This window comes from Dreissena polymorpha, chromosome 13, assembly GCF_020536995.1.
Source record: "Dreissena polymorpha isolate Duluth1 chromosome 13, UMN_Dpol_1.0, whole genome shotgun sequence".
NCBI classification, from domain to species: Eukaryota; Metazoa; Mollusca; class Bivalvia; order Myida; family Dreissenidae; genus Dreissena; species Dreissena polymorpha.
Genome location: NC_068367.1, coordinates 3,441,573 through 3,569,474, shown reverse-complemented (window position 1 = coordinate 3,569,474; position 127,902 = coordinate 3,441,573). Strand labels below are relative to the sequence as shown.

Here is a 127,902-nt window from a genome sequence, read left to right as displayed (position 1 = left end):
CTCGGCAACAGTTGGTCTAACCTTTCGTCTTCTCCCCAACCATACCGATTGGCGATTGTCTCAAACTGCGCAATCCACGTTTGCCATTCCTCTTTACCGGTATATTGGGCCATGCGCACGGCTGGCAGTCTACGATAATCTCGATCCTGGACATGTGTTGGTCGCCTGTATTGTCCGTGCGTGTCACCATGGTCGCCGGGGGACAATACCCGACCACGTTGGTCTTGCTGGCCTTGATACGCGGGATTGCCAAATATATCAAACCGGTATGCTTGATGTGCATCGGGACCGTTATCTCCTTGTCCTTTCCGACTGGCTGGAGACACGTTTTGCCGAAAACCGTAACGCTCCCGTACGTTTTCGATAGCAGGCTCTCGCCTGTGTACCGACTGCGCGTCCTGAACGCCCTCATTGAGAAACGGTCGCACCATTGCGCCATTATTTGCGTCTGCTGGTCGAGATTCGCAACACTCGCCGTGATTTCCGGTATGACGACGCACGTCGTCATTCGCCTGGCAGTTTGCTTCCGTCGGCGTTTTGTGCGTCGTTCCTTTCAGGTCTCTTAAGTCACGAGCCATGGCCTTCAGCGCCTCGTTCATGCTCAGCAATTGGCGATCTAAATTACGATTGTCCGAACCGGATACTCGACCCTCCGGACCCGCGACATCATCCCTACTCCCACAAGATTCTCCGCTCGACCGTTCACAATCATCGTCATCAATGCCGCTTCCGTTACGCTCACCGAAATATATCTCTCCCTCACTGTCAACTGGTCTAGGTTCTGCCATTTTATGAGCGTATTATTTATTCACGCGAATATATAAAATAATTTCTATCAATAAACGCGAGCGTAGAGCTAATGTTAATTCTTCATGTGAAAATGTTAGTAATTGCGGTAACCAGCTATTATTGTTCCATATATTTAGATTAGCCGATGAACATGTGTAAAAGTATTTATTTAATTTAGAATTTCAACTCGCGGTAAATCGCTGTCATCATTTGCTTTAATATTTAATAATCTATGTCGCTCATTTTACTAAGGTGTGCATGCGTACTTGTTATTGTTAATGAGTGAACAGATTTTTTATTCCTATGTAATGTTTACGGCGTTATGAGTTCGCATCACAGGATTAGTTAAATAATAAAACTAATCCCACCGCTGCCACCAGAAATTGTTGGGGCCTAGCTCTAGGTATTGGTAGCGTATTAAAGTTAGGCAACAATGAGTTTATATCAAAATAAACAATGTCTCCAAGTAACTCATTTTATTCCACCACCGTTAAAATGCACATAGTTTAGAATAGCCTCAGCATTCGCGTCACAAGTGATGACGTATACAAAGCTTACACAGTTGTACGTATTCAAATGTACATGTAGTTAAAATACTTCGTCAGGAATAAATACTCTAAAGTTCCGTGATAAGTTGACAAATATTCTGTAAAAAGTCACAATAATGGAAATATGTTCACGTAAAAGTGTTTTCTTTACTAATTGTTCGGATTAATTCACAATATGGATTAGTTATTTACACTTATCGGGAGCAAGCTGATGTTAATGCTTCTCCCCCACAAGAAAAATCAAGACTGACTAGAAAATCCACAAAACGTTCGAAGTTTGGCCGAAATGTGGCCGAAATCTGGTCGAAATGTGGCCGAAAACTGGCCGAAAATTGGCCGCGGCCATAAATCGGCCACCGGCCAAGAAACGGCCCAAGACCGGCCCTAAATCGGCCAAAAAACGGCCATAGATACAAAATGGCGGAGAATCGAACGCTGACTTCATCACATAGTTACACAACATGGATTCCTTAGATAATTTACGTGATTAACGAATTTCCAACATTAAAACACGGAATGATGATAAAACATTATAAAGGTAATTATTACAAATTACTTACTAGAGACATGACTGAATTCATTTCTTCACAGTAAGGGATTCGTGTATAACAACAAATGCAAGTGCAATACGCGGGAACGGATAAAACTAAAGGGGTTATTGAGTGCATTTAGGACCGAGATCACCAGCTTCAATGCCTAGTTGCAAAGCTACAGTGCATTGTCTGCTAGTCCTCTCGGTTAACTTCAACAAAGGAAATATTAGAAGAAGATACAAGGTAAGATACACCCATTAATGTCACATTGACGATGCTTATTTAATAACAGATAAAATCAAGCCTGACACGGCAATTAAGTACTTCATTATCCCCTCGTCGATTGATGGCAACTCCGTTTGCCAGGTATTATGTCACACATTTGATCACTAAAATGTTAAACGGTTTTTTAACGTCAACTGGAACAGTCAAAATTCAAAACTGGAACGGAAATCGCTGGTCGTCACGCCTATCCATTAAGTGTCCACTCCATGGCCGGACACATAATGGACTCGTCTGTTAGGATCCTCCACCGTGACGAGCGGTTTACCCGTACGGGCTTGGTGAAGCGCGTAGCCGAGTACGGGCCTACACCCATAGGCGAAACGCGGGAGCCGCTTCGTCATTAACTTTAAACGTTCAACCGAAAACAAAACTGTTTTAAAAATGTTCGCTAGCGGCGTTCATCGGAGGGGCCAACTATACGACCGTCTCGATTTACCGATCAGTTTGTTAATCATCTTTGTCAATAGGTACGACTCTCTTTATAGCCGACAGTTCCTCGAGCAGCGTCTTCATCAGGCGCTGTGTGCCCATGAGGACCTTGGTATTTTCATCGACCGCCTGTCGCAGCTTTCTGAATCCGTTGTCTAAACTGCTGCATAACTCTTCTGTGAGTTCGGTCTGGATTGATGAGTCCGTCATTTTCGAAACTTTCGGCGAAGGCATCCCTGTACATTCGTCGGACGGCGTCGCCCGCTTCGTCCCTCGAAACGGCTCTTCAAGGAACCTCTCGAATTCGGCGGTTCGCCCACCAAACGGTGTCTCCTCGAGAAGGGGCGTACTTGCCGACGAGCGGTGACCTGATGAAGACGGAATCGTTTGCAGCGGCTGAAATACAGACTGTGCTGGCACGTTAGGCGGACTTGCCAGCACCGGACGCGGCAGCTGGTGACCTTGATGAGCCGGAAACGTTGGGTAGGTGGTTTCACCGCTGAACTGCCCAGGGTGTTGGTTTCCCACGAATGGCCAACTCAGGAGCCCTCTAGCTTCTTGCACCGTCGCCCCCTGGTCTTCAAAAGGGTCCTCTGTATCGGAGTCGTTGCCACAAGGTATAAGGCACACCTCCGTCACGAAAATTGGGTTCTCCGACTTCCGGAGGACCGCCGCATAGTTAACTGGGCCTAACTTCCTTTCCTCCGCCACGTGTCTCGCATACCTTGTCACATGCTGATCAAGGGTCGCCCTATCTTGGCACCGAAAACCGCACAAAGTGCAGTGATAAGGCACCCTGTCTAGTGGGATGTGATCTTTCATTACATGTCCGATAAGCCTTCCTTTCCTCCCCACCTTCGGGCAATGAGGGCATCTGTACGGCTTGGCCCCGTTCGAATACTTACTACCCTGAAAATATAACAATAATGTTTAGTCTGAGACGTCATGTCTCCTCGACACGGCTTTACCGATCATAAGTCGTTCGCACTTCGCGGAACAGCGTTGACTGCGCTCGAAGTTAAGCATGTCTATTAACCGTCACAACTCGCGCGTAATATTTAGCAGGGCGTTACCTAGCCAGTGTTTCGTTTGTTCGCAAATCGGGATTGCTCTCCACGTCCACTCACTCTCCCGCTATATCATACAGTTAAGTCATAACACAACACGATAAGTTAAAGTTTTTTTTTTCCCCAAAATCCCATGAAACCCGAAAGCAATGTGACAATTACATCTTATTCTTTACTGCCACGATCCATTTTGGCAGATTCGATCCCCTGTAAGGCTTCAGTTTATTGTGGTGAATGAGTTTGTCTGAACCCCTACTATCCATTTGAATAACGAAGTTAACTGCCGACACGTTTGCTTTAACGACGAACGGGCCATCATATGCCTTCTCAAGCTTGGCACTAACGCCGACCCTTCTGGTTTCATGTAGCAACCACACCGCATCGCCCACTTCATAGTGGTGGAATGACAACCGCGCATCGTAAACGTCCTTGCTTCGCCTCGCATTAGCCTCAAGGTGCTCTCGTGCTACTTCGTGCGCTTTGTGCATCCGTTCCCGAACACCATTCACATAATCGGATGGGTTAAAGTCGGATTCGTGCGTGTCCTTGACATGGCGAAACATGACATCGGCGGGTTGTCGAATTTCTCTACCCATTACCATCATGTTTGGAGATAGACTCGTCGATTTACACGGCGTGGCTCTGTACGCCCCTGCAAGACAACCTAGGTGTAGATCCCAGTCTTCTTCATCAACCAGGTAAGCTCTTACCATCCTTATCAGGGACCGGTTGAAACGCTCGACTTGACCGTTTCCACGCGGATTGCGTGGGCTACTACGCGTCTTCTTCATTCCCAGCAGGTTACACAGATTTTTAAAGAGCCGACTCTCGAAAGCTGTTCCTTGGTCACTGTGGATTGCCAATGGTGCGCCCCATCTACTGATGACGTCATTGACAATCACCGTCGCACAATCCTCGGCTGTTTGAGATGGTACAGCCGCGACCTCGACGTACTTCGAGAAATGGTCCGTCATGACTAAGATGTACCGGTTACCACGCCTCGTTATCGGGAGCGGTCCCATAAAATCGATAGCGAGAACGTCCCAGGGAGCGCCAGCCTTAAGATGCCCCATCGGAGCTCTCGGCGTTTTCGGTGGCTTTTTGTCTGCCTCACACACATCACATCCCCGGACATACAGTACGATATCGCTTTTCATCTCAAACCAATAAAAACCCTGTAAAATCCGGTGTTTCGTTCTCTTTACGCCCATATGTCCTGACGCTACGGAGTCGTGGGCTTGCTTTATTACCGACGTTCTCATATTTCGCGGGACGATAAATTGATCGAACTCTCCGGTACCATCGTGTTTTCGAAACCTCCGATGGAGAGCGCCTTCTACGATTTTCAAACTGGACCACAACACCCAATAATGTCTCGTCTCCCGACTCGACGTCTCCACTTCTGTGTGACTCGGCTTCGTTCCGGACCGTAAAGCCTTAAGGATGGGGCCTATATCCGCATCGTTTTCTTGTCCTTCTTGAAGAGCGGCTGCTGATAGGGATTCCGTCCACGCATGCGGCTTCCGAGTTTCCGAATCAGGATTATTTGAGGATGACGCATCCAGACTATCATCCGCAGAGATCACTTTTATGTGCTCGTCATCTTTGTTTGCGGTACTTATCACCGAAAGTGAGCTATCCTCGTTGATTGCGCATTTCCGGCTATCAACTTGGCAATCCCCTTCCTTTAACTCTGGACAGGGACCTATCATGTCAATACTGCTATCCGTAATTTTCGGCGCCATCAGCTCAGCCCTTCGACGGCATTTTCGACATGGCCCGCACCTCAGCGACTCCGTCATGTCGACGTCTGAACACTCGCATTCTTTCGGTGTCGCACATCTCGAAAGACCGTCACAACTGGTTTGTTTACTTCCCGGCCGGTACTCAATCTCGAAGTCGTATGGCGCTAGGATTTCTAGCCACCTCGCAATTTTTCCGCTGGGCTCTCTCATACCGAACAACCAGACGAGCGCTTGATGGTCGGAAGTCACGACAAAGTGACGACCAAGGAGGTATTGCCGATAATATTGCGCATAGTACACCACCGCCAACAACTCCTGTTCCGTAATGCAATAGTTCCGCTTCGCCCTGCTCAAACTGCGACTGCCGTACGAAATTACGCGTTCTCTGCCGGCTTGTTGCTGTGACAAAACTGCCCCTATGCCCTAGCCTGATGCATCTGTGTCTAGTGTGAACACGCCACCCTCGTTTAATGGATACCCCATGATCTCCGGGCCCGTCAGGATCTCTTTTACCTTCGAGAACGCCGTTTCGCAATCCTCGCTCCATTCGAAGTGCGCGTCCTTTCGAGTAAGGTCAACCATCGGTCTGACTAGCTTCGCGAATCCCTTTATGAATCTCCGATAGTAGTTGCCGGTGGCCACGAACTGCTTGACCTGTTTGGCGTTCACAGGCCTAGGCCACTCGACAATCTTAGCCACGTTGGAAGGGTCTAGTAGCACTCCCTCCTCAGACACGACATGACCCAGAAAGACCACACTTGTTTGCAGCATTTGACATTTGTCGGGCCGGAGCTTGAGGCCAGCATTCCAGATTCGCTCTAGGACCACGTCTACTCGATGGAGGTGCTGCGTTAGGTTACGTCCGAATACTACCACATCATCGACATAGATTAAACATATTTCCCACTGGAGGCCTTGGAGTATTAGCTCCATCGTCCGCTGAAAGGTACTTCCTGAGTTATTTAGCCCGAACGGCATGCGGGTCATTTCGTAATGACCAAACTTACAAACAAAAGCGCTTTTGGGTATATCGTCCTCCTTTAATGGTATCTGAAAGTACCCGCTCGTCAGATCAAAACTGCTAAACAACACTGACCCCGCAACCGCGTCTAAGCAGTCTTGCACTCTAGGCAAAGGGAAACCAACTGGCTTTACCAAGGCGTTAAGCCGCCTGTAGTCAACACAAGGTCGGATCGCCCCCGATTTTTTCTTCACAAGCATTATTGGCGAGGCCCACGGTGACGTACTTTTGCGTATCACCCCCATACGCAAAAGTTCTTCAATTGCCTTTTTTCTTCCTCGGCATAGGCAAGTGGTACCCTCCTAGGCCGCTGTTTAATTGGCTCTGCACTTCCGGTATTTATGGCGTGTTGCGCTATGTGCGTAACCCCTAGGTCCCACTCGTCCGTCGAGAAGGTGTCGCCATACTTCTTTAAGAGACCAGCTAATAGTTGCTTCTCTTCCGGCGTTTTACCTTCGGATGACTTCCGGAAAAGCTCAACTACGTGGCCCGGTACCTCCTCCTCTGTGGCCAAAGGGATCGCACGTGTATCCTCTACACCCTCGGTCACATTCTTTAGCTTGATCCTTCTCATCGCGGAGAGCTCGCCCGCGCTGTCGACCTGGCTTTCCGCTTCCGCCAAAACACTAACGACCCTTTCGACCCGTTCAGCTACCGCGATCTCGGCATCTTGTTTCAAACCAACGTCATGGCTAAATGGGTTCATAACTCTGATTTTGCACGTCGGAGACCTATTAATGTCAACCATAGTGGCCGCCATGATCAGCGAATAACGCTGCTGGAACGCTCCCGTTGGTTCCACGAGAAAGTCAGGACTGAGATGATCGTACCACTCCGTTCTTTCCACGAACACGTCGACAATCGCCTCAGAGTTCCCCGGAACCACCGTGTCGTCAGCGACCGTTACTTTCCTCAGCTTCTCACATTGCGCCTGACTAATGCACGGAATCTCGTGACCGTCCAGAAGGATTACCCCTCGGCTTAGTAATATATCGGCCGGCCCCGCAGCGCCCTTCGTATGCGAAATTGTTGGGGCCTAGCTCTAGGTATTGGTAGCGTATTAAAGTTAGGCAACAATGAGTTTATATCAAAATAAACAATGTCTCCAAGTAACTCATTTTATTCCACCACCGTTAAAATGCACATAGTTTAGAATAGCCTCAGCATTCGCGTCACAAGTGATGACGTATACAAAGCTTACACAGTTGTACGTATTCAAATGTACATGTAGTTAAAATACTTCGTCATGAATAAATACTCTAAAGTTCCGTGATAAGTTGACAAATATTCTGTAAAAAGTCACAATAATGGAAATATGTTCACGTAAAAGTGTTTTCTTTACTAATTGTTCGGATTAATTCACAATATGGATAAGTTATTTACACTTATCGGGAGCAAGCTGATGTTAATGCTTCTCCCCCACAAGAAAAATCAAGACTGACTAGAAAATCAACAAAACGTTCGAAGTTTGGCCGAAATGTGGCCGAAAACTGGCCGAAATGTGATCAAAAACTGGCCGAAAATTGGCCGCGGCCATAAATCGGCCACCGGCCAAGAAACGGCCTCAGACCGGCCTTAAATCGGCCAAAAAACGGCCATAGATACAAAATGGCGGAGAATCGAACGCTGACTTCGTCACATAGTTTCACAACATGGATATTACGCTGAATACTTAAATTACCTAAGTGTAACGAAAGGATAAAACACTTAATACACAAATAACATACACATATGTGCTAAATGATATTGCAAGTTCAATGCACGGATATTGACATCAGTCTACTGAGTTATTATACACGTAAACAGAAGGGAGACAATTCTCGCTAATGAAATAAATCGTTAAGAGTGGAAACGGATTAAAGTGTTGCTCTGCATATTTTACGAGAAACTTGGACCAAGATGACAAGCAACAATGCCTTGTGTGTGCTTGTAGGTTATTGTCTGATAGTTTTCTTGGTCCAATACGACTATGGAAAAACATCAAACCGTCACAGAGGTAAGGTACTTCATCACCCCCTCGACAAGTCATGGCAACTCCGTTTGCCATATAGCTACTCGCGCATATCCTAAGATTATATGAAGAAACGAAATAAAGTTCAAAACTGGAACAAAGGAACTCTGAAATGCTGTCCATAATCCATCATTCGATGCCTATCCATTAAGTGCCCACTTTATGGCCGGACACCAAACGGACTCGTCACGTTATGATCCTCCACCGTGACGAGCGGTTTACCCGTACGGTGCTAAGTGGAACGCGAAGCCGCGTACGGGCCTACTCCTGTAGGCGAATTTCAGCGATGTTTTCTACGAACATCTCGCAAACACTCATGGAATAACGATTATGAACAGTTACAATAAGCAAACGTTTGTCCACAAAGTAAGAAAAGGTACATGTCCAAAGCTTCTGCATAGCTACCACGAGCAACTCCGGTAAAGCGCTCACATAAACCATTATGGTTTAAATTTACAACGGTATCTTAGTCGTTCAGGTCCATTCCTGCACATCCGCATTACGAAATTCACCGTAGACACTTCAGGTGTCGTAATGAATGGGTCATTGAATGTTTTCTTTAGTTTGCCCCTTACAGCTAATCCACTTGATTCATCGATCAGCCATTGAGCAACATACGTCTGGCAATCGTAGCAGGATGCTAGTGGATCACGCAAATGAAAGCATCGCCGTACACTTTTTACTTCAGCGTGACCGAGATGTCCCTTAGCCTTTTCATGCGCTCTCTGCACGCCGTTCTTAACAATTTTCTCAATATTTGCTTCTGCCCATGATTGTTTCTGCCGACGATCGAATTCCGTCTTCCTTTGAAACGCTTGCTCATGATTGACAGCGATCCATTTAACATGCTCAGTGTCAGCACAGGATCTCTTCACCAATGGCGATGAAGTCGTCAAACCTTCCACGTTTTGCTGGCTACTAACATGATTGCCCTCGCAATAAGCTTCTTCAACAAACCTAATGCATACGGACATGTTGTTGTTTTCAGGCACTTCCGGTACTACATTACCTGTTTTCCGGCACAGTCCGTGTTTAACAAATTCGTTGAGACAACCGTCATTTACGTTTAGGCTCTTTGGTGAGGAGATCAATCGCACGTTACTGATGCTTTCGCTCAGACCCCCAACATCGACCCTTCTGACCGACGATACTTCAACAAAATCATCGTTGCCGCCAACTTCTTGACCATCCAGAACAATCACACCCTGATTATTCAAAATTTCAGCAGACCCCGCAGCGCCCTTCGTAAGGACACCATACCCGAGAGGAACCTCGTCATCAATCTCCGCAACGATCGCCTCGCGTCGAACCAACACATGGCCAAGCCTAAGCTCGAACAGGCCCTTGCCTATTTCCTTAAAAGGTACCCCACTGGCACCCCTCAAGCTTGTACTTCCGCTCAGCACCGGCTTACTACCTTCCGGTATCCTTTGGTACACTTTCGTTGAGACGATGGTTTTCGATGCCCCCGTATCTGTTGTGAATATGACCGGCACCTCGTTAATCGATCCCTTCACGAACAGACCGTCACCAAGGCTACGCAGCCTCTCCTCGGCGCCCTTTCTTCCCGGTACCCTTCTGGCGTCTTGTCTGGTTTCTCGTTGGCCTACCTCGCAACTCTCCTCTACTGGGACCTCCCTCTGGCCGCAAGGGCTGGTCCACTCCCGTTTAAATGGTCTTCTTTTGACTCTTTTCCGGTCGACGGATCTACATCCGGTTTGCCGTGCTTTTTCGGACATTCACGTGCAAAGTGCCCCTTCTCGTGGCAGTAGAAACACTCGATGTCCCTCTTTCCTTTAAAGCTACGAGATCGGGCCGCTTCCGCCTCTAGCTTCTCCACTCTAGCTAACAAGGACTTCACGGTGTCCACATCGTCCACGTTCTTTACTTCCGGTCTGGTGAAGCTTGTTTTCCGCTTCTGGCGAGTTTCATCTGGGCATCGTCTAAGGTAATCTCCCTCCTCTTCAGCGTCTGAATCATCATCGACGGCTCTCCGCACAACCCCACGGTTTTTCCGCGCATCCCTCTGCATATTTCGGATTTGAATGAGTGTCACCGCATGATACAACGCCTCATCTATAGTCCGTGGCTCCTTATTAAACTCGACTTCGAATCGGATCTCCTCATCGTACAGACCGTCCAAACCGTCGAACAAGATCTTCATTTCGCGTTCTTTCATCGCGCCCACTGTGCGCTCTATCGTAAAGTCTCTTTAATTCCTGGGCAAACTCTTCCAGTGTTTCGCCATGTCGCTGCGAACGGCGGCTAAATTTTGCCGCAAACGACCGTGGAGTTTCGATTATCTTGAACCTACTATCGATCTCGCGTAGCAGTTCGTAATAATTGTCGAGAACATGTGGTGGCAATTGGGAGAAAACAAATTGCGCTGCCGCCCCTTCCAGCCTCGGCAACAGTTGGTCTAACCTTTCGTCTTCTCCCCAACCATACCGATTGGCGATTGTCTCAAACTGCGCAATCCACGTTTGCCATTCCTCTTTACCGGTATATTGGGCCATGCGCACGGCTGGCAGTCTACGATAATCTCGATCCTGGACATGTGTTGGTCGCCTGTATTGTCCGTGCGCGTCACCATGGTCGCCGGGGGACAATACCCGACCACGTTGGTCTTGCTGGCCTTGATACGCGGGATTGCCAAATATATCAAACCGGTATGCTTGATGTGCATCGGGACCGTTATCTCCTTGTCCTTTCCGACTGGCTGGAGACACGTTTTGCCGAAAACCGTAACGCTCCCGTACGTTTTCGATAGCAGGCTCTCGCCTGTGTACCGACTGCGCGTCCTGAACGCCCTCATTGAGAAACGGTCGCACCATTGCGCCATTATTTGCGTCTGCTGGTCGAGATTCGCAACACTCGCCGTGGTTTCCGGTATGACGACGCACGTCGTCATTCGCCTGGCAGTTTGCTTCCGTCGGCGTTTTGTGCGTCGTTCCTTTCAGGTCTCTTAAGTCACGAGCCATGGCCTTCAGCGCCTCGTTCATGCTCAGCAATTGGCGATCTAAATTACGATTGTCCGAACCGGATACTCGACCCTCCGGACCCGCGACATCATCCCTACTCCCACAAGATTCTCCGCTCGACCGTTCACAATCATCGTCATCAATGCCGCTTCCGTTACGCTCACCGAAATATATCTCTCCCTCACTGTCAACTGGTCTAGGTTCTGCCATTTTATGAGCGTATTATTTATTCACGCGAATATATAAAATAATTTCTATCAATAAACGCGAGCGTAGAGCTAATGTTAATTCTTCATGTGAAAATGTTAGTAATTGCGGTAACCAGCTATTATTGTTCCGTATATTTAGATTAGCCGATGAACATGTGTAAAAGTATTTATTTAATTTAGAATTTCAACTCGCGGTAAATCGCTGTCATCATTTGCTTTAATATTTAATAATCTATGTCGCTCATTTTACTAAGGTGTGAATGCGTTCTTGTTATTGTTAATGAGTGAACAGATTTTTTATTCCTAAGTAATGTTTACGGCGTTATGAGTTCGCATCACAGGATTAGTTAAATAATAAAACTAATCCCACCGCTCGTCCACCAGAAATTGTTGGGGCCTAGCTCTAGGTATTGGTAGCGTATTAAAGTTAGGCAACAATGAGTTTATATCAAAATAAACAATGTCTCCAAGTAACTCATTTTATTCCACCACCGTTAAAATGCACATAGTTTAGAATAGCCTCAGCATTCGCGTCACAAGTGATGACGTATACAAAGCTTACACAGTTGTACGTATTCAAATGTACATGTAGTTAAAATACTTCGTCAGGAATAAATACTCTAAAGTTCCGTGATAAGTTGACAAATATTCTGTAAAAAGTCACAATAATGGAAATATGTTCACGTAAAAGTGTTTTCTTTACTAATTGTTCGGATTAATTCACAATATGGATTAGTTATTTACACTTATCGGGAGCAAGCTGATGTTAATGCTTCTCCCCCACAAGAAAAATCAAGACTGACTAGAAAATCCACAAAACGTTCGAAGTTTGGCCGAAATCTGGTCGAAATGTGGCCGAAAACTGGCCGAAAATTGGCCGCGGCCATAAATCGGCCACCGGCCAAGAAACGGCCCAAGACCGGCCCTAAATCGGCCATAGATACAAAATGGCGGAGAATCGAACGCTGACTTCATCATATAGTTACACAACATGGATTCCTTAGATAATTTACGTGATTAACGAATTTCTAACATTAAAACACGGAATGATGATAAAACATTATAAAGGTAATTATTACAAATTACTTACTAGAGACATGACTGAATTCATTTCTTCACAGTAAGGGATTCGTGTATAACAACAAATGCAAGTGCAATACGCGGGAAATGTTATACAGACATTTTTTCCTGTTATTCAAGACATGCCTTGTACTAACAAGCTCGAATACAATACGTTTTGTGTAATCTTACTGATAATGTTTGATTCTTATTGTGCAGTTTAGGGGACAGAAATTGTTTTTTTCTTCGATTGATGCATACCATACCAAGATTACTGTTGAGATCTCATTAAACTAATGCAAAAAATGCACAAACATAGGAATCAGTTCTGGAGCGTAATTTATGCTTATGGAGTAAAAGAGTGCCCAGTCAATTTCTTATACCATACCTATACCATACCAGAAAAAAGAATTTTTTAAGAAGACTTTCTAATGTGAACACCATCTCACCATAGGACACTGAATACCCTTATTATTGGATATACCGGTAATGGTTGACATAACACAATATACAAAGTTTAATTACAGTATTTCTTCTGCGAACCTCCAGCTAATTAAGACACAAAAGCAAGGAACTGACAGTATGGTTTATTGCAGCACGAGTAAAGCTTAACAAAATACCGGTTGGAATCCAAGTAACTACATGACTATGTTTCAGTTTTACAGAACTCAGTTTTGATTAAGTTCATCTTTCTGTGTGTTACTCCAGTGCATGCAAACGGGTCAATCAATATTGTACTGAATGAGGAAGATTAGGTCAGGCATGGTGTTAACATAATAGACATGTTCTTGCAAGATTTATTACCAATAAATTGATTTGTATTGCTTGCTAATGTCTTACATTGAGGCAATTTAAACCATTTGCAATGGTTGTAACTTGGGGGGGGGGGGGCATACATGTGTGACAAACGTCTCTTGTTGAATGCTTTTTGTTTATGCCTCTTTTCAAGTGTTTGATCACCTGTGTAATAGGGCATGGCAAGTACAAACTCATGGGGATGATTTGAACAGACTTAATAGTGGACCATAATCGGATGTCATAAACCGAAATGAATTCTATTTAAAACAATCCCCCACACCCCCAGAACCTATTTTAATCCCATGGGCATGATTGGAAAAAAATTCATACAGGATTGCGATATGATGTTTTCTTGTCAAATACTCAACCTCTTGCCATAAATGGTTCAGATATTTAATGTTTCAAAATATTAAGTCTATATAAATTATTTGATCCTAAAGCCTGGCCAGTTTGACACAAGGAGCATGATTAAAATGATCTTTTTAGAAACACAATATATTAGACCTTTCACTCTTGCTGTATCAGAGGTTTTAATTTATTTGCTATGTAAATCTATATGAATCATGAGCCCACAGGGGCGTGGTCAGTTTTGACCAAAGGGGCATGATTTGAATCATCTTTTTTATAGAGGACCACTTGACCGTGTTACACTCCAAACAATAAATTTTTGATCCTTGTGGTTTCGAAAATATGTTTTAAGCTATATACTAGATAAGTTTTTTATATACCATTGCCAGTTTTGATGCATGAGACCTGATTAGAACAAACTTAGTAAAGAGCCACTACATGCTTTAAAACACCAAATATTATACCAAACATATGTTGTTTTAAGAAAATTGTTGACTGTGTGCAACATACCACGCCGGAGACCCCCTACCAAAATTGCTCAAAATGGGCACTTCATTCTTGAGTGAGCTAAGATTGCTGCAGAGTATAATAATTTATTAGAAAATTAAGTACAAAACAACAATAATAACATACGTTTCAAAAGCCATTTCATATTGTTGTTAATATCACTTTAAGAAATTTTACATCAGTCTTTTGATAATCAATGAAAACTGATGATTTCTATTCCAATTAAAGCGCAACAAAACACTTTTTTTACAAAATAGATCTAAATGCATATCATTCAGTCATAAAGTCTTGAAAGATGTACAAGCTGACATCAAGGATACATCTGACATAACGACCGACAGAAAACATGCTGGTATCAGTCACATTGCTAATTTCAAACATGTCCATCTCAATTTGAAACAAGCAAATTCATTGCATTGATACCCCCCACCAAATAAAGTTTGTTTACGGATGGGTTCTGATCCCTTGATATATGGTATTTTCCTAAAAAAATATTTACGTGTAGAGAAATTGTTTTAATTGATAGCAATTCCTTTTATTGATATCTAAACACCAACTAAGTTTCATATTGAAATCTTGAAGCGCATTTGACAAATAGCCCTGAAAAGTTACAACAAAGGGCAGTAACTCTTTTTTAAGAAATTGTTGGGTTATGGTTCTTGTGCAAGGCAATTTTCCTTATTGATATATACACCCATGAAGTAATAAGTTGAAATCCTGCATTGTATCTGAGAATAAGCCCTGTAAATATAATTATACATCATACAAAAAAAACAAATGGCAATAATTCTTACTATTTAAGAAAGTGCAGGATTATGGTTCTTAAGCAAATGAAAATCCCCTCATGATATCAGTACATCCATGAATTTTCATGTTGAAATCTTGTATGGTTTCTGAGATAAAGCCCTCAAAAGTTTCATCATACAAAGAAACAAAGGGCAATAACTCTTATTTAAGAAAGTGTGTATGGTTATGGTTCCTGTGCATGGCACTTCTTGTCATTGATATACACAAATGAAGTTTCATGTTGATATCTTTTATATTTAATGAGCAATAGACCTGAAAGATTTTGTGACAGACAGATGGACGGACAGACGAACAACACCAATTCTATATTCCTCAGCTTTGGGGGGGGGGGGGGGGGGGGGGGGGGGGATAAAAAAACTGACCACATGCATAAACCTGTCACAACATTGTGGAATTCAAACAGCCTTAAAAGGCTTTTAGAGTCTGGCAACCTTGTCTTTCCGTAGAGCTGAGATGTACATTATATTGAATCAAGCATGTAGAAATATCTTAATATAATGGATAATTGAGTTTTCTTATACACAAGCTCTACTCATGACCAAAACCATTTTAACTAAAAGATAATATAGTATTATTCATTTTCATTTTAGGAAGCAATGACAATAACGCATGCACATTCCATTCACAACAAGAATATCAGTGAAACTAATGGATGCTCCCCGATGATGCGCTTTGTCAATCCATGTGTTGATAACCACCTAAAAAATTTACAATTAGCATCGGTGACCTTGACCCCAGTGACCTCAAACCTCATCAAAAGTAAGAGGTCCATGCAAGGTACCTACTTGCCAAATATGAAAGAGATCAGTAAAGTATTGAAGGTGCTATAAGAAACTGTTACAAAAGCGTGACTGAAAATATGTTAATAGCCTCGTTACCTTGAGCCCAGTGACCTCAAACCTCATCAAAAGGTAGAGGTCCATGCAAGGTACCTACATGGCAAATATGTAAGAGATCGGTAAAGTATTGAAGGCCCTATGAGAAACTGTAAGAAAACTGTGATGGAAAATCTTTTATTAGCCTCAGTGACCTTGAGCCCAGTGACCTCAAACCTCATCAAAAGGTAGAGGTCCATGCAAGGTACTTACATGCCAAATATGAAAGAGATCGGTAAAGTAACAAAAGCATGACGGAAAATTTATTATTAGCCTTGGTGACCTTGACCCCAGTGACCTCAAACCTCATCAAAAGGTAGAGGTTCATGCAAGGTACCTACATGCCAAATATGAAAGAGATCGGTAAAGTATTGAAGGTGCTATGAGAAACTGTAACAAAAGTGTGACGGACAAATCTATAATTAGCCTCGGTGACCTTGACCTTAACCCCAGTGACCTCAAATCTCATTAAAAGGTAGAGGTCCATGCAAGGTACGTACATGCCAAATATGAAAGAGATCGGTAAAGTATTGAAGGTGCTATGAGAAACCGTAACAAAAGTGTGTCGGAAATATCTATTATTAGCCTCGGTGACCTTGACCTTGACCCCAGTGACCTCAAAAGGTAGAGGTCCATGCAAGGTACCTACATGCCAAATATGAAAGAGATTGGTAAAGTATTGTAGGCGCTAGGAGAAACGGTAACAAAAGTTTGACGGAAGGAAGGAAGTATTGAAGTAAGAAAGGAAGAACTGGCAACTATATGCTCCGCCGAAATTTTATTTCGGGGAGCATAAAAATGAAATTGAAGACCTATTTTCTCAACAACAATACAAACATGACTTATAAAAATACATCTTGATACATGGAACAGTTTATATTTATAGCATTCAATAGAGCAGGTCTCTATGTGTTGGAATACAGCCCATTAGAGAATCTGTGAGTATTAATCACAGGGGGCTGGGGCATTTCATTGACTCCAGCCGAGCTGATGTAGTATAGTGGTATGTAGCCTATCCTCCCACTGGACCACACCTGAAAAACAGAGTGAGAACCATACATGTTTCAGCTCAAGTCAATTTGAAATATTTATTTCAAAAATGCCCAAAATATACTAGTTAATACATTTACCTGTTCCTGTATTTGTACTAATGCCATTTATCAAGTGCATGTTTCAACGCATGTCAATTAAATCTATAAACATATTTCTAAACATGTAAATCATATGTATACACATGTCAAGTGTAAATATATATGTATGTATGTATGTATGTATGTATGTATGTATGTATGTATGTATGTATGTATGTATGTATGTATGTATGTATGTATGTATGTATGTATGTATGTATGTATGTATGTAAGTATGTATGTATGTATGTATGTGTGCGTGTGTGCGCGTGTGGGCGGTTGGGCAGGTGGGCAGGTGGGCAGGTAGGCAGGTAGGCAGGTAGGTAGGTAGGTAGGTAGGTAGGTAGGTAGGTAGGTAGGAATGCATGCATGTATGTATGTATGTATGTATGTATGTATGTATGTATGTATGTATGTATGTATGTATGTATGTGTGTATGTTTGTATGTATATATAAATAAATAAATAAATGAATATATATATATACATATATATGTAGATATTTCTGCACCTGATATATATGCATATTTCTGCACATGATGTATATGCATACATTTATATATATATTCACAGATATTTTGGAACATGTCAATTATATCTATTAAGTTATATGCACGCATAGCAATCAGATCTTTACATATATTTCCTCAACTGTCAATCATATTTATAAAGATATTTCCACACATTTCAATCATATGTCTATACATGTTAATCCCTATGTGAAAACTTCAAGTCCTACCACAGTGAGTAGTGATCCTCCATCAAAGCTGGGTTTGAACTGTACCATCTCTGGTCTCTCACCATCCTGACCACGTACTAGACCACTGGAAATAGACCAGTTTTATCTTATACCGGTACATGTATATATTTATATACATAAAAGGACAGTCCCTGTCAGGATTTGCGTTTATTTGTTGTGCAGGTAGTTCTTTTTTAAGGTATACAGCTGGTTTACTGTAGGATACCAAGGAATCTGTATGTATTTGGTATACAGCTGGTTTACTGTAGGATACCAAGGAATCTGTATGTATTCGGTATACAGCTGGTTTACTGTAGGATACCAAGGAATCTGTATGTATTGGAAGTTATTTAAATTTTAAGAACTGATAATTTAGGATCTCTATGCCAATTAATTAATATTTTATCACTAAACAATTCATATTTTCTATTGCAAAACATGCAGAAAGATAAAATTAAATTAATTTAAATTATTTATTCTCTTTCTAGTAGTATAGGACTACAAATAATGAGAGTGATATGAAGAAGGTCGCATCAACCATGAAACGATATGGCAAAGTGAAAAATGTTGCTGTGGCACAGTTGATATGATGTTCACCTAGCGACCAGCTTCAATCCCTACTTTGGGAGCATACTTTATAGATGTTTTTAAAGGCATCGATTATTGCCTCAACCATAGAAACGAATCGCAAACATGTCAGTAAGCCTAGGGTGTTGATGCAATCAGGCTTAAACAAATATGTTAGATCCTACTTAAATGGCATTTCTGTTAATTTAATAAATACCTTGCCAGTTTAGTTATTCTCTATAACCATTATTAATTGAGACTCTATTGGCTACTAAATATGCAATTATTTTAAAAGGTAAATGTTGCTTGTAAAACCAGCACATTTGCTGAAAATTCACATAATAAACACACTGGTTTTACTATAAAAGCTACCTTTTTAAAATCATACCAAAATATTATGCCCCTTAAATAAACAGATATGCTTCTTTAACAAATTACTTTTCACCAACCATGGGGTTATTTCTAACATTGGAGACCGCTGAGTCCGGAACACTGCCACAAACTCACAGGATTCTGGAAACATATAACACAATCCATTTACTACAAGGATTCCCTAGCTGAATCTGGTTTCAACTTAAATACTGAACAAAATAACCTAAATTATTTCAAAGAGCCATGGACCGCCAGATGATTTTATTGCTATATGTGCCAAAAAAAGTTGGTAGACCTTTTGACATAATCAACCAAAATTGATGCGAGGTCGGTCATGGCCATAGTTACACTAAACTTAGATGAAACAAGGGCTGTTTGTAAAACATGCATGCCCCCCATATGGGCTGTCAGTTGTAGTGGCAGCAATTGTGTGAATATGTCTTTTGTCACTGCAGGCCGTCAACTGACTTAAGGTGAAAATATAGGAAAAAATATAGGAATTTTTGCGTCAAAATATAGGAGGTTTGAGCTTGTTTAGGGTTAAAATATAGGAATTTTATTGTAAAAAGTAATGTTCAAGAGATATGTAGAGAACTTCTTACTTACTTGTTTTCCGTCAATAATCATTAAATGTATGTTTTACTTAACAAAACAGTCCTTCATTTTCACCACCAAGGCAGATATGCTGATGCAGCAACACACTGTGGTCATCAATGCCGACACCTGAATTTTGTTTAATTAAAATAGTAAACAATCAACAAAACACACAACATTATTAAACATAGTTTTACAACCTAACATAAGAGTGCAACATACATGTTACATTGATAATGAAATATTGAAACCGAAAACATGAATCACATACATGTAGTATCATATTATGGTATATAATATAAATTCTGTATTTCACTTTAAAATTTCTATACACACTTCAATCAGACATTTTTAGGACATGAAAAGAACACTAAAGCATCCTATATGATTACATGTACAAACAGAATATAAGATTTTTCTGGCAGCTTCTGCATACAAATATATTTGAAATTGAACATTAAAATAACTAACGAACAAAATTGCACTGCGATATTAATACCAAATGTAAAACAATCTAATCTCATGGGTATCAGACACACAAAGGAATATGCATATCTTAAAAACAAGAATAAGATGCTACGGTATGCATGGTAAAATGACAATAAAACATCTCAATAATCAGCAGATATACCTTAAGTATACGGTACAAGAACATTCGCTCATCAGATATAAAAAATAAATCAGAATGATATCAATATATGAAGATAACTTAGAACTACTTAAAAGATAACTGTTAGAATTCTATAATAACTGTACACCTTTGTGAATTTACTTGATGCTGCTGCTACCTGCAGACTACTAAGTAACAAATATGAAACATATTTTAAAACAGTTTTGTCTAAGTGGATCAAATATTTACATAATGATGTCTGTGTAATATCTAAAACAGCACATTAAACTCCTTTGTTTGAGTATAAAATGTTAATTAGAAGATCCCTTGCTGCTAGAAACAGCTGCACTTCTTTTTTTGCTCAATTCATTCCTCTTCTGTAGGCAGTATTCCAGTCCCTTCCTCCCCATCTCCATTCTGCTATTTGCACTTTTAAGCATACCCTGTGCCACCTGAATATCAACATCATTTTTTTCTTTCAAAGCAATCCCTAATTTTGTTGTGGCTTCTGTTAATAAAATTTCAGCACTTTTCAGCACATTATCAAATGCCTCCTCTTCAATTTTCAGTTCCTTCTCCTGTTTATTATTGTTTTTATTCAGTCTTTTTACATCCTCAAGTTCTTTTTGCAGCATTTATTTTCCTTTTTTTTCTTGAAGTGCTCTTTCTTTTCTCTCTGATTCTTCTTTTTCCTTCCTTACCCTCTCCTCATACATTCCTTTCGCTTTCCTGGCCATACTCACTCGTTTGTTGGAAATCTGGATATGGTGGACTCCTTTCACACGAGAAACTTGATCTTTTGCCAATCTCAATCCATTTATTGTCTCCATGCCAAGGCTTGCTCTCTCTGGTGTTACAGTGTTTTTGTTGTCAGATAGTGACCTTTCAACATCAGCATTTCCATGAGATATTGTTAAGGCCGACTTGATCACCTGCATCATTACAGGATACTTCAAAAGTCCACTTTTTGACTTTAGCTCAGTGACTTTGTTCCAATAGTGATCAATCCTTACATTGTTGCCATTCTCATCCTTTGACCATTCTGCTGTAATTTCTGAAGTGCTGTAATCAAACCACTCATGTTTCAGGGTTGGAAGTTGTTCTTCGTTAATCACATGAGGCAGCTTTTTCGCAATGCTGCTGATAGCAGTAGAACCCATCTTATGATCTTTGAATAGTGGATGCAAGTACTGCATCTCTCTCAATAGTCCATTGCTCAGTGGTAGGTTTCCAGTCAGATACACAGCTACAGTGACATAGAAACTTCAAACGTTCTTCAAGATAGCATGATGCTGCAGGGGTTTTTCAGCACTGTCTGCGCCTCCGGAAAACGGAAGCGTTCCCAAAGCAAACGGACCCGATCCCAAACCGAAATTATAAAAAAAAATCCCGATTTCCAAAAAAAAATAATTTTTTATTTTTTTTTTTAAAGAAAGAAGTGTCTTTAACTTATGATTATTAGATGATTAATGTCCAGCTGATGTGTATCATACCAACAAGCACTGCTGTGGTTGAGCGAGGATTCAGCACCATGAACCTGCTGTGCTCCCCATTACGCAGCACATTCACACAAACCAAACTTACTCATCTGATGCTTACCTGCATTGAAGGTCTAGATCTGAATGACAAAACGTTGGAGGCGCTGTGTTATGCTTTCAAAAACAGAAAGCATAGAAAAATTATGCTGTGAATTGTGTGACTAACCAGTGTTTGTTTTGGTAAAAAATATCTACTGTAAGTTTTTAACTGTACAGTTCTTATCTCAGAGTGTAATTGTAACTGAAAAACAAAATTGCAGTACTTGAATAAACGTTGATCATGCCCAATATTGCATGTGTTTATATAAAGAACACAAAATAACAAATAAAAACAAATTTATTTGTTAAACCACTGACTTATTTAAGCATGATAAATTCACAATGTTTTCCCAAAATGAGCCGTTTCATCGAAGCAAAAATTCCCAAAATGGACAATTTTGTCGATAAAAAATTCCCATTTTGGTCAGACTCCTTTTCCCAAAATAGGCAGAAAAACCCCTGTGCTGTTTTTTAGGCAGTTTTGAAAGCTGTCGCTTGCCTGCCTCCCCTATCTCAATGTCTCTGTCTGGTAACTGATTCTGTTGATCATTCACACCCCTATCTCAATGTCTCTGTCTGGTAACTGATTCTGTTGATCATTCACACCCCTATCTCAATGTCTCTGTCTGGTAACTGATTCTGTTGATCATTCACACCCCTATCTCAATGTCTCTGTCTGGTAACTGATTCTGTTGATCATTCACACCCCTATCTCAATGTCTCTGTCTGGTAACTGATTCTGTTGATCATTCACACCCCTATCTCAATGTCTCTGTCTGGTAACTGATTCTGTTGATCATTCACACCCCTATCTCAATGTCTCTGTCTGGTAACTGATTCTGTTGATCATTCACACCCCTATCTCAATGTCTCTGTCTGGTAACTGATTCTGTTGATCATTCACACCCCTATCTCAATGTCTCTGTCTGGTAACTGATTCTGTTGATCATTCACACCCCTATCTCAATGTCTCTGTCTGGTAACTGATTCTGTTGATCATTCACACCCCTATCTCAATGTCTCTGTCTGGTAACTGATTCTGTTGATCATTCACACCCCTATCTCAATGTCTCTGTCTGGTAACTGATTCTGTTGATCATTCACACCCCTATCTCAATGTCTCTGTCTGGTAACTGATTCTGTTGATCATTCACACCCCTATCTCAATGTCTCTGTCTGGTAACTGATTCTGTTGATCATTCACACCCCTATCTCAATGTCTCTGTCTGGTAACTGATTCTGTTGATCATTCACACCCCTATCTCAATGTCTCTGTCTGGTAACTGATTCTGTTGATCATTCACACCCCTATCTCAATGTCTCTGTCTGGTAACTGATTCTGTTGATCATTCACACCCCTATCTCAATGTCTCTGTCTGGTAACTGATTCTGTTGATCATTCACACCCCTATCTCAATGTCTCTGTCTGGTAACTGATTCTGTTGATCATTCACACCCCTATCTCAATGTCTCTGTCTGGTAACTGATTCTGTTGATCATTCACACCCCTATCTCAATGTCTCTGTCTGGTAACTGATTCTGTTGATCATTCACACCCCTATCTCAATGTCTCTGTCTGGTAACTGATTCTGTTGATCATTCACACCCCTATCTCAATGTCTCTGTCTGGTAACTGATTCTGTTGATCATTCACACCCCTATCTCAATGTCTCTGTCTGGTAACTGATTCTGTTGATCATTCACATCAATGTCAAGAAGTTTCCTCCCAGTTTTTGCTCCAACAGCCTCTGCCTTCATGAAGCGAAACAGGAGTGTCCGCAGCAGTGTAGAGCACTCATCATACACTATATGAATGATAGGTCCCTTGGTCTGGAATGTGGTCAAAAACCTTTCAAACAAAGGAGTAACCGAGATGAGGAAGGCAAACTGAAACATGAGCTTCTTATCCTTCAGACCCTGACATATCTGTACATACCTTTCATTCTTTTCAAGATTCTTTCTTTCAGTGTTTGATTTAATGGATTTGGGCAACTTAACAGTGAAGTACTCTAAACTGACAACCCAGTTCTGTAGAACCCTGTTCATTGCTGGAAGCAAGGTCAGCCATCTACTTGGAACATGTCTAAATAACAAGCTTTCATCCATGTCAAACTCAAGCTGCAGGTCAGTGAAATCCTCCCTTCTAACTGGCTGCTGTTTGCAGAACTGATGCATATCAAAGGTCAATCCTTCTGCTTCACTCCCAAAACAGTTCAGCCCTTTTCGAAATGCATTGTGCAATGTATGCAAATTGTATGGTTGAAACTCCAACAAGCCATTGTGCCCATCTGCCTTTAAACTTTCATTCATTTTTCTGTGAATGGCCTTGTTTACATTTGGTCCATCAGAGGAGATACTTATCAAGTTCTGTAATGGAAGCTTTATTTCTGGCTCATCTGCAAGCCCAAGTAGTGCTTCACTAACTATGTCTGCAGTAGCATGTCCAAACCGAAAGGCTTTAAAGAATCTGACAGACACCTTATCATCAGTGTGATTCCAATACCTAATGAGTACGTCCATTTGACGACATTGTTGTGCTGTGGGTGTCTCATCAAACATGAGGACGAATCCAAAATTCCCGTCAATAACTTCCTTCACAATAGTCCTAACAGATAGGGTATTACTGCCTCTGAGACAATATATGAAGCTTTTGTTCTTGACAATGAGAAATGTTCAGCCACTTGACATTTGAACATCTTATGGAATAGCTTTCCAATATTATCACAGGATCTAAAAGAGAAGTCAGATGATGCAACTTTGTAACACCACAACAGTTCTGATTCTGATACCTGATTTTTCAAAGATGGTGCCAAGAAAACATTTTCATTGGTCTTTCTGGTAGATTTTGACACCTCTTTGGAAAACGCCACTGTACAAGAGGCACTAGACAGACTTGTACTGGCTGCAGTTGCCTCAAATGTATCTGAACCAACAGTATCACTACTTTTCACAAATAATAGCTTTTGTGAGCTTGCATCATTTTTGAACCGTGCATCGGATATCTGTTTTTTGCTTAGAAGTCTTGCAATGTTGTTGCACTTGCTTGAAACCACTGTTCTTGACAGAAAATTCCTTATAGCACAGAGTGCAACATGCAAAGTCATTCTTTCCTTTCACACTCTTGCACCATTTTCCAACTAAAACACCATTATCGTCAACTTTATCCAGCCACTTGTCATTCCATCTAGTCACTCCACCAGGCATGATTATGAATTATTTCACTGTTTATATAACACACATTATCATGAAGTTACACTTCATCAAAAAGCTTAGGGTTAGAATACCACATATTGTTAGTATGAATGACTTTTAAGTTGTTAGTAACTGTATCATCATTCACCTGAAAATAAAACATTTTTTTAAAAACAGCCTCCTAAATTATTCTACAAGACTTCCAATGCCCTAAAATATTTAAATAATTTCCAATATTCAAAATAATTGGAAGCCTGTAGATTATGCTCAATTCCATCTAAGATCAGGAAGAGCATCCCTGGGGAAAGACCTGTTACAACTAGCTGCTAGGATTTGTTATCACCTTTGAAATGGTTGTATTTTTCTTCATCAAAGGTGTCCATATAGATATCACAGTGGTGTACAACAGCACTCCTGCAAGATGGTGATGCTTTGGAAAGGGAGGGACAGCTTTTTACACTGTAAATTAAAATATCTAAAGGCAGAATTACTTCATATAAGTATTTTATAAGGGGAAATTTGCAGAACAAAATAAAGGAAAAAAGTCAAAAAATATAGGAAAATATAGGAGGTTTTGAAAAATATAGGAACATTCTCCAAAATATAGGAATAAAGGAATCGGTTGACAGCCTGTCACTGTGACCTTGACCTTTGACCTAGTGACATGAAAATTAATAGGGGTCATCTGCCAGTCATGATCAATGTACCTATGAACTTTCATGATCGTGTAAGCATTCTTGAGTTATCATCCTGAAAACATTTCACTATTTCGAGTCACTGTGACTTTGATCTAGTGACCTGAAAATCAATAGGGGTCATCTGCCAGTCATGATCAATGTGCCTATGAAGTTTCATGATCTTAGGCGTAAGCTTTCTTGAGTTATCATCCGGAAACCATTTTACTGTTCCGAGTCACTGTGACCTTGACCTTTGACCTAGTGACCTGAAAATCAATAGGGGTCATCTGCCAGTCATGATCAATGTACCTATGAAGTTTCATGATCCTAGACGTAAGCATTCTTGAGTTATCATCCGGAAACCATTTTACTGTTTCGAGTCACTGTGACCTTGACCTTTGACCTAGTGACCTGAAAATCAATATGGGTCATCTGCCACTCATGATCAATGTTCCTATGAAGTTTCATGATCCTAGGTGTAAGCATTCTTGCGTCATCATCCGGAAACCATTTTACTGTTTCGAGTCACTGTGACCTTGACCTTTGACCTAGTGACCTGAAAATCTATAGGGGTCATCTGCCAGTCATGAGCAATGTTCCTATGAAGTTTCCTGATCCTAGGCGTAAGCATTATTGAGTTATCATCCAGAAACCATTTTAATGATTCAAGTCACTGTGACCTTGACCTTTGACCTAGTGACCTGAAAATCAATAGGTGTCATCTGCCAGTCATGATCAATGTTCCTATGAAGTTTCATGATCCTAGACGTAAGCTTTCTTGAGTTATCATCCGGAAACCATTTTACTGTTCCGAGTCACTGTGACCTTGACCTTTGACCTAGTGACCTGAAAATCAATAGGGGTCATCTGCCAGTCATGATCAATGTACCTATGAAGTTTCATGATCCTAGACGTAAGCATTCTTGAGTTATCATCCGGAAACCATTTTACTGTTTCGAGTCACTGTGACCTTGACCTTTGACCTAGTGACCTGAAAATCAATATTGGTCATCTGCCACTCATGATCAATGTTCCTATGAAGTTTCATGATCCTAGGTGTAAGCATTCTTGAGTTATCATCCGGAAACCATTTTACTGTTTCGAGTCCCTGTGACCTTGACCTTTGACCTAGTGACCTGAAAATCTATAAGGGTCATCTGCCAGTCATGAGCAATGTTCCTATGAAGTTTCCTGATCCTAGGCGTAAGCATTATTGAGTTATCATCCAGAAACCATTTTAATGATTCAAGTCACTGTGACCTTGACCTTTGACCTAGTGACCTGAAAATCAATAGGTGTCATCTGCCAGTCATGATCAATGTTCCTATGAAGTTTCATGATCCTAGGCGCAAGCATTCTTGAGTTATCATCTGGAAACCATTTAACTGTTTCGAGTCACTGTGACCTTGACCTTTGACCTAGTGACCTGAAAATCAATAGGGGTCATCTGACAATCAAGATCAATGTACCTGTGAGGTTTCATGATCCTAGGCCTAAGCTTTCTTGAGTTATCATCTGGAAACCATCTGATGGACGGACCGACATGTGCAAAACTATATACCCCCTCTTCTTCGAAGGGGGGCATAATAATTAGATGAGTAAAAAATAAAAAACTTTCAGAGCAGGACACTTCGCACTACAGCTGCCAGCTGCAGAAAACTTAAGCGGGGTCTTTATAAATCATACTTTGTTTGTAAATTTTACCATTGAAAAATAGCACAAAAGTGTTTCACAAATGTTAAAGCTCCTGGTTGGTTACAACAGCCTACCTCCCAGTATGACTGCAAGTCTCCCTCCCTGCGGGTCCCACACCATCTGATGTATCTGACCTCCTACCCTGTATACAACACAAAGCAGCAGATTGAGTCAACTGACTGTTATTAGAAGACTAAGACAAAGAATTAGCTAGAGCTGTGTCACAAATGTAAGTAATAATCCAACACCACTTTGATAGCTATGTTCAATGAAAAATAACTAATAGTGGAACATTATGCATGAAGTGTCTAGCACACCTACACTTCATTGTGATGACATATTTGAAGTTTAAAATAATCGCATCAGCAAATGTTTTAGCAGTTTGCTCCACAACATTTTTTTAGCAGAGTTCAGTATAAAAACAAGAGCTGTCAGAAGACGGCGCGCTCGACTTTTCGAGTGCTTGACAGTATAACATTAGCCATCATGGGGAAAGTGTTCATATTCAATAAGGTCGAGGTAATATAGTCATATTCTATCTGGAAGAGGACCATAATTGAAACATCTTGATTGCTTATGTTTTAAAGAAGTGGTATATTATAGACGATTCTGAGTTCAGGTCTATTTTCCACAATCTATTGAACATTTGTAAAGCCATAAACAAACTAATAAGATAATATTTAAAGTTTGATAGCAATAGCTTGGGTGGGATGGTTGGACGGTCTTTCAAAAATAAAAAAATAAAAATAAATATTTGTGTTTTTTTTACCATGTTTTAAAAAATAAATAAAAATATTTTTGTGTGCGGGGATGGAGAGGGGGAATAATGTGGGGGTGTGGTCATTTATTAGATGATATTTCAAAAATAAGAAAACAGGGGAATTCTGGGGTGGGGCGTAGGGGATGGTTTGGGTGGAGTCCATTTTTGTATGTCAGATAAGTGTTGATGTCAGGTAAGTGTTGTTTTTCAAGTATGAATCAATACTGATCCTAAATAAAGAAGTTATGGCAATTTAAGCAAAATTTATTAATTTGACCTTGAGATTTAAGGTCATTCAAAGGTCAAGGTCAATTTCAACTTGCCAGGTACAGTTCCCACATGATAGTAAAACAGTATTTGAAGTTTGAAAGCAATAGCCTTGATGCTTTAGAAGTAAAGTGGATCTAAACACAAAATTCAACAAAATATTCAAAGTTACTAAGTCAAAAAAGGGCCATAATTCCATCAAAGTGCCAACCAGAGTTATGCAACTTGTCCTGTACAGTCCCCTTATGATAGTTAGTGAGTGTTTCAAGCCTGAAAGCAATAGCTATGATACTTTAGGAGTAAAATGGATTAAAACACAAAACTAAACCAAATTTTCAGTTTTCTAAGTATAAAAGGGGCCATAATTTTGTCAAAATGCCAGTCAGAGTTACATAACTTTGCCTGCACAGTCCCCTTATAATAGTTAGTAAGTGTTGCAAGTATGAACGCAATAGCTTTGATACTTGAGGAATAAAGTGGACCCAAACACAAAACTTAATCAAATTTTCAATTTTCTAAGTATAAAAAGAGGCATAACTCTAAAAATAATGCTGACAGAGTTATGCACCTTTACCTATACAATTGTCTTGTTGCCATAAAAAGCATTCCAAGTTTGAGTTAATTATCTTTGATAGTTTTAAAGTTATTTGACTTTATAAAAAACTTTAACCAACGCAGACGGCGACATCGGGGCGAGTAGTATAGCTCTCACTTTTCTTCGAAAAGTCGAGCTTATATATTTGTACTCAAACACCAATGTCATATTGACATGGATCTCACCTCAATGGCACATCTAATGTGGCATGTCAGTTTTTGCCCAAAATTATCTACCTATTGTACACCAGGTTGTTAAAAAAACCTATATACTTAAAATGTTTATAAAAAAGAGCACTGTATGTATCAATAATAAATGTTGCCTTTTGACACCCTAAAAAATTGGTGTCCTGCAGCAATCATATTTCATCTGGTCAGTTAAATGCTCTCCCAGAATGAAATATAATGTATTTTACGTTTAATTAGTCTATTTACAAGCAGAAAACTTGTAGCAATATAGAAACGTTATGAAACACGAGATTTCCGCTATCCAGTATACATTTACACACTTGATAGCTTTTCCATCCGACATTTCTATTGATGTTTCTGATAAGTCAGCACATGCTACTGCTGTCTGGGATCCACCAATCACAGGCGAGCTTTCATCAGAAACCGCAGCAAATGTCAGTGAGTAGATGATTGGTTGGTTCTCTGTTGCAAACAGAACCACATTACCTTCAGGAGACCAGCATGCTGCCTGAAAATGTCACATTGTAAAATGTTTTAAAATTGAACAATCATGTATCTCAAAATATTCAATGCCAGCTGGATAGAATAGCTGACTGAAAATTTCACATATAATATCATGTTTTAACTACATGAATAGTGAATACATTTTACATCTTTAACTTGACTTTGAATTAACTATGTTATTCAAAATATATATACCAGTTGGGCAAGAATATAATGTAAGAAATAGAGTCTTATCATTTACGTTATAAGGCAAAGAAATATGCCTTCACCAAAGCTAAGTATTTGGTTTAATTGTTAATGTGACAAATGTTAAGAATGGAAAACAGTTATTATAAAGAAAATGTGTAAGTCCAATGCCCATAACTTTGCAAAAAAAAGGACGGAACCTAAACTGAAACTTCATCTGTAGATCATGTAGGTAGGTAGACAGCTAAATATATGAAAGAATTTAGCATAAGACCTCTGGAAAACGGTTATTATAGAATTAATTTCAAAGTCAAAGGCCCATAACTCCGCCACACCTCAATGGACCAGAACAAAACTCACACTTCATCTGTTAGTCATGTAGGTAGACTCACATACTGAAAATCCACTAAATATTGTGTGTTATTGTATTAAACAATAAAACCCAGTTCATTTTAGCAGAAATGTGGACCTTTCAAGGGAGAGTATACCGAGTATCTTTGTGTGTGAATTCTTTGAGTTCTCTTTCCTGAGTATGAGTAATTGCCCATTCTATAAATGGAAGATTCCGAGAGTTGACTTCCTTTCTTGTATTAGATTCCAAGACTTTGGCTAACAGTAAAAAAAATTTAATTAAACAAGAGCTGTCTCCATAGGATGACATATGCCCCGAAAAATGCTTTGATAGAAGTTATGAGCATTTTTTTGAAACCTAAACGCAGATTTCGAAACCTTAACACGGACAAGTTCAAGGTCAAAGGGGTCAAAATTTGTGTGCGTATGGAAAGGCCTTGTCCATATACACATGCATACCAAATATGAAGGTTACATCTGAAGCGACATAGAAGTTATGAGCATTTTTCGAAACCTAAACGCAAAGTGTGACCGACAGACCGACAGACGGGCAGTGCGATCACTAAATGCCCTTCTTCGGGGGCATAAAAACTCACTCACCACACCCATTCATGATACTATTGAATATGATACTGTTTCCTGAAATAATTTATTTTGTTGATAACTTTGTATGGATCCCACTTTTTTCTCTGCGCTTGAGTTTTATGTTTAAGAAAACATGCCATGACTCCAGGCACAGGTAGCAGTTCAGATGGTCACAAACACAAAACCCTAGATGCTGCTGAGATGCAGGTGTTGCTCAAACCTCTGTGACAATCGGATCTGAACTTTGATTTCACTGTTGCAAAGACTTCATCACTACCGAAATTTCTTTGGAGAACTATCTGTGCTTAATGGAGAACCATGTGTTTGCTAATATTAAACACTGAAGATTAATATGGAAAATGTGTTTGCCCGCAGTATTATGTGCTTGTTAACATCGAAGTTTACTGTTTTATATTTTTTAACCTTTATTAGGTGCCGCATTTGAACATTTACGGCAAATTCTAGGCCACTGATGATAGGATGGTGTCACTGTCAACAATTATACATTATTTCACAAGTTAACAATATTTTATATAGGAATGGGCGGTTCTCCTCTCCTGAATATGGCTCCTTTTTTGGCACATTTTAAAATTTTCATTCTTAAGCTTGCATTTAGATGCTTTGGGTCTGCTCGGACAAAGGCGACCCGAAGCGGAATTATGGAGGTTAGTTTACGACGGAGTATGTGCAAGGAGATTGGGCAGTATGCTGGTATATGGATATATATATATATATATATATATATATATATATATATATATATATATATATATATATATATATATATATATATATATATATATTTATATACTGAGGAGTATTATACACAGTATATATGGAGATATATACCTATATACTCAGGAGTATAATAAATGGAGCTTAGACAGTGTATATGGGGATCAGGCTTTTCCCCTGGCGGTTTTAGCACAACCGGCCCACGGTGCCTGAATTTCAAAATCCATTTCGCCACGGATATTGAATTTCTGATCATGTCGCTGCGACGCTTGAAAAAAATTCAAGTCCTTGCAAGCTCTGATCCAAATGTTGTCTGAATTTGGCCAACGACCAATCCTAACACGCACGCGCTAATCAGCTGTGTATACATAAGGGGTTTTGATAAGACGCAAGCATGATTTACGGGTCGCTTATAGGGGTCAATTATATTGTCTGTCCACCAATAATGATCAATTATAAACTGGTACACGTGGCTTAGGAGGTATTAAAGATATGCTCAATTTGTCTGTTGTTTTATTTTAATTGCATGCAACTATTTCAGCGTTGTTTAAAAAATAAACAGTCACTATTGCTTGTTTTGGTATTGCGTAATTGAAGAACAGAACAGAACATGTGTTTTATTATGACTTCACAATCTAAATCTTCAGTCTAACAAAACAGTTAAGGCATGATTAAGAATATTCATGTCACGTTAATCATATAATTTCAGTAAAATAAGAGATTGCCAAGCAATATGGTCCCCTACCGATGAAGCTCCAAAATGTCAGTAATTTTTTTATTTTGTTTTACATTTGTTGCCATAGCGACCACAATTTTTTACGTAGGAACAAAATGAATTGACGTGCATAATCTCCATATTGCCATCTGTCCATGTTTCAATTTTCATGAAAAAATATGAAGAACTTTTTTAGTTATCGCAGGATCCATAAAAGTGTGACAGACTGACAGACAGACTGACACACGGAGCGCAAACCATAAGTCTCCTCCGGTTTCACCGGTAGGGGACAATAATGTATACATTTCAGCATTATTGAAGTTGTATTTTCGATCAGTTGGAGTAAAATCTCTCATTTGAATGTTCCCACCAACTTAAAATGTGTTCACACCATTTTCTTAAAGGCGACTAAAAATTAACAGCACCTTCATGAAATGCATTCACATCTAATAGTCAGAGCAAGCTATTTACCACCAACACAGTTTTCTTTAGCTTTTGGGCATGACAGAATGATACGATCTTAGAAACGACCAGGGCCTGTATTTGGGAAATCTGCAATTATCTATTTTTTCGTTAGTGCTACTGTAAATCGTTCAATTTTGGTTTGGGATTGGGTCGTTTTGCTTTGGGATTAGGTCCGTTTTAAGGTCATTTTTACATAGCAGAAAACCTCCTAAGTCGGTACTGCTAAGTTGGTTCTTGACTAGACTGTCAAGAATACATTAACAAACAAAAATGCCTAAAAATCTCTTTGTATTTAAATCAATGTGATTCTAAATTCTAATTTTAAAGTTATTTTACAAATAATGTGTATTGCATACTTCAAGAGGGCTTCAGCAAAATGAAAATATATACATGTATATACTAGATCATGCGTGGTACATATGTTGAATAAAATTAATAAATTACTATTACTTTAGAAAAGCATGACACCATCCTCTCATTGATGTCTAGATTTGTCTGATATTCCTGTGACAACTCTTGAAAACCAGTGGAATTCAAACTTATCTTTTACTGCTGTCAATAAACAGCAAAATGTTGTACTAAATTACCAATACATGTAATTGAACAGTATTCATACAAAAATGAATAAAAATGACTTATTTTAATTTTGAGCTGTGACTTCCTAATTTTTCATTTATGTCTTAAAATAACTGAAAGCGTGTCGTAAAAAAACACTTTGGAAAACAGTTATTACAGAGAAAATTTCAAAGTCCAAGGCCCATAACTTTGCCAACAAGAGGGAGATGATGGCCCTGTATCGCTCCACTGCTGAAAATAGGCTGAAACAAATTTTCTCTGCATGTGCAAATACTTAAATATAGGCCCTAATTAATCACATGTACACTTGGGTCAAATTTAACCCCAGGGGTATACTTTGAGCAAACTTTGTAGAGGACTTCTATATCTCACTACATACAAAATGTGGTAGCCCTAGGTCCTAGATTTAAGGACAATAATATTTTAAAAGTTTTCACAAAATAAGCAAGATATAAGCGTACATAATGTTCAATTTTGTCACCCGCGGGTCAGGGTCACATTTGATCCAAAGGGCATAATTTGAACAAAATTGGTAAAGGACTTTAAGATGTTACTGCATACCAAATTTGGTAGCCATAGTCCGAATGGTTTTTCGACAAAAAGATTTTTAAAGATTTCACAAAAAAGGCGCTTTATAAGCGTTTATTCAATTTTGTGACCCCCCGGGGCAGGGTTAAAGTTGACCCCAGAGACATTATTTGAACAAATTTGGTAGAAGTTTATTATATGTAACTACATACCAAATTTGGTAGCCCTAGGCCCAATGATTATGGACAATAAGATTTTTAAAGTTTTCTCAAAATAAGCCCTTTATAGGCATATATTCAATTCAGTGACCCACGGGCAGTTTCAAATTTGACCCTAGGGGCATAATTTGAACAAACTAAGAAGAGAACTATTACATGTCACTACATACCAAATTTGGTAGCCCTATGCCATACGGTTATGGACAAGGAGATTTTTAAAGTTTTCACACAATAGACATTATATAAGCATATGTTCAATTTTGTGACCCTCGGGCAGGATCAAACTTGACCCCAGGGGCATAATTTGAACAAACTTGGTAGAGGACTATAAGATGTCACTACATACCAAATTTGATAACCCTAGGCCCAATGGTTATGGACAGTAGGATTTTTAAAGTTAAAAAAAAAAAAGACCTTTATAAACATATATTCAATTTTGTGACCCCCGGGGTAGTTTCAAATTTTACCCCAGGGGCATAATTTGAACAAAGTAAGAAGAGAACTATTACATGTCACTACATACCAAATTTGGTAGCCCTATGCCATACAGTAAGTTATGGACAAGCAGATTTTTAAAGTTTTCACAAAATAGGCCTTACATAAGCATATGTTCAATTTTGTGACCCTCGGGGCAGGGTCAAACTTGACCCCAGGGGCATTATTTGAACAAACTTGATAGAGGACTATAAGATGTCACTACATTCCACATTTGGTAGCCCTAGGCCCAATGGTTATGGACAGAAGATCTTTAAAGTTTTCACAAAATAAGCACTTAATAAGCATATTTTCAATTTTGTGACCCCCGGGGCAGGGTCAAATTTGACCCCAGGGGCATAATTTGAACAAACTAAGAAGAGAACTATTACATGTCACTACAAACCAAATTCGTAAGCCCTATTCCATACAGTTATGGACAATAAGATTTTAAAAGTTTTCACAAAAAGGCCTTATGTTCAATTTTGCGACCCCGGGGCAGGGTCAAACTTGACCCCAGGGACATAATTTGAACAAACCTTGGTAGAGGACTATAAGATGCCACTACATACCAAATTTGGTAGCCTTAGGCCCAATGGTTATGGACGAGAAGATTTTGAAAGTTTTCACGAAATAGACTCTATATAAGCATGTGTTCAATTTTGTGACCCCCGGGGCAGGGTCAGATTTGACCCTACGGGCAATAATTTGAAGAAATTTGGTAGAGGACTATTAGATGTCTCTACATACCAATTTTGGTAGCCCTAGGCCCAATGGTTATTGTCGAGAAATTGTTTAAAGTTTTCACAAAATAGGCCTAATATAAGCATATGTTGAATTTTGTGACACCGGGGCAGGGCCAAATTTGACCCCAGGGGCATAATTTGAAGAAATTTGGTAGAGGACTATTAGATGTCTCTACATACCAAATTTGATAGCCCTAGGCTTAATGGTTATGGACGAGAAAATTTTGAAAGTTTTCACAAAATAGGCCTTATATAAGCATATGTTCAATTTTGTTACCCCCTGAGCAGGGTCAAATTTGACCCCAGGGGCATAATTTGAATAAAATTTGGTAGAGGACTATTAGATATCTCTACATACCAAATTGATAGCCGTAGGCCCAATGGTTATGGACGAAAGATTTTGAAAGTTTTCACAAAATAGACCCTATATTAGCATATGTTCAATTTTGTGACCCCCGGGGCAGGGTCAAATTTGACCCCAGGGGCATAATTTGAAGAAATTTGGTAGAAGACTATTAGATGTCTCTACATACCAAATTTGATAGCTCTAGGCCCAATGGTTATGGACGAAAAGATTTTGAAAGTTTTCACAAAATAGGCCTTATATAAGCAAATTTTCAATTTTGTGACCCCCGGGGCAGAATCAAATTTGACCCCAGGGTCATAATTTGAACAAATTTGAAAGAGGTTCACCCCAGGAACATTCCTGAGAAATTTCATCATAATTGGACCAGTAGTTTAGGAGATGCTTAAAGGAAAAGTTAACGCACGCACAGACGCACGCACGACGGACACAGGACCATGACATAAGCCCCGCTGGCCTTTGGCCAGAGGAGCTTATAATCAATGATTGGAACGAAACTCACAATGTAAGTCATGTAGGTAGACTCACATACCTAAAACAAGCTCAATATCTGAAAGCGTTTCGAAAAAAAAACCAACCAAAAAACGGCTATTATGGAGAAAAATACTAATTCCAAGGCCCAAAACTTTGCCAAAAATCAAAGGACGGGAATGAAACTCACACTTCCTCTGTAAATCGTGTAGGTAGACTCACATACAAAAAACCAGCTAAATATCTAAAAGCGTTTTTAAAACAAAATCTCCAGAAAACAGTTGTTATAGAGAACATTTCTATGTCCACAATGCATAACTTTGCCAAAAAATTATGGACATGGAGAAAACAAATACTTCATCTGTAAGTCATATAGATAGACTGACATCTGTAAGTCATATAGATAGACTGACATCTGTAAGTCATATAGATAGACTGACAAACCAAAAATAAGCTCAATATCTGAAGCTTTTGATAAAAAACTCCATAAAACGTTTATTATAGAGAATATTTCCATGTCCAAGGCCCATAACTTGGCCATAAATCAATGTGCTCAAAACAAAAATAAACTTCATCTGTAAGTCATGTCGGTATAAGACTCACACACCAAATATCAGGTCAATATCTGTGATTAGGAAAAACATCCAGAAAATGGAACCCTTACTGGGAGCATAACTTATATATTAAGAACAACAATGGAAGAAAACCTGTACAATAAATAGTTGTCACTCTATGTAACTAAGTATTAATTGGATCAGAATACAAAGTGAACATTAAAGAATAAAATGAAAATGTAAAACCTTTTCTCTTAAACATTTTTTTACTTTATCAATAACTTAAGAATTTTGTGAAGCCTAAAAAAATCATGTATGTACATGTCAGTCATTTTCAAGATATAGATCAAGATTAAAACAATACACAGATCATGTACAACAAATAATAATCATCAGAGCAATAATAGGATACATTGAAACAATTGACAGCATATTTTTAAATTGTGGAGCAACATAATAAATCATTTATTGAGAATTGTGTACTAACAAAACCTAACAATAGATCCATGCTGCCAAAAATTTTATTATGAAAGTACTTAAAAAAAACAAGATATGTGTTTGTCAGAAACACTATATCCCCTTTTGCGCCGCTTTGAAGCTATATATTTGACCTTGAAAGATGACCTTGACCTTTCACCACTCAAAATGTGCAGCTCCATGAGATACACATGCATACCAAATATGAAGTTGCTATCTTCAATATTGCAAAAGTTATGTTAACATTGGAGCAAACAAACAAACCAACCAACCAACAGACAGGGCAAAACAATATGTCCCCCACTATAGTAGTGGGGGACATAAAAATATTAATGACTGGGCATTACTTAGCAACACAGTAAATCATCCAGGTGAATTGTGATGAAACATAACACTTAAAACTAATTTTGTGTTGCAAAGATTTTATGTTAAAAAGAGCATGTTTGAACTACAACTTCTTATGAAACAAAACTATTGTACTTTAAACACCATGATTTGATGGTAAATCATTAGAGCACTTTGCTGTCCCATAATGATTGAGGCTGTGCTCCTGTTGAAGCAGATTGAAATTGGGTCATAAAGTCCATCCCTCTCTGTAGCAATAGTAGCCAGCTTCTTCTTGCTTTTACAATCCAGCATTAAGATAGTGTTGGAAGACCCTCCACAGACCAAAACCTGTCCCAGTGCAGTCACGTGTATACCATTGGGGCCTTGCAGGTCTGGGTCTGTAAAGGTGTGGAGAACTGAACAATCTCTGTCCAAGGTGAGGACATTGTGATGGACATAGTTGATGACAAATATATTGTCACCTGAAGGACTCACTGCACACTTAGAAACTGCAAAAGAGAGTAGTATTAAATTAGTTTATTCTTTACATAATACTGATGTTTATAAAGAAATTGTTACATCTATTTATACAAACATTTTTTTCAAATTAATCCAGTATGATTTTTGTTAACTACTTAGATACAATAGAATAAGCTTGCATGCAGTATTATTCTATACTGAAACCCATTGACGTTCACAACAATAACATTAACATTTAAGTCGCAGTGGTGTAGTGGATATGGTGTCCGCCTCTGGAGGTCACGGGTTCAATCTTTTGATTTCCCCAATAGACATCAAGTACTGGTTCTAGTTCCCTGAAAGGACACCAGATCGTTTCAAAATAAGCATTAGGCTTTCTGTGCGATTGAACTAAAATAAATAGGTTTAAACTATCATTTATGCAATAATACATGTTGTTACTTACAGAGAGCTTGCTGACATAATTATGATCATGGTATTATTTTAAATTGTCTCTAATATAGTTTCAACCTTTATACAACAGAGAAACAAGTCCCTATGATACTAAAACAAAGGAAATACTTATGTGTATGGTTGTTTGCATTTACATATAATTCATAAAGCAAATTATTAAGTTAATGATTTGCAAACTGAACTAAATGGAAGACATAATTGTTTAAAATTCAATTGACATGTGGACTTTAAAAGTTGGACAATTTTCCATAGAGTCCAGATAATATCTGGGTCCAGATATAATATTACCTGTCATTTCTTCTGATCTATCCTTATAAAGCATATTCAACAAGCCTCCATCTATTGAATACTTGTTAAGTGCATGGCCATCAGTGATATACAGGTCTTTCCGATAACATGTAATACCATAACAGCTATGTTGCAACAATAACTTCCTTCCTTTAACCAGCCACCAAAACCAGCCAATCGAGACAAACTGGACCACATTATAGTCCCATCCTCAACTACAACAACGGCTACTTCATTTGGTGTGATTTGACAAATGTCCTTTGCTAAGCCACTTAAATTGCATTGCCCCACCACCTGGTATTGCAGGTCTAAAATCTTAACACATTTATTAAAAAAATCTGCAACAAGGATCTGACCACCTGAGAGAACACAGATGGCTGTGATATATGGTATGCTCACATCATACCCTGACACTCCTTGCAGAGTGAATACCTGTCCTTGGTCAACTAGCACAATCCTCCCCAGACCTGACAGTGTAGAGAAGAACTGTTCAATATCCTTGTCAGCATGGAATGTCAGTAAACTTTCTAACTTAACTGAGTTCTCCTTCCGATAAGCTTCAGACTGCTTAACTTGTTCAAGACATTTCTTATTTGCAATAAATGAGAGTTCTGCTATGCCCTTATCAACAAGGTCATGTATTGCTCCACTAAGTCGTTTTAGTTCATTTTTAAGCTTGATACAATTGTCCACAATAGTCTTTAGAGAAACTTTAAGATTGGTCATCTTATCATCTAGCTCATTCAAGGTTTTCTTTTTAATCTCATCTAATATTGTATTCATTTTCTTATGTGTTCGACGTTTTTCATGCAGCTGATCGTTGTACGAGACCTGCAAAGACTCCCAGTTAGTGTTCCAATTGTTCTCAAGTTTCTTAAGCATTTCCAGAATAGTTTGTATCTTTCTTGACAGTTTCTGCAATTCTGGGAAAGGTCCTTTGACTGACTCAGATATCAGGGTTACTTTAGCACATTGTCTGAAAGGAAAAAAAGAGGGTCATGGGCTTTGAGGCGCTCACCGGGGATCCAAAGGAACTAGATTATTCTGAGAAGTGCCAGCTGATTCATAAGATTGGACCCAAAAGGTGACTTCAATAGTATTGATATGTTGTTTTTATTTGACGTAGTGACCTAGATTTGAGCTCACATGACCCAGTTTCAATCACAGCCGATATTTAAACGGGACAAATGTTCTGACAAAGTTTCATCCAGATTGTTCAATGAATGAGGCTAAGATTGTGTCAACAAGTTTTCACCATATAAGGAAAATTGTTGCCCCGGCCACATTTTTAAACATGAAGAATTTTAGAACCTAACCGAGAAGTCAATATAACAAGTGTTCTGAATAGCTTTCATTTAAATTGCACTTAAAATGTGATTTCTCAAGTGTAATCAAGGTTTCAATATAGCCATATAAGGAAAAATTCCCCTCCCCCTGGGGGCCATGTTTTTCAACAAATTATGACTATTTTTTAACTCAGCCCAACGATCATTACAACAGATTTTGACCATAAATGTGACTTCTAGAATGTTAACAAGGCTCACTATGGCCATATAAGGAAAAATGCCCCGGCCCCTGGTGGCCATGTTTTTCAACAGACCAGAACCATATTCGAACTCATCTAAGATATTATTACAACAAAGGCTCCAAGATTAGCACCAGAATTGGTACACATAATATGACCATGTTTCATGACGATTGGACACAAAATTAGACTTCTAGAGTCTTAACAAGGTTTTACGATAAGCATATAAGGAAAAATGCCACACACCCTGCAGGCCATGTTTTTCTTCAGACCCGAACCATTTCCGAACTCTTCTAAGACATCATCAGAACAAATGTTCTGACCAAGTTTCATGAAGATTGGACTAAAAATGTGACTTTTAGAGTGTTAACAAGGTTTTACTATAGCCATATTAGGAAAACTGCCTCGCCACCTGGTGGCTTTGTTTTTCAACAGACCGGAATAATTTTCTATTTCGAACTCAAGATTCAACAAATGTTTTGTTTAAGTTTCATGAAGATTGGACATTAAACAGGACTTCTAGAGTGTTAACAAGGTTTCACTATAGCCATATAAAGAAAAATGTAACGCCCCTTGGAGGCCATGTTTTTCAACAGACTGGAACCATTTTCAAACTCATCAAAGACATCATAAGAACATAATATTATGTGCTGCCAAAGTTTCATGTAGATTGGACAACAAATGAGACTTCTAGAGTGTTAACAAGGTTTTACTTCAGCCATATAAAAAAAATGTCCCGTGGCAATGGTTTTCGACAAACCGGAACCGTTTGAAAAGTTGTCCAAGATATTATTGGGACACATTTTCTGAGCAAGTTTCATAAAGATTGGACAATAAATGTGGCTTCTAGAGTGTTAACAAGGAAAATGTTGATGGAGGACAACTCACAAAGGACAAAATGCGATCACAAAAGCTCACCATGAGCAAGTTGTGCTCAGGTGAGCTAAAAATACATAATACATTGTATTTGCATGTGGTTTCAATGGTCATTATGTAAAATATTGGTGAGGTTTAGTCTATCATTTCTCTTGTGTTTTCAAATGGTCTTTTCATGTACTAGTCTTAGATTCTAAGGAATGAATTCATTTGTATACTGATACCATAATTTCTTTTTTTTTAATAGACACAAAATTATTATTAGTTACTTTTTTACTTTTATTCAAATTATTCACATTAACACAAAAATGAATATTAATTAGTCAATCATTGATCTGAATAATGCTGAATTACATGGTTTTTTTATGACAACAAACATATTTAACACAAAAACATGTCATACCTGTGATAAAGGAAAGCACAATTTGTGCAACACAGCTGACTGTGGTCATTACAAAACATTTCTATACGTTTCGTCTTCATGAAGGTCACATTTTAGAAGGAAATCCTCCACTTCCTTGGACACTGGCCACTTACTTGTCAGTGATTTTTTTTGCCCAAAATTACAGCCGATATTCGGCTGCTTCTCAATTGCAAAAAATGACGTTTTTTCCCAAAAATTTGATTAAAATTTCCCAAAAAAAGACAACATTTTCCCAATAAAGCAAATAAGATTGCAATGTAATTTAGCAATAATTTCGAACGAGTGCCGATCGAACTTGTCCAGTCGTCGCCGAACGACAACTGACTTACGTATTGTTTCGCGAATTTAGCCGAATACGATTTTACGTTGCTATCCACATCTCTCTCAATATTGCGGAGGATACCGACGATAGTCGATTTATCCCGATTGTAAACGTCGATTTTTACACAGTCCAAGATGTAAAGATCTCACCAAACAAGTTACCTCCCCTGCTCTACTAGCCCAAACCCTCGTTGACTGGTCATTCATAGTCCCAAACCTTCCTTCATATAGAGACAAAACGTGCATGTTAGAATTTCATATACGAAGACTATTCTTCCACTTACATACTACAAGATATAGACTTTATAAAGAACTGTCTGGAAACTGAGGACTTCTTGGTTGCATGGCATGCGGTCTAGATACTTGTTCAGTGTTTGTAACGACTGATGTGTGTATATACGAACCCTGTGATGTACGTGTGAAAAAAATAACATGGTCCAAATATGGCCCCAACGTCTGTAATAACCCGTGTGTATATATGTGTACTTTACGATATACCTGTGAAAACTGTGCAATGACTGTGATGTGTATATATATGTACCTTGTGATATACTTGTGAAAACCATGTATATAGGAACTAGTGTGGTGAAGGTGTGATATTTATACATTGGACTTGTTCTCCCAGCAACCACTGGGGTTCACCATCTTCACAGTGAATGTGTATCACAGAAATCAGTGTTGGGAAATTGGTGTAAGTCTACCGGTACTCACAAAGTTAATGCATTTAAGATGAGTATCGTTCGAAAATGGAAAGAGACAAACATGATATGATTTATATGTTGGTGGATCTGTGTATAATCAGATTCATATGCATATTCTGCTTTATTATGTTTGTCACGCTTTACAGTTTACTAAAATAGCATTGAACGGAGGATGTCAAGTGCAAGATGTTGAAAGGTAAAGAAATGAAATAAATTATTTTAACTCCATTTAATACATCATTGACATAGCAAGACCACTAAAGCGTTTTTTTTTAAATATTTGTTAATGTTTTCACCATATGATATTTAATTTTTTTAAAAATACTGAATTAAATTCTTACTGTTAAAGAGGTTATGATTAAATGGTATATTTAAGAATCTATATAGATTCAATATGCATGTGGAAGGATATTAACTTAACATTGTCTTCATTGTAAGAACACATTAAATAAGCACTTTATAATATAAAAATGCTGTCAAACATACTTTAATAATTTTAATTCTGTTCTTATAATCATATTTATAATGTTTCCCAATTTCATGGTTTATCGCGCTAATTTTCCCAATCCAAATGGCACTGGCTGTAACAAAAAAAAGCAAAAAAAATCACTGCTTGTGTCTCCCCTTCCGAAAAAAAGTCTGTAAATGAGTCCGAGTCTTTAGACACAGTTGACTCAGAATAGGTCGCCATCTTGAATATTTAGTTTAAGAAAAAGAATACCACTTGACCTTGATTGGATGTCGATTTTAATATTTTCCAGTACCAAAGAAATACTGTCTAAAAAAACATTAAATGTTTATGTCAGGTTTTAAGCAACTTTATTTTTTTAATACAACAAACACCAGATAAACTTCTGATAACTTCCACGGTTTTGATTATTTTGATACAACAAGCAAACAGAAGTATGCAAATCTGTCTCATGGGTGTTAGGTTTCACCAAACCAATAATAGAACAGCAAGTTTGTATGTCAATTTAAAAGATGTACAGAACTTATGAAATCAGGTATTTTTCCTACTTTTTGGGAAGATAGCCCATGGCTTTGGAATTGGGAATTTTATCGGCATTTTCATGAAATTAGGAAAATAAATTCATTAGCCTTTTTATAAGAAAAGAAAAGTCCACTGATAAGGGAAATACTAAATTTGATATAACTCTTTAAAATCATTCAAATTAAAAGAACAAAATCATATAATACTTTGCTATATGTAATTGAATTAAAATTGAGATAAAATACGCATTAGACACTTCTTTCTAAAGAAAAAAAAAAATAAAAATTGGGGGGGGGGGGGGGGGGAAAATTGGGAATTTTTTGTCACATTTTGGGATTGGGAACATAGCCGAATTTCGACTATAAACTCGGGCCAAAAAAAACCTGGAAATATTTTCATATGCCTCAATACATTGATCCAATACTTGGGTTTACATAAAACACACTTTGTTGTAAAGAGTTTAAGAAAGATACCACTCATAAAGAAACCTAAAACTTTGTGTTCCTTGCTTTTATAAATGTGAGGTTTATGCCGCTAAAAGTGTGTATCACAATCCTAATGCTGATAAACTGTCTTGATTACAGATAACCAAGTAAAGTTAACAAACATTTTTATATTTGAAATAGTGTCCAAGTAAATAACAGAATTAGTTTTTTCAAAATGTTTTTTAAATATCATTATTAAACAAGAGGCCCATGATTGCCCTAGAGCGCTCACCTGATAGAAGCCCATGATTGCCCTGGAGCGCTCACCTGATATTGTGGTTTTTGGATACTATGACCCAGATTCAAACTTTACCTTTTTTGTTGTCAAGATAACCTTCTGACCAAATATCATCAAAATTAAATCACAAATATGGCCTCAATAGTGCTAACAAGGATTTACTAAGAGTTGACAAGGTAACCTAGTTAGTGGATGCACATTATCCAGATTAATACTCTGCATAGATATTGTAAAGATTAACATTTTGACCAAAGTATAAAAATAATATTGCAATCCAGAAACATTAACAGAAGAGAAAATCTTATTAACCCAAGTCTTTTATTTAAGGCGAGTGACAAAAAATTGCCTATACAATAAAGCACAATTCAAAACATAAAACATTAAAATGTTTAGAGCTGGGGTCACTGCCTTGCAATAGTCAAAGGAAAGCATTAAGGGCTTTAACCTTAAACATTGAATTGCGTCAATCCTCACACTAGGTCCAGGATTTATCACTGATACACAAGTGTAAATAAAAACAAGATTATTAGTTGAATTGATATCCCATGATAAATACATTTTTGTAGGATGGTTGCAAATCCCACGATTTATGGTAGAATCCTAGCAAAATAAAGCATACTTAATCAAAATTTGTAACATTTGACATCAGTGTATGACCTTGACCCTATAGACCCCAAGGGTCCACTGTGACACACAGCCAGATATAGGAGAAAAATAATCAAACGTTTTACAGAACACCTTGATGCATAGTGAATTACAGGCTCAATTATGAAGAAGTCATCTTTGACCTCCATGTGTGGCCTTGACCTTGCCTCTAGGGTTATGGGTCTTGTATGGGACTCAGCCCCAGATGATTGAGCAAACCTGTGATAAGTTTTCTGACAGTGGCTCATAATTATGTTATTGGAGAAATACAGAAAAATCTGATACAAACAGGGCAATTTCAAAATCTAGAAACATATCTGAGATATACCTGATAAGTTACATCAAACAAAACAACATGGGGAAATAACTCTCTTTTAAGAAAGTATATGATTATCGTTCTTGTGCATGATACTTCTCCTTATTGATATCAATGCATACATGAAGTTTCATGTTGAAATCTTAAATTGTTTCTGAGATACAGCCCTGGAAAGTTACATCCTACAAAACAACACATGGCAATAACACTTCAGAAAGTGTAGCAGTCTTCGAAATTAGCACACGCCCGATCGCCCGTGGCGAGTAAAATTACTGCCGGGCACATACAAAAATTCACGTTTGTGGCCCGCCGGGCATGTAAATTATTGAAGCCAATTGACAGTTTATAAAAAAAAAATCGTAAGCGGTTCTTGATATTTGCAGATCTATTTTTCAATTTTGCGAACAAACACCTTGCCGTAAGTTGTAAAACAATGAAATTCGATTGGTTTAACAACACACACCTGCTTGCACACGTCATCGTTTTTGACCGATGCAGTTCGGTCACATTCGGTTCTTATCGACGGTTTCTCTAGACATTAATCGAGAAGATGCTTTTTGAATCGATCATTTCAGTCAAGTAATACGCTTCCGTTTTTGTCAATGTAAACAAATGTCATTGTCAACATAGTCTTTGAGGCTATGCAGTATCTTAGGTATGTTCATGGGGCTAAGTCCGATAAAGCACTTCCAAAATAGAAAATTGACAATGATTTAGAGAAAAAGGAAGCCAAGAAATGGTACGAGGACACCAGAGAACGCTCTTTTCAAGAGCACTGGTGTAACGATCGACCGTCTTAATTCTAGTGACTGATTAGATGTAGTTGTATTCACTACTATTGAAACAAATGTTCTGCTTTACTATGTGTAGCATGTAAGTGTTAAAATGTTGTGATTTGTTATAATTTTGGTTAAAAAAGTTTGGGCATGTAAAAAATATGTTGGGCATGTAAAAATTCTTAAGTAACTGGCCCGACTGGCATGTAACTTTTCAAAGCTAATTTCGAAGACTGGTGTAGAGTTATGGTTCTTGTACATGGCAGTTCTTCTCATTAACATCCATACACCTATGAAGTTTCATGTTGATATCTCATTCTTATATAGTTCCTGAGATATAGCCATGAAAAGTTTGTGACATACAAATGGGCGTACTGATAGAAACGCCAATTCTTTATCCTTCTGCCTTTGGGAGGGTACAATTAGCCTCATAGCATCTTCATTCCAGTTAACAAGCATTTAATTGCAATTTAATTACTCAATGGTTTCATATGCACCAAGATGACAGAAAAAAAAAATTCTTACGAACGATAACATGAAGTCAATACAAATATCACCTGAATTCCTTCTTGTTAACAAGATTTGAGAAATTTGTATCATATAGTACAAGCCCCCACATCATCGTTAAACATGTAATTAAGAAACCATATTAAAGAGCCTAAAAGACTGATTACCTGGTAAGAATGTAAATGCAAATTTTAAATTTCTTGTTTTATATTCATCATAATTATTGTTTTATATGAGTGCCACCTGTTTATGTACAATTCTATTAAATAATTACAATCTGTTAACAGATGATAACATCAAAATAATGTGTGTGTTTATAAACCTAAATATTTTTTATAATGAATCAGGACTCCGAAAAGGCCAGGTTTTGTCATTATATTGCACAATTTTCACACGTCATATATAAATGGGTCAAGTAGCTATTTATGTTGCACACAAATACTCTTGCAAATTTTTTTTCCAGAATGTGAAAAAATCAACGTATATCAATTTTCTCTAATGTTCAGAGTATGAATCAAACGTTCGATTGATATGTGCATTCTGATTGGTTCAATAAAAAATGGCCCTACAATCTTAGCCTATGAATAAGGTAATGCATTCAATGTTTTTATCCATATTAAAGAGGATATGCTGTTTTCCATGATGGTGTTATCTGCTATAATAAAACCTTGATTGCAAATTTAAGGTAATTGTGAATGTCTCCTTGCAAAAGAACAAAACTAAATTTTGTAATAGGAAATTTGCGTTGCATGCTGTTTGAAGCCCTTTTTATATAACTGGTGATGATAAAGAAAAAATCTTTGACAAAAATTTTAGAGTTTAAGCGCCACAAAATTTGATGAAATCTGAACAATAATTTTTTAAAATTCATGAATATAATTTAAGACTTTGCTTGCATAAGATTGTATTAGCATTGTGTGCTGTGTCTTATGTGAATTATCCTCAACAGTGATAACAAGGTCTTCCTAATATTTGTTCTGTGTTTGCAGGAGTCTGGAAAGGAGCTACACTGTCTTCTAACATGACCACTTTTTAAAATGAAACAAGAAATATCTTGAAAAAAGATATATGGCGTTGATATGTCAATGAATGAGATCAAGGAAAGCGAAAAAAAATTCTGTGCAGTTCTCAGCTGCATCACACGCAGTACGGGATGTTACGCGAAGCTTTCGCGGCTTATTTTACATTATTACATATTGCTGGTCATAAACCTATAGATACAAAACAGAAAACCAAAAGAAGAATGGAAGTGAAATTAAAACATATGAGTCAACCGGCCACACGCGAAGTATCCGTATTTATAGGCGTTCTTCGAACAAACCTGTTTGAGTGGTTTGTCGGGCATTGCTATTTGATTTGATTATTAACAGTACCGAGAATCATCGCGCTCATGCTTTATACATTAGTCAATATGGTGGAATAATTCGTGTTAAATTAATCAAAAATAATATTTATCATTGTATTGTTGAAAACACATTAAGAATCCATTATTGACATACCATAATTATATTGCTGAATATCTTCATTTAACACATTTCTAGTCTAAAGAAAATTCCAGGTCACCTAGTTCACGGATAGCGTCTTTATTATATAAACTCTGACATTCACACACTGGCCGCGAATTGACCCGATACATCGCGGGTTGAAATGCAAGGCATTAAAGTGAGGCCTCGCTTCCACTGCTCTTTATACTTTTACATGTTAACATGTTGACAGGAATATGGAAGTAAGTACTCAATATGAGAACATAGCCTTAAAGTATAAACGCTTTTGCGCTGGTAATTCTCTGAAAATAAAAGGTGCACACACAAACTGTATTGATGTCAAGAATTGAGTGTAAAACTGTTTTACCTATTAAGCCTTTTCATTAGAGATAAAATTGTTTCATGCAGTAAAAGAGTGTTACAAAGACGGGGATATGTTTCCAATGTTCTGGTGGTATACTCAAATCAGTCAATGGAATAAATGAAGTGTATTCATTCGTTCCTAGCCGCGGGAAATTTTATTTGAATTTTAGTGGACACTTACAAAGGTCAGGTAAGGTGAAAAGCTGGCTTAATACAGCTACGCCAAAAAAAATATATATAGAGGCTAACCTTAACGTGTCCAGTAACACTGTACCATTTCTCACAAGTCCATGATCTGGTCTCCCAAACCCTGAAAGAATAGTAGAATCAAGTAAACAATTTGGATCACTGCAAATGTATGAAACGAACTTTATGTCAGAAATTGATTGTATCATGGAGACTTAATACAGATGCTTATGCAGCTTGTAAACAAAATTTACATATACACCTGCAATAACAAATACTTTAAATCTAGGATTGAGTGCAAAACTATTGTATCTTATATAGAAATGTGAAGGAAATACAACAATTTCACTCTTAACTCTTCAAATGAAGATAGAATTCTGTAAAATTACTGATATATGTTATAACTGTTCTGAACCATAAGAATGCCATTTTTTAAACGGAACTGTAATCTTGCTTCTTGAAAACTATTTTTCTCCTGGTAATGATAAGTAAAATCATCCAGCGTCATCAACTGGTCGAACAGGTTTATAGAACCACAACAATTTTTTCATCTACACCAGTCCTATGTTTTGAACCTACCTGAAAACATTGGATGGTGTAGCAGAGAACACTTTACTGCCATCGGGCGACCATGTGACCAGAGACACGCCCCCACCCCCATATCGCCACAGCGGCATACAGGTCTCCATGGCAACGGCCCAGGCAAGTATGGAGGCATCGACAGGCGAGACAGAAAGAAGCGTGCGTCCATCTGGGCTCCAGTGCACCATGGTGACCGGGCAGTGACCTCCACGTTGCAGCACCTGGACTGAACTGGCCGATGGTCTGTCAAATTAAGTGATTGAAATATGAAGGCTTACCAGAAAGCCAGAATTGTACTAAGACTGTCTGATTGTCTGCCAACCTGTCAATGCAGTGATTTAAGTTGTTGTTTAGCCATTACAGGCCTAAAGAGCAACTGACCATTATATACTACATGTTGCATTTGTCAATCAAGTTTAGGTGACCAATTATGCATTTATATTTCATTAACAAAGATAGCTCATGGTAACATAATCCAATCAGTATCTTTCCAACTTGTGGACAAAAATCCTTGGACAAAATAAAAAGGCAATCAATTCTAAATACCTGTAGTCCGTCAGGGTGAATTGCTTTTTTTTTTAAACCTTTACTGTACAAGTGATACATTGTGCAGTATTCATAAATACTTTTACACATCTTGCATGAAATGGTCACAGCAAATTAAATTTCTTCTTACAAGCACCAAATACACATAAAGTAACTCAGCAAATGATGTCAGACAATGTTAATTTTATTATTTATGGTTGTACCCAACGCTGTTACAAAATTGTTAAAAATTTGACAACTTATTCAGGCGTTTCCTGGCTTAAAAGGCAAAACGATACAAATAACTCAAGTATTACAATAAGTATGATAAATCAAGTGTGAGCATTAGTTTCAGCTTGGATGGCTGGAAACTAGATCATTGAAAATAAAAGAATAACAAGCACTAAAAGGGCTCTGGGCTTGTAGAATGTTTGCTGGGCAACCTTTTTCCAGGAGTTGGTAGCATATACGGACAACCAGCTATATAAAGTAAGTTTCAATCCCTGTAATTGCACTCTTTAACTTGATGAGATGGCCCATGATTTCACTGACCTGGTGGCCAGTGAGGTAGGCTCTATGTGCCATATGAGAACACAGGACTGGCATGCCACGGCTAACACTGAAGAGGAATTGGGTCTGGAAAGTATAAAGAGAAAAGGAAAAGCACTGAACCATCATGCCACTCTATGTTACACATTGGAACCTAAAACAAACATTTTAACATAAACAAAAAGCAAATTTACATAATAAAGTGGATTTTAGATGAGAGAATACATTAAAAAGCGAACCAGATAAACCCCAATTCTAGTGCCCTGTTGAAAGCCATAGTAGACAAACTTCTTTTTTAATGAACAATTTTACTTTTGATCGTTCATTATTAACAAGTTGTATCTTTACGCAAAGATTGCTTCCCTGTAATCATTTTACCAAATATGCAATACCATCGCACTTACAAAAAACACCATTAACAAAATGTATAGGAAATTAAAATAAGAACTTGAAATACAGTTTGGCTAAGCAATCCCACATTCTATTTGCTGCTAATCCTTAAACATACCGTCAACCCCCCCTTTCGCCTTTTGTTTACAGTTGAGCATACTAGGACATTACCCCATTTTGCGGATATCTATGAACCTAAATGTGTCATGTGTATCCTCAATAAACTGAGAAGCACTTTTACACTAACACATGCTTCAGTGCACATTTACTATACAATTTATAAAAGTCTGCATTTATGCTGATGTTAAATTTTGTATCTGGAGTGCTGCATAGCATTCATATTTTTACTGCCAAGCCAATGAAGGAACATTCTTACTGCCAAGCCAGGCTAGCTACATTCTTCTGGAGCTTGTGTTTTAGTATTGGGGTGAGATCTGATGCACTGCTGTGAACACGAATTGAGTCGTCTTGGAGCGCAAGGGCAAACTTCACTGTATGGGGGTGCCATGCAAACGCCTTCACTGGACTTGAACCCCTGAAAGATTATCATAGACTTTACAATATTTAGATAAAACCAATTTATTTTAGCTAGTATTTCTGAGAAACTCTTGAGTCTGTTTCTTTGGTAGAACCAATACTTGGTGTCCTAAGAGAAGATCTTAACAAAGCTCCCAGAGTGTGAAATGAACCCCAAACCTTATGATTGCTAAGCAGAAACAATGTTAGCTGTGTAGTGCAAAAATGGATAATAACTCCAGTATTAAAATGAGTATGATCAATCAAGTGAGAGCATGAGTTTCAGCTTAGATGGCTGGGAAGTAGATCATGGGAAAAAAACATCAAAAGGGCTCTAGGTTTGTAGATTTTTTGCTGGAAAACCTTTTTTAATGAGTTGGTAGCATATACAGGCAACCAGCTATATAAAGCTAGTTTCAATCATTGTAATTTCAACCAACCGAAACCATTTTCAAACTTGTCCAAGATATTATTGAGAAAAATCTTCTTACCAAGTTTCATGAAGATAGGACAATAAATGTGGCTTCTAGAGTGTTAACAAGGTTTTACTTAACTAGCCATACAAGGAAAAATCCCTCCCCCTTGTGGCCATGTTTTTCAAGCAACTGAAACCATTTTAAATTTATCCAAGATATCATTGGCACAAATCTTCTGACCAAATTTCATGAAGACTGGACAATAAATGTGGCCTCTAAGAAAGTTAACAAGGTTTTACTTAAGCCAAATTAGAAAAAAATGCCCTGACCCCTGGTGGCCATGTTTTTCACCAGACCAAGTTTTATGAAGATCCGAAATAAATGTGGCCTCTAGAGTTTTAACAAGGTTTTACTATAGCCACCCCCTGGATGCCATGTTTTTCGAGCAATCGGAACCATTTTTGAACTTGTCCAAGATACTGTTGGGACAAATCTTCTGAACAAGTTTCTTTTTGATGGGATAATAAATGTGGCCTCAAGAGTGTTAACAAGGTTTTTCAATCGCCCTATAAGGAAAAATGCCTCGCCCCCATGGGGCCAATTTTTTTTTTATAACCAACCGGAACCATTTTCGAACTCTTCCAAAATATCATTGGCACAAATCTTCTGACCAAATGTCATGAAGACTGGACAATAAATGTGGCCTCTAGAGTGTTAACAAGGCAAATGTTGACGCTGCACGCCCCACGATGGACAAAAGGCTCAGATGACCTAGAAATGTTTTATTTTACAACTAATTTTATTACCTTATTGAATGGACCTTTTTAACATCTCCTTTAAGTCAATGCCCATGAAAGTTAATTGCTTTCATTCAGGGCTTTTTCTCCTTTCTTAGGATATAGCTGTTTGTCACAAATTATAGAAATTTGCAACTCAAAGGTTCAGACTGTTAAGAATGTGTTGGCATGCCAAATATGAAGTTGCTATCTTCAATATTGCAAAAGTTATGGCAAAATGTTAAAGTTTGGGCAAACAAACCAACCAACAGGCAAACAAACCAACCAACAGACAGGGCAAAAACAATATGTCCCCCACTATAGTGGTGGGGGACATAACAAGAGCTGTCAGAGGACAGCGCGCTCAACTATTCGAGTGATTGACAGCATAACATAAGCCATCATGGGGAAATTGTTCAAATTATTCAATAAGGTCAAGGTAATAGTTCAGGTCTATTTTCCACAATCTATTGAACATTTGTAAAGACATAAAACAAACAAATAAGATTTTATTTCAAGTTTGATAGCAATAGCTTGGGTGGGAAGTTTGGACGGTCCTTCAAAAATAGAGTAAATAAATATTTTATTATTTTTGTTACCATGTTTTAAAGAAAACAAGATGTGTTTGTGAAACACAATGTCCCTCTATATGACGTTTTACCTTGAAGGATTACCTTGACCTTGACCCTTCACCACTCAAAATGTGCAGCTCCATGAGATACACATGCATTTCAAATATAAAATTGCTAGCTTCAATATTGCAGAAGTGACATTACATGAGCAATTTTGACCCATATATTTGACCTTGAAGGATGACCTTGACCTTTCACCACTCAAAATGTGCGGCTCCATGAGATACACATGCATGCCAAATATCAAGTTGCTATCTTCAATATTGCAAAAGTATTCATAAAATAAGCGATTTGGGCCACATATATTTGACCTCTGACCTTCAAGGATGACCTTAACCTAGACCTTTCACCACTCAAAATGTGCGGCTCCATGAGATACACATGCATGCCAAATATCAAGTTGCTATCTTCAATATTGCAAAAGTACTCATAAAATGAGCCATTTTGTCCACATAATTTTGACCTCTGACCTTGAAGGATGACCTTGACCTTTCACCACTCAAAATGTGCAGCTCCATGAGATACACATGCATGCCAAATATCAATTTGCTATCTTTAATATTGAAATACTGCAAAAGTGTACATTAAATGAGCGATTTTGACCCATATATTTGACCTTTGACCTTGAAGGATGACCTTGACCTTTCACCACTCAAAATGTGCAGCTCCATGAGATACATATGCATGTTAAATATCAAGTTGCTATCTTCAATATTGCAAAAAGTATTGCAAAGGTTAAAGTTGGCGCAAACCAACCAACAGACCAACCAACCAACCTACCAACAGAAAGGGCAAAAACAATATGTCCCCCACTACTATAGTGGGGGACATAAAAATATTCGTTTTGGGTTGGGTAGGGGGGGAGGTTGAGAGGGGGGTATAATGTGGGGTGCGTTCATTTATTAGACGATCTTTCAAAAATAAAACAAGGGCTGTTTGTAAAACATGCATGCCCCCCATATGGGCTGTCATTTGTAGTGGAATCCATTGTGTGAATAAGTTTTTTGTCACTGTGACCTTGACCTTCGACCTAGTGACCTGAAAATCAATAGGGATCATCTGCCAGTCATGATCAACATACTTATGAAGTTTCATGATCCTAGGCCTAATTTTTTTTTAGTTATCATCCGGAAACCATTTTACTGTTTCGAGTCACTGTGACCTTGACCTTTGACCTAGTGACCTGAAAATCTATAGGGGTCATCTGCCAGTCATGATCAATGTACCTATGAAGTTTCATGATCCTAAGCCTAATTTTTCTTGAGTTATCATCCGGAAACCATTTTACTATTTCGAGTCACTGTGACCTTGACCTTTGACCTAGTGACCTGAAAATCAATAGGGGTCATCTGCCAGTCATGATCAATGTACCTATGAAGTTTCATGATCCTAGGCCTAAGCATTCTTGAGATATCATCCGGAAACCATTTTACTATTTCGAGTCACTGTGACCTTGACCTTTGACCTAGTGACCTGAAAATCAATAGGGGTCATCTGCGAGTCATGATCAATCTACCTATCAAATTTCATGATCCTAGGCCTAAGCGTTCTTGAGTTATCATCCGGAAACCATTTTACTATTTCGGGTCACTGTGACCTTGACCTTTGACCTAGTGACATGAAAATCTATAGGGGTCATCTGCGAGTCATGATCAATCTACCTATCAAGGATCATGATCCTAGGAATAAGCGTTCTTGAGTTATCATCCGGAAACCATTTTACTATTTCGGGTCACCGTGACCTTGACCTTTGGCCTAGTGACCTCAAAATCAATAGGGGTCAACTGCGAGTCATGATCAATGCATGATCCTAGGCCCAAGCGTTCTTGAGTTATCATCCGGAAACCACCTGGTGGACGGACCGACCGACAGACCGACATGTGCAAAGCAATATACCCCCTTTTCTTCAAAGGGGGGCATAAATATAATTATTGAAAATAATTGTATAACACAATCTGGTTTTAAGTGCACAAAGTGCAGCAATCAGACAGACTTTGACTGAATTATGGGGAAAAGTGATGCCATATTATTTACAAATTATTAAAAAGTAATTTTACCAATGCTGCACACTTGAGTATTTGGAGACAATTTCCTCATTTGACAACTGGAAAGAAATAAACATGTGTATTGCGTAAAATGTATAGCAGACCAAAAGATTACAAATATTTTGAAATGTTCTGTCAATCCTACCATTTATTAATAATTTGGCTCATTCTTGAAGCAATTTTTTGTTTCAGTTAAATGATTGTGATCAAAAAGACTTAGTATTGTTTCTTTGTAAGGGTAAGATAATCTGAACGCTCCTTCACAATTAGCTTATTATTGTTTCAGTAACAGTTGAAAAGTTATTTATAGCTTCAAATAAACATCTCTTTAAATGCAAATTATCTAACTCAAATCTGTGTGACTTCTGCAGTGAAAACATCGAAACTATAGAACATCTTTTTTGGAGTGCAAACACATCCAGCCTATTTGGAATCAATTAGTATCTTTTCTTGAACAACAGCAACTAAATGTTAAACTATCTTTCTTAAATGTAAGCTTCGGAATTTACTCATTGAAATCAATAGACTGTAATAATATTGTAAATTTTATTCTTATAATGATGAAATATTTTATCTATAACATGAAGTTCAAAAAACAAGTACCAAATTTGAATTGTTTTGTCCATAGTCTTAAACTAAAAATCCAGATTGAGAAAGAAATAGCCCTCAGTAATGACACATTACAAATCTTTGAACAAAAATGGAATCGGATTCAATTCTCATTATGTTAGTCCACTTATATACATTTCACTCTAATGTTAGTTTATCTTTCTAAAATAATTTTGTATATTTTTTTCAATCTTATAAGATCATTGTGAATATACAACAAAACACACAAATCCAGTATGCTTTCTTCCGACTTTATACAACTCATCATTTTTCATTACTATTCTTCTGTTGTTCTTTTCTTTACGCTTTAAAATATATATATATATATATATTAGCATATCATGTATAACATGTCTAAACTTTATTGCTTTGTACAATCACTATGTTGTATGATCATATACATGTATAGATTGTATGTATGATATTGAATTTAAAAAAAAAAAAAAAAAAAAAACAGTTGAAAAGTCATTTTTCAGGCTCTTACTTACATGCATTCATGTTTCAGTATGAATGGCAAGGTCGTTTTCAACCCTTTTACATACATGCATTCATTTTTCAGTTACAATGGCAAGGTCGTTTTTAACCCTTTTACATACATGTAGTCATGTTTCAGTTACAATGGCAATGTCATTTTTAACCCTTTTACTTACATCCAGTCATGTTTCAGTTAAAATTGAAATGTCATTTTTAACCCTCTTGCTTACAAGCAGTGATTTTATTTGCTTTTATTTGTTACAGCCTGTGCCATTTGAATTATAGCGATTAGCGCGATTAACCATGAAATTGGGAAAAATAGTGCGATAAACCATGATATTGGGAAAAATTAGGCATTTTAAATTTGATATAAGTAACAGAATTAAAATTGTTTTTAAGTGCATGTTCAGGGGTTTTTCTAGCCATTTTGAAAAAGGAGTCTGGTCGGTTGGGAATGTTTTAATTGTTAAAAGTGGCAAATTTGGGAATTTTTGATCAACAAAAAGGATAAAATTAAAGTTATATATTTTGTAGGATGTTTAAATAAAAAGTTGAGATCAAGAGTTAAGAAATCATAAGTTTTAAGAGACTTCTTTTTTTTTTGGAAATCAGGATTTATTTGGGAAATTTCGGTCAGCATTTGGGGAGAAAACATAGATTTTTGCGATTGGGAAGCAGCCGAAAATCGGCGGCAAAAAAAAATCACTGACAAGTATTCATGTTTCAGTTAGAATTGCAAGGTCATTTTTAAGGCTCTTACAATTATTTGTGTTTTATTTACAAGAGCACAGTGATAATTAACCCTCTAACACGTATTCTAGTTTTAGTTAAAATATCAATGCAAGTGCTTACTGACAGATGTGGGAAGAAGGAACCATGAAGAGATCCAGTCAGTCTGGTCAGCATCAGCAACTTTTGGGACACGCTGCATATCCAGGTTGGTACTAGAGTGGAACAAGCGTAATAGACATATGAGCCACTTCATGCAAGAATGGGTTTTACACCATGTGCGGACAGTACAGCCCCAGATCAGCCAGTATATATTTTTTGCAGTTGGGTCTGGAGCTACCAATTCTGCTAATTAAATCAGGAAACTTTGGGCGATTATATAGCCCACAGTGTGGCTCCTGACCAGGGCCCGTATTCACCAACCGATTCTTAGACTTAAGAATAAAGAATAGACCTAGAACCAAGAAAAATGTGTTCAGTGTTTGAATATATACAGGCCTCCACTGGCGATTATGTCATTAACAAAATGTTTTGTATAAAAAATAATATAGGTAGAGATGTTTACTGCAGAGTTCAACTCAAAATTAAAGAAATTCTTGAATATTCTAATATAAAGAATTTTCTTTATTCTTAGACTTAAGTCTAAGAATTGTTTGGTGAATACGGGCCAAGAAAGCGGATGTTCAGCCTGGAATTGAGTTATGCTAACTCCATATGGCATAAGACCCGTTTTTGCATGATGCGAGTCATTTTAGCTGAGTAATACAGACGGATGGACAACATAAGGACAGTGCTATCTATATATGCCTCTCTCTCAGCATCAGTAGATTTCAGTGGCATTGAAACATATTAACAAGATATGTGTTTGTCAGAAACACTATTTCCCCTACTGCGCCACTTTGAAGCTATATATTTGGCCTTTGACCTTGAAGGATGACCTTGACCTTTCACCGCTAAAAATTTGCAGCTCCATGAGATACACATGCATGTCAAATATGAAGTTGCTATCTTCAGCAAAAGTTATGACAAAATGTTAAAGCTGGAGCAAACAAACAAACAAACAAACAAACAAACAAACCAACCAACCAACCAACCAACCAACCAACCAACAGACAGGGCAAAAACAAAATGTCCCCCACTATAGTGGTGGGGGACATAATTATAATGACAGGACAAAAACAGTCCTTATATATGTATTGCAATTAGAGGGCTTGTTAGCAAATTGGTACATGTATTGTTAATTTTTTATTCGTGTATATTTTGTAGAAATTAATCAAAGTGATTAATTACAATACGTGATATTTTATCTTCTCTGACTGGATTCAGCTTGAATATTTTAACGATTCTATCTTGACCGCCAAAACAAACTACAAGATTTATTTCTTAGACACAATTATCAATCTAAATCATTGTGGTCATTTCCTAATGTCAAAACTATCACTATCGAAAATTCAACCTCTTTCATACTTTCATAAAGAGCACTAAGTCTTTCACTTACCGTATATTCGCGGCCATAAGTCTACCTCGGCCATAAGTCGAGGGGTATAATGTGGCTAGAAAAACTTGGTTTTCTGCCTTGACTCTGCCATAAGTCGGGGGTAAATTTCCTCAATATCTCAGACATGTTTTAGTGACGTTTTAGTCATGGTTCTGAGGGCTTTTGCACTGGCAGTTGACATTTTTTGGGATATTAATAATAAGAATATATTTAAAACGAAACATTCAACGTTTCAATTATTTATTATCACGAAAAATATATTTTATTGTTCAAAATCATAATAACATTTCATTGATTATTTCGAACTTAATATATATTTCACAAATCAAAATTAGTTTCCCATTTAACGTAATAACTTTCAGCGTTTATATTATGAGCAGATATTTTTGTATTCAAATGTTAGTGCTATTGATGTGAAAATTCGTTAAAATCTTGAACGCAGAAATTCATTATATGGTCAAAATAATTGTAACTTGCTCTCAAAAACGCTTTCGCCATTATGTATGAAACACGTGAATTTACCAACACTCGCATCGCTCGCTATTCGACTGTTATATACATATTCGTAAATCACGAGATACCCGAGGAATATTTTCTGCATTCTGGAAAAACGTCTTATCTAATAATACTAAGCAGCTAATTGAAAGTAATTGTGTATTTAATATGTCCAATTACACTTTTAAATAATCCAGGGTGAGTGCGTAATATTATTATAATCAAACAATGAATGAAATCTTCACTCAGATAAGATCTATTTATTTACGAAAACGATTATGCATAAATTGTGGGACAGTTGTGAATAAATCAACGAAACCACACCTTCATCCAATCAAAAAATATACCATGTGGAGTTGAACAATAGCGATTGGTTAAAGGCGTATCCAACGATAGAGTAATTATTTTTGATTGGTCCGAAGTAGTTTGTAGCAGAACCGTTTTGCATATCATTAACGGATAACTATTTTTAGGCGTGACGCAATAAAGACAAATGATCAAAAGGATGCCAACACTACACTTTACACTTTGATCTTAGTCAAAAGGCCGAGAAGCGATAATTGGTGGCATAAAGACACCTGCATCTGTTGACAGTTTGTATTTACACGGATTAACTTTAAATGGGTACAAGTGTCAGCAGTCGATTTTCTATTGTTCTTAGCAGACAACGGACGATGTATCAATAGACAAATTGCTATGTATAAATTTCGCCACTTTACCGTACGTCACAAATGTTTAATATTTTCGAAGTTATTTTTACATGTTTTTATTTGGACTTATAACGAAGATTAATGAATTAAAACCCAATGTAAACATGCAGTATTTTGTTATCAGCGGACATTTAAGTAAAAGACGAGTCGCCTTTACCGTAAATAGTCATCATTCCTCCGCTTCGGAGATTAATTACTTTAAAAAAAAACGGCACAGAAATATGTTTTTATTTTTATTTTTATTTAGTACCTCATCCATAAGTCGAGTTGACTTTTAAAGTCAATTTTGGGAGCGTTTTTAGGTCGACTTATGGCCGCAAATTTACGGTATTTTTTCTTTAATCAATGTTCAATACAAGTTCCATTGATCAGAAGTGTTAAATTATTTGAAAACAGCAAGATTGACATTTCTTTTTCTTTCTGAACTAGGCCAAGTAGATTAATGTGGTTATGAAATATTATAAGGGAAGTGAAAATACTTGAATCTATGGGTTTATAAATCCAATATTCAAATATATTGGCATAAGGAAAAAACAAATATTTTAATATGATTTAAGCATTTGCAAGGCCGTAAGTTGTGTATCAGCTAATAGTCGTATCGCAATGACATCATCAAATTACGTTCATTTGATGGATATGTTATTTGTTATATTTATTTATTTTTCAATGTACATACAAAGGCCCTTATCTTTACAGAAATTTCAAGATATCCGGGCCTGAGCGCCACCTCGGAAGTAACATTGGCTTATTTATTAATGTATCTCAAAAAAGAGGTGGCACCTGTGATTAACAGCCATGATTCTTTTCCATACCTATCTTTTACATCAATATTAAATTTTAGGGTTCCCTAAGATTTATATCGTCAATTTTTTTTGGTCATTTCAATAATTTTCTTATACATTCAAATTGCATACTTATTCAAAATTAATAACAGCCATAAATTAAAAAGTACCTTTTTTAATGCATACAAGAACAGTTTTTCGTTATGCTTTGAAGGCACCTGTCCCACAGTTTAAGGGTATTCAATGCAAAAAGTCATGTCTAATAAAATACATGGGTGAAAGTGCAGACTTTTAAAAATACTGAAATCTGGTCGAATAATGATGATATAACAGTTTTTACTATAGTTTATTAAGGACAAAAATATGCAAAATACTGAAATCAGTATTAATACTGAAAACTTTCACCCATGTAAAATAGCCTTTCCTGATTCCTACCATCATGGGAGCTGTTGATAATCTCCTCCAATGCCCCGGGTAGGCCCATGTCCTGCCAGGCATGGTAGATCCGCTTGGACACGGTCTCGTCATGCGGCAGGAAGGCAGACTTGGCGTTCTCGCGCTGCGTCAGACTGCGAGTGGACTCCTTGGAGATTTGAACATCTGGGTACCCTTGGATCTGGTTTGTAGAGTTTGATTGTGTACATATACATGATTACCGTAATAACTCTATGTCTTCGGACACTTAAAAATAATTATTTTATTCGTGTCCGAAAACTTAGATACGAAAAATATTTACAAAATACAGGTGTCCGAAAACTTAGAGTCGAAAATGGAAGTGTCCGAAAATAGCGTCAATTGTATCAACGACTACCGGTAATAGCACGCGCTTGTAAAATACCATGCCGTATAGTATAAATTACAGTTATACATGTTTGCACTGCATTTTAAATAATTGTAAATGCTTAATTTATTTGATAGAAAGTTACTTCAAGGTTGTACTTTGACCAATGAGTTCAAAAATGAGCATGTGATGTACCGATACACGCTTGTATGAACTTTGTTTGTTCATTTCCGATAGTTGTTGTGTAACACCTTCCATTTTTTGTAAAACTTGTAATAGGGTGCATCACAATTTGAAAAATTTAGTATTTGTCACAGTTATTTTACTGAGAAGGGGTAGTACCATTGCGGTAGATAATTGAACTGTTAATCGGCACTACCCCTGGTAATTGTCATAACGCTTATGCTATCGGGCGAAACCATTGTTTAATACCGGTTTACAAGGTTATTTACCCAATAACGCAAATGTAATGGTCCATTGCCCTCAGGCATGCACCCGAAATGTTTTATGATGTTAATCTGGTTGTAAAACCCCATGATCGAAGTGTCAAAAGATATCGAAAACTGGTTCGAAATTTGGTAAAATAGCGCTGTAAAATATACTGTCCGAAAACTTAGAGACATAAATATCGGTCGAAAATTCGTTTGTCCGAAAATAAAGAGTCACGAAAAATAATTATTTTTGCTAAAAAAGGGGGTGTCCGAAAACTTAGAGTGTCCGAAAACATAGAGTAATTACGGTATTATTGACTTTTTGACGATGCTGCAAAGCATCGTCTAAGTTATCATATCATGAAAAAATTCTTCACAATGGCAACCTATGTAAAAGACCGAGCCAGTCCGATTGAGATAGCTCGATTTTTCTTATCGGCATACCTCGCTGATTATCATTGATAAAGGTATAGGAAGCTCAGCTATAAATAGGACAGCATATTCTGGGAAAAGATTTAATAATAGTTTGAAAACGTTAATAACTCATACCCACTTTCGATCAGGAATCATCATGAAATTATTGCCGTACTTAACGAACAAACATGCCTAAGCTTATTGAATTAGAGAAAAAGAACAATAATCAAAAGAGAAAAAGTATATGTTCATGCACATGGGATTGTGAAATCACGTCCGTACACATAGCATCATTAACTTAGGAAAGGAAACAACAAAATATAAAGTTTGGTATGATATACATGTGAAATTAAAGAGCATGGTGTAATTAAAGAGCATGTCAAGTTTTGAATTTATATACTGAAACGTAATGTTATAACCCACAAACGTTTTACTGTAACAGACAGTTTTTTAAGATAAGTGGTACAGAAAATACACGTCAAATACCTTTTTAAAGATATTTCAAGTTATGTTTGATCGAGAATGTAACCCGCCTCCCAGTTTCGCTGAAAGGATCAAGTTCCCCACGGGTACTACTTCCCCGTACCCCCAATTTTTTGTTCGTACCCATTTTTTTTCGTACCCAATTTTTTTTTCGTACCCAAATTTGTGCTTGTAACCAAATTTTTTTTTATAACCAATTTGTTTCCTACCCAAATTTTTTTCGAAACCAAATCTTTTTACGTACTTAATTTTTTTTTGGCATAATTTTTGTAACCAAAATTTTCGTACCCATTTTTTTCCTACCCAAAATTTTCATACCCACATACACAATTGTGGTGATGTAGATAAACTTAAATAGATGCTTTTATATCAATCCTCTTCAAAAGCATCGTCACACCAGTACTGTCAGTACTTTGATTTAAAAAGAATACAGTCAAAAGTTCACTTTGATCAGTATTCCTGGCATATCATTGTGGAATGTTAAACAAGTCACACTTTTCCTCGGTTAGCTGATTTACCCATTTATGCCTAGTGGACTCTCCCATCCTTCTAAATTGGATCAATTAATTTCCAAAATGAGGGATGTCTAGTATATTTATTTCTATATTTAGAATATTTGTTATAGAAATTCCTTTAAGCAAACAGCGCAGACCCTGATGAGACGCCACATCATGTGGAGTCTCATCTGGGTCTACGCTGTTTGCCATGGCCTTTTTTCTAGACACTAGGCATAAATGGGTTAAGCAGCACTAACTGCACATACTTATGCCAGTAAAAGATCTATCCCAGAAATGCACGAGTTTAGAAAACCCCACTAATCACCCCTGTACAAACAACGCTGGTCCATTATATCAACCAATGATAGCTTACAGCTTACTTTAACGGTTGATACAGTGTGTGATTTTGAAAGAATTATAAATGGGTCAGCTTTATTTCTACCAGCAGATTAGTGGGTTTTTCCAAAAAGAGTTTTTTCCGTGATACATGTATTGACAGCTGCCTTATTTGAATCAGATATAGGGGAAAAATGGCCGTAGAAAGGATTTTTTTACAAAACCCACATAAGTTACGTGGACAGGCAAGGGATTGAACATGCAATTAAAAGATTACTAGTCCAGCACTACACCAAATGAGCTAACCCACCAAGAAATCTGGACACAGCTCAATAGGCCTCAGGCTTGTAGAAATCTTTGTATAACTAGAAGTATAAGTGCTTATTTCAAGAATGTGTATAACTATATCAATCTTTTTGATTGCTTTTTGGTTCCATTTCATTTGAAACGGAATCAAATGAGGTATATATAACAAACCTTGACTTTGGCACTGTCCTGTGGTAGTGCTACAAATTCTCCCCCTTGTTCGGACACAGTTATATGCCCTTGCTTAGGCCCCAATGGGAAGGATTGGAAAATGCTGCACATGTCTCCGGCTGAAATGTACAATTATTGTTTAAAGTTTAGACAGACTTATACTGTAGCTTTTTTCAGTTTCTTTAGGGCCATTTTTCCATTACAGAGTATATATACTACTATTATATTATGAATATCCCTGCTCTATTCAGAATGCTCCAGAATGTAATATTTTACTAAAATAAAGAGTGTTCAAGTTACTATATGGTTATATTGTTAATGAACATTAATAACATTAAATTTTATTTTGGATATGTTACATGTAAGTAGCACAACTCTTTTGCAGTGTTGAAGTGATAACTTAAGTGCCAAACTAATTCAATGAGTAGCTTCTCAGATATAACTGTTTCCATAAGGCCGAAGATAAAAAGGTCCGTTTCAGGTCTCCTTGGGAAAAAAAACAGGGTCGGTAGGTAGGGATTTTTTATTTATTTTTTTCCAGGTACTAGAATGAAAGGCTACTAAAGCTTATAATAAGAAATACATGTATATATAATTATGCTTTGTTTGCTTGGTATTACATCTTATATGAACGAATGTATTATTATTATAATTTTTTATTTTTTATTTTTATTTTTACGACCCCAATAAAAAGTTGAGGGTCGGCGCCGATTCGGGAGACACAGTCGGGCGACTGGAAATGTTTGTTTTGGCCTAAACAAAAGCTGTCCCAAGACAGCATGCATGACTATTATTCTCCTTTGTTAGAATAGTGTACATTTTCTGTCTGTCATCTGATATATACCGGTAAATGACCACAAACACATAATCTGTAGTTGTTAAATAGCATATGTAGCTCAAAGCTGAAAATATATAATATATTAAAACAATGTTATCATGCCAGAAAACTAGATTTTCAAGTTTATACCAATATATTTAGTTGAATTTAATAAACTTTGAAAAAAGGTCTGCATCCAAGCTATCTCAATGTACATTCACATTTCCAATACAATACCTCTATCTAAAGTCAAAGTACTGAACGGAAACCAGTTTTGTATTTTTAGAAACAATGCCCTGACCTCAACAAGCCAATATATTATATCATATACAACATTTAAGCATTAACCAATTATTTTGCTCCTTGTCAAATGTTTGATTTCATAAATGCATATTGTTATATAGTATACAGACAACTACCAAACGGACAAGTTATATTTATATTTAGTAGTCTTATGGGCAAGTAAGTTATTTATCCCCACGCTTTTTAAAAGCGTGGGGATATTGAGATTATCTCCAGCGTCTGTCCATCTGTCTGTCTGTCTGTCAATCCTGGCCACTATCTCCTCCTACACTTTAAGCACTAGAACCTTGAAACTTACACACATGGTAGCCATGATCTGACCACTGGGTCAAAAGTTATGGGGGTTGGGGTGGGGAGGAGTAAGAGATTTTCCTGCGACCGCGATGCAAAAAAGGCTCATAACTACTAAGTCCCTTCAGATATTGCTTTCATATTTGGTATGCATGTGTATCTAGACACCACCTATCCACGCGCATACAATTTTTTACCCCTGTGAGTCGCTGTGACCTTGAACTTTGGGTCAGTTTTAAGGTTTCGAAATATGCGACCAAGATTCGAAAAAGGCTCATAACTACTGTGTCCCTTCAGATATTGCTTTCATATTTTGTATGCATGTGTATCTTGACAACACCTTTCCATGCGCATAATTTTTTTAACCCCTGTGACCTTGACCTTGAGGTAAGTTTTCAGGTTTTGAAATCTGCGACCGAGATTCAAAAAAGGCTCATAACTACTGTGTCCCTTCATATATTGCTTTCATATTTGGTATGCATGTGTATCTAGACAACACCTATCCATGCGCACACAATTTGTTACCCCTTTGACCTTGACCTTGAACTTTAGGCCAGTTTTCTGGTTTCGAAATCTGCAACCGGGATTTGAAAAAGGCTCATAACTACTGTGTCCCTTCAGATATTGCTTTCATATTTGGTATGCATGTGTATCTGGACAACACCTTTCCATGTGCATACAAATTTTTACCCCTGTGACCTTGACCTTGAACTTTGGGCCAGTTTTCAGGTTTCGAAATCTGCAACCGCGATTCGAACTAGAGCTTTGTCACAGACGTGACGTATACCCCCACATGCCGCATTGACACAGACTATTTTGCACGCTGTCTAAATGGTGATTTTTAAGAATAATTATGCCATTATTATTTATGGCAATTTTGACCTCTGAACTCTTGAATTCTTTTGCATGACACCCTGTCCAATGACTTTGAACAAAATTAATGTACAGAGTCATTTTAAAATCTCACAATGAATGACATAGTTATGGCTCGGACAAGCTCATATATGGCCATTTTTCACTTTTGAACTCCAAGTGCGACCTTGACCTTGAAGATATCTATGTAATTCATTTCGCATGACACATTGTCTAATGATTGTGAACAAATGTACCAAGTGATTTTAAAATCTCACAATGAATGACATAGTAATGGCCCGGACAAGATCATTTACGGCCATTTTTGACCTTGAACTCACAGTGTGACCTTGACCTTGGAGATATCGACGTTATTCTTTCCCGCGACACACCATCAAATAATGGTAAACAAATGTGCCATATGATTTTAAAATCTCACAATGAATGACATAGTTATAGGGCGGACAAGCTCATTTATGGCCATTTTTTACCTTTGAACTCAAAGTTTGACCTTGACCTTGGAGATATCAACGTAATTCTTTCGCGTGGCACACCGGTAAATGATGCTGAACAAATGTGCCAAATGATTTTAGAATCTCACAAATGAACAACATAGTTATGGCCCGGACAAGCTCATTTATGGCCATTTTTTACCTTTGAACTTAAAGTGTGACCTTGACCTTAAAGATATCAACGTAATTCTTTCGCATGACACACTGTCCAATGATGGTGAGCAAATGTGCAAAATGATTTTAAAATCTCACAATGAATGACATAGTTATTGCCCAGACAAGTTCATTTATGGCCATTTTTTATCTTTGAACTCAAAGTGTGACCTTGACCTTGGAGATATCGACGTGACATACCGTCCAATGATGGTGAACAAATATTCCAAATGATTTTAAAATCGCACAATAAATGATAAAGTTATGGCCCGTACATGCATTTGACCTTTCTTTGAACTCAAAGTGTGACCTTGACCTTGGAGATATTGACGAAATTCTTTTGCGCGACACACCGTCCAATGATGGTGAACAAATTTGCCAAATGATTTTTAAATCTCACAATAAATAATAAAGTTATGGCCCGGACATGCATTTGTCCTTTGAACTCCAAGTGTGACCTTGACCTTTGAGATGTTGACGTACTTTTTTCACACGACACACCGTCCCATGATGGTGAACAAATGTACCAAGTTATTTTAATATCTAACGATAAATGACATAGTTATGGTCCGGACAAACTTTTGGTTTAAAACACACTAAGTGACCCTGTGACCTAGTTTTTGACATGGCATGACCCATATTTAAACTTGAGCTATACATCATCTAAATACAACTTGTGACCAAGTTTGGTGAAGATCGGATGAAATTTCGGGACAGACAGACAGACCGACCGACCAACAAAGTGACTCCTATATAGCCCTGAACAACATAGTTATGGCTCGGACAAGCTCATTTATGGCCATTTTTGACATTTGAACTTAAAATGTGACCTTGACCTTGGAGATATCAACGTAATTCAGGCCTTTTCTGCTCAATTTTGGGAAAACGCCACACTGGAATTTTGGGAATTTCGTGTCATGAAAAACCCCATTTTGGGAATAAAAATAATCGCAAAACTGGCTCAATTGGGAAAAATAATCGCATGTAAATATTGTTTCTTATATTTCAAAGAAGCCGTTAACTGGTAAATAACAACTATTTTGATAACATATTATTAAAATATTACAAAATATTATAAACATGTGTGATAAGTGCTGTTTTTTAAATCTGATTTTGGGGAAAAGGCCTGGCCTTTTTTGAGGTGAAAAAATCTAGGGAAAAAAAGGAAAGTCTTAAATAATCAATTAAACATATCAATTAAACATATATTACTGTTTTTAAAACAAATTCAAGGCAACAGATAACTTAATTATGCAATATTTTTATATTTTCTTCACTGGATCAGCTTAACTTCTATATTTAAAGGTTTAAAAAAAAATAAAAAAAAATATATATTTTTTTTTTTGGGGGGGGGGGGGGGTGGGGGAATTGGGAATTTTTTTTTTCAATTGGGGAAAAAACCAACCAGATTTGAATTGGGAATGGGGCGGAATTTCGGACCTGTGGCATAAGGCGGAAAAGGCCTGTAATTCTTTCGTGTGACACTGTCCAATGATGGTGAGCAAATGTGCCAAATGATTTCACAATGAATGACAGTTATTGCCCGGACAAGCTCATTAATGGCCATTTTTGATCTTTGAACTCAAAGTGTGACCTTGACCTTGGAGATATTGACGTAATTCTTTCGCGTGACATACCGTCCAATGATGGTGAACAAATTTTCCAAATGATTTTAAAATCTCACAATAAATGATACAGTTATGGCCCGGACATGCATTTGACCTTTCTTTGAACTCAAAGTGTGACCTTGACCTTGGAGATATTGTCAAAATTCATTCGCGCGACACACCGTCCGATGATGGTGAACAAACACGCCAAATGCTTTTTAAATCTCACAATAAATGATAAAGTTATTGCCCGGACATGCATTTGACCTTTGAACTCCAAGTGTAACCTTGACCTTTGAGATGTTGACATACTTTTTTCACATGACACACCTTTCCATGATGGTGAACAAATGTACCAAGTTATTTTAAAATCTAACTATAAATGACATAGTTATCGTCCGGACAAACTTTTGGTTTAAAACACATTAAGTGACCCTGTGACCTAGTTTTTGACACGGCATGACCCATATTTAAACTTGACCTATACATCATCTAGATACAACTTGTGACCAAATTTGGGGAAGATCGGATGAAATTTTGGGACAGACAGACAAACCGACAGACAGACCAACCGACCGACAAAGTGACTCCTATAATTACCAATGGTAATGGGGGTATAAAAAGGCTCATAACCTCTGTGTCCCTTCATATATTGCTTTCATATTTGGTATGCATGTGTATCTGGACAACACCTTTCCATGCCATAAAATTTTTGACCCCTGTGACCTTGACCGTGAACTTGAGATCAGCGTTCAGGTTTTGAAATCTGCGACCACGATTCGAAAAAGGCTCGTACCTGCTGTGTCCCTTCAGATATTGCTTTCATATTTGGTATGCATGTGTATCTGGACAAGACCTTTCCATGCGCATAAAATTTTTGACCACTGTGACATTGACCTTGAATTTAAAGTGCGCATTTAGATTTTAAAATCTATTATGTGGTTATCTCGGCCGTCTGTCCGTCTGTCCTGGCCACTATCTTCTCCTACACTATTAGCACTAGAACCTTGACACTTACACACATGGTAGCTATGAGCATACCGTATGTGCGACAGTTCACTATTTGGAATTTTGATCTGACCCTTGGTCAAAAGTTATGGGGGTTGGGGTGGGGCCGGATCAGAGATTTTCACTCATTGTTTTAGGTTATTTTACATTAACTTCTTCAATTCTACACCCATTTACTTCAAATTGATACTGAACATCTCTTATAACAATACGGTCAATCTCAACTATGCATGGCCCCATTACCAACCCTGGGGCGCCCTTGGGTCAAACAAGCGGTGTTTTCTAGTTTTAGATTATGCCAACCCTGTATTGATATTTCATCAAATATTTGACTTTTATACTGAGCATGAAAATGATTTAAATGAAATTAATTTAATAATTGACATTGGATAAACTTATTATAATGAATCCAAATTATAATGCAAATTAAATTTGTGGTACGAGATTCAGGGCTCTTTCTTCCCCCCAAAATGGTTGCCAAATTAAACCATTTACTAAAGCTGGCAAGTAAACGCTAAATCTGTGTTTTTTCTCACTATTTTGGGAATGGGTCTGGGTCCTTTTGCAATGGGGAAAAATTTCATGAAGGTTAGTGGCAAACACTTTCCCAAAACACAACTTCTAAATCTGTCATGCCAACAATCTAAGTGTAATGCAATATTTGAAAACAAAATCCACAAAATGGTGATATATTTTTTTATATGCCAAAAATGATGCCAAAAGCAACATTCTTTTCACACGTGGTTAGCATGTGGCTATATTAATAAGTAAAAACTTCATTTTGAATAAAAAATAATCAAATTATAACAAAAAATCGACTTCTCTGAATAAATATTTCACTATCAAATATACTGTAATACACCGTAAAAATGCAGTCATAAGTCAAGTTTTTTTCCTACAAAAATTGATTAAAATTATAGTCTCGACATTTGAGATCGTTCATGAAAACAATCTAGGTAGATCAATCCCTGCGTCGTCGCAGTAATGGTTGTTAAAATTGTTGTTGTCATAAAAACTCATTGATTAACTTGATTTACAATGCAAAACATCTCATTTTACTGACGCGAATTTAATCATATCTTTTTAACTTCATTCACTTTTGCTTTATTTTGATAATTTAATCCAAAGTTTAATGTTAGCAAGTGTTTTTTTTTTACTGGAATTGTAAACAATGAGTCAGTAAAAGTCTTCCGAAAATGTGCACTCCCTGTGATTTGAAAGTTTGACGTCATCAAAGGAAAGCCGCTTCCTGTCTAAAGCCATAAATGGACACATTTCTTGACATCAAAATTGGCTTTCTTTGTACAATCAACATGCTACTCAATGGCAATCGTCAAAATAAACAAGACTATTGCCAAGCAATATATGTCCCCTACCGACTCCACCATTGTCAGAAATTCCACCATTGTCAGATTAAAAAAAAATATATTTGTTGCCATAGCAACCAGAATTTTTGACGTAGGAACAAAATGAAATGACGTGCATAATGTTTAAATTGCCATCTATCCATGTTCCATATTTAATGAAAAAAATATGAAGAACTTTTAAAAGTTATCGCAGGATCCAGAAAACCATCATTTTCAGCAGTATTTCTAGTCTATTTGTTGCCATAGCAACCATAATTCTTGATGTAGGAACAAAATAAAATGATGTCCATATTGCCATCTATCCATGTTTCATGAAAAAATATGAAGTTATCGCAGGATCCAGAAAAGTGTGACGGACAGACAGACTGACAGAGCGCAAACCATAAGCCTCCTCCGGTGAAACCAGTAGGGGACAATAATAGCATGTGCATAGCTCTGCCTTTTGAATCTTTTGCAGAGAATGGAGTTGGAGTTTAACGGTTAATTCAGAAAGTGTTTTATGCAAGTTGAGTTCGGATTTGCCAGAATTACTCTGCCTAAGCATTGAAACGACAAATACATTTGTCTATGACTTTCCGAGAAATACCCATTAGTTTGGATTTACAAACTTCTTGTAGATTTCAGTCTTGGATCGGGTCAGATCAGCGACAAGTAGGTCAAGCAAGTTGTGTATCGTGTTGTTTCTTAAAATTTTACCCAGCATTTGTTAAAATATTGCAAGATGTACATTTTCAGAAAAGAAATTCATTGCTGGGTTGAATAAGTCCAAGTTCATAGAAATTGCTGCACAATTGATGAAGTTATGGCTGTTCAAAGCTAGACATGGCGTAAGCCCGTCGGCACGTCGGACGGTGAAATGCAAGATAGTCGGACTTACTGTCCAGTAATTTTTGTTTTGAAAAAATGTAACCCCCTTGTAGTTTTCACAAACAAAATTACTTTGTGGTTATCGGATAATGATATTTCCAAATATAAAAAGTTAATTTTTGCCAAATTTCGTAAGACAGTAGCATATATACATTGCAACATCATAAATTCCATAAATTATTCCAAACGTGAATAATTTCATATAGTTGCGAAAGTAGTCGGACATTTACTTTTTTTTTCATTTTGTTGCATGCAAGTCGACGGTCAATAAAAAAAATTGCCATGCTCAGCGAAAATGACAATTAAAAATCAAACTATCAATGGACAACATATAATTAGCATGGATTAATGAAAAGCGTTTGTCATTGAACGATGGAGAATACGTTTTATATACAATTGACACATTGTCATTAGAAATTTATGAATGTCACAGAATTAGTGTTCATAATTTGGACATTATTCTACTCGTGAAAAGAAATCTAACAAGATTATCCCTGGAAAATTTAAACATACAAACATGATTCGATTTATATGTTTGTGGATCTGTGTATAATCAGATTCATGTGCATATTCTGCTTTATTATGTTTGTCACTCTATACAGTTTACTATTATGGCATTTTAGTGAAATGGAAGATAAAAGATAAACGTTTTTAATATATTAATAAATCTGTGTTAAAAACATCAATAAAACTGTTTATATGTGTAAAAAAAATTCCCAAACTAAAAAATACACTTAATTTATTTAATCTATAATCAGGCTGTTCACACTTTTTTTGCCCTTTCATAAATCAACCACATTAAACATTTACTTTTTGAGTTAACTATGCAATGTCCCTCCAGGATCAAACACTTTAAATTGAGGCCTGTAAAATTAACAACCGGCCCGTAAATTATTTCTCCTTGTCTGGCCTGTAAATTGTGACGGTCTTGCGCCATGTCTGTCAAAGCGATGCACCCTGTTTTGGGGTCATTTTGAGTTAAATACCTTGTTATATACATGTATATATATTTGATAGTGATATTTTATATTAAGAGAAGTTGATTTTTTGTTATAATTTGATTATTTTTTATTCAAAATGATGTTTTTACTAACTAATATCATAGCCACACGCTAACTAGTCTCAATTATAAGACGCGCAAAGAATGTAGAGATACTTTTTATATGGGCTAAATTCTTTGGAACATCTCATCGGTGAAGGACCCATTATGTGTTGGACACCAGAAAGTTTAAATTTTCATCAATTTGCGTAAAATTGCAAAATAACATTACCAACTCATTCAGTTTTAGTTCAGAAGTCCATTTTTACCTCAAATATCGTCGAATTGAAGTTAGAAAGGCATACATTTTTCAGTTAAACTTCTGTTTAAATCGCAACAATATCACTGACCTCTTGCCATATTATGAAACAGATTTAAATATTAACCAGAAGGAAAACAGTCCACCATATTTTGAATGGTTCAACCGTTGTACGCTCCAAATATTACCAATATAAAAAGTAGCTTAATATTTGAGAGCGCTGAGAGCATCAACAAGTTGGACTACACGCTTACCACCTGTGATCCTTTCTGTTGAAACGCCTTACATTTAATAATACAGGCTCAAGAATATCAGGCCAAATATCAAGCCACACAATACTTTAGCGTCTTTGGCAACGTGGTTAGAGCGTCAGATTACCACTCGGCAAACCTTGGTTCAAGATCATACACTTTAATCCAGTCACATCTTTTCAGATGCTTCTTAACTCTCTGTGTGCAAAATAGCCAATACAAAACAGTAAAATAAATCTCAATGGGTAATCCACGTCGTTTGCAAGTTACAAGTTCTGCAAATGCATACTGTTGTGTAACCTGTAATAAATGTATTAGCAGTCGCGAAATTATGTGATACTATTGCGTTTTAACATACATGCAGAACGACAGGTGATTTTAAGATGACAATAAATTATCATTTAAGTGAAACTTAACATTTTACCTGATTTAATTTGTGTATGGTCGAGAAATTCAAAATTCAAAGGCAGAGTAAACCCAACGACTTAACCAACCCCGGGAATTTCAATAAATCACAACAAACAAATTTTGCGGCATTTAATTGGGACAAATTATCATACTCGCTGTTGATTTTGTGGTAAGTTTGCTAACATTTCCCTGTTGTCTTTCTGCATGTTAATGTAATAAGAATTGCATTTTATTTTGTAGTTACTTTTTACTACATGGTCATTCTAGTGCATGGAATTTTCACAATTATATATTGACATACTTATTTGGATGTTCATATTCGGACACCGCGTTGTTATATCTATTCCTTTTGTGAGGCGTTTCTGTCAGTGTAACAATTATATTGATTAATGGTCATATAAACACAACTATATACATGAATCAATATTCATATTTCAAAACACATTTATTATCAACAAAAGATTACAAAAAACACAACTTCTTAAAGATGGTTCATTGTTAAAAAAGTGAAGGCTTCTCACTCAGTCGTCTTCCGATATAGAACTCCTTCTAAATAGCAGATTTTGTGCCAGCATATGCACATGTTCTGCAGATCATTCATGATAATTTGGGCCAGCCCTGCAAACAAATCTCATACAAGGGTATCATTCAATTAACTCTTAATGGAATGGAAAAATCTGTAGGTGCAAATGCTGTAGACTGAATGGGATTTCCACAGCAAGGGAGCATCACATCACTTAGTTTTAAGTTCATTTTCTGCTATAATGTTATATAGTGTCAGTTTTGCTTAGCTTTGTGTGCTTTGGTTGCTTACCATGCTCTATATGCTTTATTTTTACTTAAATGTTATATGCTGTTAGTGTTTTTCTTAGCTTTGTATGCTTTGTGTGCTTTGCATGCTATGTATGCTTTGTAGGCCCTATGTGCTTTATATGCTTTGTGTGATCTGTATGCTTTGTATACTTTGTGTGCTTTGCATGTTTTTGTGTGCTTTATATACTTTATATGCATTGTTTGCTTGTATACTTTGTGTGCTTTGCATGTGTTTCTTGCTCTATATACTTTATATGCCTTGTTTGCTAGGTGTATTTTTGTGTGCTGTGTATGCCTAGTATATTTTGTATGCCTGGCATGCTTTATTTGCGTTGAATTGCTATGTATGCTATGTATACTTTATGTGCCCTACGCTTTGTATACTCTGGTTGCTTTGTACGCTCCGTACGCTTTGTATGCTCTGCATGCTATGTATGCTCTTTATGCTTGATATGTTTTTTATGCTCTGCATGCTGTGTCTATTTGATATTTTATTCTTTCTCTTAAAAAATTATCTGACTTTTAATGTAAACAAATCTAAATTTTTAGTACCATATCTGATGTTGTAATATCATGCTATATATTTATATGTATATCTGCCTTTTAATTGTAGAACAAATTGTTTCCAGTCTTTCAGCTTTTATACACTTGTTATTTCTTATTCATCATGTTTTATAGTCGGTTGTACAAGCTGTCTGAGCTTATGTTTGTTGTTTAACCCTTGCCAACTCAAAATAAATCTTATCTTATCTTATCTAATCAGGGTTGGCACCAATCGACCGCCCCCGGTTTTAACCAGCGGTTTTTACCGGTTTAAACCGCCCCGGTCAATACTCCCGAAGTGGTCATTACTGGTCAATACTGGTCAATTGAACTTTACCCCCAATTTTAATTTATGTTCCATGCCTAATTAAACAATATTGATAATATAAATTAAACAGACATGTTGCCAATAATGTCTTAAGCTATTAATACCCACTATTTTATACCTGTTCATGCAATTTGTAGGCCAATCTCTCTAAATTTTGCAAATAAGTCAAAGTTGGTCAATTTGATTTTTCTGGTTGATTGAACTTTTTTTCAATTCTAATGAATTATTAATGCTCAGATAATTCTGTGCTTGATTCAACAACAACCTGTCAATTACTGGTTATAAATTGTTCCTCATAACCCACTGTCCCCACAGTCTTCTAACAGTCTTCTCACCTATACAGGTTGGGGCACCCAAAACTGATAATAGGGCCTTAAATGGCACCTTTTTGACACAATCCTTACTTGTCATGTATTCCTGCATTGATTTCTTTAAATACTTTTTAAACAAAATAGTGAAAAAAACTTTAATTTTTATTGATATAAGAATACAAAACATAACAAGAAATAATTATTAAAAGAAAAAAATAATTGAAAAGAAGAGTAGACCCACAATTGGAAAACATTATTTGTTGGCAAAATCAAGAACTTTGATTGTTTATTTATTTGAATACCAATTGAACTTTTTTATCAGAATCAGAATCGTTTATTCAGACTTAAGCATTACAAGCTCATCGTCATTTACAATCGTATACAATAACAGCATGAAGTAAATAGAAACAAAAATATACTCATTTCGAAGAAAGATCAATTTACAATATAAGGAGTAAACATGTTAATGTGTTTTCGTGAGAATGTTATAACATAATTTCAAACGTAGTTTAATAATTGCAGCACTAATTGTATTATTCTGCAACAAGTTGCACTAGTGAAAATAATAATTGTTTAAATCTTCATATGGAAGATATTACTTGTTTTTTGTATGCATATAAACCTTTGAGTCTTTTAACAAGGAAAAATACATGAATATGAATTCGTATGATGGGCATATATAACCGCATAATCCAACTTTGTATTTGAATGTTATTTTTCATTCGTTGTTAAATGAAATTTATACTTGACGGATGGAAATGCTGATAACTTTAAAGCTGTTTGTAATGAAAATCATATGTCGAAGCGTGTTATGCTTACTTGTAGTTAAGTAATGTATTAGTGTTAATAATAGTACTTTCCCCTTTGTTGACCACCTATACGAAAAACGAAACTATAGTTGGTCTATAGGAATATTGCTCCTTAGTAAATATTAAAATAGTATCAGTTAGAGGGCAATTTTAGTTTTAAAAGTAAAAACTCCCCTATATATATACTAGTCAATTTAATTTAAATTGTATCATACCCCAGCGTCGACCATCTATGCGAAAAAAGAAATATAGATGATCTAGGAGTATGTATGCGACAAAATTACTTTCGTAGCAGTTACACAAAACTTTAAATATTTGATAAACAAATAAAAATACAAACAGCACACAAACATACACAAACATGATACAGGGGTATGTATGTGGCAAGATTACTTTCGTAACAATTATACAATACATTAAGTATTTGAAAAATAAATAACAGGAAAAGCAGCACAAACAATACACAAACATGATCCAAGGGTTTGTTTGCGTCAAACTTACTTTCATACCAAGTATACAATACATTAAATATTTGAAAAGCAAATAAAAACACAAACAGCAAAAAGCATACATAAACCTGAATATTCAAAACGATTTGGATGTATGAAAGCTTTGAGTGATGTGTAAATCACCGATTTTATAATTAAACTGTAGATATTAACGTTTTTCTTAGTTGGAAAGCTTTTTGGCAGTATGTTGCTACATGTAGCTTTTTTAAAGTAGTTTTATTTTCGCTTTGCATAAGTAGAACATATTTAAGCATACTCGCGTGAGAATAAAAATATATTGAAATATATTCTTTCCAAATATGGATACATATGGGGCACTTTAGGACAAAATGAAACTCGTCTTCTATATCATTTAGGTTACAGAGGGTGCATTTTCTATCTTGTCTAGGCACATTATTATGACGACCGATTTCAATATTTAATTTGTGGGATGATAAATATAATTGGGCCAATACATTTCTGTATTTTGGATTTTCCAACTGGCTAATATATGCTGACCTTTCAAAATTAAGTTTTATTTCTCTATATACATCTAGAGACGTTGAGTTTTCTATTCCTGATCGCCAATCGCTAATATAGATATCGCGAAGTCGAACTCTTAGCTTTGGGATGAATGTTTCTATTTTAACAGAGTTCGGATACATCCATATTTCATGTAAGCCCGAGGATTGAAGTATCAGACGCACTTTTGATGCCCAGTTTGAACGATAATTGTTAGCATTTATGTTATTTGATTGTTCGTTTAAAACAGTATTAAAAAAACAATTTTCTTGTTTGACTGTATGTATCTTTAAAAAGTATTTAACAATTCTAATGTATCTTTCGATATACAGTGGAAATCTACCCAGTTCGCTATACAATGCAAGAGTATTTGTAGAGGGTTTTACATTAAGGACCCATTTACAAAACTTTTTGTGTACTCTTTGTAGAGTTTCACCTTGATCGTAACCCCAAACTTCCGAGCAGTAATTTAATACTGATAGGACATACGCGTCAAATAGGTTAAACATTACATTTATTGGTACTTTGTTATTCTTAATTAAAGACATAAGCGCATGTAAAGATCGCAATCCTTTCCCCGCAAGTGTTTTCATTGCTAGAGCGAATGACCCGCCGCTGGTAAACACAATCCCTAAGTAGTTGAAGGATTAAACAATTTCTACCTCTTGATTATTATAAAACCATTTATCGGTAGCACCTACCCTCCCCCCTTTTCGAAAGATCATTACTTTAGTTTTTTCGATGTTTACTGTTAAATTCCATTTTTGACAATGTGAATAAAGACTATTGAGAGAATTTTGCAGTCCATCTTTGGATTCAGATACTAGCACTGCATCCACAGCGAATAGTAATAAGAAAATAGCGATTTGGTCAATATTTATACCTGCATCTATATTTTCCTGTAAGTGCATCTCAATATCATTTAGAAAGAAAGAAAAGCAGATCGGAGAGGTGATCTCCCCCTGGAATAGTCCAATGTTGCTATTGAAAAAATTTGACAATGTTCCTAAATGTTTTACGCAAAGTTTAACTTCACTGTACATAGAACGGAGCATGGATAATAATTTTCCGTCGATTCCTAAATGTATTAGTTTGTACCACAGTCTATTCCTATCTATGCAGTCATATGCTTTACGATAATCCACAAAACAGCAATACAATTTTTTCTTATTACATATTTGTCTCTGTATCAGCGAGTTTAAAATAAACACTGGGTCTATACAGCCATAATTGTTTTTAAATCCAAATTGAGCGTCCGTTAAAACCGAGTTTTCGTCAGCCCATAATTTAAGTCGCTCGTTCACTACTATAGTGAACAATTTTGAAAAACAGCTTGTTAGTGTTATTCCCCTATAATTATTTGGGTCGGATTGGTCACCTTTTTTATAAATGGGGATAATCATGCCCGAGGCCCAAGCACGGGGAAATGACTTTGAGTCCAGTATGTGATTAAAAAATGTGTTAAGCGGGCGGACTATTTGTGGTGCGCATACCTTAAAATATTCATACAGAACATTGTCAATCGATGGTGATTTATTAACACCAAGTTTCTTAATTGCTTTTAAAATTTCAGTGTCTGAGATTGGGCTATCTAGGCATTCAAATGTCGATCCAATATATTGGTCATTATCAAACTGGCTAATAAAGTTTGAATAATCATCATTCGTTTGCGTGTCGCCACCAGCCATGAGTGTATTAAAATAGTTTTTTAATTCTTCATTTGAAATATCATCTCCGGTTGCCGATTGTTTTCGCGATTTAAATATTTTCCAAAATTCTTTCGGTGACTTTCGCCTTAGATCATTCATCTTACGACAGCGGGCATTATTATATGAATATTTTGACTTTCGACATTGACATTTGTAATCTTTTTTTTTATTATATAGATCCGCTCTGTCCGCGTCCGCTAATGCATTGGTAAATTTTTTAACCGCTTGTTTATATAGGTTATATTTATTTTTGCATTCATCGTCAAACCACTCTTTCGAGTTATTTCCCTCTTGAAAACATGATTTCCGAGTACCACAGGTTCTTTCGAAATATTTATTACCGTATTTACATAGAAAGTTAGTAAAAATCGACGTTAGACAATTAACATCTCCATTTCTGCTGATTTCAATGTTTAAATCATAGACTAGAGAATCTAAATTAGTTGTTATATCGGTTGTAAACACTTCTTTGTATTTGTTATCAAATTTGTAATACTTAGGTTTAACATTTCCATTGACGTTCCGACACACAGTGAACGCTTTGAGTGAGAATGATAGCGGCGCATGATTTGAAAAAGGTTGAAACTCGCCAACGGAAAAATTGTCAAGTAAATCAAAGTTACTACGATGTGTATAGGGCTCGACATTAACTTTTAAAGCCACTTGTCCAGTCGGACAAGTAGACCAAAATATCACTTGTCCTGACCAAAAAGCAACTTGTCCGAACCATTATGTCTTATTCTTCTTAGTACTTTGCAAAATAATGAAATAATACAAAATGCTCATACAGACTTTAGTCATTCAAAATACATGTTAACATAATTGTAGGCAATTTCAATACAAAAAGAACTGACCATAATAACAGGAAATCTCGAGATTATTGATTTTTAAACATTTTACAAAGCCATAATATCTGACAAAAACTTGTGTTTTGCCACTATAAAGCAGAAAATGTTCAAAGTGATGTATATGTACAGTACTGAACTGATATTTTAAACAACATTAACACAATTCACTGACCAAATGTTCCCTGAAAGTGTCCCCTCGCCGTGGACCATTTACAAAATAGGTGGTCACTACGTTAATTGTCTTTAAAGGGATCTTTTCACGGTTTGGTAAATTGACAAAATTGAAAAAAGTTGTTTCAGATTCGAAAATTTTCGTTTTAGTTAAGATATTTGTGAGGAAACAGTATTACTGAACATTAACCACAGTCCAATATAGCCATTATATGTATCTTTTGACGATTTGAAAACCTAAAAATTATAAAGCGTTGCAACGCGAAACGATTGAATAATTTGGAGAGTTCTGTTGTCGTTTAAATTAACGAAAACTACGAAGATTGCTTATATAAGGTATAAAATACTTTAACTGTGTATTCCCGGCGGAATAGCCGACAGGGCTAATGCTTTTTTACTTCAGACTAACTCCAGGACTCCGGGGGTCACTGGTTCGAGCCCTGGTACCGGCTACTTTTTTTCCTTTTTTAAATTTTATTCTTGATTTTTTTGACTGGAGCTTTTAAGATCCAATGTTTACATTTATCAATGTAAAGCATTTAATGACAAACTTCAAAATATGCCAAAATCTGTGAAAAGGCCACTTTAAGATCAGTGTGTACCGGTGTCGTAAAATGCATATTCTTTACAAGGGAGAATATTATTGTTATCTTGGCAAAGAAAAATGTTTAGGGTTGCTTCCCTTCTGAACAATACGGTGTAGTATCGCATGTAACCAGCAGTTTTTGCTCTATATAAAGTAAGTACCGTAAATCGGCACCATTTCCAATGCAACCATTTTCCCCAATTTCAAAATGAAAATTAATTCCCAATTCAAATTTTAAAAAAAATCCCAATTCGAAGGAAAAAAAAATCGGGAGTATGACTGAATAGCGGAAAGGGCCTCTTTCCGCGGAAAGGGTTTTCGGTGTTCGGAAAGGGCATACATTAATTTATTCTCAATTTTTTGAAAACATTTATTGGTATTTTCATAAAGAGCACATTACATTGTGTTTATATTTTAAATTTAATTCAAATCCATCAAGAAATGATTTAACTTTACAATATTTTCGAATGCCGTACGATACGAGAAACGTAAAGGGACTAGCACCACGGAAAGGGGCCTCGGCCTTCGGAAGGGGCTAAACTTATTTATTTTAAAATTTTGAAAGACATTTATTGGTATTTTCATAAACGAATCCATACTTTATGTTTACATTTTAAATTGCATTCAAATCCATCAAGAAATGCTTTAATTTTACAATATTTTTGAATGCCGTACGATACGAGTAAAGGAAAGGGCTCGTTGCGGAAAGGGGCCTCGGCTTTCGGAAAGGGGCTAACATTATTTATTTTTAAAGTTTTAAAGACATTTATTTGCAATATTAGTGAGTATGATATAAACGGCATACACTTTGTAATTCAGTTAACAAATATGTATTGTGTAAAATCAAATGATAATGTATTGTTTTAATATATTCTTAAAATGCATTTATGCAAAATAGTAAAAAGCTCGAGTGGTAATACAATTTATTGACATTGATAATTTAATTGGGATGTAAATAGATGAGACTGAAATATGCTATACAATGTAAAACGACTTATAAGCTCACCTGATTGCTCAGGTGAGCTTTTCTGACCGGTCTTTGTCCGTCTTATGTCCGTCCGTCCGTCCGTCCGTAAACATTTGCTCGTAAACACTCTAGAGGCCACATTTCATGTCGGATCTTCATGAAACTTGGTCAAAAGCTTTGCCCCAATAAAATATCGGCCGAGTTTGAAACTGGGTTGTGCCGGGTCAAAAACTAGGTCACAAGGTCAAAAAAAAGAAAAACCTTGTAAACACTGTCACATTTCATGCCCAATCTTCATGTAACTTTGTTAAAATGTTTGCCTTAATGATATGGTGGTCGAGTTCAAAAGTGGTTCTGGTCCGTTGAAAAACATGGCCGCCAGTGGGCTGGGCAATTTTCCTTATTTGGCTAAAGAGAAACCTTGTAAACACTCTAGAAGTCACAATTTTTGCCCAATCATCATGAAAGTTGGTCAAAACATTGGTTTTATTGATATCACGGACGAGTTCGAAAATGGTCCAGATCGGTGAAAAAACATGGCCACCAGTGAGCGGGGCATTTTTCTCCATATGTATATAGTGAAACATGTGAACACTCTAGAAGTCACATTTTTGGCCCAATTTTCATGAAATTTGTTCAGAACATTTGTTTCCTTGATATGAGAGTTGAGTTCGTAAATGGTTTCGGTCAGTAAAATAACATGGCTGCCGGGGGGAGGGGGGCAGTTTTCTTATATTTATATAGTAAAAAAGCTTGTGAACACTCTAGAAATCACATTGTTTGCCCAATCATCATGAAACTTGGTACAAAGATTGGTTTTATATATATCATATAATTAATGCCATAATTATTGCCCTTAGATTGTCCAAATGTTCATTATATTATACAAAATCCTTGTAAACACTCAAGAGGTCACAATTTTGTTTCAGATTTTATGAATCTTGGTCATAATATTTATTTTTGTAAGCAAAGTTTTATGTTTTGTAAGGGGGGGGGGGGGTCAACTCAAAATATAGGTCACCAGGTCAAATCTTACAAAAACAAAAACACTCCATATGCCAGAGTTTTGGTTCAATAATGATGAAACTTGACCAGGATGTTTGTCTGGACAATATCTAGGTCAAGTTTGACGTTTGGTAAAGATTGAATGAACTGACTCCTCTCAGGTGAGCGAACTAGGGCCATCTTGGCCCTTTCGTTACGGATCTGTCCAACTTTTATGAATAAATCATGTTAAGTGTTTAACACACCGGACATAGCAAGGCAAAGGAACACCGCTACAATAATCGCGTACCTCATTTTAACTATAAAGAAGAAAGATTATGATGTAAACATTAATAGAAATCTTGCAAATGTACCATAAATTATAAAGGCATTGACTTCGAATTATTTATTACATTGAAAAAATAGATTAAAGTGTAATATATGTATAACACTAGCAAGGCAAAGGAACACCGCTACAATAATCGCGTACCTCATTTTAACTATAAAGAAGAAAGATTATGATGTAAACATTAATAGAAATCTTGCAAATGTACCATAAATTATAAAGGCATTGACTTCGAATTATTTATTACATTGAAAAAATAGATTAAAGTGTAATATATGTTAAATGGTTCCATATTAAAAAGTTCTCTTCGTTACATATTTTTCTCAACACAATTTTGTTTCGGTGACACTTCGAGAGCGCTAGAAAAAGTATAGTAGTAATAATATACGAAGTAGTTATAGCAGAACGGTATCGTTGTAAAAGTCCCACTATCCAATAATATAAATGTGTGCAGTGTATATTTTTATCAGTGTATATCATTATGCTTGACGATATGATTAGTTTTTCACCGTCAATTGGTAAATATGCATACAATCTGGAATATGCATGTAGTAAAAAATAGGTGTCCAACTCAATGTGAAATAGAAACAAGATACTGCTTTATATAAACTTCAATATGATTGAAATATTTGTTACAACAGTAATACAGTCAACTCTTTGGCATGTTATCACTTGATTGTTCAATTTAATAGCTCCGTAAATCAAGACATTATTTATTCACATATTCAGTTAAATGTGGTTTTCATCGTGTGCTCATAAATATTACAAGCAGAATGTACATCTTCTTTCTTAATATTCAAATAATTTATTATCAAATTTGCGCGGTGCAAAATGATTTAAATACCTGCGTAGAAACACTGCAACATCAGGGGTGTTAATTATCGTCTTTGATGTGGTCGAATAGAAAACCATATAGACACGCTTTGTGTACTGTTAAACAGGTAACATAATTTTGACAACAACTTTTAATTATACGATATTAGGTCTAATCCGGTCGAAACAATATCATCAAGCGTTTCATTCAATCACTATTATAAAAGCCATAATATACACAAAAAGTCAATTATACACAAAATTACATTTTAACAAAATGTAAGTACTTGAATAATCAGAACTCCAAATCGCTGCGTGCTGACCAATAAACAACCATGAATCAACATTTTTTTTAAGAAATGAACATTGATTTTGTATAAATTTTATGAACACGATTAAATCATCGTTAATCAGTGTGTGTGTTTTGTTTTTGCTGTATGAGCACATGTCTTACTATTTATGCATTTACAGTTTAGCAACTTTAAGTCTTATTTAGTAAGCATGTGTTACATTTTGCAACGTGTGACCAATAACATACGAAAATAACAACGTACCCGATGTCGCTTTCAGAAATGTGTATAGAAACGAAAAAAAACACATGTTGTTTCTAAATATACAAATTGCGGTCGATAACAACGTCATCACATCCTGTCCGTATTTTGAAAGATTTATTATACGTTAGCAAGTTTGACTTTTTCAATTTATAATACAAACAACAAGGTGTAGTTTTACAATTCACTCCCAACATCCTGAATCGAAATATAGACACAGCGAAAGATCTTGCTAGGAAAATGCATATACAAATTGCGGTCGATATTAACGTCATCACATCCTGTCCGTATTTTGAAAGATTTATTATGCGTAAGAAAGTGTGACGTTTCCAATTTATAATACAAACAACATTTGCGTTTTCATAAACGAAACGTTTCTTTATGCGTACATTTCAAATTTCATTCAAATCCATCAAGAAATGGTTTAATTGTAAAATATGTTTGAATGTCTTACGATATGAGTAATGGAAATAGACGAGCAAATTCCTCTGTCGCGCATGGCTATTACTCGTTCCTCCTGTTCACCTTTGACGAGGTTGTACAGCGTATTAATAAATCTTGGTAAGTCTTTTTGTCGCCACTGTGTTGCGTTTTTTAAGACATGATTTGCACTTTCACAATTGTTGTTTGTCCAACACTTTGTTTACTATCAACAGAATACTTTGTCATTACATCGTTCATCATCATTATCTTTAAATGTATTTAATTTTAAACAGCCTATCAGTAATGCTCATATCAATCACATTTCATTTTAAACATGATGCTATGGGATATGACAGAAGTTTTAATGCGTCATGTTAATTAATTTGAACCAGTTAAGTACTGCTGTAGAACATGTATCCTGGACAAGATTATAAAATTGCCACATAAATCCTTCGTTGTCTGACATTTGCGGTTACAAGCCCGACAATCACTGGTTGTCAAGAACCTGTGACTCACTGTGGCTGCATTTTGGACTTTTTTGTAAGTCATGCGTTGCACAATCATTTCATTCTTGGAAAGTTATTGAGACAAAAAGTAATTCAGCTTTATCATTTTTGACCCTTTCCCCCATAAAAAGCACACACTTAAACAATGTCATATTGTGAACAAAAAAGAAAACTTTTTTGGAATTTACGCTGACGTTTGTACATGTACATAAATATATCACTAAGCCTTACCTTGCAGTAGATGCGGTGGGCATTGCAAGTTTCGGAGCACACCGAACACAAGTAATCCATTTCAATAACAATATTTAAGTTTAGTATATGATTAAGTTTTGAGCATAATCAATAAATTTCCCAATTTTGATGAAAACGACGCTTATTTTCCCAATTTGACCGGTACCGGCGCCAGTCCCAAAGTGGTGAGGAAAAACGCTGATGGAACTATCGGAATATCTCCCGCTTTGTCGTTTAAACATAAGCAAAATATAATCAAAAAAGTTTTGTGGTAACTCCACAGAAATAACGGATTTTTTCTAAGTAATTAAAGTTTAATGACCACTTGTCCCGTCGGACTAGCAAATTCTTTATTTACTTGTCCGGACTAACAATTTGGTTGTCCCGGACAGTTGGACTACCGTTAATGTCGAGGCCTGGTGTAATTAAATAGTCCACCACGCTTGTGCCGTTATGGGTCATGCATGTGAAATTATCCCCCATCGCCCGGCCACCGCCCATTTACTATCAATTGATTTGTCGCTTTACACATCGAGTAAACAATCACCAAAGCGATTTGACGTAGAATCTCGAGAAGAATGAGGCGTGGGAGTATCGACGGTAATTACTTCATCGACACCTATATTCCCATCATATTGAATATAATCCGGTTTACTACCGGTTCTACAATTAAGGTCACCAGCTACAAAAAAATTCCCACGATCGTTGAAAGAAAGAATATCTTGCTCCAGTTGGATGAAAATATCTATATTATACATGTTATGGACAGGGGACGATTCGGGGGCAATATATGTAAAACAAATATATACATTATCATCCATATTAAAAAAGATCTTGTCGAGTTTAACCCAGATAATACAATCAATTGTGTTTCTGACTAAAGTTACACTCTTTCTAATATTATTTTTAATATAAACAATAAGGCCACCACTTGATCGTTTAGCGCGGCGATTTTGATATTTTCGGAAGGAATGAATAGGGTTAGAGTATCCAATAATATCAATGTTAGAGTTACTGTTAGTCCATGATTCACTAAGGCATATAATATCGTACTCACAGAGAAAGTTAACAAAATCGATAGACTGCTTTTTTGTCGGATGTAAGTCCTTCTACGTTCCATGAAAGGCATTTAATAACACTCTCACTTTTGTCCTAACACGGTCCACAGTAGAGTTGTTTGTTAATGTACAGTTTATCCACATTGAGATACGCCTCCTTCCCGTCCTTCCGCGCCTGAAGCATTATTGGAACCAGTTGCCTGCGCTTTTCGACGACCTCTTTTGGGTATTGTTCTGAGATCCCAAAGTTTGTTCCCTTTAATTTTCTCGCAGCTTGTCGAACATTTTCCCGCACTGAATAGTCGCTAAAATTGGCGACAATCGGCCTTGTCTTGCTGGGATTGAACGGGCCTATACGATGGGCTCTTTGTAACCTGACCTCGCATTCCTCAATATTAAGTTTTTCTTTAATAAATTTTAACACTTTTTGCTCACAGTTTTCCTCCTTTTCCTCAGACAAATTATGGAATAAGAGATTGTCCCGCATTAACTGCGGCATTTGAGATCTTGTATTTTGTTTTTTAATTCGTTGACAATGTCTGAGTGTTCTTGGCCGTTTTGTTTATGTGTTTTCATAAAGTTTTCCACGTATTTGTGAGTGTTGTTTATATCTGACATTGTTTGGGTGTCAAATTCACGGCTTTTTTCAAGATCAAGCACTTTGATTTGGAGATCGTTGATCGTTTGTTCCATAGTTTGCAAACGGCAGTTTAAACTGTTAACAGTTGTTTGGATGGAATCTAGCGTGGCAAGTTTACAATCCATGCTATCCAGTCTTTTAATGAGCATAGCTATCAGGTCATTATTAACAATACCTGGTGGAGCGGGCGTTGGCTGTCCGTTTAATATGAAAGGGAAAAAAAAACTCTTAATACAGAAAGGAAACAAGTTAGAAGTAACTATTAAATTAATAGCAAGTACAATGTAATCTTCTTGTGTGAGTGATATGAAATAGCCTAAGGGCAGATTTGCTTAATTGTCAATATCAGAGACATAACACTGCATGCATTTTATTACCAACTAAGAGGCCAGATTTATAACCCTAGAATACACAAGAGTTCTGTTTGTCCATCTGCTTATCAAATAGATATATTAATAGATAAGTGAAATGTTATGGTACCTACAATAGTAATAATACAGATGTGATACACTGAGATAAAGATATTGCCTTAGTCCTTATGTATTTGAGGCTGTTTCCATAAATAATAAAGAAGTAATTTTTTGTACAGCTTTAAAGATTTTTTTACAATAAATAACTCAGAAAAAAGTTTATCAATGACAGAATAATTATTGATTTAATATAAAATGGCTCCTTTGTAATGTTTAAATGCTACAATTTTCAATCGACCAGTATTGACCAGTAAAGACCAGTATTGACCGGTTTTAACCGGGTATTGACGGCTGGCCCTGTCAATACTCAATTGACCGGTCAATATGCCAACCCTGCTCTTAATTGGTTGCTGCTTGCCAATTATGTTATTCGCCAGGTCTCAACATTAACAGTTGTCCTATTGCCCCTGGCAAGTAAAAGTTGGGTCCGGTCAAGTTATTTAATTATCCAGTTGTCCGCCCAGGCAAGTGCAAAAAAGAACAAAGAGCATTAAATTTAGACTTTAATTAGACTTTTATTGCTGTACTCATTTTGTTGAATGTGCAAAAATAAAAAAAAGGTTTTGTGGTGTATTATTTTGATCTTTAATAAAAATATGAAGTTTACAGTTAATGTGATATTTCATGTTTGGGCAAGTGGCCTTACGTTCAGGGCAAGTAGATTTTCTAAGTACTTGCCCGGAAGGGCAAGTTGGTTTTTAGGTTAACGTTGAGCCTGTTCAAATACACATTTCTTTTGTGGGGAAATTCGAATCTGGTTATTTTTGCAAAGATTGCAGCCTTTTTTAGGTATTATCATTATTGCAATAGCGAAAACATGCAATTTCTTACCTTTTCATCTCTTTATACTTGGCACCTGATATGTTGTACATGTAGCTTGAAATCGTGTTACCTTTCTGTTGTAGTAGTATTAAGTCAGCAAAAGTCACTCATATCTGAGATAGAAAAGAAAACAAAGACAGCAGCAAAAAGCTGTATGAAAATGCATCACCGAAGGATATTAAGTGCTACTTTTAAATTTTACGTGGTGCTAAATTTTCTGGAACAGTTGTTGTGTTCATTTGCTTTTTATACGCCCGTATAAAATACGGGACGTATTATGTGAAACCCCTTGGCGGGCGGGCGGGCGGCGGGCGGGCGGCGGGCGGAAGGCATCACTTTGTCCGGACTCTAATTCAAATTGTATTCATCCGATCTTCACCAAACTTGGTCAGCAGTTGCATCTAGTTGATATCTAGGCCAAGTTCGAATATGGGTCATGCCGGGTCAAAAACTAGGTCATAGGGTCAATAAGTGCATTTTCAAAGGGGCCACTTTGTCCGGACTCTATTTCAAATTGTATTCATCCGATCTTCACCAAACTTGGTCAGCAGTTGCATCTAGTTGATATATAGGCCAAGTTCGAATATGGGTCATGCCGGGTCAAAAACTAGGTCATAGGGTCAATTAGTGCATTTTCAACGGCGCCACTTTGTCCGGACTCTAATTCAAATTGTATTCATCCGATCTTCACCAAACTTGGTCAGTAGTTGCATCTAGTTGATATCTAGGTCAAGTCCGAATATGGGTCATGCTGGGTCAAAAACTAGGTCAAAGGGTCAATTAGTGCATTTTACTTTGTCCGGACTCTAATTCAAATTGTATAAATCTTATCTTCACCAAACTTGGTCAGTAGTTGCATCTAGTTGATATCTAGGCCAAGTTCGAATATGGGTCATGCCAGGTAAAAAACTAGGTCATAGGGTCAATTAGTCCATTTTCAACAGCGCCACTTTGTCTGGACTCTTATTCAAATTGTATTCATCCGATCTTTACCAAACTTGGTCAGTAGTTGCATCTAGTTGATATATAGGTCAAGTTCGAATATGGGTCATGTCGGGTCAAGAACTAGGTCATTAGTGCATTTTCAACGGCGCCACTTTGTCCGGACTCTAATTCAAATTGTATTCATCCGAAACTTTTAAACAACTTTTTATCCTGCGTCAAAGTGGTATGGGGGTATAAGTCACATTCAGTGACAAAGCTCTAGTTCAAGTTGATATCAATGCATATATATGAATATATCAGTTATATAAGTTGTTGTTGTTTTTTTTGCTTATTTCCAAAACAAATACATCAATCATCAGTGTATCATCTCCAATGGCACACGAATCGGGCGTATATTGCTCCGTCATGCGGCGCTCTTGTTCAGAAATTAAAATTATTTCAGAAAAGAAAGTCATGGATCAACTTATTGTACTTTAATATAGTGACAGTCTGATTGTTTAGACATTTAACCCATAGTGAGGCATATTTACTGGAACATATCATCGACCAAGGAACATTATTGTGGTGAAAACCAGGCTGTGTAAAATAAAATAACGCAATACATATTAAGATAATAAACAAAAGTGTGTGTGCACTTAAAGTGACATTAGATGCATCTAACAGTATTTGCTATGTTTATAGATGCTATCGCAACCATTGTTTATTTTTTGGGTTTTCACTTCATTTCATACTTTAATGTATTAAATGACGATTGAACTACAACTTTCTTACAAGGCTCTGAACATTCAGTTGCCGATTTTGTGATTGACAGCCCTGGCATTACTTCTGTTGCTGTTACATTTTGCTGCGTATCGTCCGAGCCTGTCTGTTCAGGGTTACTCGCGGCAGTAATTCGGAAGATTCTGAGCCTTTCGAAAACATTGATGATATCGTTACACATCCTTTAGCGTCTATTTTTTGTGTTTTTTTTATGTAATATTTACTAGCCATGATTGAAAATAAGCGTCTACAGATAAGGTATAGAATGTGTTTTGTGCGGCTCTATATACTCTTGTATAATGCGGAACAGTTCGAACGTCATCGCTGAGAGTAAATGCATCCGGCAAATACACCAAAAAATCTGTGTCACTAAAGGCTTTATTACGTCGCAAATGAAGGGAAGTCACTCTTTCGATATTAATTATGTTTACTTTTTACGATTTTGGAAGATTTTATTTTTTGGAATTGGGAAAAATGCAATCAAAATTTGATTGGGAACGGGTCCGCTTTCTTTGGGAATGCTTCCGTTTCCCGGAGGCGCAGAGAGTGCTGAAAAACCCCTTGCCCTGCTACAGTGCTAGTTTTCCCACTGGTTGTTGGTTTTAGTGAAACTCTTGGTATGCTTTTTTTACCAGGTTGACATTGTAATCTTTACGGCTTTACCAAAGCCAATATGAACTTGTATCTTTGCAAAATGGGCTGTATTCTCTGAAAGAGAGGAAAAGACTTAGACTGATACTTAATAGATTTTGTGAACATCTAATTTACCATACTATAAAACCATCATTTATGATCTTGTTTTTTTTTTAGATTTATGAGCGAAGGTGAACATCTGTAGCCATGAGTCGCAGGGATATCCCTGGTTTTGGGTTTGATCCTGGTTTTGAACCTAAACCCTTTCAACCTCAACAGCCACCACCAGACAGTGCTTCAATATTTGGTCTCATTTCCCGAGTAAACCAAGGTGTTGTGAGTCAGACTTCAAAATGTATCCTTGAGCAACCTGCCAGTACACAGCCTGCTGAATCTGCAGAGTTACAGCAGGCAAAGTCAGTGGCAGAGAAAATAACAATGGCAAGACATTTGCCACCCCAATCAGTTAAAGACAGAGCTTTTTTAGAGGCAAAAGCTGCAGTTGAAAGAATCCAAAAAGGTCAAACACTTGCAAGCAGTCCCACTGCTACACATATTAAGTTAGTCGCTCAAACTGTAAACCCTGAAACCAGTTTCAGAGTTCCTGAATTACCTAGAGACAGCTCTGGTAGAGGTCCGTGTTTCAAATGTCACAGTCAGCGTTTCTAATCGCAATCAGAGAGGTCAAGATAGCATTAATGCACCCCAAGTGGCACCAAACAGAAGTATTGTTGATTATGCTGATGATGACGAGGGTGTTAAGATGTCGGGTTATGGAAGAGACAAGGCTCTCGAAGAAATTGACCGATACATGGCAAGGAAACGGGATGTCCCAATAACAGATACTCAAATTTCAAAGACACATTATCCTGAAAGTTATACTAAAGAACCAGTTAAACGAAGGTTCAGAGAATCAAAAGACATTGAAAAAGACCACTATGTTGAGCCTCAGAAAGATGAGCATGAGAAATTATTAGACACTTTAAGAAGGAATAGAATTGAAAGTGAGACAACTCAAGACTCATCAAGGGTAATTAAAGTTTTTGATTACGGTCATTCTCAAAATTTTGTTGTTGATAGGATTGAAAAAGATTCTGAAGAGAAAAAAGTAGAAAGGTATTCCAGAGAAAAGCAAACTCACACATATAGAGATGATGGTAACAGATATGAAAGGTATGAAATTATTGAAGAAGATAAGTTTGTTGATAGGATTTCAGAAAATATAAGTAGAGCACCAAGTAAAATGTTAAGACGTGACCATTCTTTTGAAAGAGATATAGATAAACCATCTGGTTACTCGACAGAAAGATACGACGATGATTATAGGCGTCAATACAATGAAGAGAAACATTCATTTAATGAGGATTACCATGGAAGACAAGGATCACTTCCTTACACAAAAATTGATATTCCCTATGATGATGATTATGACTACAGAAAACGGTCAGCTACTGACAAAAATAATGAAGGTGCAAAAGGGAAAATGCATTCAGACACTGGGAAAGGTGAACTTGAAGCTGATGAAAGTCCAATCAACTGGAATGATAGTCATCTTTTCGATAAGCAGTTTGATGAAGTTGTGGAAGGTGAACATGACACACCTCTGTATTCAGCTGAAAATTTGGAAAGAAGAAGTTCTAATGCCTATAGTCATGTTCAAGGTAAAAGTGAGGAATTTGACGTAAGACCAAGAAATAATGATGTTGGATTTTGGGAAAGATCTGATTATGGTGTTAATAAGAATGTTACTTCTAAAAACAGTGATGAATCGGTTCATTGTTTTGAAAGAGTTACAAAAGGGACTGACAATAATGGTGTTAATGAGAATGATTGGGTTAAGGAATATTATGACTTCGATCCTAATTACAAAAGAAATAAGAAAAGGGGCGAAGATAAAGATGTGAGCAAGATTGACCAAACTTACGACAATATTGATTTAGACAGACATTACAATAGAAATGCTAAGGTGACAGATTACGATTATGAAATAGTTACTAGAGTGAGTGAAGACCGCACAAGAGTGAGTGAAGACCGTACAAGAGTGAATGAAGACCGTACAAAAGTGAATGAAGACCATCCTCAGAGACAAAACAAATATCGATATGAAGACAACAGAAATCGTTATGACAAATATAATCGTGATAATGTAGACAGAGAATTTGAGACCCAGAGCAGAGATGGAAGAAGCCAACAGCAATTTAGGCATAGACAGCCATCAGAAGAGGAAGATCATATGGGAGAAAAGCGAGTATCCGAGGCATATTATCATCAAAGAAAAATACCAAGCAAAGCACAGAGCATACACGATTCAGATAGGCGGGAAATGTATGATGTTGTGGTGGGAAAACAAGAAGAATTTCCTTATTTTGACGTACAAGAGATTGATACGTCGATTGACAAGTTTGAAGAAAGGAAACCAATTGACAGGTTTACTGAAAGAAATAGGAGACCCTTTGAAAGTGGGGCTACTGGCAATTTAGGTAATCAAAGGTTTGCAAATGTTATTGGGGAAGTTAGATCTGCTAGATTCAAACTTTTGAACAAAAGACCTTAATAATTAATATTGATATCTTGTAATAATACACTGAGTATTTACTTGAAAGTGGATGCTGATTGTTAAGAAAAATGCGTGATTACTACAAAAATAAATATTTTATTTGCCAATCTTTTCATAATTGCACGTAAATATGGATGCTTCCATTGATCAGTATACACAAATCATCATTTACTTCAAATTCATTATTTGATACTCCAGCATTTCTATCAAATTAATGTTGTTATTACTTTTGCTTATTACACGTACTAGCCCCATGTTTTTTTCAGAACCTGACTCAGAAAAGATAACTGGGGTTACAAGTGATTTTTTCTGCAAGGTAAACTTAGCTTGTTTTCCAAGACTTTCAAAGATATAGCATTTTAGAAACAATGCAGGGCTTTTTTTCCTTCTTAGAGAAAATCGCTGTGAACGGCCATTTCACAATTTTGACACGGACATTTCACAAATCTAGTAAGGCAACTATACTTGACAAAAACGGCCATTTTCAACTGTGAAAATTGGACTTTTTGGGCTTAAAACTGTTAAAAACCGCCATTTCACAATTCAAAATTAAAATTTGATTTAATATTTTACATAGCATGACAAGATATTGACAGAAGCTAGCCTTTTTAACCAGGTTTTTAACCAGGTTTTCCGAAGGAAAAAACTGGTTATTAGATTGGCGAATGCGGGCGGGCTGGCTGGCTGGCGGTCTGGCTGGCGGGCGGGCGGAACAAGCTTGTCCGGGCCATAACTATGTCGTTCATTGTCAGATTTTAAAATCATTTGGCACATTTGTTCACCATCATTGGACGGTGTGTCGCGCGAAATAATTACGTCGATATCTCCAAGGTCAAGGTCACACTTTGAGTTCAAAGGTCAAAAATGGCCATAAATGAGCTTGTCCTGGCCATAACTATGTCATTCATTGTGAGATTTTAAAATCATTTGGCACATTTGTTGACCATCATGGGACGGTGTGTCGCACGAAAGAATAACGTCAATATCTTCAATGTCAAGGTCGCCACGACTAAAAATAGATTTTTTTTAAAAACAAACTTACAAAGGGGGTTAATTTTGTTTGTTCATTTCAAAAGTTCAGTTTGAGTTTTCTCCCTTTATCAGATTTTTTTTTCACAATGAAAACCTGGTTTTGTGACAATTTTGTCCCTTGTCTATGGTTTTAAATAGAGTTTGCCAGTCAGAATATTGTTGATCTCAATGTAAAAGTTAAATTACCAGCTGCAGTATCAACTGTTTGGCATTTTTATTAAGTTAAAAATATGAGGTAAAATGGTCATGTTCTTCAAATCATATTCTGAAGAGTTATTCTTGACATGCTGTTATGTTTTTAAGGACTGCAATTTGGTCTGCGTGGATGAGTCAGTGTTTGAAGCCCATCTCAAGGGTGATCTTCATTTATTGGTATGTCCTCACAATTCATTCAGTTGAATCCTGGTGCAAGAAAAAAACTTCAATTGATGTTTGAAATTTCAACTTTGTACACAGTTAAAATTGTGTGTCAAATATTATAGTTTTAAGTCCAACTTATGATAATTTTTTCTAATTTTCTTTACAAGATCAATATATATTGTATATACATATTATAAACGTCAATCTGAATGAAACTTAAGAAAATTAATCTGGAAAAAAATAGTTACACTTATAAGTCAGTGTCCATACTGCACCACATGTACTTGATGGCTATCTTAAGTTTTACAAAAAAGTTCAAATGCTACTAAAGGTGTACATGATTACATTGTTGTGTTGTTTTTTTGCAGACATTACAGAAGAAAGCACAAGAATGTAAGTGAATGATACTTATCTGACTAGTACTTGCATAACTTTAGTATTTACAATTTGAACTAAATGTGTCTTGTTCTGAAAAAATTGGGCTTAATGCATGTGCGTAAAATGTCGTCCCAGATTAGCCTGTGCAGTCCGCACAGGCTAATTAGGGACAGCACCTTCCGCCTTAACTGGATTTTTGTGAAGAAGAGACTAACTTTAAACGAAAAATACCATAAAAGCGAAAAGTGTTGTCCCTGATTAGCCTGTGCGGACTGCACAGGCTAATCTGGGATGACACTTTATGCACATGCATTAAGCCCAGTTTTCTCAGAACAAGACTCAAATGTATGACGATTTCAGTGTATTTTGAAATTTTTTCTTAAACAACATCAGCCCTTCTGTTTTTGTGTTTGTTAGTACCAAGTATGTTAAACATATTTAAAGTAAATGTCCTTTAAACAACAAAAATGTTTCAAGAATATTTTGTTTGTTTAAAGTGAATACAGGTCCTGGTAACAATTAGACGTTTTTGTACTCTGTTACAGTGATCAATATTTTCACAACTCTGTTTCAGTGTTCAATATACAGGCCAAGACCAGTCGGTTTGACACAGACAAGTATGGTAACCCTCTCAAGGCTCTGGTTGCTCCAACCACCTTGATGACAGGTACATTGAGTAGAGGATATATGTTTGTTTTGAAAGATTAAAGACATTAACTAAGGTGGGGTGACAAAATTTGAACTTTTCACTAGTGGGTCAGAATAAATAAGAACGCTTTTAAGTCATTATACTGACATTTCACAATTTTGGGCCGTTTCATTTTTCATATTTATTTGGGAACCAGGAAAGAAAACCCTAAAGAATATTGGTAATTTACTTTGTTGTTTTTCATTGTTTAAAGCAGATAATTTCCAGTTTTAGATCCCTGATTTTTCTCAATACCACTTGAAAGCCTGACCAAAAGATATAAAAACCATACTACAACTCCAGTGAAATAATGGCCTTTAAATTGATTGATCAACTTAAGTTAACACTGTCTGGAATCTAGTGGCTTACATTTCTCTTATTTAACACTGAAAGCTTATAGCTATTTTGGTTATTGATTAATGTTGACTCAACTTAGCATAACATTAAAAAAAAAGACCAGAGTAATAATACATCTAGTGACCCGTTATCATAGAAACATCCCTGAATGCAGTAATGTAACAAGAAAAAATATCTGAACATGAAAATACTTGTATTGCCAGGGGATTTAATAACAAATGACTATTTGGACTTCTGAATGCGCTAACATGGATCTAAAATGCCTCTGCAGGGATCAATACAAGCGGCGTGATGGTAACATCCTCTCAAGATGTTGCCTCAGACAGGACAGCTTCTGAGCACTCCAACACTGGCCCTTCCAGGCCCCAGGGTCCACACAGCAGCAACAGAGTTCAAGGTGTGGTTTTCTTATTGCTCTAGAGAAAAACCAAATTAGAGGTACTACCCAAATTAAAAAAAAATTGCTTAGTAATAACAATTTTGAATGAAACTTTAAATATCAATGTCCATTTTATTATTCCCTTGGAAGGGTGGCATATAGCAGTTGAATTGTCCGTCCGTCTGTCAGTCAGTCTTTCTGTCCGTCTGTCTGTCCGAAAACATGGCCATAACTTTTTGCAATATGGAAGATAGCAACTTGATATTTGGCATGCATGTGTGTCTCGTGGAGCTGCACATTTTGAGTGGTGAAAGGTCAAGGTCATCCTTCAAGGTCAAAGGTAAAAAAACAAATCCAAGGGAACTAACAAGCATTGAAGGGAGATAATTTATATTTATAATTTGGCAGGTACAGATCATTTTTAAAAGAGAAGTTATATTTTTTAAAGGGATATAATAAAAAACAAAAATATTTAAATCAAAGCGGCGCAATAGGGGGCATTGTGTTTCTGACAAACACATCTCTTGTAAGTATAACTTTTTGAAGGCAAAAATCTTTGTGTAAGTGTAATTATTTCTTGTACAATACACACAACTGATAGTTACTCTTGCTTTCAACTGGCTTGATTATTATTAAGCATTGTTTTGGTTCTTACAAATAGTTTTCCTCTGAAAGCTTCTTGGTCTTTAAAAGACCTTTTAAGGACTGTGTGCAGAACCGTTGTATGTTAAGCTGTTTTTGCAAAATTCAAATTTGAAGTTTTTGTTCGACTTTATATCTGTTAATGTTGGATGAGTCAGTGCTCTTGAGTCATTACGAAACTTCGTGAGTTAATAGCTTAAAACTGTTGCATATTATATAAACATGTTAACTAAATGTAACATTTTCTCACTCAACTCTCGAATTCTTCACATGCTCGACCAGTGATCCCCCCTAAGCCCCTTGGTCCATTGGAAGCTCGCTCCATCCACTACACGTGGCTGATGCTGTACTGGCACACGCGAACCCCTGCTGAAGAGCAGCTGGTTGGGAAGTATGTGGTAGAGTACAGGAACGCAAGGGAGACAAGCTGGGCTAGGGCCGGTCAGACCAAGCGCCATGAATTCGAAGTGACAGGGTATGTATTTTTACCTCATCTGAAAACAACGTGCTTAAGGTGAGCTGTTAAGGTCTGTTTATGATAGGCATCATGCAGTGTCAAATTTTAGTCCATGACCCCTCTAAAAGCCACTTTTTATTCCCCCGAAGGATGGCATATAGTGATCACACTGTCAGTCTGTCTGTCTGTCTGTCTGTCCTTCTGTCCCACTTTTGCGTTTAGGTTTCGAAAAATGCCCATAACTTCTATGTCGCTTCACACGTAACCTTCATGTTTGGTATGCATGTGTATATGGAGAAGGCCATACGCAGACAAACTTTGACCCCTTTGACCTTGAACTTGAAGTTAGGGTCCCGTTAAGGTTTCAGGGCATATGTCTTCCGATGGAGACAGCTCTTGTTTTTTATTCAATCTTGTTGAAACTTAGTCAATACAATATCTTGTCCAAGTTTGTAAAGGAATGTTATTGCTACGTCAATAAGTAAAGTAATAGGAAAAGCATATTACTTCTCTAGAAGTCACATTTGTGACTCAATTTTTATAAAACATGTTCAAAATGTTTATCTTGACAATAGATAAATTGTCCATCTGTCCGAATACGGAAATTTGTCTGAAGGCATTCCCTTCCATTTAACAACACACAACATTCATACTTGCAGGCATAGTTCATTATGCTATGAATGTGTCCATGTGCAATTTTGAGCATTCTATGTTAAATATGACGAAAGTTTTGGCCCTTTTTTCAACTAAGACAATTTTATAACATTAGGAGTATACAAAGGAGTTTTTCTTACAATTTATTAACATTTTCCTGCTCAAAAGCTAAGACAAAATGGCTTTATGCAACCAGCATAAAACCAGAACAGCCTGTGAATATGATATAGAGGACATTTGTTCATGTCATAGTATTTATCTATGATCACGAGTGAAATAACAAACGATCTTACACTGACATGAACATATTTTCTGTTTCTTTTATGTCCCTTTTTCAAGAAAATAATTAACAGCTGTTTCACTTTCGCATGAAAAGTTACCTTTTCTCCCGTGGCGTGCCTCAATACATTTCAAAACACAAAATGACATCATTAGTGTGATGAAATGATGTCATTATACCAGCAAGATTCTCCAGTTAAACTCTTTTACAATTTAAATAAACAGTGAAAAAGCATAAAATAATATAAATAATTGTTGGATTCAGTTGAATGTCGATTTTAATTCACTTGTGATCATAGAAAATATACACTTCAACACCGTTATTTCAAAGTCGTCGGGACCGTAAAAATACTTCGGATTAACGATTATTCGAAACAAACATTTGACAGAAGACTTCTTTGACTCTGTACAAATAAAACGTTGTGGAATTCGCATGGTTCAATTACACGCTAATATTAATAATGGTTTTACTTAAAAACGTAGACTAGTCAGATAGCAATAGATTTCTATTCGTAACAAACGGAGGAATAAAACGTTCCTTTTTCTTCTTCTTTTTATTTTTCTCTAATAACAAAACATATAAAATACCATGAACAGCACACATTATAATACATGTAAATACATATGAGTACATTTTCGGAAATGAATTAACTTTTTTTAAATAAGACGCGATGTCTCTCTGAACATCGGCGTAAGCAGCACTAAACTGGACGCATGTAACATATTTCTCCAATTTGTCAAGGACATTCAACAATTCACTTCCGCCCTTGTTTTGCTCGCAGAACTGCCTAACGTCGTTGATGCGGTCACACATTGATTGGATATCATGTTCATTCTTGTGTTGTCGGCCTCGTCGTCGTCGCTGGATTCATCTTTTAAGTACTGCGTCGGCTGATCGCTGGCCGATTAAGTCGCAGACGACAAAGGTGTAATTATCCGTTTTTGACATGCAAAGTGCAGACTACAAAGGTGTGAAATTACGCTCAGTGTTTTGCAGTTTTAACTTCGGATAAAAGATTGACAATTAGGTGCGAATTATAGTGTTGGGACCGACAGAATCACTTCGAATTAACGATTTCTTCGGTTTAACAAAGTTCAGATTAACAATGAAATTTTACATTAAACAAAGAAGAACCAAAATCGGGACCCGGAAAATACTTCGAAATAACGGTGACTTCGGATTATCGGTGTTCGAAATAACGGTGTTGAAGTGTATATATAACTATTTATGATAATCAAAAAATAGAAAAAGGAGTTCAGAAAGTTTGTTAGTTTCACTGTTGTTATTTCACTGCAGAAATGTCCTATTTTATCATTAGGTATAAAAGAAAAATATGTACTACATGTTTTGACTGTCTGTTTCAGACTGCAGGCAGGCACAGACTATCTGTTCCGTGTGTACTCTGTCAATGGTGAGGAGAAGAGCGAGATGCTGGAGTCAGTGCTGATAACAACGCAGAAACGTAGAGGTAAGAGACACTGTCTATGTTTAGACCCTAGTGGGATTTGTGAGACAGTGAATTTAATATTGAAATGAATTTTATCCCACTTTTACAGTGAATTCGGTTGATTAAAGCCCTGTTGATTAAATTTCTACTATAAACCACGGCACAAAATGACGTCATGTTTTCGACAAAACGACGTCATAAATCCAGCGAAATTATCCAGGTAAACTAATTTTGTTTAAATACAAAGATTAACTGAATAACAAGGGACAAAATTGTCACAAAACCAGGTTTTCATTGTGAAAAAAAAATCTGATAAAGGGAGAAAACTCAAACTGAACTTTTGAAATGACCAAAAAAAATTAACCCCCTTTGTAAGTTTTTTTTTTTTTTTTAAATCTATTTTTAGTCGTGGCGACCTTGACATTGGAGATATTGACGTGATTCTTTCGTGGGACACACCGTCCCATGATGGTGAACAAATGTGCCAAATGATTTTAAAATCTCACAATGAATGACATAGTTATGGCCAGGACAAGCTCATTTATGGCCATTTTTGACCTTTGAACTCAAAGTGTGACCTTGACCTTGGAGATATCGACGTAATTATTTCGCGCGACACACCGTCCAATGATGGTGAACAAATGTGCCAAATGATTTTAAAATCTGACGATGAACGACATAGTTATGGCTCGGACAAGCTCATTTATGGCCATTTTTGACCTTTGAACTCAAAGTGTGACCTTGACCTTGGAGATATCGACGTAATTATTTCGCGCGACACACCGTCCAATGATGGTGAACAAATGTGCCAAATGATTTTAAAATCTGACAATGAACGACATAGTTATGGCCCGGACAAGCTTATTCCGCCAGCCCGCCAGCCAGCCAGCCCGCCAGCCAGCCAGCCCGCCCGCATTCGCCAATCTAATAACCAGTTTTTTCCTTCGGAAAACCTGGTTAAAAAGTGGGATAAGGCTCGTGCTTTTTGTTTTCTAAGCCTCGCATGATAAACCTGATCTATAATCAACACTAACCTATTATTATCTATAAGTATACTTATTTGTCTTTAAGAATTTAACGTTTTTTTGTCAATTCTTTGGAATGTGATTCATAGCTGTCATATTCGGAAAATAATCTTGATTTGTGGCGTTTTGGTGAAATATTTTCATACAATTCTAAGAAAGACAAAAATATATCCTAGACAAAATTCAGTTTTGGCTGAAAATTGAATGGTAAAACATGTCATATGTAAACATTAATTGAACATCTGAATGCATGCATAAGCCTACCCATGGAAATCAACAAAAGTTAGTCTCAACCAATATATTGGTTTCACAGTACATGAATGCAATATCATAACCATCAGTGGAAACAAATGATGGTGAAATTCCTTTCAAGTTCTGGTAAGGTAAATTAGTGTTTAAATACAAAATGTATAATGTAGTTCTGTGCAGAGTGTTTATTCCCAAATATTTGAAGACACATATCAGTTATCAGATTTGCTCAAGTTGCTTGGAAATTGGGCATAGTGATGGAGTTTTATTTTGGCTTCCACCCTCTAGAGCACAACTTAAGGAAAATATTGAACTCTATTCCTGGAAACTATATAGATAAAACATCTTTTGAAATTAAATTTGGGTAACGGTTACTTTTACAAATAGAAAAATGGTGTCCAATAAATAGCTATACAGTGCATTGCTACTTTCCTAGTAGTAAGACCTATCTTGAGATTGCATGATTGATATAGATAGGGTCATCAAGGTCTCTTGCTTCAAATGGATTTATGGTTTCCATTCAGCAACTTGTGAAAACTTATATAAGTTATACATTGAAAACCTGATTGCGAGTCGGTGTCATTTGTCATGTAAATACAAAAAGTGTTTATGCCATAAAAGGGAGGCATAAAGTTTCTGCGAGGCCAAAATGAGAGGGCGCAGCGCCCTGCCATTCCGAAGCCCTACCCTGCCTTCCGAGGCCCCGCCCTGCGCTTTTATTTCTAATTTATTTTTTTTTTTAAACATATTATGATTTATTAATCTCGTATCACATTGATATTTATTTATAACTCATTTCAAACATGTTATTTACAAGGTTTTCTTATAATGGAAATAATATATTCTAAAAATTATTAATAATATAAAAATGAATATCCAACAGGAAGCATTCCGGATACAACCTCGCGCTCTAAAGTTCCTTTTTGACAAAAACTGCTTGCTTTAAAGTTCCCTTTTGACATAATAGCCCCCCCCCCCCCCCTGCCCTTTTCAAATCCAAGCTGGAGCACTGTTTATTCATGTGTTGACTATCAAACCAACATTTATTTATGTGTCCTTTGACCTTTTGTAAGGGCATCCATTTACAATGGACACATTTCATGTTGTTGTAATGTGTTATGAGTTATAGTTTTGTTTGTTTTGTCTTTAAGATATAGACAGAAGACTCTCTGATCGTGAACATGAACGGGGTCGTAGATCACGATCACGTGAGAGAATTAGAAACCGTGAACAAGTTAGACCGAGAATCCGATCAGGAGAGTATCGCAGGTCAAGAACGCCTGAGCGTAGACGTCGTTCAAGGTCACCAAATTATAAAAGGAGGTCAAGGTCACGGGAACGAAAAAAGTCACGTGATAGCAGCAGTTCAAAATCAAAGGATACTGAGGGAGATCATAAGAAAGACAGTGACAGCAAGGTATTATATATTATTATATGTGTTCCCTTCCTTGTATAATTTTTAACCTTTATGTATTTGGTTAAGATTCTTCTTTTAAGATATTGTGCTTATTTTTGTTGTTAATAATAAAAGAATAGAATAAAAGTTGAAACATGCATGTTTAGACCCAAAACATCATCATTTACAGGGCGAAAACAAGGGGGGCCAAGATTTGACAAAAGCAGACAATGGCAGCTCATTGGAGCCCGAACATTTGAAAATTGACAAAGTTGAAAATGAAGCCCCAGAGAAAAATGAGTCAGCTGATGCAGAAACTACCAGAAAGAATGAGGAGCCAGTGGTAGACAGAAATGTTGAATGCCTCTTGTATAAGGAATTTCATACTGCCTTGGAATCTCCACTTTTAGGTTTGTTTACTTTGTTTATTTGGAAGTTTTGCTGATACCAACAATATTTCAGTCATAACTGGGTGGTCATTTTCATCACTTGCATATGTCTTGGTTTAGCTGGTTTACCAGTACTAAGTGTACATACTTATGCCAGTTGCAGTTCAAAGCCTCCATTTTTGTGTTTGCTTTATATCTTCTATACGCTTTGAAGCATTTTCATGTAAAAAAGTTGTTTTTTCAGCTCTTTTAGACAAAGTAGACACGGCTTGCGTGAGGTCAAAAGTTAGAGCTTTTACTTTTGTAACCGCTCCATACCTCTTTGCAAATAGAAGGATTTTCATTAAACTTGGTTTCAATATTTGGTCATGGAGATAGTATGCAGAGGGCATAAGTCAGTCAGGCTGTCTACGGTCAATGTCACACTTGAAGGTCAATGTCACACTTGAAGGTCAATGTCACACTTGAAGGTCAATGTCACACTTGAAGCCAATGTCACACTTGAAGGTCAATGTCACACTTAGAGGTCAATGTCACACTTGAAGGTAAATGTCACACTTGAAGGTCAATGTCACACTTGAAAGTTAATGTCACACTTGAATGTCAATGTCACACTTGAAGGTCAATGTCACACTTGAAGGTCAATGTCACACTTGAAGGTCAATGTCATACTTGAAGGTCAATGTCATACTTGAAGGTCAATGTCACACTTGAAAGTCAATGTCACACTTGAAGGTCAATGTCACACTTGAAGGTCAATGTCACACTTCAAGGTCAATTGTTAAGCTGTATCTGCTTCAGATACATTAAATTCTGTGAAGGATTTGCTTGAAATTGAAAGGTTAATATCACTGAACAAGATGATCAGAAACAATCTGACTTAAAAGTCAAGGTCATTAGATCAACGAAAATGTCTCAGCAGGTGATATAGCCTTGTGGACCGTGCTTTTGCCAAGTCAAACAATTTGTCATCAGGACAAATGTTAAACAATAACTGTTGAAAACACTTCCCAAGACCCTAAAGTGCTGTACCTTTGGAAATTACGGCTTACTTTGGCTTGTTTGTACTTTTTCACAAAGAACTCCAAATAAATTTTATTTTGCCTAGTGGATCAATTTGTAGCCATCAATTTGAAACCACTTAAGTTTTCATTGAAAAATTGATTGAAAACTTCACTTTAGTTCAACTTTTGCTAAGATTTTCTTAAGAAGCTTTGTGAATACTGGCTTTGTGACTTATTCCTTATTGTTTTGCAGGTCTTGAGGACATCTATGAATTCCATGACTTCAATGAGAAGATTCCTCAGCACTACATCTGCAAGCTGTGTAACAACAAGGGCAGTCACAAAGTTATACTGCGACACATCATGGGAACACCACACAAGCTGGCTTTCTTTGTAAGTAAACTTGTTCTTTTTGCTACATCTGCAAGATGCGTAATAACAAGGGAAGTCACAAAGTAATACTGTGGAATATCATGCAAACTCCACACAAGATGGCATTTTATGTAAAAACTGTATTTTTTTAATCAAGATTTTCAAGGAAGTTTGATAGCCTTGCTATTAGATTTGGGACTGGTATGCAGGCATTGTCAGATAGGGTTTTTAGTTTGCATAGGCCATTATTGATGAAACTATTCATTAAGTATGCATGCATGAAGAACTACCTTTGAATTGTATTTGGGCCGACTAGTTGGCTAAAGGTTAAGGTCACTGCTACTTGATTTAAAATAAAGCATGTTTAAGTTAAGTACATGTAACTCAAGTTTGAATTGAGATATTGCACTAACATTGTGTGTATAGTTAGCATACCAAACTTTGAAATTGATTTGGGGGCCAGAGAGGCCAAGGTTATGGTCACTGTTTCTAAAAATAAAAATATTGTTTTTTACTGGATAATTGGAGTTTTTATTGGGTTACTGTGATGAAATGTTTATGAAATATAGCTTACATGCAGACCTTACTGGGGACGGCATTTTTTCGAGTCAGATCAAAGTTTAAGTCACTTTTACTAAAAACAAAACAAAATTATTTTTTAGCTCACCTGATTGCTCAGGTGAGCTTTTGTGACTGGTCGTTGTCCGTCGTATGTCTGTCCATCCGTTAACATTTGCTCGTAAACACTCTAGAGGCCACATTTCTTGTCCCATCTTCATGAAACTTGGTCAGAAGCTTTGTCTCAATGAAATCTCAGCCGAGTTCGAAACTGGGTTGTGCCGGGTCAAAAACTAGGTCACTAGGTCAAAAAAAAAGAAAAACCTTGTAAACACTGTAGAAGTCACATTTTATGCCTAATCTTCATGTAACTTTGTCAAAATGTTTGTCTAAATGATATCTTGGATGAGTTTAAAAGTGGTTCAGATGCGTTGAAAAACATGGCCGCCAGTGGGCGGGGCAGTTTTCCTTGTTTGGCTATAGAGAAACCTTGTAAAAACTCTAGAAGTCACAATTTTTGCCCAATCATCATGAAAGTTGGTCAGAACATTGGTTCAATTAATGTTTCGAAAGAGTTCGAAAATGGTCGAGATCGGTGAAAAAACATGGCCGCCAGTGGACGGGGCATTTTTCTCTATATGCATATAGTGGCAGTTTTTCCTATTTGGCAATAGAGAAACTTTGTAAACACTCTAGAAGTCACAATTTTTGTCCAATCATCATAAAAGTTGGTCAAAACATTGGTTTTATTGATATCTCGAACGAGTTTGAAAATGGTCGGGATTGGTGAGAAAACATGGACAGTGGGCGGGGCATTTTTCTCTATATGTATATTGTAAAAACATGTGAACACAGTAGAAGTCACATTTTTGGCCAAATTTTCATGAAATTTGCTCAGAACATTTGTTTCCTTGATACGAGAGTTGAGTTAAAAAAAGGTTCCGGTCAGTTGAATAACATGGCTGCTGGGAGGGAGACAGTTTTATCATTATGCCCCCCCCTCCCTTTCGAAGATTGGGGGTAAATTTTTTTGCTCATGTCGGTCCGTCCGTCCACCAGATGGTTTCCGGATGATAACTCAAGAGGGCTTATGCCAAGGATCATGAAACATCATAGGTACATTGATCATGACTCGCAAATGACCCCTATTGATTTTCACTTCACAAGGTCAAAGGTCAAGATGACCCGAAATAGTAAAATGGTTTCCGGATGATAACTCAAGAACACTTATGCCTAGGATCATGAAACTTCATAGATACATTGATCATGACTCGCAGATGACCCCTATTGATTTTCAGGTCAAAGGTCAAGGTCACAGTGACCCAAAGCAGTAAAATGGTTTCCGGATGATAACTCAAGAAAGTTTATGCCTAGGATCATGAAAACTCATAGATGCGTTGATCATGACTCGCAGATAAGCCCTACTGATTTTCAGATCACTAGGTCAAAGGTCAAGGTCACGATGACCCAAAATAGTAAAATGGTTTCCGGATGATAACTGAAGAATGCTTAGGCCTAGGATCATGAAACTTCATTGGTGCATTGATCATAACTCATAGATGACCCCTCTCGATTTTCAGGTAACTAGGTCAAAGGTCAAGGTCACGATGACCCAAAATAGTAAAATGGTTTCCGGATGATAACTGGAGAACGATAAGGCCTAGGATCATGAAACCTCATAGGTAAATTGATCATGACTCGTAGATGACCCCTATTGATTTTCAGATCACTAGGTCAAAGGTCAAGGTCACGGTGACCCGAAATAGTAAAATGGTTTCCAGATGATATCTCAAGAACGCTTATGCCTAGGATCATGAAACTTCATAGGTACCTTGATCATGACTCGAAGATGACCCCTATTGATTTTCAGGTCACGAGGTCAAAGGTATAGGTCACGGTAACCTGAAATAGTAAAATGGTTTCTGGATGATTACTCAAGAACGCTTATGCCTAGGATCATTAAACTTCATAGGTACAATGATCATGCACCGCAGATGACCCCTATTGATTTTCAGGTCACTAGGTCAAAGGTCAAGGTCACGGTGACCTGAAATAGTAAAATGGTTTCTGGATGATAACTCAAGAACGCTTATGCCTAGGTTCATGAAACTTCATAGGTATATTGATCATGACTCGCAGATGAAATAATGATGAAACTTGACCAGGATGTTTGTCTGGACAATATCTAGGTCAAGTTTGACATTTAGTAAAGATTGAATGAACCGACTCCTCTCAGGTGAGCGAACTAGGGCCATCTTTGCCCTGGTGTTATTACTACTTCACCTGATAGGTCAACATTATGCTTGAGCCCTCGTGTTTCTCAATAGCTAGAGTTCTGATGCCGGCAATGTGCTGAAATGTTTTTGGGTACGTAACAAATGTTACAAAGAATTAAAGGGAGTTTAAGTGCAAATCCAATCAGGCACTTTGGACTTATTGCCATTGAATTACCCAAATAGGGCAATGCGATTATTTTCGCTCTCTTACTCAGCCATTTTTAATTGGAACATCACCATACTTTCTTAAGATGTAAAGTAGATTAAAAATCAGAACAGGTGTATTTTATCCCTAACTGATAAAATTTTACTTGTTTCAAATATGTTCATAAATCATGTCATTTTGAGGTCTAATATCACTATACATGTAATGTATGTATATGTAGTATGTATTTTAAAAGTTATATAATAAATCATATGATTGTAGGCAATTTAACTCTCGTTATACAACCCTTCAGAAATTCATATGGTGTAATATATATATATATAAAGCGAGATAATGATACGATAAAGAGCAGGGACTACATTGATATTTTTTTTCACAGCTTGCTGTAGTCTGTATTATCTGTAGAATCTAACAAAAGTTAATATTTAATGTTAAGAATTAATGTTTCATATGGTAAGCTTGCAGGTTTTAATACCAGCAGAAAAACTAAACATTTATTTACAAAAGTGAATGTACAAATGTATGAAGACTAAGACAGATTTGACTTGATTGTTTAGAAAAGCAATTCACAAACTTGCACTAATATGTACACATTATAAACTTATTTAAAGTATTAGCCCATGATATAGAATGTAGTTTTACATTTAATTAGGTATAGATTAAGTTGCCAAAATCAAGTATAAATGTGACATGTTTGCAGAAAAAGCACTATCCTGATCTACACGAATCCATATCAATGATTGCAATTAAGAAGCAGCAACAAGCAAGGTTGAACTACGAGGGTCGCAAAATCGAGAGGGAAAAGGGACGTGGGGCTGTGAAAGTTTTACATATGCTTAATCCTGTTGACAACAAGGGCAAGAAGAAATACACCAAACCTGTGGCTGTACCTGGTAAAAGGATAGGAAAAACTAGACTGTCGTACAAGATTAATGCATGAATTATTATTATATATAAATAGGGCACCTTAGTGTTGTTGTGTCCTATGATTCTGTCTCATATGCTCAAAAGTTTGACCACATGATGCATCAACTAGGGGACAGATTTCTATTTCTCTTCTGGGATATACTTGGCTATAAAATATACTTTGCTGTCTGCTTTTATGGAATTTTTTGTTTCAAGGAAGTTTCTTCTAAACAATAATTTTACCTTTTGGGACTGCACAGGTTAATCTGGGACGAAATTTTACACCCATGTATTAAGCCCAGTTTTCCCAGAAGGATGCTCATATAACCCTGAATGAACGTGTTTTTAATCCCTTTGTAAATTTAAGCCCCACCCCTGGAAGGTTCAGAGGAACTTGGCATCCCACCGGTGGCTGAGCAGATTATGTACCTGTCCCAGTTTGACCAGATCTGCCAGGCATACGAGCAGACGGGCGCAGAGGACATATGTATCGTGGGTGCGTAGGATTATTAAAATTTACGTCAAAAATTAAATTATATTAATGTTATAATATGCTGTTTGATTCACAACACTGCAACCAAGGGGGAGATATTGCACATTATGTTTGAGCTTACTGAATTGCTAAACACATCCCTATTGACAGATGCATGGTTACACTATATGAATGGATAGTTGATGTAGGTTAAGTTTGATTGTAAGGTTGGACTATATCATATTTATTATAGTCCATCTCTGCAATTTAGTTTCAATAATTCACAAGTCATGAAGTATAATTCTGCAAATCTTTACTTTATCCAAAACTGGCAATCAAACACATTATTACGTCCATAATATACTGTAACCCTGCATTAAAGTGTTGATAATTCCTTGATATAGATTAACCTGTTATTTAGAGTCAACTATTTCTTGATATAGTATAACCTGCAATTGAGTGTTAACATAAGAAACATTACGTTAATAGAGGTTTTATTTTATCACGGAAACGTTGTTCAAATCTCAGGGTTGGATTATGTCAGGGAAATGTTAGACACATTTTATGGTTGGATTATGTCAAGGAAATGTTAGACACATTTTAGGGTTGGATAATGTCAAGGAAAAGTTAGACACATTTAAGGGTTGGATTATGTCAAGGAAAAGTTGGACACATTAAAGGGTTGGAATATGTCAAGGAAACGTTAGACACATTTAAGGGTTGGATTATGTCAAGGAAACATTAGACACATTTAAGGGTTGGATAATTTCAAGGAACGTTAGATACATTTAAGGGTTGGATTATGTCAAGGAAACGTTATACACATTTAAGTGTTGGATAATGTCAAGGAAACGTTAGACACATTTAAGGGTTGGATTATGTCAAGGAAATGTTAGACACATTTAAGGGTTGGATAATGTCAAGGAACGTTAGATACATTTAAGGGTTGGATTATGTCAAGGAACGTTAGATACATTTAAGGGTTGGATTATGTCAAGGAAACGTAAGACACATTTAAGGGTTGGATAATGTCAAGGAACGTTAGATACATTTAAGGGTTGGATTATGTCAAGGAAACGATATACACATTTAAGTGTTGGATAATGTCAAGGAAACGTTAGACACATTTAAGGGTTGGATAATGTCAAGGAACGTTAGATACATTTAAGGGTTGGATTATGTCAAGGAACGTTAGATACATTTAAGGGTTGGATTATGTCAAGGAAACGTTAGACACATTTAAGGGTTGGATAATGTCAAGGAACGTTAGATACATTTAAGGGTTGGATTATGTCAAGGAACGTTAGATACATTTAAGGGTTGGATTATGTCAAGGAAACGTTAGACACATTTAAGGGTTGGATAATGTCAAGGAACATTAGATACATTTAAGGGTTGGATAATTTCAAGGAACGTTAGATACATTTAAGGGTTGGATTATGTCAAGGAAACGTTAGACACATTTAAGGGTTGGATAATGTCAAGGAATGTTAGATACATTTAAGGGTTGGATTATGTCAAGGAAACGTTAGACACATTTAAGGGTTGGATTATGTCAAGGAAACGTTATACAAATTTGTTTTGTATGAAGGAAATGTTATACACATGTCAAGGTTAGATTAATAATAAAAACGTAATACAAATTTCAGGGTTGGATTTTATCAAGGAGTTGATGCATCCGTTAATGGCAGAAGAATGCAAGTACTCGTGCTCTCTGTGCAAGAGTCTGTGCGGGGCCAGCACCATCATGTACCATCTGGTAGGCAGACGGCATCGGATAGCATACCTGGTATGGTGGTTTACTTATCAGTCGATATGCCTCCCCTTGAATGCCTCATAGGGTTTATCAGAATTCTTTGTCTATAAATTTATGGTTCTAAGGGACATTACATTCCCCAGTCCTCATTCTAGATTATATGTATCTCTTTATTTTCTGGCTTATTATTTTCCCAATTTGGCTTGAAGCACTGCTCACTGGTTGCATATTTTGTTGATATTACTTTGATTAGTGATGCTGAAAAGTGACCATCTCCTGCTGATAATTAAATATGTGTGAAGAGTTAAAGAACTAAACAATTCAAAGTTTTACCATATTTAATCATAGATGGTAATTGTATTATGCTTTCAATAAAACGAGTTGTTGTGTTTTCTGTCAGAAAGCTAATCATCCTCAGGTGTGGAATGATTTAAAACACAGACGAGACCTGAAGTCAGTGCTAGTGGATAAGATACGGGTGCTGTCTAAGAAGGTTGGACGGGGCACTCTTGTCTCTAAGGTTGCACAGAATGACAGGGCTTGGAGGAGAACCAATAAGAAAAGTAGGGCACATCATTAGATTCACTGCATGGTTCATAAGCTTAACATTACATACTTAGAAGAGAGAAAGTTTACCAAATAATGCCTTTTTTTGGTAAATATACTTGGATAGCATTTGTTCTGTCAACTTTGTTCCGTTTCAATCATGGATTGTTAATAAACAACATGTTATATAAAGTTTGCTCTCCGTTAGAATGAGAGAATTGTGAAGGAGAATCAAATGTGTGCATCTGTTGGTTCTTGAGTCTAAAAACGATGTGGTAAACTCCTCCTCCTTCACAGAGCGGGTATGTTATGTCAATACCCTGACATCATCACATGCAAAACACTAATACTGTGAAACCATTTATTTTCGTCGGCACAAAATTTCGCCCTTTTCATAAAAATGACTATTTCGTCCGCTCTTAAATTCGTCCATTACTGGTTTTGAAAAAAAAACGTCCGATTTGTTTGTAATACATTTAATACGCAGTTGCGAAAAAATCGTGCTTGGGAAAGAGAGGTGACACTTGCTAGTCACTTGCAGGAGGTGGGCCTTGTTTGGCATATGCCAGTTAACAAGTCTGTAATTTTAGGTGATAGTAACTGTCCCTTATTATTAACCAGGTTTTCCGAAGGAAAAAACTGGTTATTAGATTGGCGAATGCGGGCGGGCTGGCTGGCTGGCGGGCTGGCTGGCTGGCGGGCTGGCGGAATAAGCTTGTCCGGGCCATAACTATGTCGTTCATTGTCAGATTTTAAAATCATTTGGCACATTTGTTCACCATCATTGGACGGTGTGTCGCGCGAAATAATTACGTCGATATCTCCAAGGTCAAGGTCACACTTTGAGTTCAAAGGTCAAAAATGGCCATAAATGAGCTTGTCCGAGCCATAACTATGTCGTTCATCGTCAGATTTTAAAATCATTTGGCACATTTGTTCACCATCATTGGACGGTGTGTCGCGCGAAATAATTACGTCGATATCTCCAAGGTCAAGGTCACACTTTGAGTTCAAAGGTCAAAAATGGCCATAAATGAGCTTGTCCTGGCCATAACTATGTCATTCATTGTGAGATTTTAAAATCATTTGGCACATTTGTTCACCATCATGGGACGGTGTGTCCCACGAAAGAATCACGTCAATATCTCCAATGTCAAGGTCGCCACGACTAAAAATAGATTTAAAAAAAAAAAAAAAATACAAAGGGGGTTAATTTTTTTTGGTCATTTCAAAAGTTCAGTTTGAGTTTTCTCCCTTTATCATATTTTTTTTTCACAATGAAAACCTGGTTTTGTGACAATTTTGTCCCTTGTTTCATGTCATTTACACGTTCTTTGTTATGATCAGCGGATAAGTGGGACTGAATAATCGTTAACGAGTGTTTTAAACAACGAAGCCAATTGCCAATTAGTCTTTTTCCATTACTATCACGGTCAACCAAACACAAATCAAAATGTTCTTTATTAATTTGTAACAAAGCGCAGAATATATTTCAGTCAGGTGTTGATCACACATCCTCATATTTTAATTGCGTTTAATAGTATTGTCTTTAATCCGGATTCGCAGCGTGTAGGCTGTATAATCTGCAACACCCCTGAAAATCACAATACACACAACGGGTAATAAAGTTGTTAACAATTAGCGCTAATCAACACTATTATACCTAAACGAAGTCGACGCATTCGATACAGCCTTATTGCATTCGCGTTTTACAGGAAATGTCAGTTGTCAGTACACTGTATAATGAACTCCCCTTTGTGTCAAAACCAGATTTAACTTGAGTGTGAATAGTCGACTGTTTCATGTTCTTTGTATCAATACCATCTGTGTATCCGTATTATAAGTATACCAGTCAACAAACAAGGTACGCGCTTCCGCATATGGGTATTCGGACGTTAAAAAAATTGACCTACGGTTTAGCGTTCATGCCGTCGAACGCATTAAGCAATATTACTCGTTTTTTTGCACTATTTCTTTATTTGCAAAAAATACTAGTGGCTTATAACTTACCTTGCAATCTTTTTTTCTCGCATTTTGCGAGTGTGCAAGTGTTAATTTCGAGCCCTGTGCATATGCGTGGATTACGCTAGATTTAAATGCCTCATGCCTACGGTAATTCAGTCTTATTTGTTTCTAATATGGGACATGATTGTTCGTTCGGATCTTGAATTCGTCCATCGGTCGAAGGACAAAAAAGGCGAAAATTAATGTCGGACGAATAATAATGGTTTCACAGTAATTGCAATTCGAGATATTTAGTCACCATGAGACTTTTTATCCCTAGTGACCCACGCATTTCTTGAGTTATTTGCCCATGTTATTTGCTAACATAGCAGTGGGGATGTACGAGTCAGTTTTTTTTTACTTAGGTTTTGTTCGCTTTGCCTTACTCATCAGTAAAGTACGTTGGCAAAGAAGATTTAATTGTCACTATTTTGCTATACCGTCAGTAAAAGACGTGGCTAGGGAAGATTTAATCAAAACTATTTTGCTTTATTTGTCTGTAAACAAGGTAATCAAAGAAGATTCAATCTCAACTATTTTGCCTTATGCATCAGTAAAAGGCGGTGGCAAAGAAGATTTAATCTGAACTTTTTTCCTTATCCGTCTGTAAAGGACATAGGAGAAGAAGATTTAATATGAACTTAGTTGCTTTATCCGTCAGTAAAAAACGTTGGAAAAGAAGATTTAATATGAACTATTTTGCTTTATTTGTCAGTAAACGAGGTAAGCAAAGAAGATTTAATCTTAACTATTTTGCCTTATCCGTCAGTAAAGGACGTAGGCAAATAGGATTTAATTTGGACAATTTTGCTTTATTCCTCAGTAAAAGAGGTAGGGGAAGAAGGTGAAACCTACTATGAGGAGGGGAACCAATTACATCTGGATGAGGGGGAACCAGATGAGATTGAGGCCCAAGACGGGATTGAAGATGAGGCCCCTCAAGAGGTTCCTTTGCAGAATGAGAAGAAAGTCCCCAGGGGCATGCCAGCAATCAAGTTTGATATCAAGAAAATAGAACCAACATCAACTGTTGTACAGCCTATAAATATACTGGAACAATGTAAGTTGCAGTTTCTCCATGTGATTCTTACATAATTCTTCCTTGGGTATGGAAGGACTTAATAAAACCTTAGAACAACAAGAACAAGCAGAAATTTTGCAATTTTAAAAATTGACTTAATATATTCAAGTATTCTTGATATGAATAATTTTTCCGTTACTTTTGTTTCTCTTACACAAGATGGTCATGCAATTCACTGTGTTTATTGTTTTCAGCGCCTGCCAAAAAGGGAGTTTTTGACTGGAACAAAGAGAACAGTATGTATCAAACATTGATGTTGTGAATATGATACATGCATAATTGTGCAGTTAAGTATTTAATATGAGATTAATGAAGTACAGCACTAACCAGTGCATGACTTTAGGAAACCTTTTCATATGTGGTGACGGTATGAGAACAACGTTGACATACATTCTGAACCTTACTATTGGCCAAGAATTGCCATATATAATTAAGTGTCAAATTAGTATAAATAGCCTTTAAATATTAAATAAAGATGTAGAGTGAAATAGCAGCATTCTACACCCTGCTTTTATTTGATTTTTCTCTAGACTGTTGAAAGAAAGTGTAAACATCTTTTGAAATTGATTGTATTCAGGCAACTATTCATTTGCAATTGAAAAGACAACGCCAATAAACCTTTAATCCACTTGTAAGACATTTGTTACATGTATTGTTGGATCAAGCCCCTTCTAAGCAGTACCCAATTATACCTTTTAACATCTAAAATCTTTCCCTAATGAACATGTCAGTTAACTTCAAAGTATAAGAGCTCAATGATACTTTCTTTACATACAATGATATTCGCTTTATGTGGTACAATATTTGCATGACACGCTACTTGCTTGACATGTCATGATACTTGTTTGACATCCAATCAGTCTTTGCCTGACAAGCAAATTATACTTGCGTCAAGCCAATAATACTTTCTTGACATGCAATTGTTCTTACTTGACATGCTATGATACGTTCTTGACCAAACTGGTTATTTAAATGAATGCACACATATTGCAGGTATTTTGCAAGACAGAATCCAGAACCAGTCCATTATCAAGAGCACCAGGAAGTCAAAGTTTATCACAGTCTACTCAGGGTTCTTCCAAAGATGTCCTGTCATAGGTTGAAGGCAGTTATTTCTTCATTTATGTTCTTTATTGGCAATTTCTGAAGAAAACTGTCTTCTTTTTTACAACTGAATGAATGGCAGATTGATGTTAACCCATTTAAGCTTAGTGGACTCTCCCATCCTTCTAAATTGGATCAATTTATTTCCAAAATTAGGGATGTCTAGTATACTTATTTCTATATTTAGAATATTTCTTACAGAAATTCCTTTAAGCAAACAGCGCAGACCCTGATGAGACGCCACATACTGCGGCGTCTCATCTGTGTCTTCGCTGTTTGCCAAGGCCTTTTTTCTAGACGCTAGGCATAAATGGGTTAATATTAAATCTAAACTATATATTTCCTGTCAGTATGATGAAGTAAGGTTCAGATGACAATAACCTTTTACCCTGTAGCTGGTGAGGTTTGTTGTACTTATATAGACATGAACACAATATTGATTATTATCTAAATCTAGATCACAAGCCCTCACCAGCTGTGAGGTATTACCAATTTAGAAAACACAATTATAAAACAATCAAGCAAACACCAGGTCAAATCTTGTAGAAAAAAATATACTTTTGAATACCAAAGGCCACATATTTGCCTCAATGTCAATGAAATTTGGCAGCAGTTGTTTTATGACGGGTATAAGACGAGGTAATCAGGTCAGATCATAGGAAAACCTGAATTACATTGTAGATTCCTCATGTTTGACATCATAATGATGAAGTTTAGTCTGAATGTCTGGTACCATAGGACCATATCTAGGTCCTATCTTAAATAGGATCATGAGCTTCAAAAACTTGGTCATCAGGTCAAATCTTTTAGAATTAATTTACCACTAATTTAAAGTCAGTTGAGAGCTTTAAGACCATTATTGACCTCTTGTTGCGTTTATATGTTGAGGAATAATTACATTTTTAATTTCACTTAAAGGCTGCTTTCTTATTAAATAATCTGTTCATGTGGCCTTTGTTTCATTTCCTGATGTACCAGTATGAATGCAACTTAAATCATAAATTATCATGACCGTACTAATTTTTCATTAACTGGTGTGAAAATGACATCATCGTATTGCAGGAATCATTCTTGAAATTGGTTGTCATTATTAACCATTTACAACTTAGATACGTATTTTGACGCATTTGTAGTCCCTTTGAAAGTTAAATTTAATTAATTACCTTTCTTACTTAATTCAAGTTTATAAGGCTTTATTTCCAAATCTTAGATACTGATGAGCAGCAAACAGTATAAAACCTGAACAAACTGCGAGTTACTTGCAGGTTGTTCTGGTTTTATGCTGGTTGCAAAAGCCATTTTCACTGTGTTTCTTATGGGGGAAAGGGTTAAATAGTGAAGGGTATGTTTGCAGGTATGCAGTGGGTGACTGAGTTCCAGAAACCTGATGTAAAGCTGGAACCCTGGTTCCTGTGCTTCATATGTCAGCAGAGACTACAGTGGAAGAACATACTGGACCATGTCACCTCCACTGTGCATCGGCTCAACTACATGGTGGGTAAACAGGGTAGCGTTGAATCAAAATTGATTTTCTGAATCATATATGGTTCCCAATACCCATGCAATTTTTGGTTCAGGACACCTTCTATTTTTCAAATGAAGATTCTTCAAATGATGCCATTTATTCCTAGGCACAAATGGTAAGCAAGCGAATAGAACGCTGTGAATTGATTGAAATGCAGTTAAAATGGCAGAGTCTCAAATCACACAAAACTAAAAAATCATTGTAAATGTTCAAGGCAATTTTCAAATGTGAAACAATAGTTTTAAGTAGGAATGTTGACCCATTTATGCCTAGCGTCTAGAAAAAAGGCCTTGGCAAACAGCGTAGACCCAAATGAGACGCTGCATGATGCAGTGTCTCATCAGGGTCTGCGCTGTTTACTTAAAGGAATTTCTGTAAGAAATGTTCTAAATATAGAAATAAATATACTCGACATCCCTAATTATGGAAAAAAATTGATCGAATTTAGAAGGATGGTAGAGTCCACTAGGCATAAATGGGTTAAGTAGATACAACAGTTTTACATTCAACCCTAAAATGTTCACTGACACAGAAGAAGAGCAACTTTCGTGAGAAGTACAGCACCATCTACACAGTGATCAAGACAGACAAGGCGCACGCCAAGTCGCTGATAGAGCAATACAGTCGAGAGATAAGTGAGCTGGAGGGACCCCCTACCAGTGTTGAGGTCATGCTGGAGCTGAACATCAACATGGAGGCATTCAAGGGCGTCAGCAAGATACAAGGTACGTTGTGTTCTCGGCCTGTTAAAGTGATTTGGCCTGTGTTGATATCTAGGTTTCTATACACCCTATATGGGTGTATGGGTATCTATGAGGAGCATGGCAATGCATTAAAACAATTACCCTACACTTAAATATTTTTTAAGAATGATATCATGTATCAAGGGATTTGCACCCATCCATAAACAAACTTTATTTGGTGGAGATATCAATTTAACGAATTTGCTTGTTCTATGCAATAAGGAAGGCAACAAATAGCAAAAATTGTATATGAATATTTAGTATTTGAAGTATTAGATCATCAGGTATTCAGTTTATGTAAACAAGAACTGAAACTTTTAAAAAACTTTTTTGTAAATGAAGCCACTACAAACTTTTACCAGGCAATCAGAAATTTTAACACTAAATAGCATGTGCACGAAAATGTATGAATATACATCAAAGATATACACCCATAGTCAATACAACAAGATTACTTAAAAATACTGCTACTTCTTCAATTGAATTTCATCAGTATGGTTCTAGTATTTTGCCATCGTTATCTTACACAAATTGCTTGTTAAAACAGCCTTTTAGACGCTAAGGTCAAAAAGGGATGCACAGAAAAGTGTTGATTTGTTGACAGTTTTTTTTCAAAAATGAGTTTTGTAGCTGAAGAATATGTTTAATTCAACATGATTTTGTGCTATGCACATTATAATTGATGGCGGTAAACACTATGGGAACAAAAGTTACAATAAACTGTCATCAACACGTCAACATTAAAAATAGAATGACAGGTTGGTTTTGACACATCCTGTGAACTTTAAATCCATATTTTGGCATGTTGTGTTGACAAATTGTTTTATTTAATAAGCATATATGAGAAAGAATTGATATTTGAAAAGCAAAAAGATATTTGAATCAATATTTGTTGCCATCACTTCTAAGAAGATACCATTTCATAGAATTATTTGGCACATTAAGTCCCAATTACAGAAAAAAATATTGTAAGTGAAAAGCTAAGTTAAAAGAGCTTGAACTTGTGGTTAATTTAAATTCTGGAAATGCACTAATTAAAATTGTGGAAATGCACTCATGTGTAATACATCAACATTTCATTTTTTTAGTAAACCTTACATTTTTAGAGCCCACAAAAAAGTGTGTACAGCTAGATGTGCAAAGTTAATGCACATTAACCCTGATTAACAAATTATACATATTTGTTTCAGAGAATATCAAAGCTCATTCAGTCAGTAGCTCCCATGTGGAGTCCAGTCTACAGGTCACAGCAGCGTGAGTACTCCAGTTCATGTGACCCGCATCATACGAAAATTGTTCTTTTACCATGTGAGCCCAGTGTAGCTCCAGCCTGTGCAGTTTGCTCGAGAACTTCCCTGTTTGCTATGAAGTCACACAAGGTTGTGTTGTCTCATAAGCAGACAGGGTAGCTCATGACCAGACCATGCAAATGATCAGGCTTCCGCAAATATGTAAGCTGGTTTGGAGCTATGCTGGCAGAAGACCCATTATCGCATAATGCAGCCCATTTCATCTGAACAAACTAATTGTTTGTGTGTTCTGTTGGGTAGTAAGAATGAGGGTTTCAATGTTCGTTCATAACATTGCTACATTAACATTAAGATATGCTGCAAACTCGAAGGCACGCAGCAGCACACATGAGTAAGTTGTTTATCCTTGGATTTTAATCATGTACTAGCTTTCACATGACTAATCAAATCATGATGTGTGATATCCATCAAAACATGAAGTACTTATACCACATTTGTCTTCATATTATTGGATACAGATAAATATAAACAGAATGAGTTCATCCCAAACTCTGGGTACCAAGAAATTTAAGCTTCAGGAGGTCAGCAGATGGAACCCAAATACAGATTTGAACTTCAAACAACCATGGTCCAATGTATGCTGTTGAGTACTTTGCAACTTTCAGATTTTAGAAGATATAATTGGCTATGGCCCTGAAACAAAGCATAGAGTGTTGCTGGAAGTTGAGCAACTTTAGGTCACTTATGCATTTGAATGCAAGTGCATTGTTAACATGCTTTGCTTCACTTTGTTTTGTGCAATATCATATTTGTTAATTTTGGTACTTATTGCTGTTTTAACTGTACCGATGTATTTATTGTGTAACACAGAAGAACATTTGTCATCTTGTAAGTATAAGAAGCTAACAAATTACTTTGTGTCATACAAAATTTGACTTATTGAAATATTGACCTTTAGATGTACATGTCATCTTGTGCCCACAATCATTTTTGCTGGCTATGAATTGTCATATGTGTCAACACTTCTAGATAAACACATGCAAACATACTTGTTTGAATGTGTGTTACTATTTTGAGAAAAAGAAAGTTCGACTGTAGTACTTTAAATTGTTTCAATATTATCTATTTACCATTTCGTTGGTTCCACTCTTTCAAATTTTATACACCTGTTGTTGTTTGCAGGGACACGACTCTACCTTCCACTGTGTCAGCGTCATCAGACAGTGTAACGTCCACATCATGTGCATCAACAGATACAGCAATGGCACTCCCACAGTTATCAACATCATTATCATTCCCCACGCTGAATCCGATGTCGACCACAGCGGGACACAGTGCCCCTTTCATCGCTACTCCTATATTGGACCCTCATATTCCCCCGGTTCTCCCAGACATGTCTGTACCTCCACCGGGCTTCCCACACTTCCCGTTACCCACATTTCCTCCACCTCCCTTGGGCTCAAACATGCAGACAGCCCCTCATTTGTTACACGTGCCACCTATCGGTTTCACTGGCAGTGGTGGAAACATTTTGAACATCCCTCCACCTGTTAGTCATCACTCAATGTTGCCTGGTCTGGGTTTAACAAGTGATGCCAGCCTATCATACTCTGTGACCAATACCAGTTTGCCAGGCCAGGTTCCAACATGTATGGCTCCATCATCTGTTTTCCAGCCACCAGCTTTTGTTCAGTCTTTGACTGGGTTTGAACCGTCATCATACCCACCGTATTCTTCAGTGAACTCTAGATCTGAAATGTCGCAACCTGTGACAGTGACAAGCCAATCATATTCACTGGCAGCACCTTTAATAAGTGCAGCACCTCCATTTACCGCAAGCACAGATCACGTGACCAACTGGCATGATCCCCATAAGTTGCCTAGCAACGAATATCAAGGAGCTTTGCCGCTGACAAGCGAAACCCCATGGCAACATACTGAAGATAGCAGACGACAGGTAGATTTAAGTTCCGCAATAAACTGTGTCAGTTCTACTCGAGACAGCGAGTCAAGGCCAGGGCAGATCAATTTTTCATCGCAAAATGTTAGTTCAGAATTTGAGGACTTACAATCAAGACTACTTTCAGACAATAGATACCATGAACGTGAGCGGTTTGAAAATGATGAAGTCGGTTATGTGAAGGACGAATATAGTTATGAAGGAACGTATGAAAAGTACAGAGATAGTCACGGGTACGATCCTGAAAGGCCGGGATTTGATAGAGGCGAAAAACGAAAGTACGAATCTTCAGGTAATAGTAGGGACAGTCGCAGAAGGCATTATGATCGTGGATCTAGAACGAGGCACGATCTGCGTTCTGAGAGTCCAAGTAGGAAAGATAGAGAAGTGTACAGCAGACGACATAGCCGTTCAAGGAGTCCAGAAAACCGTGTCCGAAATGACCGCGAAAGGGATCGGCAAAGGTCGCACAGCCCATAGCGGTGCAAGGTCGACAATTGTGCCATATGCTGACTCAACTGAGCATGAGGCTCCACATACTGAAACGTACTATACAGGGCAAGATGCTGAAAATGAATTGAATGCCGAACAAGTCGATATGCTTGTGAGGCAGTATAGTGACCGACATAACGATATTGATGATCTAGAGGACTTCCAACTTGCTGAACCCGACATCAGCAGTAGAAAAGGTGTTTCCAATGATGACGCGATCTCTTGGGCTGAAAGGCAAGTCAGATACGTTGGAAGGAGCAACAAGGGAAGCATTCCTAATATGGAAGTGGATGATGTTGAACACTCCTACAGAAAAGTGAAAACTTTGGATCGCAAGGGTCTAGCGGTTGATTTAAAAATTGAGACCGTTAACGATCGTTTTGCAGTTGAAAGGGATGCATATCCAGTAGAAATAGACAGAAGAGAAAAGGAAAGAAGAATTGATGCAGTAGACAGAAGGGTGAGGGAACGAAAAGTAGATATTGAACAATTTCCTGAAAGCCTGATAGAATCTGAGAACAGACCAAGGAACAGACAAGATCTTGACCGCGATGAGCGCGGTATGGAGATTGATATTGACGCGTGGACGGACAGGCGGAAAAATGAAGACAGGTCGAGTGACAGATGCAGGGAAAGAAACTTTCGTGATGATGACCAGTACAGCAGTAGAAGACGTGACGTGGGATTTGGTAACTCAAACAGACGCCGTGGTTTGGCGGAAGCCGAGGTTCATCTAAGGAGACGCGACCGGGTAAGGTTGTTGAAGGAGGAAAAATGTTTGATAATACTTCTATGTGTTCTGTCACTTTAATAGCGCGTGGAGATGTTTACTAGTCTACTCATATATAAACATGTATTGTTAAAATGTTTACAATACAATTCAATATATATGTTTTAAGATATGTTGCATTGTTTTCTGTTTCAATCTATAAGTACATTACTTCATCCTGCATTGGAAACTTGATAAGCAAAAATTTTCTTTTCCTTTTTCAGGACGAACTTTCGCGGGAAGAAATAGATGCCTTGTTGCATAGGGCGGTGAGTGTATAGGAAAACATGGTTGTCACCATACAACTATCTGAATATTCGGCGGAGTTGTGTCATTGTCCTAACATGGTGTTTTATTCTGTTTGGTGTTAATGCTACTGATTCATACTCCACCAGTAAATTTACCATGCTGTATCATGCATGTAGCCCTTCACGGTTTTAAAAAGTGTTTGTTGGCCCTTATTGAGTTCTTAGACATGTTTTGTGTGTTTTGAACACATCGTCCTTCAATTTTCTTTTGATTGTGATATTTATTTTAATCCATTTAAATGCTAGTGAGTTTTTTATTAACATTGACTTAAGGTGATTTTAACCAGGTTTTCCGAAGGAAAAAACTGGTTATTAGATTGGCGAATGTCGGCGGGCGGGCTGGCGGGCGGAACAAGCTTGTCCTGGTCATAACTTTGTCGTTCATTGTGAGATTTTAAAATCATTTTGCACATTTGTTCACCATCATTAGACGGTGTGTCTCGCGAAAGAATTATGTCGATATCTCCAAGGTCAAGGTCACAATTTGAGTTCAAAGGTAAAAAATGGCTATAAATGAGCTTGTCCGTGCCATAACTTTGTTGTTCATTGACAGATTTTAAAATCATTTGGCACATTTGTTCACCATCATTAGACGGTGTGTTGCGCGAAAGAATTACGTCGATATTTCCAAGGTCACACATTGAGTTCAAAGGTCAAAAATGGCCATAAATGAGCTTGTTCGGGCCATATCTATGGCATTCATTGTGAGATTTTAAATCATTTGGCACATTTGTTCACCAGCATGGGACGGTGTGTGGCACGAAAGAATTACGTCAATAATTCCAAGGTCAAGGTCACCACGACTAAAAATATATTTATTTTGATACAAATGGGGTTAATTATAAACAATTATCAGATAAAGGGAGACAACTAAAACTGAACTGATTAAATTGGTTCAGTTTTAGTTGTCTCCCTTTATCTGACTTTTTTTTCAAATTGAAAACCTGGTTTTGTGACAATTTTGTCCCTTGTTTAAAATTAAATCACAAGAAGTTAAATCCTGGAATTACAAGCATTGTCCGCATAGAGATTTGACCGGTTTCGACAATCCAATACTAAATTCTTTATGAACTTTATAAACTGAACTTTTATCGACTTTGTCTAATATAAGCCTGAAAATATGATTCACAGTTTTACTTAGTTATTCTTTCTTACAGGCGGAAGATGTGATTCCATCGCACGTGCAGCAAGACTTCATCGATCATTACGATCATGACCGAGGTGCAGCGCGTGATACTGACCGAAACCACTCATGTGATGCGCAGAAATATCAGTCTCGTGATATGCATAGAGGCCAATCACGCGCCACGTATTTGAGCGATAGGTATGGGGCAAGGGAAAGCTCCCGCAACGATCCAGATATTAATTTTAGCAAAGGTGTCAGCAGCGAGGGGCCGTATCTTAGCGACAGATGTCAAGATGACGTGTACAGCAGTAGACATGAAGACAGAATCAGGCCTATTGGGGTGATGCGAGTTAGCAGAGAACGCGACTCGAAAAGCGAGTCTAGCCGATATTCTAGCCAGGCAGGCGGAATAAGGCAATGCTGTGCATTATGAGGCGTTTTCTGTTTTAGTTGGAACATAAAAGTTATGAATTTGTGTTTGTATGTGCATTTTATGAACAAGTTTGTATAGGCAAGATTTTAGACCACAGGTCGAGCGAATATTAGCAATATACAGCTTTGTTTGTATTAGTTTGGTACAGTAATTTTATGAACATATTGTTTGTATGTTATTATTCTGTACATATAGGCATGTTGTCACAGGTGGGGAGAGTATTATACATTGATATTTGCATTAGTTTAGAACAGTTGAAAGACCTAAGTGTGTTGTTTGTGCATTTTATGTATTTCTACACGAGTATGTATATTTTATTGGTTCGTCACAGACCGCTTCGTGGGCTTTGCGGAAGCTGCAAGGACTTTCAAAGAGCCATAAACAGCAGATGCAGAAATCGTCTGAAAAGAAATGAAAAGGTCCCCATAGCATAAGCTCATTGAATAAGCTGGAATTTAACATTTTTACGTGTTTGCTTTTACGCTATTTTTCTTAAACATGATAAGTAAACCTTTTTTTCGTATTAACTTACTTTAAGCTTTATTTAATGTGTATATATAAAGATGTTTGATTTCATGATTGCACACTTCGGATTTTTGACGACTTAAAGTTACAATTAATGTGGTCTTGTTTGTATATGTGTATATCCCTACGTTTTATGCTGAGTTAGTCGAATGGTTATTTCAACATAATGAAACCAGTTTGTGAAAAGATAACGGCTACACATAAAAAAAATTGTTATTATTTTTATAGTTCTGCATGATCATTGTCGGCAATCATATTTCTTCACCGCCGTATAATGTTTTTAGCCAATCATCATAACAACATAATATAGATAACATAAGTTTTGGTTTATTCAACACTGTTGATAAAGCAAACATGCGCAATATAGTGACGTCATTTTGTGTATTTTAACGACGTCATCAAATAGCCAATTTATATTATTATATTTTTAGTGTTTTGTAAACGAGAATCAAAAAGGATAAAAACGATAACAAATAAGTGTATTAGCCCCGCTAAATACTATTCTGTTTTCAGCACTAATCTCTATATTTTATCATATTCAACATGTTTATTGTGTCAGAATGTATTTACAAATAGAACTTTTTGTGGGCTTTATATCTTATTGCATAACACTATCAAAATTGTTCAACCAGATTCGGAACAACCTTGCGTTTACAAGTATTTCACTTAGCGCCGCTTCACTGAGTTTGTTCAGATGTACATACTTACAATGTGTTGACCATTATAATGTGTTCTCCTTTTGGTGTAATCATTAATGTACAGATGTGTTTTGTGTGCTTTTGTTGCATTCAAGTATTGAACATGCATTGACGCAAACGAAATGAAAAATAACAAAGACTCGCAGATGTATAAGAACGGGGTTCGAGTTTGAAGCAGCATTCAGATATTGGCCTAGGGAAATAACTTCGAATCGACGACCGTTAATTGAGATGATCTATTATCTCTATCCATTTCCTCAAGTTAACCGTTGATTATTTATAATCATGTTTATTCGTCTATGAAATACTATTTCTCATGTTGTACCGGTTGTTTTTATGCCTTGGTAGGGTGGCATATATCAGTTGAACTGTCCGTCAGTCTGTCCGCCCTTCCGGAAACTTTAACATTGCCCATAACTTTTGCAATATTGAAGATAGCAACTTGAGAATTGGCATGCGTGTATGTCTCATGGAGCTGCACATTTTTGTGGTGAAAGGTCAAGGTCATCCTTCAAGGTCAAATAAATGGCTTCAAAGCGGCGCAGTAGGGGGCATTGTGTTTCTGACTAACACATCTCTTGTTTTTAGTTATTTATAATCAGTGCGTTTCACGCAGGCAGATTAGTCTCCAAACAGTGTAACCGGAGGGGACTATATGTTTAGTTCTGGTCCGTCTGTCTGTTCGTCTGATCATCCGAATCTGTATCCTGCGATATCTGAAAAAGTAGTTTGTAACTCTATATATGTGGATAGAGCTTCATCTGCGGAATTCGCACGGAATTTCTGTTTGTTGCGTTATTTTGTCTACTGATCGAAGAATCTGGTTTCTGCTATTTTTAGAAAAGTACTTAAGAGTTGTTTATGAAACTCTTAATGTGGATAGAGGGTCATGTGGGGAATATACAGTTATCTGCTTTTTTCGCCAGACTAAAATTGTGGTTTTTTTGTATACGGCAATAAGTGAATACTAAAATTTGGATCCGTCAGAAGCACAAAATACTTAAGTTAGATTGATGAAACACGGTTTGTGCATATGGGGTACAATAGGGACTATTCACGTTATTCAAGTTTTGTTTGTCTGTTCGTCCGTATATCCGTTCGAAAAATTCTGGATCCGGCGATTACTCAAAAGGTACTTAAGTTTGATGAAACTCGGAATGTAGATTTAACGCGGACAACATTTACCTGGTAGGGAACTGCTTTTTTGTTGTGAATGATAAGTCTTTTTGTTTTTTTATAAAAAAAATGTTAGAGGTATGTTATTATGCTCCCCAAAATTTTTTGGGGGAGCATATAGTCGCCGCTTCGTCCGTCCGTGTGTGTGTCCGTCCGTCCGTGCACAAATTTTGTCCGGGCTATTTCTCAGCAATTAATGACCGGAATTCAATTTAACTTTATGGGAAGCTTCACTACGAAGAGGAGATGTGCATATTATCAGCCGGTTCTGGTCGGATGATTTTTCACAGAGTTATGGCTCTTTGAAATTTTCTATAAACTGTACATATAGTGCAATTCTTGTCCCCCCAACTACTAGACGTTTCCTTTCATCTGAATATATAGTGCAATATTGTGACAAAAAAAACTTTGGGGAGCATCACCCGTCTCCGACGGTTTCTTGTTTAACATGTTATAGTGTGAACGGAGCAAACTTTTCATGTCGACATGATGTTAAATTTTGCAATTTTCCGGTAAGAGTATTTTTTAGTAAACATGCGCTTTTGGGTCACTTTTGTTATTGACTTTATTTGACCATGCTTTATTCCGTTCATCTTGTTATGTCGTATGTTGTTATGTCATCGCTGTATATAGAGCTTTTAAAATAAAATGTAAAGGTGTCGCATATTCAGGCTTGTATCTACAGAGTGGTTATTATTTTAAGACTACCTATTTTTTACTTTTTCTCGTTTACTGGATGGCAAATGTGCAAAGCTAAAAGGGGCTTATCCAGCCGAATTACCATCCAGCGAACTCAATAACGCTGTCAACAGGGTAAAGACATTTTCGTAATTTAATGTCAGCGTGTTGAATTTACAGTATAACACAATAACAACAACAAAAACGAGGACCGTTTAGCCAGATTTTCTACGAGGTTGAAAAGAGTGGGGTATGGCAGCAGAGGTGTGTATAATATGGTGTTTCTGGTCGATAACTTAACCTTACAAGCAAACTTTCAAGGTCACTGTAAAAAACAGCTTTCCGATCAATAACTAGGTTTGATTGGGGTATTATATAGCGAGACTGTTCAAGAGTGTATGTAACTATCATGCATACCTAGCTTAGGATAACACTTTGGCGCAGCTATCAAGGTTTGTGGTACTTTTTTCTTGAAATAAAACAAACGGTCTCCGCTAGTTTCGATGTATTTATTACACTTAAGTTTGGCATGAAGGTAGCTGACATGCAGAACTATCCTGGGATTCAAATTGGGGCCAGTTGGGTCAATGTATTTGTCTCTAACAGTAGCAAAAATAGTTTAAACTCGATTATATAAGTGTTATATGGGGGATTTTTTTCTGAGATTTGTGGCGGTAGTTCTGCATGCTATCATGGGATTCCGTTTACGGTCAGTCGGATCAATGTGAAGGTCACTGTTTCAATAAAAAAGAGGAGACTGATCCCGGTCTTTACGATATGGTTGGTTGGAGGAATCGTTCTGAAATATTGTGTGTGTGTGTGTGTTTGTAGCTTACATGCAGACCAAGTCTGATTTATTTTTATTAAAGTCATTTTATATAGCGATAAAAACCTCGTTTGGTGCCGTTACCATGTATCTTGTTAATATGTGTCTTCTATTCAAACTAGAATTTACAATGGGTGGTATATCGGAAATATCTTTGTGTGTCTTCCTGTGGAAACAAACTTGTCCGCCAACACTTGTACAAGTGTAAGTGTCGTTTACCTACATTTTAACAACGTTACATCGTCAAATTTGTTATGCCCATTTTCAACCGATAATACTAAATTTTACAAATCAAATCTTTAAAAATATATACAAATGGTTTTCTACTCCTTTATAATCAGTCAAGATAATTAATCAAATCTAAAAAAAAATATGTTACTACTCCTTTATC

At 36.8% G+C, this 127,902-nt stretch overlaps 3 protein-coding genes and 1 long non-coding RNA gene across 8 annotated transcripts; 1 reads left to right on the top strand and 3 right to left on the bottom strand.

Annotated features, from left to right (window-relative positions):
* Positions 1–12,083: 12,083 nt before the first annotated feature.
* On the bottom strand, positions 12,084–88,357 carry LOC127856380 (aladin-like). 3 transcript variants are annotated; one of them, XM_052392527.1, is made up of 14 exons: positions 88,140–88,357; positions 63,458–63,576; positions 60,474–60,654; positions 56,677–56,768; positions 54,754–54,800; positions 50,733–50,891; positions 49,970–50,053; positions 48,890–49,135; positions 48,374–48,434; positions 29,296–29,483; positions 27,240–27,307; positions 18,898–18,961; positions 17,882–17,966; positions 12,084–17,046 (listed from the first exon to the last, which is right to left on the bottom strand). In XM_052392527.1, exons 2-14 carry the CDS (start codon positions 63,566–63,568, stop codon positions 16,918–16,920), a joined length of 1,515 nt encoding a protein of 504 aa, XP_052248487.1. In that variant the 5' UTR covers positions 63,569–63,576; positions 88,140–88,357; the 3' UTR covers positions 12,084–16,917. The 3 variants fall into 3 exon arrangements, 2 of the variants coding, with proteins under 2 accessions (XP_052248487.1, XP_052248485.1); XM_052392525.1 differs by lacking the exon at positions 88,140–88,357 and adding an exon at positions 73,208–73,333; XR_008037991.1 differs by lacking the exons at positions 12,084–17,046; positions 17,882–17,966; positions 18,898–18,961; positions 88,140–88,357 and adding exons at positions 18,976–19,543; positions 25,137–25,252; positions 73,208–73,333.
* Positions 36,754–39,435, bottom strand: LOC127856382 (uncharacterized). The gene is made up of 2 exons (XM_052392528.1): positions 38,905–39,435; positions 36,754–37,760 (listed from the first exon to the last, which is right to left on the bottom strand). The coding sequence occupies exons 1-2, from the start codon at positions 39,352–39,354 to the stop codon at positions 37,743–37,745; spliced, it is 468 nt and encodes a 155-aa protein (XP_052248488.1). The 5' UTR covers positions 39,355–39,435; the 3' UTR covers positions 36,754–37,742.
* Positions 73,262–121,094, top strand: LOC127856378 (uncharacterized). Of its 3 annotated transcripts, none has more exons than XM_052392522.1 (23): positions 73,262–73,360; positions 90,645–92,947; positions 93,291–93,340; positions 94,360–94,428; positions 94,785–94,809; positions 95,369–95,461; positions 96,111–96,236; positions 97,143–97,335; positions 99,616–99,719; positions 102,124–102,389; positions 102,559–102,778; positions 104,015–104,154; positions 107,834–108,026; positions 108,407–108,535; positions 110,161–110,300; positions 110,668–110,830; positions 113,641–113,877; positions 114,093–114,134; positions 114,892–114,996; positions 116,357–116,496; positions 117,060–117,252; positions 118,461–118,524; positions 119,703–121,094. In XM_052392522.1, exons 2-23 carry the CDS (start codon positions 91,231–91,233, stop codon positions 120,958–120,960), a joined length of 5,667 nt encoding a protein of 1,888 aa, XP_052248482.1. In that variant the 5' UTR covers positions 73,262–73,360; positions 90,645–91,230; the 3' UTR covers positions 120,961–121,094. The 3 variants fall into 3 exon arrangements, with proteins under 3 accessions (XP_052248482.1, XP_052248483.1, XP_052248481.1); XM_052392523.1 differs by having other exon boundaries at positions 73,304–73,360; positions 90,659–92,947; XM_052392521.1 differs by lacking the exon at positions 73,262–73,360 and adding an exon at positions 89,794–90,451.
* LOC127856383 (uncharacterized) lies at positions 93,642–112,138 on the bottom strand. The gene is made up of 2 exons (XR_008037992.1): positions 112,099–112,138; positions 93,642–94,150 (listed from the first exon to the last, which is right to left on the bottom strand). It is a non-coding gene; the product is annotated as an uncharacterized LOC127856383 (long non-coding RNA).
* Positions 121,095–127,902: the final 6,808 nt, after the last annotated feature.

What these genes read in the sequence shown, in the direction of transcription:
- LOC127856382 (XM_052392528.1), bottom strand. Translation starts at nt 39,354, where the DNA reads ATGCTTAAGAAACTTGAGAACAATTGGAACACTAACTGGGAGTCTTTG.
- LOC127856380 (XM_052392527.1), bottom strand. Translation starts at nt 63,568, where the DNA reads ATGTGCAGCATTTTCCAATCCTTCCCATTGGGGCCTAAGCAAGGGCAT. An exon ending in TACTCAAGTGTGCAGCATTG is followed by an intron (nt 50,892 to 54,753) that starts GTAAAATTACTT and finishes ATAATCTTTCAG; the next exon opens with GGGTTCAAGTCCAGTGAAGG. An exon ending in CCTACCTCACTGGCCACCAG is followed by an intron (nt 49,136 to 49,969) that starts GTCAGTGAAATC and finishes TTAATTTGACAG; the next exon opens with ACCATCGGCCAGTTCAGTCC.
- LOC127856378 (XM_052392522.1), top strand. Translation starts at nt 91,231, where the DNA reads ATGTCGGGTTATGGAAGAGACAAGGCTCTCGAAGAAATTGACCGATAC. An exon ending in GAGGAGAACCAATAAGAAAA is followed by an intron (nt 110,831 to 113,640) that starts GTAGGGCACATC and finishes TTTATTCCTCAG; the next exon opens with TAAAAGAGGTAGGGGAAGAA. An exon ending in TGCATCGGCTCAACTACATG is followed by an intron (nt 116,497 to 117,059) that starts GTGGGTAAACAG and finishes TCACTGACACAG; the next exon opens with AAGAAGAGCAACTTTCGTGA.